This window comes from Myiozetetes cayanensis, unplaced genomic scaffold (assembly GCF_022539395.1).
Source record: "Myiozetetes cayanensis isolate MyiCay16 unplaced genomic scaffold, myiCay2020 scf29, whole genome shotgun sequence".
NCBI lineage: Eukaryota > Metazoa > Chordata > Aves > Passeriformes > Tyrannidae > Myiozetetes > Myiozetetes cayanensis.
The window spans coordinates 4,129,617-4,272,892 of NW_026087510.1; the positions used below are offsets into that span (position 1 = coordinate 4,129,617).

Genomic DNA, 143,276 nt, shown 5'->3' on the forward strand with positions numbered 1-143,276 from the left:
GGGTTCTTTTTTCCTCATTTATTTGACTTCCTTGTTTTGTTGTGAAATAAGCTGATAAACTGCTTGAGTTAAGACATCATGTCAAGTGATTTTAGTTGTTCTTGTTCTGCATTTTGAATTCTGTATAAATAATGGGTAAGTGATAAAAAAAAAAAAAAAGTAAATTGATTCAGGTGAAAGCTGCAGCTCAGACAAACACCCAGTTGGCATTAAAATTCAGCTGCAGGCAGTGGGAATCAAATGGTGGTGGTGATTACCCAGAGCAACTCGCTCTAGCAGAAGGTGTCCCTGCCCAGGGCAGAGGGGTGGAATGAGATGAGTTTTAAGGTCCCTTCCAACCCAAAGCAGTGTGGGATTCTATGCTGTGAGTGTTCAGCAATTAAAAACACATATAGCAAGATAACACATCACACAGCACATCCCCTCTTCCTGGAGTATTCTTTAATTTTATGTTCAATTCTTGACCTGATAGTTCAGTCAGTAGGACAGCATTTTGTTCCTGAGGACACTGGTCCTCATTTGGAAGCCAGAAGGTGATGGAGAAATCTAAACCTCGGTAAATGATTTGTAAATGATCTTTTGGACCATCTGCTCCTCGCTGGTTTGGGAATATTGAGAAGAGTAGATCAGACCAGGGACTGGGTGACAAACCTTCATTGTTCTGAGGTCTAACCCAAACTTGTTGTGGCTGAAGATGACAGGGGGAGTTTCCAAGACTTCTTGTTGTCATTTCAGTGCTGTGTCCTTCATCAACCAAGCTGTGATTAATTGCAGCAGGGCTGCTTTAAATTTGGAGCAGACACCACAGGCTGAGCTTTCCCTTAATGCACAGATCAGATGGGGCCTGGCTCTGCAGGACTTGAAAAAATACATATCTGTTTTAATAATATATATATATTACAATTATATAAATACATATATTCAATAGATACATTTCTGTTGAACAGCTATATTTATGTTATACATGATAATTATATAAATAGATCTATTCAGCAGATATATTTCTACAGAATAGATATATTTATATTATGTGTTGTAATTATATAAATAGATCTATTCAATAGATATATCTATTTGAATTATAGAAATAGATCTATTCAATAGATATATCTATTTGAATTATATAAATAGATCTGTTCAATAGATATATTTCTATTGACTAGATATATTTATATTTGATCATTATATAAATATATCTATTCAATAGATCTATTTCTATTGAACAGATATATTTCTATCTAGAAATGGATGTGTTTTTCCAATAGTCACATATTTCTATATGTAAATAAATACAAATTATTTACTATACAGTTAGTCCATAGTCTTACCAGCACTTTTGGACACGTGTCTGTGCTCATGTGAGTGATCCAGTTGAAGTCACAGCAACTCCATGCGAGCCCAGTTGCTCAAACACGTTTGTGGAACCCACTGGTACGTGTCTGATGCGTGTCCCCTTTTACTGGCAGCTTAATAAGTGCTGCTGACCTGTGTCCTGCCCTCTCACACACTTAAGCAGCCCCACAGAAACCCGAGTTTGTCTGGCCTGTTGCTCAGCCAGCCTCCCCAGGGACCAGATTTTCTGCCTCGTGAACTGGAGCCGGCCCCTGAACTCAACAGCTGGATATTCCACTGGCTGGGAGGTTGGAATTGGGGGGGAGAATGAGCTGCAGATGGGTTGGATTGGGATGCTCAGAGCAGGACCAGCCTGGCTGATGCAGAGGTGAATTATGCCCACCGTCAAGATGGGCAGTGATTGTGATGCTGACTGGTTTTATTACAGGAGAAATAGAAGCAGCAAACCCAATTCTCATCTCTCACTGCTTTGTCTCTCGTTGTAACATCATTTCAGTTCAGTGGGATGCTCCACTGCAGGCTCTAAAACAAGGATAGTAGAGTGGTGGCAAAGAAATACATGATATTATGGAAAATAATGAAACTGTGGATCTGCTCTTGATGGATTTCAGTGAAGTCCAAAGCTTGGTGTGTTTGCTTGGATCTGATTTTGGCTTTAGGAAAAGACTGACAGACACAGGCAACAAGTGCAAACCAGAAACAAAGATTGGGAAATTTATGTCAGGCTCCCTGTCAGGTACAATTTAAGCTGTGATGTTTAAATAGAATTGAGCGGTTTGTGGCAGAAATTCCCCACTGGAATGCTGTGCTGGATCCTCACCCAGGATGGCACAGCTGGAGTTGTGGCTGAACAGAGCTGACCATGTGGTTTGGGGGGTCATTGCTGCCAACAGGACTGTTCAGAATAAAATAACATGATTTAACATCTTTTACATCAGTCAAACCCAGGCAATATTTACTAGAAATATATTTCCCGCTTCAGACTCCAAGTTTCACTTTGTGGAAGCTGATTCCAACAAACTTGGTGGGGTTCTTTCAGGGAGCTCCAATGGATTTTGGATCAAACTCTTCCTAACACGGGGATCATCCTCTACTGACTTATTTACAGTGGGGTTTTCACCCCTCTAAACAAGAAGCTGCTGCAAATCAGCCCCCAAAGGGTACAGCAGACAAAAGTGAGCTCCCTGTGGCAACCCCACTTTTTTGAAATGCACTAAACTCTTTGGAGTTCTTCTCAGTAAAGTGATCCTGCATTTTGCATCGCTGCTGTTCTGGGAGCCTGGTTCAGCTACGCCAGGAAAGTCACTGTCAGGTCAACAACTTTCATTTCCTATTGGGTTTTCCTAGAGAGTTGAGTCACATTTTGGTTCAAGACTTCACAGGAGGAGATTCAGGAACACCTCATCCTGTCCCCTGAGTTCATCTGGTCCAGACAGATGGTGGTTAATTCACTTAACACTGAACTGAAATGGTGAAGGACTTCCTTAGGATTTTATTTCGTTTACAGAGGGATCTCAGTGCAGACAACCCTCTGAGCTCAGGGATGGGGCTGATTTGAGCAGAAGCCCTTGAGTACCACAAATATCCTTCCTTCCCCTTTTACAGCTTCTTCTAATGCTCCTCAGGTCCCCTTTGGTTCAGTATCTTCCACATTCTTTAGAATTAAGAATTAGCCTTGCTGATGTGTTTCCCTGTTCCAGTGGCACTGGAGGCAGATTATTGCAGCCTCTTTGAAAAGTTGGAGAAGGAACACAAAAGCAGAGCTTGCTTTTCATCAGACTTGCATATCTCCTCCTTTGGCTCTGATAAGCGAGTCATCTACAACCATAACAGCTGATATGGATACCAAATAATGCTTAGAATATAATTTATATTCTCATTATAGTCCTTATTAAAAAAATGCAGATTGTGACAAAGGGCTCTAACTAATTGAAAATTATGCTATTTTGCAATCACTTGATATTCTTCACTAGGATAGAAATGTCCTTATTATTCCTTGACCAGCATCGATCCAGGACCTTTGCTCTTGTTGGGATTGAAGCAGCTGAGATGTGGATGTGGTGGCACTGCTGTGGCTCTTCTTTGTGACCATGGCAGCAATTTAAAAAAGAGATTTAGAAACCTACTCTGTTCTTAAAAATAACACCTGCTTCAGCTCAGAAGATGGCGTTAATTTGAGGCAATTAATTCCCATGGCTTTCAAAGTTTTTTACTTTCTGTTGATATAGAGCTTAATAACTTACCCCCCTGTTGTGCTTGGTGTCTTCTACACGTGTAGGAATAGAAATAATAAGCCCTGGCTAGTTATGCAATGGGTCAGAGGGACTGGGGGATAATTTTGCAGGTTGTATTTGTTCCCTGTGCTGTGTTTTGTTTGGGCAGAGGTGAAAAGTTTCCATGTCCCAGATCTTGGGGGTCTGCTCAGTCCTTCTGCCCTGTTGTCCTGTTTTAATTTGGCTTGGAGCTCCTCCTCATCAGCTCTTCTCCAGGAAACTGAAATTTATGGCAGCCCCAGGTGCCCAGTGTTTGTAGGTTCATGGCCAGTGGCACAACAAACTGCTGCATGGAGGTGCTTTGACTTTGTCCCAGGCACAGAAGCATCAGTGCAGATTTTAAGGAAAAAAGAATAAATCACAGAAATGCCCCCTGCACAACGAGTCTGTGAGAAGGGAAAGACCCATATCCCATTTTGGGCTCAGGTACCTTCAGCTGCAGGAGGTGGAAGGAGCTGGGAAAACAAGTCCTGAAGTAATTTCTTTCCTCTGCTTAAAAGGCAGAGAGAGGGGTTACTCATTCTGATATAACTCCAAGTTGTCTCTATTTGCACATATGAAGTGGCTTTATTTGCTGAGGTTGTTATTTTGGGTCGGTGCTGCCTTTATCTACAAACACAATGGTAATTTCTATATAAATGGGAGGCACAGCAGTGTCTGTGGGAATGAGCAGATCCTGGATCCTGCAGAGTGACAGCAGCCTCACCATTTGTAGCCCTGACTCCTGCCACATGAAGGGCCCTTACCAGCACTCCTGTGTGCTGGGGATGGTGGAGTTGGGCCCACAAGATTATGTCACAAAATAGAAAACACCCGACCCTACACCAGCTGTAATGGCATAATAGGATAAGTGCGAGGGAGAAACAGCAGGATATAATAGGTACTCAGCTGCCTCAGAGATGGGGCCTCTGTATTTACCTGGATAGGAGAAAGCTGGAAAACTAGGGCAGCATCAGAACACAGTGTAAGTGCTCCAGGAGGTGGTTGTGGATGAGCTGAAAACGCAGCGATACGGGATGTTATATAATAAATAATAACAATAATATCTGTGCTTCGTCCTGCTCAGCCTTGAAATGCTTCACCCAGCTGCTTTGCAGAGCTCACAGGGGCGGTGGGGCCTCTTTGGTGTTGGATTTCCTAATTCCTTCTCTTCTCCTGCCCTATAAAAGCCTCTGTGTGGTGTTGTTTTGTGCTTTATTATGTCTGGAGTGTAGAGGAGCTTTCATCTACCAGAAATGTGCGTGAATGATCAACAGCAGCCATCATTTGTGATATTTCCCATCCCTGGAAGTGTCCAGCTTGGATGTTGGAGCAACCTGGGCTGGTGGAAGGCTTCCCTACCCAGGGCAGGGGGTGGAACTGGATAACCTTTGAGGTTCCTTCCAACCAGAATCACTCTGGGATTCTGTGAGTGGAACTGATGGGGAAACAGGAAATCAAATGGGGGAAATCCCAACACTCCTTGAAATCCCAGCACTCCTTTCCTTCTCCTCCTGACAGCAGAGCTCCATCCCACGCACTCTGGCTCCCACAGGAGGGGTTTTGCTGCAGGTTGCAGAAATCTGTCTTTTTTTTTTGTGATGGTAGCAGGCTTTGGTGTTGAAGTGTATAATCTTTCAGGCCAAGACATGACTTTCTGGCACTCATTAACATAGTTAAGCTGTGCTTTCTATGCCCCTCTTTGATGTAGACTCATGGCTTTGTGGCTTATCTACGTTCCTAATTTCACTTTTAACTTATTTGCTGACTTGGGTGAAGATCCTCCCGCTTAAGTGATGAGTCATTTTTCGCTTGCAGGAAAAATTTGCATTTATTTTTTTCCACAGAGGCACTTAGGAACAGGTTAAATGAACCATTTAGATGATTGAGAGAGAGAGAGATGCCAGGGAAAGTGGTAATGGGTGCTGTGGTGCTGTTCTGTTACTCTTTGATTCAGATTGCTGCTATTCAGTTAATTCCTCAGATGTGGATTGCTGAGCAGTGCCTCCCTCTGCATTCCCTCCCTTCCCCTGTGTTTCTTGGGCTGAACTGGTTGGAATTCACTGGTGGTTTTTAACTGCAGGTTTCCCCTGCAGTGCTGTGCCCTCTAACAATAAAATTCACATTATAGTTCCAGGAATTGTCAAGGTGGACTGAACTGTTGAACGTGTACAGAAGGGATGCACATAGGAATCTTTAAAAATAAAAGATGAGGTGTCAAAAAGTAGAAAATGAAACTTTTCAATGTATTTTTTTGTAAACTTTCCCAACTGGAGCAAAAATTTCAAACACAGTATGAAATACAATAAATTTCAGGATTTTTAGAACATTTTCAAGGGGTTTATAATCTTTCCACGGCTTTGTGAGATTTATTAAGGGAAAAACAATTTGAATTTTTTTTTTTTCCCAATATTCCAAGATGAAATCATTGTGCTGAATTACAGGTGGCCACACAGGTTACAAAGGCAGGAGCTGAGGGGCATAATCTGACTCGGAATCCAAAGTAAGAACTGTTTGGGGATGGTAGTTAGGACATCACCTGCCAGTTTGGAATGAGAAGCTGAAATAACTGAGCCATTTTGATGGTGCAAAATCATCTCCATGCCCTCCCAAGGAGGGAGAGAAGGACCTGAGATATCAGTTAGCAGGAGTTTGATGCTTCCTCGAGCTGTAGGTAACTCCCAGTCAGTGATGTGTTAATAATTGGGTTAAACCATATCACAATTCCTCTCACGTAAATGCAGGCTCTTGCCTGGCCTAAATTACTGCAATATCAGGCTCTGTCCTATTTTACTCCTGGAAAAGCATCCCAAAGGTGGGATGCAGAGGTGCTGTCCTGCCTTACAAAGGGGAAACTGAGGCACGACCCCACCAAGGTTAAGCAGAGCTTAAGAATGAGGACCCTTCCAAATTTTAAGGTCAAACCTTCCTGGAGGCACAGTTTGCAACATCTGTACCGTGCCTGGTTGCTGATGGGTGATTTGGGTGGGGATGTATCGCTTGCCTGTGTGAGAACACCACACACCTCAATGCACAGGCAGCATTTTAGGAATCCACTTCAGCGAGGGAGTGGTTTGGAAGTGGGGCTTGTTATTAAACAGCCTCTTTGCGTGGGCACTGTGTGTGTGTGTAATTCTAAAAACCCAAGGTCTCCTTGCTCTCCTCCCATTCCAGCTCTCTAAAAAAAAAAAAACCGGGATAACAAACATCCATATTCAAACCTGCCTTGAAAAGACGTCTCCCAGCAGCTGTGGGAACCTCAGCCCGCCGGTGCCGACGTGTCACATGATGGGCTTCAATCAGATTGAGCCCGTTTTAACTGCATTTGCACTGATTTGCTCCATCTCGAGTTATTTAGCATTATTGATTCCTCTTGACTTCCCCGGTGCATTAGTTGCCGTTGACCCTGGCATCTTGCTGGAGCAGACTGGCCCGTCATGTGATACTGTCTGGCTTTGTCCTTGTTCCCAGTCAATTCCTGTTTTACTCAGCAGATGTCTTTTGTTCCCGACAAAGATTGCTCATCCCATTGTCCCGGGTGTGCCCCGGCCAGCCTGGGGTCCAGCCTGGGCTCCCGGGTCCCAGCCCTTCCCAGCCAGACTCTCCCCCTCCTTCCCCCAGACTCTGAACACCAGAAGGAGCCTGGTTTGCTTTTCCTTTCCTTTTCTTTCTTTTTTTTTTTTTTTTTTCTTCTCCCCAGGGGTCTGGCTGGATTATTTCTGAAGCTGCTTTCTTTCTTCTGTGAAAGTAAGCCAGGGAAAATAGGTTTAATTTTTTTTGGTTGGGGTTCTTGGGAAGCACCTGGCCCCCACCTTGACTAAATCAGCATCCATCCCTCCTTGGCTTTGATTTAAATCTGGCCCACAGTATCCAAAGGGATTGTTTGGGTTTGGTTTTTTTTTTGTTTTTCTCATGGCATGGACCTGATTAGAAGGGATGGGGGAAAAAGTTATGGATTATGACAGGGATTTGTGTGGCAGCCTACAGGATTTGAGTGCCTGATCCACTCCTCCCTTGTGCCAGAATCTGCTAAATTCACCATTCCTGCTCTTCAGATCCCAAAAGATAAATCCCTGTAAACCAAAGCAGAGCTCTCTCTGTCAGTAGGACTGCAGTGCTTGGGGTCCCTTTAGGGCACTGAGGTACCTTGGGGGTTCACTGCTCCAGTGAGCATTTTGGGATGCTGGAAAAACAGGGATCTGGCAATTGCACAATGTCCTGGAATGTCTGAGGGAGGGAAATGGGGATAGGGGCAGGTGATGGGCAGCAGAGAGGGAGTGAGGCTCATCTCAGCCAGCCCACTGCCTAAAGGGTAGCTTGTGAGACTGCAGCCTGGGGCAGGAAAAGCTAATCAATTCTTAATGCTCTCCTAATGACTTTAGAGTTCAAGGTTTTCCTTTGAATTCCAAGGTTTTAGCTCCAGTGGTTCAATTTTAGGCTTTTTCTGCTTGTGGGGTACGTGAAGTCTGGGCCAGTCCAGTGCTTGGGTTCTCCCCCACTTCAGGCAGGGCTGATAAACCTTCTGCTCGGTCTCTCTGTGTGCATTTTCTCTCCCAAAAGTGAAGAAAAAGATGCCTGGATGTGATCTGTGCCCCAGCTCACTGCAGCCAGGCTGTTTGTCAGCATTGTGCTGCTTCATTGCAACTTGGTGTGTGGAACCTCAATCAGGTCCATAAAAGCTGCTCAGAGGCCCATTATTTTCCATTATTGTTCCTTTTTGTACCATTATTACTTTTTCTCAGGAACCAAATATTTTTTTTCTTTCTAATTTAGCGTGGTTTAACTTAAACCCACACTTTTCCTACTCAACCCACCATAAATTACCCTGTTGCCACCTCACCTCGCTGACTGCAGCTTTGTTCACATGGCACGGGGATTCTTGGAAAGGAGGGGATATTTTATTTCTGTCACCGGCGGGAATTAGAGTGGAGAAAGGGCAAATTTAAATTAATAAAAAGACCTGTTAGAGGAAAACTGCTTCTGGTGGCAAAACTCACCTTTTGGTCAGTCCTGTATGTGATCCCCCTCTTCTGGTTGTCTGTGGAATTGGATATGGAGGGACGTGTAGAGTAGCACAGACAATGGGATTTTGGCAAATTGGATCGTTTTCATTATGCTGGTGAAAGACCTTTGGAATTATGGTGCAAAATGGAATTTTGCCGTGGATTGGGTTGACCCTGGAGTGAATCTTTTGCTGGTGTTGATGTGCTCGGGGCAGGAGCTGCCTGGGGTCTGTGTGAAGCTCAGCTCAGCTATATTTGGCCTGACTATTTTTAGAGTGTCTTGCAGGAATGGCACTGGAGGAGACTGATTCTCCCTCGTCTGGCACCTGGAGCCTGTGAGGGGTCAAGGTGTGAAATGCTGCCCTTGTGGTTTGATGGGGCTTTAATTTCTCTCTGTCTCCATAAAAATCCTGCTGGGAAGGAGGCAGTTCAGAGCCAATCCCAGAGCATCCTCAGGAGGGCTTGTGCGAGGCAGGAGCAGACAACAGGCAGAACAAAAATCACATCAGGTGCCTGGTCTGTCTGCCACGGATGGTCCTGATGGTTAAGAACAAATCCATCATGGAATGTGGGGTGAGGAGGGGAAGTGGAGCCTCTGGGCTGGAAGTATTGCAGTATTTCTCTGGGTACAGGTGCCATGATTTTATTTGGCTCAAAGCAGAGGTTAGGGCTAAGCAGCCACCTTTACATCCCTATCCCAATTTATATCCATATTCCAGCTTCATCTCCCAGAAGCTGAATCAAATCATAAAGGGCACTGAGGTACAAACGTGTTCCCAACTAATTGTCCAACATCTGCCATCTTGCTCCGTGGTATTCCCCTTCCTTTCTGCAGCACTAATCACACTGGAGTTCATAACCTCTTCACAGACATTTTGAAGGAGGCAGGAAAATATTCTGGGGAAGGTATTGAATTACAGACTGGGTTTGGATGGAAGGAGAGAGCTAAAAGGGAAGAGAGATCCCATAATGCCCTCCCCCTTCCCAGCTTAAGGAAGCAACATTCCCTCACTGCTACCCATCCTTTCCAGGGAGAGCAATGAGATGAGCAGTTTTCTCTCTTCTTTTGTCCCTCCTGGGCTCAATTTACTGCAATTCCTGGTTGCACATGGCACAAATGATTGAGCGTGGATGTTGAACCCGCTGTTGCATATAAAATGAGCCAGAGAATCTTCCTGGAGCCTGGATTCTTCTAGAACAGAAAAAATATCCTCTCTTTCCTAGGGCAGGAGAAAATCCTGACCCTGAAATGGAGCCTTATGATAGAAGAAGGTTTCTTCTGGCTCTGTCTGTGTGCTCCTGTCACATGTGGAAGTGTCAGACAGAAGTTGGTTTCACAGTTGTGTCAACTGGGGGAGACACATTTTCCTTAATGGAGTGGGAGACGATATCTGAGAGATGTAAATGCCAAAGCATCCAGAACGCTGCAAGGCAACTTTGTCCCTTGTGTCCAACAGAAGTGCCCTCTTGGCCCCGGGTGGGAGGAACCGGCCGTGGGCTACAGGTTGATAAACGATTTGGGCTCAGGGCGGTGAGACCATGTCACGAGCGGGTTTCAAGTCACCTCCGTGCTTCTCCTCCTCCCCTCCCTCTTGCTGTTTGCAACCTAAATATTGAACCCTGTGCAGCACAGCGGGGCCTCTGGGAAATGCCACAGTGCCAGGAGCACTTGTGTGACCCCCGGTGCTGAACCCGCTGCTCTTAAACCAGGTGCCCCTTTACCTGGGAAAGGGCAGAGTCAAAACACCCCGCAGGAGCCGCCTGCTTGGAACCCTGGGCTCTGCCCTAATGGATCCACCCTCCCTGGCTGCCAGAAAGTTCCCAAGGAGTAATAAATTCGCTCTGGCTCTGCACTGAATGCAGAATTGATCAGGCTGCAGGAGCCGGGGGGAATCAATCCCAGCCGTGGGCGGCGCAGTCCGGGTGTGCCCAACACATCCATTGGCTCCCTGGCCCTGCCTCCTCCTGCTCTGGCCTGTGCCTGCCACGGCAAAAAATTGATTTTTTTTTTTATGAAACCAAAAGGTGAACCGTGGCATCAGGCAGTTCAGAGCCATCTGTCTTGTCAGGGCTCCTGTCGGAGGGACGGTTGTTTGGAATTATCCGTTAACGAAGAGCAGCCAAAGATCTTTCCTTGTGTGCCAGAGAAATTGCCCTTTGTGGTTTTCCCCCCCTCCAAAAATCCCTCTTTCCCCACAGGTTCTCATTCCCTTAAGTCAGCACACACAGCACATCCAGTTGCACGTGTGTTGCTCACGTGTTTTCTTGCCACAACCTGCTGAATCATTCCCAAAAAAATCATTCCCAAGCACCTGCAACTGCCCCCCTCTCCCCCCAGAAGAATTGCAGCTTCCCAGAGCCAGGGATGCCACCAGAGATGTCCCTTCAACAACTGACCCAGTGCAATAATCCCCTGGAAGAAAGCAGCAGATGCTGAGTCATCACCCAGCACTTTTGTACCACTGTGTTCCCCCAAAAAAGCTGGGAATGGGTTGGCTTTCCTGAGCTGGGGAAGGAGGGGAGGACAGCAGGGTATCCAGAAATACAGGGGGCAGAGTTGAAGTAGTTTTGGTAGCCTCAGCAGTTATGTTTTTCAGCACTGGTATGTCTTTGAGTGTATGTGTGTGTATATATATATATATGTATATATTTATTTTTATAGCTTTTCCCCTTGTATTTTTCATTTCAATCTGACTCAGTTCCTGGTTTTTTTGCTTGTCTTGGTTTATTTTTACATCCTGCTGCAGTCTGCAGGCAGGTCCTCAGCTCAGAGGGCACGTCAGAATCGTGCCACATAAACTGCTCTGGAGTTAAAAGAAAAAGAGGGATCACATTATATTCGCTATACCTTGAAGAAATCGGATTTTTTTGGGGGAAAGATTCAACTCCCCAGCCTGCAAACCCTGCTGTTTGGCTTTCCAAGGGGCGAGAGCTGCATCTTCCCTTTCTCATCCCAACCCTGTCTCATTGGAGAGCCTCTGCTTCGAGATCACAAAGCCCCCCCAACCCTCTTCCATCCCCGAAGAATCAACCAACCCAAACTAATACTTTAATGACTCCTTTTCCTCCCAAGGAAACAAATTCAGGCACACACACACACACACACATGCATGAACAACAAAAAAAAAAAAGCTTTTTTTTTTTTTTTTTAAGAAAAAAAAAGAAGCTGGAGGCTGAGGAGGGACCTCGTCTGGTCAATGAAAGAAAGAGACGGATGTCTGGTGCCATGGCAATGGAGCAGGGATTACTTTGCACTGGAAAATAGGTTCTTTTTTTTTTTTTTTTTTTTTTTTCCCCCCTTTTTTTTTTTTTTTCCTTTTTTTTTTTTTTTTTTTTCTCAGGCAGCTAAGAGTTGTCACCGAGTCTGAGAGGCCCATTTAGAGGAAAACGAGCCTCTGAGGAGAATTGAATGCTTGCTTTCAGCGGCTGCTGCTTGAACAGTCTGCTTTGCTTTTTTTGGGGGCAAGGCAGGAGGCAAACACCCAGATTTGTTTAGAGCTTTCCCAATCCCTCTGTGTGTGTGTGTGGATACATAGCCATAAAAACGAGAGTGATTTGGGCTGGTAGGAACATGCATTTAGTAACAAAACTGAGCAAACACCTAATTGAAAAAAGCTCTTTAACCTGAGCAGATCTATGGGATGTGATAAATTGGAATTTATCACTTCACAGTGTCTGATTTGGGGTGCATTTTGCATTTTATTACCATTAGGCTGGATTTCGACTGAGGTTGATGAATTCAATTTAATGCAGGTCAAGACATTTTGTGACAGAAGGTATTTTTTTGTGGAAAAGGTTGATTTGAGGAGATTTTTCTCTGCGAGCAGTTTGAGTTTTGTGCTGCTTCCTTCCCACCCCCAATTCGGAATGTTGGGGGTAGGGTGGTTTTTTTAGGGTTATTTTGTTGTGTTTTTTTTGTTTGTGTTTTGTTTTGTTTTGTTTTGTTTTGGGGTTTTTGTGTGGTTTTTTTTTTGTTTTTGTTAATTAGGGATTTTTTGTTTTGTTTTGGTTTTTTTTTTTGGAGGGGGGCTCTGTTTCAGTGTGGTTGTTTTGTTTTTTGGTTTGGTTTTTATTTTTTTTTGAAACATGCTACAAAGTTTCAAACTGAAGACAATATTTTGCTCAAGCCCACGTTGTTTGGAAAATTCATCTTATTTCTGTAAACGTTTAACAAAGAAATTGGCCAATGGAAACGTTCTGGAGTGATGCTCTTTTTTTTTGCTTGTTTTTCTTTTTTTTTTTTTTTAAACTACCTTTTGAATTTCTGAACTTTTTATGTATTTTGGCGCTTTTAAAAATTTTTTTATTTTTATTTTTCCTTTTTTTTATTACAATTTTTGATACCTCTTGGGGTGAAGGAAAGGCTTCTTGCAAATGTCTACCAGCCAAGAGATGAAGGTGTTCTCTGATCTTTGAATCATCCACCTCCCAGCCTCCAGACAAGGAGGTACCAAGTAGACTATTTAAAGCAGGTAAAATGGAATAAAAAGACCTTTATGTGACTTTTTCTGGGCTGCTGGAGGGGTTCCCAGGTGACACTTGGGATCCCCTTAGTGGCTTTTGCCTCTCTGCTGAATTCCCCTCAATTTACCACCCCAGAGAATGAGGATGGTAAATAGAAACCAGGAGTTCATTCCCCTGCAACCTGTTCTGAGCCTTCCCCCACGGATTTTGAGGGAATTGGGTTGAATTCTACCATTTTAAGGCCTAGGCAATGTATTAATTCTGCAATCTGGGCTTCTGGGTCGTTTAGGCACCCATTTCACTGACATCAACAGCGGCACAAGTTGCAAAATATTTACTTTCTGCTGACATTCTTTGTTTTACCACAGTAAAACTGCCTTAATATATGAGCCAAAATACGGTTTTAAGACATGTTAATCTTATTCTATACATGCCCTGCCTTTTGCATAGGAGGGCCACATGAAAGCCTTGAAATGCCACTGGAATATTTTGTGCTCTCTGTGCTTTCTGGGCTGGGTGGATGTTATAAGCTCTGTTGTTGTAAATGGTACGTGTCTCCTTTCTCTCCTGTCTGGAATGAAAAATAGCTCCTCTCTTTGATCTTCCCCTCATTTGCTAAAAAGTAACCAAAAATAATCCTTTTTTTTTTTTTATGTTGGGGGTAGGTGGTGAAATGTTTAAGGATTTAGGGGGGAAAAAAAAAAGTGACCCTCCTTTTCAGTGCTTACTAACTGTGAAACATAAAATCTCTGTCCAGGTAAAAAAATTTGAGTTGTCATGGCAACAGCAGGATGGCTATTTATTTTTGGATTTCCATTTTCACTGATTTATTTAACACATTGGCAATCCATTTATAATGAAGAGGAATTCAAGAGGGTTTTTTGTTTGTTTCTGGCTGGGTTTATGCTAAGCCAAGCTCGGGTTACTTTTCACCAGAGAAAATAAGCAAAGATAAAAAGGGGTAAATAAAAAGGAAACCCTGTGGCTTTCTGGGGGCTTCCTTGTAGGCAAATATGGGTGCTGGGTGGTGCAGGGGAGAGTGAAACCGTGACTGACTTGTTTATTTTATGTCTTTTAGAAGAACCTTAGTGCTGGAAAACAGAACAAAGGTTCAAGCCCAGCTGTGAGGCACAGGAGCCCCAGATGTTCACCTCCACCTGCCCTTGCCTGCATGCACAGGCTGCCAAAAACAGGTCAGCAGGGCCACTGGAAGGGGCTCCACTGCTCCACCTCCTTGCAGAAATCAGGGAATGCCTCAAAGCCACGGGGAAAAAAAAAAAATCCCTATTTCTCATTTTGGCAGTGAGCTCTCTGTGCTCAGTGCAGTTCAGAGGCTCAGATTTGTCTGCTCTCTGCAGGGTTTACGTCCAACCAACGCCTGGGCCAGGGCTTGGAAGGATCCACAGAGCAGCCCAAACACCCTCCATCCCAAAGTGATGTAAATGGCCTTGCCTGGTTTTGGGGGGTTTGTGCTAAAATGGGCTGGGCTCTGTTTTCAGCAGGGAGTTGTTTGCAAGCTCAGGTGTGGCAGGAGCCCCTTGGCCAGTCTGGAAGGTTTTGTGGGGGATGATTTGATCCATCCCTGGATGCACAGCCAGCTTTGGATCCAAGCAAGCAGGCACCCCCAAATCAGGGATTTTCAGAGCTTACAGCAGTGTCAGTGCAGCTGGGCAACAGTGAAATGCACCAAAACACCCCCAAATTCCTATAACTTGTGAATTCCTCTGTCTCTCCCTCCATGGAGTTTCAATTTCAGTGCATGCCTTCAAAATCCCACCAAATTTACCTGCCAGAGGAACCAAATCAAGCTTCAACCTTTGGTGACTCTTGAAAGCATCAGAAGATCGGGAAGTTTGGGGCAGGTTTTCGGAAGCAAGTGGTGAAATCCAAGTGGAATCACCCAGGGAGAGCAAACCCAGCAGATTTTCTGCTGCAGAACCTGTCTGGGAGCACAAAGTCTCTGCCTGGCTCTTCTCCCAGCCTGTCCCCCTCTGCAATCACTCTGCAGGTCGGTCCCTCTCTGGGATTTTGTTTTTCCTCTGATGGCTTTGGGTGACTGAGATTGAGATGGCTTTAAAAGAACCAGTATTGATGACACATTTTGTAAAGCTCAGTGAAAATTGTGAGCCTGGCAAGATACTGAGAGAAACCTTCAATCATTTTCTTCTGTTGTTGCTGTTTGGGGGCGTCAGTTTGTGCTGTTTCCAAAACAGGAGGGCAGCGGCTGACCAGAGGAAGTGTTGCACTTTCTGGCCAAACCTGTGAATTTGTGAAGCATGGGCTTGGTTTTGGATCAGGAAAAGGTAAGGTTTTAACCTGTGTGTCAGTTACAAAAAAAAAAATTAAAAATCAAGTGTTGTTTCTGGCTGGGATTTGGAGAGTCCTGTCCATCAGTCACTGGTGCTTCCCCCATTTCTCCTGGTGGAGCATCAAACTGTCTTTGGGGACTGAGAGCGGGGGGAAGGGTGGGAAAACCCAAGAAATCAACTTCCAGACATAAATACAATATGGACAAGTCATAAACATTATTAAAGCAAGTCTATCCCTGCAGGGCAGGTTTTTCCTCATAATGCTTTCCTGATTGCGCTTCCGCAGAGCTGGGGGAGTGAATAGTGGGCTGATTATCCATGGACCACGATCTACATGAGTGCAAAACTGTTCCCTTTGTATGTGAGCAGAGAACTTTGCATATTCCCTGCAAGGGAATAGCCATCCTGCTTCTTATTGCCCCCTTCAGATTCACAGTGGGCCTGATCCCAAACACGGCGACGTCAATGGGATTCTTTGTCTGGACCCTTCTTGTGTCCCACATTACCATTGCAAAACCTGCCCTGTTTGTCATCTTAAATATACAGGCCATAAATGGGCCTGGCATTGACATGGGGTGTGATCACACCCCACACCGATTCATCAAACCCTTTGGTAGGTCCATGGATAGGCAAAGGGGAAAAAAAACCCACCAGTTAAAAAAATGACTCTGTGACTTATTAACAGAATTGTCTCTGATTGCTGTTTCTTAAAATAATCAAAACCCTTGAGAGAAATCCAAGTCTTTTTCCACCATGCTTTCTTGGAGCCTGACTCCAGTTGTGCAGCTCACCTGGAGCACCATGGAATAATCTGAATTGGATATTCCCAAAAACATCCAAAGTCCCAGTGGCTTTGTCAAAGATTTCATGTTCAGTGTGGCACTGGGAGAGCCCAAGTGGGATCTGTGGGCAAGAGTCAGAAGGAATTTGATGTTGTATAAAGATGGATGTCAGCAAGAACATCCCATAAAAGGCCACTTTATGCCTGATACAGTCAGAGGAGCAAAGACTTTTAAAGCAGATGCAAAAGGTGCAGCAGTTTCATTATTCAATTATGACAGAGCTTTTCCCAACAACTTAATGAACATTCATTTGCAATGTATTAAACCACTTTTCCTGTTAAATGTAAAGATCAGTGCTAGGAGCTATACATTGTGCAAGATAATTGCACCGTGTAATTCTGGTGCTTCAACAATTTATACTGAAATATTGATGGATATGTTCCAACATTCTTCTTTCCTCTTTTTTTTTTTTTTAACCCACAAGCATATTTCATAATCTTTTAAATATCTCTCCCCTGAAAACTTTAATGTAAAGCACAAATCCTCTTATGCAATAGAAGTTTAATGCATCTGGGTACTGCAAACCAAACAAAAGCTCTTCAGGCCCATTTTTATTTTCAGAAATAAAAGATGCTGTTAACATAAGTTATTGTAAATGTGAATTTATGAGGAACGTGCCACAGCAGAAGGGCATGACTAAGGAAGAGTTAAGTAAGTGTTCCTGGAATTTGCCACAGTGTGAGAGAACTTTCAAGGCGGTTTCTGTTTCTGCTGGTGTGGGTTTGTTACTCCACGGAGCACATTGTGCTATGGGCTTTCTCTGTTTACTTGCAGAGTTCTCTCTCCTACCTTTGTCTGACAGTTTTATCTTTCTTTTGCTGCATCTTTCTTGCTCTGTAGCTCTGACCCATCCCTGGAAGTGTCCAAGGCCAGGCTGGGTGGAGCTCTGAGCAACCTGGGATAGTGGAAGGTGTCCCTGCCCATGGCAGGGAGTGGAACTGGATGGGCTTTAAGATCCATTCCAACCCAAACCACTCTGGATTCTGTGAAAATGCCACATTTAGGCTCAGATCTGTTTTCTGACCCTGACTTGGACTGGAGCCTTTGCCATCCCAGCTGAGAACTTGGCCCCTTTGGACCAGCAGCTTCTCCGTTCCAGGAATATCATTTAAGGTCCCTTCCAACCCAAACCATCCTGTGATTCTGTGCTTCCTGAATCCCATCCCATCTGCTGAAGATTTAAGCAAGGCTTGTACAGGCAACAATTCTGAGCCCTGCTAGTTGTCCCCAGCCCTGTCCTGGGAAGTCCCCTGGCTGACAATGAGCCATAGATCAGCCTTTCCTCCCTTCAGCCCTTGGCTCCCTCACCAAGCCCAGGAGATGGATGCTCGCTGTGAGAATGGTGCTGACATTTGCTCGCCAGGGATTGGCATGGGACCATCACTTCATGTCCTAGAGGTCCCCAGGAAGAACCAGATGCTAATGAGTGCCAGGCCATTAGAGGCCTGGCTTGCACTCCAGCTCCAGTGTCCTAAACTCCCTGTCCTGAGCCCATTATCCACTGTAGCTGCTGGGGATTGCTGCAGCCTGCCCTGTCAGCAGAGATGTTGTTGCACAACCAGCCAGTGACCACCCAGGGCTATTCTCTTTAGGCTGGATGCCATCTTTTCTGGGCAAGTGTACAGATCATGTCTTGAGCTGTGCCAGACACACTGTTTGTGGTTCATTTCTGCTCATGAGCCTGGCTGAACAAAAAAGGAGATATAGATATATATTTATATCTGTCCCAGCGGTGTTCACGTCCAATCTGACACCCGGTAGATGGCCCTTGGGGATTCTAACGAGGCACCCACTGCTGTACAGCGTGTTTTGGCAACCAGGAGGGGTGGCAAATCCCATGCCTGTCTTTCTTCTGCGAGTCTTCGTGTTTCTTTTTGGCACATCCCATGCAACGAAGAACAAGATGCAAGTACTGCCAAGGCTTCTTGTAGAATAGATGACATTTATATTGTTATGCAGTTTGCTGATCTAAACATACCATTGCCTTGCCTTGATAGCCCAGGGCAAGTGCTAATCAGCTTGTTTTGTGGGCACCATGCCATCTGAAAGGGGGGACACAAATAGAGACAGTGTGTGCATCATCCACGAGCGTTGCGAGAACACGATTCCCAGCTGAGAGCATCGAAATGTGTCGGTCTCCTGAGCATGTTGGCATGGAAAAGAGAAGTGACAGCGTTAAATGGAATGGGTTTGGAATAAATTAAGGTTATATTCCTTAGCTGCTTCAAGTTTTCATTATATAGGTCACGTTGTCAAGTGGTAAACAGGCATGGCTGTGCTGAAAGCAGTGGGGTCACCCAATCTGAGCTGCTGAGCGTCTGACCCCGTGTGGCTGCTCCCCACTAGGAACTTTCCTTCTCATTTTGCCCTCTGGGGCATCATGAAAGGAGCTTTATTCTCAAAGGTAACGTGAGATGTTGAGTTTGGGTTCCTGTGTTCTCTTCACAGCTGTGTCGCTCACGCTCGGTGCTGGGCAGTTTGCCCTCTGTGGGTGTGGAACAGCACTTTGATTTGATCAGTGTTTTAGTTCTAAGGGCTTTAATCAAGGTTTGCTGGGATGGCAGGAGTGGTGGAAGGGTTCACTTGGAGTGCTGCAATGGATGGGTGGATGGATGTGGCTCTCATACAGAGATGTCCATGAACACCAGAGGGGGTTGTGTTTTGTGCCAAGGAGTTGATGGTAAAAGAGGAGAAATGTTTCAGAGGAAAACTATTGTTTAGGGAACACTGATTTGCATGACTGAATGTTTTCACTTCAGCTGATAGTTAAAAATGGATTCTTAAGCTAAGCCACAGTTTAGTGTACCAAGGAGCAGCAGTCAGGGTTGGGATCAAGGTGGGAAGGCTCACAAAGAGCGTGTCGTGGTGGGCATCTCCTCTGAACCACCTGACTGAGAGGAAGAGCTGAATGAAGCTGCCTCAAACAACTGGGAAAAAAAGTCTTCTGTCACTGCAGCAAAGGAAATTGTGATTAGAGGAGAACCCCCAAACTGGGGGAGTGGTGCAGCCCTGGACCAGGTGCTTGGCCAGGCTGTGGGATCTCCATTCCTGAGGATTTTCAGAGCTCCCGTGGCCTCCAGCAGATTCCATTTTGAGGTTGGCCATGTCTGGAGTAGAAGGATGACTTAGGTGACTTCCAGGCATCTTTGACACGCTCTCCATGAAATGCTGTTTTCCTACAAACCCCTGTGACTCTCATGAGTGTTTCCTGAATTAGCACGGACGAGGTGAAGCCTCTCCATCCTCATCCTCACTCCCAGCAGCACCTGAAGTGCACTCAGTGCCATCTCCCAACCTTCATCTGGGTGTTTTATTGCACGTCCCTTCCCTCTTTCTGTGCTTATTTGCTGGGTTGTTTCTCCCTCAGATTGGGGTTTTTATGGCTGTGTTCTAGGAAAACACGCTCTGGGGGTATTACATACCAACAATTACACTTGAAAAGCCCTGAAGATGGACTGGAAGTGGATACTTGCACGGAACAACAGGGGACTTTGGATGTGCAAGTAGAACTCTATAAGAGCTGGCTTGAGTTCACTGGGGTAATCTGGCCCTTATCCCAGGCTTTTTGAAAGATAATCATCGTTCCAAGAGAGGTTTTCATTGACTATAGCATACACTTTATATTTCACTGTGTAATGGAACCTTCCATACACTCAAGGAAAACAATTTACAGAGCTAATTGCTGAACTCTGCAGATATAATCCTTTAAATGGGTTATGTTAGATAAGAGTTTATGTTAAAAAAGAAGAAATGTTCCAGAGGAAAATTATTGTTTAGGGAACATTGATTTGCATGAATTATTGTTTTCACTTCAGCTGATAGTTAAAAATGGATACTTAAGCTAAGCCACATTTTGGTGTAGCATAAATGCTTCATTAGTTATGGTGTGAGCTGAAATCCATTGTTTGTTTGCTTTTTCATGTCTCCAAACTTCAGCTGGCGCTGGGTCAAACTGTGCCAAAGATTCCATTTTTTTTTTAATTATTAAAAAAACCCCAAAACAACCAACAGAAAGCCCTACATGGACTCTGAGATGGGAGGATGCCTTGGAGGTTCTCATTGTTACTTACTGATTCAGTTTAGACAATCCTCTCCACCCTCCTGTCTCAGCCTACTTATCAGGGAAATTAGGGGTGGTGTTAATGATCTCACCTGACACAGTTGTCTCTGGAATTAACTGATGAATATTTGCACAGCACAATATTTGTACAGAGGTGGTGCCATCTGTCACACACACACACACATCCCTCAGATTTAAGGGCTCCAAGGAACATTTTGGGCTTGGGAAGTCAAGGAACTCTTGCAGAACTTGGAGATTTTTTTTTTTTTGGCTGTTGTTTTTATCACTTATATTTTAATTCAGAGTGTAACCCAGGTGTCTGTACCTGCTGACAGTTGTTGTGGCTTTATTGCCCACACAGCCTGGGGTTATGGCACAAATATGTAAGAGTTCAGCACTGTTTAGAAGGTGTTAGCAATGAACTAGACAGAATGTTTGAGTTTAATTTAAATTCATTTTCTCCCCTGTAGCCGAGTGTCGGTGACAGATTGAGAGAGAAGGAGTAAAACCCAGCATTGTGTTTTAAAGCAGCCCAGTGGAACAAAGGGTATGTATGTTTGTTTTCCCTGGTCCCCTTTAATTATCCTGTAATTTCTGTGTTGTGTTACCTTGGTTGTGTTCAGAGGAAGTTCATATATATCCAAAGAGGAAGGGATTAAGGAGGATACTCAAGCTGAGGCTTTCAGAGAGCTGGGCTCTCCAGCACTCAGTGACTCAGTAAAATGTGCAGATCACATCTAATCCCACTGTGAATTTCCCTTTTTTTCCAGGATCTCTGGTGAAATCCCTCCAGTGAACTGCACAACAAAAGCTGCCATCCCCATCCCAGGTGCTCCTTCCCACTGGCAAACAGCCTAAGGAGGAGCTGTGGAGAGGTGAGATGTTCCCTCCAGTCAGCTGGAGGGATGAGCTTTTTTTGTTCCTTTCTGTTAGAAGAGTCTTGCCAGTTGTGAATCCAACTGATAATTAAGAGCTCAGAAACTTTTTAACCCGTGGATGTGTTTGTACAATATTTATACAAAAGTACTGTAAGACTGTGTGATATATTGCATAAATCCATTGCTGTTACGTGGTTACAGTGACTTTTTAACTTGGAATTGGGTGGTTGGAACTGGATGATCTTTAAGGACCGCCCCCAACCCAAATCATTCTGTGATTCTACAAAATTCCTGGATGCAAAAACGTACATTAACCAGAAAATTAGTTTCACTAAGATCATTAAAAACTCTGGGGCTTATATATTTTTTTTTTTTTAATTTTTATTTTCCACCCACCATCCTGCTCAAAAAACTGACCTGATTTTTGAAGCCCTTAATTAAGGATGTAAATTTAGTGTTAGGCAGATGCTGTCATTTCTTTTTTCCCCCTACCCCTCCAGCAAAAACCCATGTGCAATGTGCTGCCTGGGGCTCAGAAACTGGAGGATGGGCTGTCACTGAGCAGCATCTGCACAACCTGCAGCACATACCCAGGAACCTGCAGCCAGATGAGTCAGGTGTTCCATGGGCAAAGTTTAATCCCAGAGAGAAGAAGTTACAACACAGGAAGAACCCCCCCACCCCGAAAACAACAGGAATTGGTACAGTATTTGGGCAGTAAACACAGGTTAGAACAGTCTGGGTATTTGCTTTAATCCTCTCTGGTTCTATTTTGAATTGCTGAGTTCCTACTCGCTAAACCACTTTTCCTTTTTCGCTCCGTTTTACTGTGACAGAAGGAGGAGGGGATGTTTTGGTGAGCTGAAAAGTGCCACTAATTCTTGCAGGTTTCTTGAACTGAGCATTGCCACTCTGAAAGCGCTGAGAGCCTCTTCTTCCAGGATTCCCCACAGAATTCCCCACCCCTCCCACGAGGCAGGACGTGCCCCAGGGCGTGCAGGGCTTGTGCTCCTGGATGTTCGAGGGGATGAGGGAGCTTGGAGGGATGGGGTCTCAGCAGCACAGACCCAGTGAGCCCAAATATTGCCAAAAAATCAGGAGTTGAGCGTGAACAGGATGGAAAATTCCCCTGCAGTGTGGATTGATGTCCAACAGCAGAAAGGTCCAGCTTGACGCGAGGCCACTCCCCGGGAAGGGTTTGGCTTTGTGTTTGGGCTGGGTTGGGAGAGAGGTGCCTGTGCCAGTCCTTGCCTGGAAAATGCCTGATGATATTTTAGTGGTAGATGTTGCACAGCAGCTCGTGGTGGAGCAACTGAATGGTGGGGAAGAGCTGGAGATGGGTTGGATGGAGCTCTGAGCAACCTGGTCCAGTGAAAGGTGTCCCTGCCCAGGGCAGGAGGGTTTAAACAAAATGCTCTTTAAGGTCCCTACCAACCCAAACCATTCTGGGATTCTCTGATTCTATGAGTCTTGATTTTTTTTTTTTTTTAAATTATTTTTTGTTTCCTCTCAGCACAATGAAATATTCCAAGGGTGTTGGTCATGTTCTGCCATATGTTTGGGTGTGGTTTAGCAGACATTCCAGGTAGTCCATCTCAAAACATGTCCCATAGTGAAACCTCTTTCAGAGAGCAGTAAACAAATCTCACTTCTACTTCTTCATTTTATTTATTTATTTTTCTTTCCTTTTCCCTTGAGCCAAAATTTGGGAAAGTCATTTAGTGTCACCTGGGTGGCTTTTAATAGAGGCTCAGAACAAGAAGGAAAAACCCCTCTTGTGCCCACTTGTTTCTTAGGTCACGTTGCCCACAGCTCATCTCACCACTCCCAGAGAAAGTTTGTGTAAGTCCCAAAATAATTCCACGCTGCTGGCCCACAAATATTCCCATTTGGTCAGCCTTATATATAGTAATTACTGTTTAACATGGCACCACAGCTGGGCCGGGGCTTATTTTGGGTCAGGAGATATAAAAAGCTGTTTGTAATAAATAAATAAAATTACTGGGTTTGTTGCTCTGTCATTTTTAAACAAATGAGGCCAGAAACTTGTTAGTTTGCTCATTCTTTTCTCCTTGTTTCGCTTTAAGGGTCAGCATCTGTGAGAGGCTTTGGTACCAAAGGTATTTTAATGACTTAGAGAGATATATATTTATCCACATGTATTTGATATTTGTTCATATATGGATATATGTGTGGTTTGGTTGTCTTTTGCTGCTTATTTTATGGCCTAGGACAATCCTTTGGCATCAGAGAAATACGAGATGTGTTCCTGTGGTTTGGCTTTATTAATTTATTTATTAATTTATTCCAACTGCAGCAAATCTGGCAGGTCCAGGTAAATCTCGTGGGGTAGGAACTAACAGGAAGGAGAAAAGTTTGATGTCAGGGTTGGATATTTCAGAGCTTGAGTCTTTCCCACTGTTGGTTGCTTCTTGAATAAATCTGAAAGAGCTTTCCTTTTAGTTAAAAGGCTTTTATTGACCAAAAGGCTTCATTCATAGGTTCTGTCTTCTTGAGTGGTTGAAGCAGGTTTAACCCATGGTAGAAGTTCCTGTTTGAGTTTGTTTTTATCATCTTGGTTGATGCACAATTTCATGCTTTTTTTTTTTTTTTTAAAGGTAACAGGGAAAAATTCACATGGTTAGAGATAGAAAAAAAGAAATAAAGATAAGTGTAGGTTTCCTTCCAGTCCATTAATTTTCTTTCATGGAGCTCTGTACCAGTTTGAGAGCACAATTGGGAGGAATCAAAACACAGACATCTAGACCACTACATAAGATCAAGAAGAGAACAGGTTTGTTTTCCAAACTGGGTCTGATGTATTTGTCCGAAGCCATGAACGTTTCTGAGAGCTCAGAACATTCTTGCTCTTCTGCCTCAGGATGAAACTTAGGTCATGTGAACTGGGGAGAGAGCTCCCAAAATATTTGAAGCCATTTAAGTAACTGCAGCCCTAATTCAAAGTCCTTTGCCAGGAGAGGCCAAGCAGGGATTTGAACCTGATTTTTGTGAGCGCTCTTTTCTTCTCTTCCCCTCCTTTTAACTTGAAGTTCCATCTTGTATTAAAGAAACCATCCCCGTGGATTCCATAAAAAACAATTTATCCAGGTCAGACACTTACAGATTTTTTTATAACTGACCCAGTGTTTTGTGTCCGACCACCCCTTCACCCCTGAAATAAATAAATAGATTAGGGGTGGGAATTGGAAATTCCCATAAAACAATTTTGCCTGTGTTGCCTAATGATTTGTATTATTTTACAACAGTTTAGGTTATAACTCTTTCTAACTGAACCTCTGTGCAATGTGAAGGACAGAGGGCAGGGTGGGAAGATGTAGAGTTTGGGGGACAGCATCCATCCAGTGCAGTGGATGGCTTTGCTGGGTTCACTGACCTCCTGTAGCCTGTCCACATGGCTTTTAGGACCAGGCTGCAAACTGGACTGAGCTCCTTGTGCTGCCAATCACCATCTGTCCTGGACAGAAAAGGAAACACCAGCTCTTCTTCCGTGCTCCGGATGCTGAGTCACCTGTGTGGTGGAAGAAAATAGCCCAGGGGCTGCTGTTTTCACAGCCTGCCTGGGGAGGTTTCATCAGCTCTGCTGGGCTTGGGCAAGTCAAACTGCAGAGCTTTAAGCCCTGGGGCCAGTCTGTGGTTACTCACACCTCCCTGGGTGCCCCGGTGCCCGAGGTGCCCGTCACCGATGAGTAAGTTCTTGTTCACAGTTTGTTTGGAAGCCAGTGGCAATATTTGGTTGGTTTGAGTTGGTTGTTCTACTGATGCACAGCGCCTGTTTTGCTGGAAATGTGTTCCAGCTCGTCTGTCTCTTCTCTGTGTCTGGCCCCAAAGCCTGAGCTGGTCTGTGGTAGGGGTGATGAGCTGTCCCACTGCTGTGTTCACTGCCCACTACCAGGGTTTCACCAGATGAAGGAACCACTGTTCCCAAATCTCTGTGACCACTGTTGTGGCAACTGACTGTCACCAGCCATCCTGGTTCAAGCCAGGGCCACCTTCTCTGGCTTTATGGAGTGTTTCTCTACTCTCTGCCTGCCCTAGAAGGTTCCAGGTGCCTTCAGACCAAGCAACCCTTTAGAGGGGCCTCACTTATGGTGCTGTACGTGCTGTGGAACCTCTTATTTTCAGAGGTGCCTTACTGAGCACCGAGCTGGGGACACCAGTTCAAGCAGGCTGCTTGAAAGAACATTTCTCCAGGCACCTGACAGCTCAGGCAGGATGCTGCTGGTCCTTGGGTCGTGCTCCTGCAGTGCTGTGTTACCAGCCTGCCATCCATCCTCACCTCCACGGGCACGGCTCTTCCCCGCCGCTCCGAATGCAGAGACAGAGGCAGCCAGGGACTGAATGCAAATGCAGCACCACACAGCCCTGCTCCTTCCCTCCAACTATTGATTACGTGTCTGCTTTGCTCTCCCCTGGTAATAGGCCATAGGCAGGAGGCAGCAGGGCCAGGAGGAGGAGGAGGAAAACCCGTCGTGATGGTTCGATGCGGCTGTTGAGCCAATGGGAGGAGAAAGGCTGTGGATTGGGCTGGGAGAGAGCACGGGTGGGGGGACTGTCTTAGCAACAGCAGGGAGCAGCTCTGCCCCCTCCCACCCTGCAACCAGGCTGGAAAGTTCCTGATGATGTCCCTTAATGTATTTGTCTCGCCCGTGCCAAGCTTGTACGTGATCTGTGTGACTTTGCCGCGTGTGCCGGTTTATCCCTCCCCTCCACGATCCTTTGGAAAGGGTAGAAGGGAACCTTCTCTTCATCTGTCCTAACTAAAACCAACTAGTGAGCTCAAGGTAAAGGGATCAGCTGTTTGATTCGATGCTGTGCAAGCCCTGAGAACAAAAGTGAGGTTTTTGTGTTGTCTTTTTGTGGTTGGTATTTTCCTCTCGACGTCTTTCCAAGGCTGTCTGAGGTTCAAACGGAGAGTTTCTTGCCACTCTGTTGTGGCAGTGAGAGCTGGGCACCTTGGCTGTGTTCTCATCTCTGCCAGATGAATCCCTACCCTTTAAAACCACTTTGCTGGGCTCTCTGGTCTGGGAGAAAAGCTTTCTGAGTTGGGCTCTCCCTGCGACCCATGGGCTGAGAAAAGCCAGTCCAAGGCGCCCTCGTGCTTTGCCTCTTATCTGCCTTCCAGCAGGAAATGTTCCTTCTGTCTCCCTGCCTCTCTCCTGCTCAATCAATCCCTGCCTTAACCCACCAAAAATGAAAACGGCAGTTAAATTTGTCCAAGCCTTTTGAACGTTTCCTGGAGCCCAACCCTGGCTCGTTGCAGCGCTTCCCTTGCAAACGACCTTCTCTGTCCTCCTCTCACCTGCTGCCTCCCCCTGCTCGTGAGCATCCACATGTTTACCTCGGTGTTTGCATGCTGATAACAGGCACAGACCTCTGTGAGTCCTGCATCTGCCCAGACGGCGGGGACAATAATAGCAGCACCGTCGGGACCAATATATATTGGTCTTCGGAGTGTGTCCAATAATGTCTGGGTCAGGGAGCCTTTAACTGCAGTGTCAGGGAATTTAGTCAGCTGTCATCGCTTCTTAATTAAAAATAGCTGAGACTCACTTACATTCCTTTGCTGTGTGTTAGCTCATTTGTCATCTTGTCCTCTGCTCTCCTGCAAACCCCCTGAACACCTCCAGAACCAGGCAGAGGGTGGAAATTCCTGCAGCAGAGAGTGGATAAGCAGTGCCACGAGCTGCTCCACGGGTCAGGAGTTCAGCAGGATCCTCATCCCCTTTAGGATGCCTAAGCCCTCAGTATGAAATGTTCTGTATGTATTTTATATGTATATATTTATATGAACACCCCCAGGCTGTGCACAGGCATGTGTCAGGGAATAAATCAAACAGTAACTGCCCTGGCCTTACAGGAAACTTTCCTTGTGGACAAACCAACTTACATTTTTCCAGCTTGAGTTTCCAGCATCTTCCTCTGGCCCTGGTGCTCCCAAAGGCAGAATGGTTTTTCGGTCAGACCTTTTCCTATGTACATGAGTGATTGGATTCCTAATTCCATGCTAAATGGAATTTAGTGGTATCTGTGATTGCTATCACCTTCCAGTAGGTTTCACTAATTTATTTCTGCTATTCCTAAGGGGACAGGGAGATGGGAGGTTACACAGAGGTTCAGGAGCTGCAGAGGGAAATAAATCACACGCTGTAATATCATTACTGAAAGAAAATGTACCCCCTCCCCCTGCCAAAAAAAAAGGGATTTATTGTGATTTTCACTAATGCTCAGAGCCAAGGGACAGTTTTGGCAAAGTGAGAATTTTTCTGGCTTCCCCTTTACAAGTAAATCAGAGGTGGAAGGGTATTAGACTGACTAACTTCCTGAACTGGGAGTTGCATCCGGATTTCCATATTTAATTGGCTGGGACTGACCTATCTTCCATGAGTTTTGCTCATCCATTTTCGACCCTGTTTATATATTTAGTCCCCACAGCCTTGGGTGGTGATGAGTCCCACCATTAAACCACATATTGTTTGAAAAGGTCCATCCAGGATGTCCTGTACAACGCTGTGAACCTGTGCAGGGAGGGAAGGGGTGGCTCCTGCCAGGGCTGTGGATCAGCTCAGCCCAAATTGGTGATAATTCCTCCTGGCACCACTCAAGAAGGGAAGCAGCACCAATCCCTACAGTTATAGGGATAAAGAGGGAAGTGAACTGATTTGTCTCGAGATTGTTGGGGGATTTTGTGTTATTCTGAGGTGTACAAGGACAGGAAATCAGAAGCAACAGATAAAAGTTCCTCTGAACCCCAAAGCATCAAACTAAGGGCAGAGCCCCACGTAAGTTGAGACATTTTCACCGCAGATTTTTTTTTTTTTAAGCTAATTAAGCTCTGATGACTTCAGCTGTATTTTCAGCCTCTGATTAAGGCCATGATACTAATTAAACTCTTGAATTATTAAAAATGCAAATAGTCAGACCTGTGTGCAACAGCAGACTTGCTTTTCCATGCTCCAGGACAGCAGTGGGAATATTTGACAGAGTCCCCTGTGGTCACAACTTTTTCTTTTCCCCTTTTTTTTTTTTTTTTTAAATATATGGCTGCTCTCCCCTTGATGCAGAACTGAAAAAAAAAGTCAGCTTGCTGGGGTGTAAATGTCTCAGCTGCCTCGCAGCTACACAAGGAAGTTTGATTAAAACACAGCGAAGTTTTGGAAGGAGCTCCGGGTTTCTTGACATCCCCACAGTGGCATTTTGGCTGGCTAGGCTGTTGGGATTGAAATATCATCCAGTCCTTAGGGGGTGAGTCTGCTTTCAGCAGCACCACTCTTGGAGCTGCCTTTCAGCTCCCCACTTTGCTGTCACAGTTGAAGATGTGAGGCGCGATGAATTATTCAAACCTCCAGTTGTCCTCTCAGATCCTGTCCCTGGCATCCCCTATGACGTGCACGCCCTCCCAGAAAGGTGCCCACCCCAGGAGGTCTGAGTGTGGCCTTTCCCTCAGCCCAGGTGAGTTTTGGTCGTGGCAAAGGGAACAGGAGGGGATCTGAAGGACCTTTTGATCTCTCTGCTGTCGACATCTGAGCAGGCACCAAGCCCCTCTTGTGAGTAACAGGCATTCCTGTGTACAGACACATCTTCTGAAGGAGGAGGTTGCAATCACAAGCAGGGCTCATCCCCAGAAGTACAATTAGCTGGTCTTTAGCTACAGGGGAGTTCTGTGGGTTGAGCGAGCAAGAATTTCCCCTCACTGTCTCGCCACTGTCCCCATGTGCTTGGACCAGGGCAGTTTCTGGGCTTGTCACAAAAGGGTTTGCACAGCCCCAGAGCCAAGAGCTCCAGTGACACCCTGAGTGCCATTTCTGCATCTCTGCTGTAGCCTGGTCGGTGTTCTGGGTGTGCAGCTCTCCTGGCTGAGGCAGTGGCCCGTGGGGCTCGTGTCTGTCCCCTCTTGCAGCCCCTTTGCCCTGCCATTCTGGAGGCTCTGCTGGATCTGGCACTGTGTGCAGCCAGTGCCAGCTGGGGCATTAGAGGGCTATGCCAGGAGGCAGTCTAGTTATAACTTGCCCAGAGGGAAGTTTCCTCCTCGTGCCCAGTTAGCTCGTCACAAAGACATAAATAAAAGAAGGTGCACGAGGCACTATTCAAATGCAGCAAGTGCACGTCACATTTAATAACCTGGAACCCTCCCTGGTGTGAAGTGACAACAATTTATTGGAGTCACTTATCAGATAAAACCACGACCCAGCGTGTGCAGTTGAGCCCAGGCAATGGCAGGTGTGATGGTAAAGATATGTCTTTTTTTGCTTCCCCTCTCGACTGTCCTTTTAGTGTTTTACAACAAAGAAATAAATGGGCATTACTTTACCTATGACAACTGATTTTTTTTTCAACCTCCTGCTCTAATGGGCTGCAGGTGTTTCACAGCCAGCCCAGACTAATCAGGACAGACATTCTGGCCACAAGCCAAAATTATAAAACTGTCCAGGGAGAGAAGAAAAGAGAAGACAAGGGCTGGGGTGAGGGGGTGGGAAAGGAAAAAAGAAAAAAAAAAAAGAAAGAAAGCGAGGGAGTCACTCCATGCTGAGATTTTGTACTTTTGTGTCTCCTGAAGTGAATACATCAGTCAGGAATCAAAGGTTTGAAAAGTCATTCAGCCCCTCCAAGTGAGAAGGGGAACCATCTGCGCTCCAGGATGGAGCTTGTCCTCTCAGTGGCACCAGAGCAGACCTGGAGGATCTCCATCCACCAGAGTTACAACCAGCTCATCAGGATCTCACATCCCGGCCTGCTGGGGGCATCTTCTGCCAGAATAATGTTTGGGACCCAGCCCTGGAGTGTTGTGCCACCACAGTGACAGGCTCCTCTGTTCCAGGGCTGAGGAATTGCTGTGGGGGTTGTCCAGTGTTCATTAATTAATCCTTTCTCAGAAAAATTTGAGCTTGGTGGAAACTGCAAAGACAAGGCATCTCATTCAGAGCTCTGCAGCCCCTCACCCTTTTAGATGTTAGTGTGTCCTGCCCTCAAGTCCTGCAACAAATCCCTTGTGTCTCCTGCAAGTTGGAGCAGTGATGGGAAGTGAGAGGGAAGGGCAGATGTGCTGTGTGAGAATGGAAGATGTCCCTGTGTCCTTACGGCTTTGCCGATGGTGCTGCTTGGGAAGGCTGGGTTGGGATTGCAGCATTTTTGGGTGTGAGCCAAAGAGCAGCCAGGAGGATAAGGGAGCACAAGGGAAAAGCTGGATCTGAGGCACTGGGCTGGTTTAGAGCATTTGGTTTGACTTGCCCTGAGGCATTTTAGCTGATGGGGAGAGATGAAGTCCCCAGAGGTGCCTCTCAATGGTGATTTTGTGAGTGCCTTGGGGATGTCCCTCACCTCGAGCTTCCCCAAGCAGGTCCCTAAAGGTGAGATGTGTCCAAGCCTAAGGGCATATCCATGTCAGCACTCTGGTTTTGGGGTCCAAATATCATACTAATGAACACACTCTGAGGTAAATTTACTTCACTGGATTCAACATGACACATTCCAACCACGGGTATCTTATCCAGATTTGTTTGGAGCCAGGATTTGGCTCAGGCCAAATGTTTTGTTCTGTTTGTTTATCTAAGACATGGGTTTGGATGCTTAGCAAGGAAAAAAAAAAAACCCAAACCAACTCAACAAACTCTAACTAATGGATGTCAATTATTTTCATTTCAGATCTCCTTTTGGCAGCTGGATGAGAAGGGAATGCCAGGGCAAAGGAGGGATTACCAAGTTGTGTGTTACACATCTCACCACTGCAACAGGTCAGTGCCTTCTCCCTGGAGTCACTGTCAGAGCTCTGTGACGAGCATCAGACCCTGCAGATGCTTTTAAAGGTGATCAAAACGGCACAATTGTAACTCAGAAAGGAATGACACAGTTGTAAGGCTTAAATAATTTTAAAAAGTGGTATTTCGATCCATTTTTTTTCCTTATGGGGCGATGAAAAGGAGTTTCAGAAAGTGCTTTGTAATCAGGCAGGCTGAGTCAGTTGGGAATTTTCTGCTTTTTTGGATGGCCTTTGGGTTTTTGCATTTTATAATCTGCTTGGGAAAGCCTGTGAGCTCTGGGTCGTTGTTTGCAAAGTGCTGAGAACACCGTGACATCTCTGAAAACACAAACAGTAATAGTGGCAGCGAACAGCAGCTTCTCAAAATGTTTTGTGATGGCTCAGAAATCCAGGGGTTGTTTTTCTCTCTGATTCACCTCTTGAAGAATCCTGTGCTTGGATTTCTGACTTGGGATGACAGTAAAGCACAGATGGGTCTCTGTGTGGGGTGTCCTGGTTTGGGAGCTGTTGTGGAGATGGGACACAGAACCACATGAATACTGGGTGACAGGGATTTGACTTCATTTTCTTTTCTTCTTAAGCTTATCTGAGGGGAGGAAACTGTAGAGCTTATCTTTTCCTGAGTGGAAAAACTGATCTCAAGTTCATATGTTTAAAGCTGCAGCAGCGTGAGCCAGGTTAACTTGACTAAACCACAAAATCTGACTGAGCCTAATTAGAGCCCAGGATGACTCCCAGCACTTAGAGGTTTCTTTCAAGATTATGATGAGCTGACAAAACATATTAGTGAGAGGTGGAATTGGTATGAGCCATGTTTGGCAGTTTACTACTTAGTGGCAGCAACAAGAGGCCCTGTGCAGAGACCAGAATCCTGTGTGTGTGTGAGCCTGGACTGATTCACCCCACCTACTTCTGGTGTTAACACAAGTACCTGAGTTAGTGCCACTCAGAGTTGATGGGATGGACTGAATTTAGAGGGTGGTGAGGCCCTGGCACAGGTTGCCCAGAGAAGCTGTGGCTGCCCCATCCCTGGAAGTGTCCAAGGCCAGGTTGGCTGGGGCTTGGAGCAACCTGGGCTGGTGGAAGGTGTCCCTGCCCGTGGCAGGGGGTGGGAATTGGATGGTCTTTAAGTTTCCCACCAACCCAAACCACTTTAGGATTCTCTGAGACAATGCATGGCCCGAGTGCACTGAAAAGGAGCTCAGCAGGTTCTCAGAAATGATTTGCAGAGGAGAGGCACTGCAGTCTGCCAGCTCTTAAATGCTGCTGGGTTGTTTGCGAGCACGGGCGAGGATTTAAAGAGCTGAAGGAGGGCACCGGAGTAGTTTTGTACATTTATTTCCCAGGATTTATTTTGCTTTGAGGCAGTGCTCTGATTGCCACCAGCCTGGATCCCTGTGCTATCCATCCTCCACCAGCCTGGACCCCTCTTTTATCCATCCTGCACTGCCCTGGATCCCTGTGCTGTCCATCCTGCATCAGGGCAGGCAGTGCCTGTCTGTGGGCTGGAGCCACCAGTGCTGGAGCAGGGCCGTGGAGCTGCTGTGCCTGAGCAGAGCCAGGCTGGTGAGGGGCAGAGCTGATTGCTGCTGGCTGCCAGTGGCACCCCATTCCCTGCCAACTCCAGGCCTCTCCTTCCCGTGCCAGCAGGTGCTTTGCCGATCCAGGCGCTGCCAAGCTTCCTCCCGCCGCTCTCCCGAGTTCCAACATTTCATCTCTGCTCGTGCTGCTGTTTATAATCCCTCTGGCCTGTCTGTTCAGAGGCTCGTTTGCAGTTGTCCTGGTGCCAGGGTTTTGCAGCCAGGGCGATGGAGCTGGGCTGACACTCGCTGGCTCCACCGCCCGGCCCCGAGCAGGGAGCTCAGCCACCCCTAACAGGTCCCCTTGCTTCCCCTCCAAGAACACGATTAGGAGGTTTGAGGCTGAGCAGACAGCTGGTACACAGTCTCCCAGGGCAGCCTCTGTGTCTGGGCCTCCGTTGGTTTTGTCCAAATCATATCTGATTCCCTTCCAAAAGCGTTTCAGTCTGGAAAACCAGACCAGGTGCCTCTGGTCGCACTCATTCCTGAAATACCAGCTAGGAACAAAAAGCATTTTGGATTGGTCTTAAAATAGGTAGGAAGTTCATTTCAGACTGGGATGGTGTTGTTTTGTTTTGTTTTTTTCCCTCACTTAAAGCATTTAATTCTTCCCTTATCCTTTCCAGATAGAAAACTGACTTTGCTCAGATCAGTCCCTGGTCTTAGACCTGAATTACTGCATCCTCTTTTACTGGAGCTTCAGAATTGCTCTGTGCCCCACTGCAGTCTCTGAAACCTCCCCTCTGTACACATTCTTTGCACCTTGACCCCTCGGGTGTTTTACACAGACTAAAACTCCCAGCAGGTCAGATGGGAGCTTTTGCTGCAATGTGCTTTCCCATTCCGCTCATTAATTTGCCAATACAGTAGGGAAAAAAAAAAAAAACAGCAAAATAGACCTTACCAGCCAAGCCTGGTGGAAGTGTTTAAAGGCTCTGGTGTTCTCTGAGCTTTGGTTTCGTTCCGCATCTGTGATGTTCCTGCATCCCTGCTCACTGCCAAGCCAAGTGCTTTGTCCTCCAGACTGTCCTTCATCCAAACAGCATGAGCAGTGCCCCTGGCACCAGGGCTGCTGCAGGGCTCCTGATGCTGCCAAGGAGCCGGGCCTTGATTTTTCGGAGGGGAGATCTGCCAACCTTCTGTGCCGGGGCCTTTGCAAACTTCCCCGGCGCATCTGTTTTATTTCTGCTCGTGGGTTGCACTGAATAGTCCTTTTGTGTGCTCTGCCTGACGACTCAGACTGGCTCTGAAGAAGCCAGAGATAAATATGACAGCTCCTGTTATGGAGTATCCCCTGGACACTGTGGCCTGACCTGTACCCAGTGCGTGTCAGTAATGATGTTTATATTGCTGTGTCAACTGCAGTTCTTATCGTGTAACCAGAGATGGACCAAATGAACGTGGAAAAGCTTTTCTGTACCTCTGCTGCCGGGGTCAGCTGCAGGGACACAGATGGGACAAGCACTTTGCCACGGAGCTGTTTACCCCAGCGAATGCCATGATGTTCTGTGATTGGTTTGAGGGGAAAATAATGGTGTGTGAATTGACAGGAGAGCGGCACAAGGGTGGGCTGAAGAGCGCTGCTGCGGATTGGTAGCGGCCGTTTCTTTGCACCCCTGAGCTCTTTGATGCCTGAAAAAAAGGGTTTCCATCAGTCAGTCTTATCTCCAGAGCGTGGGTATTTTGGAAAATGCGACCCACTTCGTTTGTATTTAAGCCCAGGCACCAGAAAGAAGTGTTTATGCCCCCAGGACTCGAAATTCAGTTGCTGGAGTGTCACCAGTTCAAGGCATCACCCCATGAGAGGCACTGGGAGCCCGGCTCTCCCCGGGCTGTCTCTGGACAGTGTTTGACTAGACTGCTTTTATCTCTCCAGCCTGTCTGGGGGAGTTGAATCTCTGTGCAGAGACTGCATTGCTTGGCATCTAATCTGCACTGGTTGACTCAGTCAGGCTCAGAAGGCAAGGGGGGAGGGAGATAAGTAGGAGGGAGAAAGGTGGGAGTGGAAAATAACATATTTGAGGGGACAGCAGGAAGCCTGGGCTCCTTCGCATCTTGGGAATTGCTCAGGACGTGACCAAGTGAGTGTTTCCTGATCCCCTTTTTCATTTTTTCCCTCCTTTTTTTTCGCCTCCCCCCACCCCACTGAAGACCAGGAAGAAAGGCTGCCTAGCAGGGCACAGCTGGGGGAATCCCAACAGGGTGATGCCCTTGGCAAATGTCACTAGAAAGCCAAGAGTCCCAGGTGGGTGGAACCTGGATCCACCCAGATACCTCAGCTCCAAAGATTTCCTTTCTATTCTTTCCTGTGGTACCTGGATTTCCACTGAGCATCACCTGTGCAATCCGGTCCTTGCCTACACCTTGAGAGGAGGTCTCTGCATGGAGGATGTTTTCATTTGCTTGCTGTGTGCTTTTTCTGTGGAAAAATGAATCCAAATGGAGACTAAATGAGGTTCCTCAGTGAGGGAAAGAAAGCAAGGGAGGTTTCTAACACATAAAAGACATTATTGCTTTTGGACAAGAGGGATGGGAGTTGTTAATTGAGAGGAGAGGTGGAGCAGGACAGGAAGGAGAGGTTTACAGCTGTGTGTCCTTTCAAGTACTTCAGGACAGTCCAACATAAAAGCTGCCATGTGAACATCAGATGCTCCTGTCTATTAAAGTTGGGGACCTGCTCCCACTTTTAGAGATCAATAATCCCACATTCTCTATACAGCCAGAGCTGGGATCACAGGATGCTCCTGGCATGTTCCATGTACTTCAGGGATTGATGATGTCTATTCTTTGTCTGCCCTAATTAAATCCATAAATGGCCTTTGTAGTCACCTGTGTAGCAGGTGACAAGTTGAGCTGCTTGAGGTCACTCGAGAGGGCGCCCTGGCAGCCTTTGAAAAAGAAAAGGATTTTGATCCAGAATAGCCATGGTGTCCTAGTTTCCTGGTCCCTTGGGCCAGCTCGTTCCTAGAACAGGGCTCTGAAAGCAAAGAGAAAAGAATTGTCTTCTCCCAGGGATGATCTAAGAAATGTGGTATTTCTGTTGTCTCAGAGCTTTTCTGTTTACTCCAGCTGCCACCTGTTTGGTTTTCTTCTGTGCCTCTCATTAACATATTAGTAATGCCATGACAATTAGGTGAGCAGATTATGCGTGAGGGTGAGTTATGATTCCTGGCTGTCCCGAAGCAGCTCTGGGTGTTGAGGCACTGCTGGGAGCTGTTGGTGCAGGGTGCCCTGATTGACAAGGTGAGATCATTTTCAGGGCAAAGAAATTTTTGATTCAGATCCTCCCGGGGCTCCTGTGGTGGGTTTGAAATCCAGAGCAGCTCCGAAAAAAGGATCCAAATTTCACATGCAATACGTGTTTCCACATCAATTCAGCCCGAGCCCGGGAGTGACACAGCCTCATTCTCAGGGATGAAAACAAATGCAAATCCATGTGCTGCGGTTTGTTCGGCTGGATTAGCCCATTTTCCCCCCCAAATTGTTGCAAGGGCACTTGCAGGTGTTTTCTCTGTGGTAGTCCTGGCAGGCAGGTGTTTGGAAGAGTGGCCACTGTGAGCAGCAGAGGGAAGGGCACTGCCATTAACATGGTTTTTTTTTCCAAGGATAAAGGGGTGTGTGCAGAAACCTGACCCTTTGGAATACATGTCCTTCCTTCCCTGGGACCCTCCAAGGCAGCTCCTCCTTCCTGCAACCTTTTACCATCTTGCAGCACTTGAGGGTAATCACAATAAAATAAAACAGCCCTAGCAGGATGGGCTTTTTAATTTTACTTTATTTTATTTGCTCAGAGGTATAAAAATAGTATCTTTTAACCTGTCAGTGTGCATTTACAACACGTCTGAGGTTTGAAAGAGGCTGTCCAAAATGAAACCCAAGAGTAATAAGAGTGTGTTAGCAGAGCCAGTAGGCATTGAATAGTCTCTGTGGTGGTAGAAAAGCCTTAGGCTTCAACTGATTGCTAATTATGTGGCTTTATTCCTTTTTAAGAAAATACCATGCAAGGTTTTTGAAGGAGGTAAAGTGTGTTAATCTGTGGAGAGTTGCCAGTTTTGGGGTTGCTGGTTTGTTCTTTTTTTTTTTTTTTTTTTTTTTTTTTTAAATTCCCATGCCTCAATTTGTTTTTACAGACTGGGCTCTGGTTTGAAAATGAAGCCACATTCCCAAGTCCTGCCATCCATCTCTTAAGAGTGTCAAGGGCACAAGTTATTCCACCTTGAAAAGAAAAAGAGGGGAAAAAAATTAAAAAAAACAAGGGGGGGAAATAAAAAAAGGGGAAAAAAGAAAAAGGGGGGGAAAAAAAGGGCCAAAAGGGAAGAAAAAAAGCAAAACCCACGCTGTGCAGAGAGGGAAGGAGTTACAGCAAGTGGGCCCCCCGCTTTTCTCAGAGGGGGAATGTAAGCAGATCCTTGCAGAAACTGCTGCACTCAGCAGTTTTGAGCTTGTTTTAATTGGCCTGGCCTGAAAGAATTCTGAATGCTGTACCTGTGCCAATGAAAATGCAAATGTTTCCCCGAGCCCAGGCGCTCGCAGGGGCTGTCCCCCCGCTCTGGGAGCAGCAGGGATGGGCTGGGAAGCGGGGAGGCCTCGGTCTAACCCAGCTCAGGAAACAAAAGGGCTTTGGAAAAGCAAGTTAGGAGCGAGGCAGAGCAGGGCAAAATGTACCTGCTGGAGCTCCTGCAAAGCCAGGAGATTTCTGGGGTCCTGGCCTGTGTGTGCCCTTGGAAAACTGGGATTGCAAACTGATTCCAGGGGGAGCTGGGAGGTACCGGGTTCCATTTCGCTTAATTGCAAATTATAACCCCACAAAAGTGTGTTCTCATCCTGAAGTCCTGGAAAGACTTCCAGGATGGAAGAAAGAAAGAAATAAGAAAAAGAGAAACGAAGAATAAGAAAATTTAGAAAGAAAGAATAAGAAAAATTACCTGGCTCAGCTTATTTTTCTGCCTCACGTCAAATTACAGCCCAGCTGTGAATTGGGAAAAGAATTAATTTTCAATAACTGGTTGATCAATTCTTTTCTGTCTTTGTAACTCCCTGTGCAGTAATGAATATGCATTCTCTGCATTTTCCAGATAAATATCCAGCATCTTAGGGTATTTAAAATTAGATCTGTATACATTTACCGAGCAATGATTATCCTGAATTTCATCCGAGGCAATTAAAAAAGCATCATGATGACATTTAAGGTGATATTTTTCTCCCCTATGTTAAATAATTATAAATAATAATAATGATTAAACAAATTATTCTGTTCCTCCCAGTCTGGATCAACCTTTAGGTTAATAATCTAAATCATTAAAATTCATCTGTCTCTCACAGGATTGAGTAGTTTAAAAAAAAAAATTGGAGGAACCTTTCTGCATAAGGGTGATTGATAATTACCAAAGCAAAGATGTTTTGTGGGTGAAAAATGGAAAGGCTCAGCAGATTGATTGGGTTAGGTATTGGTCAGGTTGAGGCACAGTTTTATCAACTGACATCCTGTTTGTAGGATGATGCAGAGATCAAGTCCAAGCCTGGTTTTTACTAGGCTGGCTCTCAGGAACTCGTGGGTCACAGCTACAGACTCACTGTGTGACCTTGGGTCACTGATGGCCATTTTTGGAGATTATTATTTAATTACAGTGGGAATTAGGCCCTTATATATATTTTTTTTTTAATTTATTTTTCCTTAAACTGCCTCTGTGAATGAGATTTCTCTTGACTAAGCTCAGCCATCTAAAATCCAGCTCTCTAGACCAAGGTGGTGTTTGAGGTTGGTGGATTTACCCCCAGAGCTGCCTGTATCTCTTTATTTATAATCTGAAGCACCAAAACAATTAGTTGAGAGTGGAAACCCAACTTTTAGAGGGTCACAGCTGAAAGATGAATAGGATCCAATTTGTGTCTCAGCCTCTTTTCCCATGGACATTGCAACAATAATGTGGAAAAACCCCCAAATCCTGTTTAGCTTCCAGAGCAATCCAAGGTGACCACCTGAAAGGTGTTTGGGCTCTTTTGGGCTTTGCACCTTCCTGGATAATTAGAGACTTGCCTGGCCACAAGATGCCAAGGAAGAATGGATTTCCAATGTGGGAAGGAAGGATGAGGCTTTCCCCGTGGGCTTTATTGGACTGTGAATTGCTCCAGCTATTTGCAGAGTTTCTCAGAAGTAATCTTTGTTCATCCATCTTCCCCCTTCCCGCTGGGCTATTAAATCTCTCCCCGCTCTGCTCCAACCAACCCTTCATGTTGTCTTTAGAAATTCCTTTGTTGTTGTTGTTGTTGAATGTGACTGTGGTTTGCAGGAAAACACCCCCTGCAAAGGAATTGGGACCAATAGATTCCCTTTATCCAGAATATAGACTAAGGACTTGGAATAAGGATATATAAGCACCCCCTTCGAAGGAATTGGGACCAAGTAGACTCCCTACATACAGAATATAGACTGAGGCTATAGAATAAGGATATAGAGAATATAAACCAGACTCCTTGAAAATGTGGAGCCATGGATTTACATCTGACTTCACTGAACACTCTGTGTCTCACAACTCTCCGCTGTCTCTCTCTCTTTTCTTTTTTTCCCCCCCTTTAAAATACATTTTTCTCCTCTCATCTCACATCTCCTCCTGCCTCCCCTGTCTCCTCATCATCCTGGGTGTCCCTTGCCGGGCCTGAATGCCTCAGTGCTGCTATCCCAGCTCCCACTGGAAATCCACGGAGCTCATTCCAGCCCCAGCCTCCAGCCCCTGCTGCTGCAGACGGGGCTGAGGTTCCCTTGAGAACAGCCTTGCTCAGGAAATGTAGCTATTTCCGCTCTGGCTGCAGCCAGGAAATGAGGAGGAGGCAGCAGGGAAGAGATTTTTTTTTTTTTTTTTTTTTTTTTTTTTTTTTAAATTTGACAGGATTTTTTTTTCCCTTATTTTGGAGCAAGGAACGCTCAGCCTGGCTGCTCCTGCAGAGAGGGGTTTGTTGAAACCCAAGGGGGTGGTGTCTGATTTTTGGGATTGGGTTAGACCCAGGCTGAGGTGAAGATTTGGGATTTGAAAGGTGGGAGTGAATGATCCAAAGATTTGAAGCCAGTATAGTAAATATGACCTCATAAAGGGTCTCTGCTTTCTGTTGCCAACATGTTTGATTTTAGCTTGCTTGTTGTTTTTTTTTTCTATTGGTTTCTGTTTGATTGGGTTTTTTTGAACCAGAATTCAATCGTTTTAATTAACATTAAATCATTTTAATTCTATTCAGAATCCAGAGAAATTCTCATGTAGAAGTTCCCATCCTCTTCCCCTGCAATGAAAAGGGTTTCAGCTCCCACCCTCTGATATTGGCCCACTTTTACCTTAATTTTAAATAGACTTTCTTCAAAGTAATCTCATGAGATTGTGAAGCAGTCAAGGGTGCTTTAGTTTTAATGGAAGATGTGTGGCTAATCCCCCAGATTGTTTTAAAAATCTCATTGTTATTAGTGGGAATATCCTGTAAGTTCCTGCTACAACTAGTGCTTAAAACACTGAAAGTATTTCCAATGAAAACAGAAAACAGTAATGGTAATAACTTAGTGGCATTTTAGAAATATGTTGTTTTTAGAGTTAAACAGAAGATAATTTTTTCAACGTATTTCAAATTCAGGTATTTTAAGAAACAGACCCATACTTTGAAATTCTCTGGTGGAAGATTTTCCTCTACCTGTCCCTCTCCTCCTTCAGAAAAAAAAATACATTGGAACAGAATTTGCCACTTCATCAAAATATTGACTGTTTAAAAAATGTGATATGAATTCACTACAGATGGATTTAAAGGTTTCTATATCAATATTGGATTTTTCTTTAATATATGAATATATAATAGAAAGCTGGAGTCAAAGCTATATAGGAGTAAATACTACTAATAATAGTGGAGTTATTTAGTCAAAGCCAAAAAGTTATTTCTAATGAGAAACAAAATGATTGTTTAGAAATTTTCAAATGGATAGTTTTACAGGATTTAAATAATATATATGCAAATATGTATAGGGTATATGCAGATATGTTGTCTGTGTAGTCCTTGGTGCCCCAGCTGTGGTGTTTAGGGGGTAGAGATGTGTTTGAAACTCCAGAATTGGGATCTAAGTGGGATTTGGTGCCTCTTTGTGCTGGGGAGGTGCTGCTGATAGTTGGGTGTTTTTCCTGCATCCCAAGGAGTTTGCTCCAAATCTGGGATGCTCTGGCATTGCCTGCCGTGCTGTTGCTTTCCACAGGTGGTTTGGGCTGGAAGGGACCCCAAAGATCATCTCTGAGCAGTAGGTTCAGGTTGGCAAAGCAAGTTGGGTGTCCTCAAAGAGCAGCAAAGCCTGTGGGTTGTAGGTCTGGAACAGACAAAAAGGAGGGGGGAAAAAGAGGGAGGGGAGTGACTGGTAGTCATGCAGAAGAAAAAAAAAAACAGGCAAAGATAAATGTTCTGACCTGCAGTGCAGTGCTTGTTCCCTCAGCACCCAGTGCCTCCCAAGCCTCATCCCGAGCTCCGTGTGTGATAGTCCCACTGAGCTGAGTTGTGGCTAAGGAAACACAAATATTGTTACTCACACGTGGAGAGTTGCTCATGGACTAATCAGCTGAAGAGCAGACACATCCATCTCAGCCCTATTAAACTTCATCACACAATTCATCACTGGAGTGGGGGACTGAAGGCTCAATTAGGCACTCGTGATTTTGGCTGGTGCCTGCACCAGAGCGTCCCGTTGCACGGTTTTGTTTGGTTTTGGTTTTATATAGTAAAGCACAAATAACATTTGCTCATGAGACAGAGCAGGGACACACTGCCAGAAATAGAGGCTTCTGACAATTATACAGGATGTTGCTGTGGTGTTATCATATGATTCATCCACTACGAGTACGAACAATTGTTAACCTCAAGACACTCTCACTTTCACGCCCTCTGACACACATACCACTGAGGACAAATATCCTCGAGATGAGTAAAACATTAGGACTGGGTTTTTTTTTTTTTAACTCCTAAAGGTCAGTTTGTCTCGGGTTCACATGCCAGGTTTTAAGTTTGCTGGCCAGTCCTTGAGCGTGGGGAGTATCAGGAGGATTTTGTGTGAGTGAGATGACGTGCTTGCTCAGTAAAATCCTTTCTTGGATGCTGATCAGAGTAATGGCTGTGGACAGAGACCCATGGCCCATGGTGGAAACCACTGAAATCAATTACAAAGAGAATAAATTTGGCCCAGATGTTCTGATACAACTGAGCTGAACGCAGGAGGGAGTTATACCGAGGAATAGCTGGAAGAAACATGGCCAGAGGTATGAAGGCACTTGCAAGAGCACGGTTCTTGTGAAAAACTTCTGTGCAGGCTTTGCTTGGCAGGAATAAATTGGTAGAGCAATAGCAGCTTGGATCAGCTGGGCTTTGAGCCTTGTAGTGTCAAATTTGCACATCCTGAAATCTCCCCTACCATGGAGAACAGCTGGATAATGGAGGAGCTTCTGTGCAACCCCTTTTGTTATCTCCTGTTCCACCATAAGTGGTTGAGGGCCACCACAGTGCGTTGCATTTTGCAATTCTATTTGTTGAGTGGAATTTAATTCGCTTCTGGCCTCCCCTCCTTGCCTCTCATAGCCGGACTCGGGCACTTGCTGTTGGTGACCCATCCAACTTGTGGCGGCTCCTTTTGCCTTGCGAACTCGCAGCACTAGATGGCAGTGTAATGGCAAAAAACCTGCCCTGCCGGGGAGAAAAGTCAAATTTCACCTCCGAGGAAACGAGCGGAGGAAATTTAAAAATTCGAACGCAAACCAACCAGGCCCTTGAAAAACGCCTCTTCGGCCTCCCTGAATTCCCCCCAGCACCCTCTGCAAAGAACTAAGACAAGGTCTCCACTGATGACCCAATGGCACAGGAGCGAGGCCAATTTATGCCACCCACAGCTTTGGCCCACAGAGCATCCCAGTATCACAGCCATGCTTGTATCTGATATTAGGTCAGGATATTTGGGCGAGGTTGAAAATGCAGAAACAGCCAAACAAACAAACATGATATTTTCCTTCCCGACTGGGCTCTCCTCCCTCTTCCAGTTTTTTCGCTCGCGCTTTCCCCGCAGGATCACGGTTTGAGTCGCTTCGCAGCCCCCGGACTTGGTGGTGCAATAAATTAAGCTATGGGTCATCTCATTCCAGATGTTTTGAAATCAAAAGGCTCTGCAGTGTCTGCAGGCCCAGAGGGGGGGTTTGAAGTGGTGCACAGGTTTGGGTTTCTGCGGGGAGAATTCCATCCTATGGGCCCCTGTAATCGGAGCCCACGGGGTACGTGTGTTTCACGTGTGTTTTCTCAGGTCTGGACTAGTGCCCTCGTTTATGGCCAAGGCTTTAAAAAGGAGGAAAATGTCACAGCATAGAAAAAATAAACAGGGTAAAAATAAATGGCAGAAGGAGAGTCTTCACCACTCTAAACATGGTCCTCTCTGGACGTCACCAAGACAGCTGTTGGCCGAGAGTGAGATCTGAAGGTCTTTGTTAGGAAACGTTATTGCTGAGATTTTCACTGTTTGGATTTCCTGTTTTCCTCACTTCTGAACCCTTTAACTTTTGTAATCTAAGCAGGGTCAGGTCTGGTCATCCGTGGGGAAACAGCCTGACTGTGAACAACAAGGCTGTGTGCTGGGCAGGCAGGAGGTGAACTGGGCAGGCTGGGGAGGTGGTGGAGGCAGCCAGGACCCTCAGCAGGGTCTGCCCTGACCTCCTGGGCAATGCTGGTCAAAGGACTTCCCTGTCTGAACTGCATCTGTCTAGATAAAAAATTATCTAGCCTTGATTTTGAGACATTGAGTGATGGAAAGCCACCCACTGTCCTTCAGAAGCGCTTCCAGGGGCTGATAAAAATGAGTGTCTTGCTTTTGGTCAAAAGCTGCTTAGTTTTAATTTCCTTGTCATTGTGTGTGGTTATACCTCTGTCTGTAGGCAGAAGAGCTCCCAGGAGAATTTTTACAGAAGTCTTTGATGCCTAGACATGCTATGCCCCAAAAGATGCTCCAAGAGCCATCATCTTTCAGATAAGATGTGAAAGTCAAGTTGGAACCATTTGATCTCTCTCAAAAAACAAACTTTTAAAAGAAAAATCCGTTCAGGGTTGACTATCCAGAGACTCTCCATCCAGTATCAGTGTCAGAAATGGTTTTAGCAGCCCTGGTCTGCAGTGGGGATCTCCCTGCATAGGCCTTTGTGTGAGTATTGGGATTATTTTCCCAATAATTTTCATCCTAAAGGGGATGAAATGAAAGCAGTGTAAAGGTGCATGAACAAAAATAACACAGCGAGGTGGAAAAGCCCCACCCACTTTTTGGCAAGTCATGTAACTATACCAGCATAGCTGAAGGGATTATAATCCCATTGTGGAAGGTGCTGTTAATGTTGTTGTGTAATATTATTTGTCACTGTGTGGTATTTAAGAGTTACTCCAAAAGTGATTAAGACTGTACAAGGTGGCTGTGTACCAGGTGAGCCTGGGAGTGAATCAGTGCTGTCTGTCATGGTGTGCCGAGCTCATTTTTCATCCTGCACGTGTTTTTGGTGTAAGATAAAATTAGTTCTGTCACTCCATCCCTGGAGTGGGACCAGGAATTCTGCTCAGCACCATCTCTGCCAGCATCCCTCTTTTCCTTTCCACCATTCAGCTTCTTACTCCAGACACTGATTTTGATCAGGGAACTGGCTGGATCTGCTCTGGAAGGCAATCTTCACCAGGCCAAAATGTTCCCTTCCCTTCCTAATTACTCATGGCTTTTCTCAGGGATATCGTGGCACAGCTCATCCACATTCTTGATTCTTTGGTGACAGTGAAATCTTTCCACCTGCAACTGTAATTCAGTTCAACTCTTCTGAAGGACAGCTGGGAAGACTTTTCACAGGGTTGGATTTATCCCAGAACCTCCCCCAAACGTCTTGGTTTTCACCTTCAGATTCACAGGAATAAGTGATGCCATGCAGGTGTTTGGGGCTTCCCTTCTCATTTATGGTGCTGTCTTGAAGGAAGGTACAGAAATCCCCGGGGTTGTATCAGTTCATGTGTTTGTAAGAGGAGAATTGGGTTTTTGGGTTGCTGGATGGGAGAGCATGGAGCTCCAGACAGGTTGCCAGGTCTCTGAAGGTTTGCCAGGGAAAATCGAACTATGATGTGGAACAAGAGGACTCGGGGTCCTGCTTGATACTCCTCTGCTTTCCCAGTGCCTGGGAGAGCAGGAACTCCTCCAGAGCAGGTGGAACCGGGCAGCATCTCCAGCTCTCCCACTCGCTGACCTCCCAGCAGCGTTTGCCGCAACGGGAAGTTGTGATTTACAGGGACAGCGGGCCAGCAGGAAATTCCTACCTCCGCCCCCCGGAGAAAGGAGGAAGCAGGAGAAGCTCCGTGACTCAGAGCCCCGGCTGAGTCACTGCAGACGCGGTTCCTGGGGTGGTGCTCAGGTCCCACCGTGCTGACCCTCCCCTGCTCGCCATCCCCGACACTGCAGCTGGAATTAACTTGCACTGCGGTCATTTGAGGGAGGTGTGGGGGGGGAAATGAGCAGAAAAAGACCCGATTTGGTTAAAGCCATCCTTTAAATACGCGAATAAACAGCTTATGGCAGGTGCCTGGCAGCTGGTGATAATTAACGGAGTATTTATTGGGATCAGAAAAAAAAATATACTTAGTTGAACAAGTCTCATCTGTCTTTGGCTCACCACAGACTCGGGGTCATTTGCTGTCTGGCTGCAGATAATAAATCAAAGGGCTGAAGAAACTGCAGGAGAGAGGGCATGAACTGCCCGAACATTTAGCTTATTGTAGCAAGCACCAGCCCAGCCAGAGGGAAACTTTCCCAGCACATTTTCACTTATCTGCAAGCCAGTTATTCCCTGTAGGCAGCCGAGTTGTCTGAGTAAATAGAGGTCACTTTACCTTGACTAAACAATGACTTTGCTATAGTCGGTGCCAGCTTTGTAGCAGTCACAGAATGTACTTTAAAGGCTCGCTGGGGGCAGGCTGGCAGGGCGAGCGAACCAGTCAGTCTGGTCTACTTTGGGCAGGATTTAGGATGCTTAGCTGGATGATGCCGCGGTCGGATCAGCTGATCCCGTGCTTTGAGTGGGGATATAGTATGCAAAACGACAGACGTGTCTAAGGAGGAAGCAGCCAGGAGCTGGGGGAGTGGAGAAGGGATGACTTTCCTCTGATGTCAAAAATCCCATCATTCAGTGCTCGCAGTGAAAAAGGCGAGAGGAGAAGAATGTGGAGACAGAGAGACAGAGAGAGAGAGGGGGAGAAGAAATGAAGGGAAAGGACATGCTCATTTTTCTCCCGAATTTTGTAGGCTAGCACTGCCCACCCTGATAGGATGGAGAAATAAGCCTGATCCTGAGTGCCAAGTTCTGCACAGCCTTCCAAGCCCCAGGGATTGTTCCCAAGCCCATCCCGATCTGGACTTGGTTAGTACTGTCTTGATACGAATAATCAGGTAGATAAAAATTGTCAAGAAACTTGCAGCAGTTTCCACAGGGCTCTCTCCGGCTTATCTTTTATTTCTGGCAGTTTTAATTTGCTGATCGTTGTCTGTGTTTTGCGTGAGGCTTTAGATAACCCAGCTCTCCCAGGATTTCTGCAGTGTTGGGGTACAGGAGCAGAGCTGGATGTAAGTGAATTAGCTGGAGCGCCAGAAGCTGCCTGGAGCTCTGTCCAGGTTCCTAATTCTTCCTTCCGAGGGGCTGATTTTTCAAAAGGTGCCAGATTTTGTCCTTCGTGCATTTCGCTGTGTGCCGTTGCCTGTAATTAGTTTCTCAACTGAGAAAGCTTTCTCAACTTGGGGGTGGGGGAGGGGATAAAAAAAAAAGGAAAGGGGAAAAAAAGGCAAAAAAAAGCGCCAAAAAACAACCCCCCACATTTTTGGCACCGGGTTGTTTTTCTAAGCAATTAATTAAGCGCTGATTTTAAAAGAATTTGAATGAGTCCTTCCACTCTGTGTCAAGCATGGGGTTTGTATTAATCACTTCGCCGCTTGCTGACTGAGTAAGGGCTGAAAAAGATGCAGGGAGTAAAAATTTCCCCAGGAAATGAATCAGACGAGGAACCTATGCCTCATCTCGCCTCCTCCAAACGAAGAAAGAGAGGATTTTGTCAATGGTGGGTCAGTTTACAAACGTGTCCTTTGCCGTGTGAGTCATAGTAGTGATACATTTCACAGCAATGCAACCACAGATGCAGTTTAAATCCAGGACTGAATGCCAGCTAAAGATAAATAGAAATGAATCCTCGTGCCCGTAATAGTAATGAGAATGAAAATGCAACCTGTCAGATCTGCTGGTGTGTCAGCCAGCTCTCGCTGCTTTTTCGACCGGTGTCAGAATTCTTGCTGGTTTTTAATGGGAGCAGGATAATCCCTGGGGGACGTGGTCTTGTGGTTTCCATTGGCTGATGGGCGAGGGAGAGATGTGGGTTTTTTGGAAGGTGGTGCTGTGGGCACCTCCAGCAAACATCCAGCCAAATGTGGAGGCTCCCAGGCTGGCACCCCCTGTTTGTGATAAAGGAATCAGGTGGGAAGCAGTGCTGTGCTCTGGAATTGGCTGCAACGTGCTACCAGTCTGGAGATTTCCAAAATGCTGGACAAATATTTATATTTTTTGGGTTTTTTCCCCCCAAAGCACCAGCCTTTGTTAGTGTTAGAGCTGTTAAAAGATGTGTAAGAACTGTTGTTGTGAAACTACTGTCAAGATTTGTTGTTCTTGTTTTGGTTGTGGGCGAGATAATGAGATTTAGCAGAAAATCTGAGTTGGAATACAGAAAATTTAATAGTTTTCACTGGTGCCGCTTTTCCCAGTGTTCCCTGAGATTAATCCTTGTTAAGTGTGTTAGTCCTTGTGGCTTTGTTTTTTCCTCAGTGGGTTTTCTGTAACCCTCTCTAAGGTGCCAGGCTGTAAAAGCCAAGAGGTCAGGCATGGATCAAATATTTGGTGGGTCCACCAAAGCCAGGGGTGTGATCACAATTTATCGCTGGCCAAGATCCATCCATTGGTGTCCTGAAGTGGGATAAGATGAATAGCTGGGATCCTGCAGGTGTTTTTGTTCCAGGTAATGGTCATCCTTGGAAAGATCTTTATCTAGACAAGTTTATAGGCACAGATTGAATGTATGGTTATTTATTAGTGTGGTTTTTCAGTCCTTGGGCTCAAAGAGCATCACAGTTTACAAATATCAGCGTGTTTTTAAAGTGACAACCCTGGGGCAGCCCCAAAAGGGTGGAAAAGGGGTGGAGAATGGCAGACCTGGAGTCAAATTTAAATTTATCAAGTCCCTGGCCAGGACATTACCATAAAATCAGTCCTCTTCTCTTCAAGGTTAAGTGGAGAAAGACCCAGAGGCTCTTGATTATCCATGCAAAACAGGCCAGGGCTTTGATTTGTAAGCTTCTGTCTGCCACACTTTTAAACGGACGAAGCCGAATTTAGATTCCAAAAAAATCTACATCTGATGGTCGAGGCAGAGCCCAACTTTCCAACCTTATCCCGAGGCTCCTTTCCCCCTTCCCTCCTCCAAAAATAAAAAACAACCCCCGAGCCTGCTTTGAAAGCGGGGCGAGCACATCCCGGGCTCGGAGTGGAACAATTAAAGCGACGATCCCGGGCGCTTCCAGGAGGGAAAAAAAAGCAAAACCCACAACTGAGCTGCAGTAGCTGTGCTTTGACAGGTCTTTGGAGGATTTCAAGGAAGTTACACCCACTTCATTCATGATAATCGGCTGTTTAACGCCGAGCAGCTCGGTGTTGTGAATGAAGGGGGAGCGTGTTTTGGCTTGCGGATCGCAATGCTCTTCGCTCGTCAAAGAACCAGCCACGTTTAAAACAAGGGGGGGGGGAAATAAAAAATAATAATAATAATAAAAAAATCTGATTTCGTCCTTGAGATGAAATTAATGAAAACAATAAAACCAAAACAAACCAGCACCCAGGGTCTAAAAGGCCTGTGCAAGGATGATGTTTTCGTTGGGGTGGGTCGTGGGGGCTCTTTGAGGAGCTGTGGGCTCTGTGCGGTGCCTGAAGAGACTCATTGATTAGAAATACATTGATTTTTGGGTGTTGAACCTGGCTTTGAGGAATATCTTGATTTCTGGAGCTGCCCAGGGTCAGGTGCCTTCATCCCTTCTGCCAGCACTGGGTTTAGAGACTCCAGAGAGTCTTGGATGATAGGAGGACTCCTGGTAGGCTAATTCTGGTTAGAATATATTGAATTAAAGGCAGGAGCACAGATAGTTCAAGGGAGTCTTTCTACCTTCCCTTGTTCCCAATTAATTTGGTAGCAAAATGGCTTTTTGGAGGAGCAAGGAGCACACCCATCCTCTGCCTCCTTTACCAGGCAGGGATCTGCCTGTGCCTGGGCAGGAAGGAATGCAGTTCCTTTGATCAAAGAAACACCCACAGGTGGTTGCAAAACGTTTGTCATGAAACTGAACCAAATGTTTATTAATTGGAGTTGAGGAAGAAACGTGTGTGATCATTTCCCTCGCCGCTTCTCATCTGGATTTGGGGTAAAAGTGCCAGCTGTAATGGTTTTCATTTGAACTGTGTGTTGCAAAGCATTAATTGGTGCATTGTGCACGTGTTTGTGGAATGGGCCTTTCCCTGAAAAGAGTGAGTTTTACTCAAGGGAAACCAAAAAAAAATCAATTGGAGAAAAGGCAGTTCCATCTGAGGATCTTTGGTCTCTGTTCAGCAGCTCTGATGGAAGGTGGGACAACAGTTTTTCTGACCTTTTCACATTAAAATAATTCCCAGAGTAGTGGTCAACTAAAGCCAGGATATCACTGGTGAGATTTTATACTTAGTGTAAAAAAAAAAAAGGGCATTTTGGGCAAAAAGGGCTGAAGGCAAAGGTGGGTTGGAAGAATTAACACCCGAATTCTTTCTGCTTTTACTCCATAGAACTGAGTTTGGGGAAATCAAGAACTGAGCAGATCCCTCTTTTTTAGTTCCACTCATTTTCAGGGTGAGTGAATCCTCTTGTCTCCGCTGCTGCTGTGGTGTCCTGTGCAGCTCCACAGTGTGGCTTAAGGTTCAGAGGGAAATCTCTCTTTTTTTAATCTTTGCACTGATAACACAGCTCTTAATTTAGCAGCAGTGAGGCAGAACATTTGGATTTTGTCATCCATTTCCAAAACTATTGTTAGCTTCTTATTCCTTTGTTTCCACACGCCACCACCCCCCACTCGTTTCAGATTTACATTTTATTGCAGGTGCCAAAAGATAAGTTAATGCCAACTTGATGATTAATTAACTAATACTTTCCTCTGCTGGAAGATGGAAAGCCTTTATCTAAGTAACCTATTAATTATTATTTTATTTATGACTGCATGGGTACATCTGAATGGATTCAAGTTCCGCCCTCCTGAGAAATTTGGGCAGGAATTTATAGTAACAGGATGAGAGGAAGCCAAAGGAACCTTCAACTTGTTAATCAGAAATTATGTCTTAATGTTGGGATCAGGGTACTTGTTTATCCCTATTTTGCAAGCCCCAAGCAATGGCAGAGTCTGGTTGTCAAAACCACTGGTATTCTGCAGATCTGAGGCTTTTCCAGCGTGCTCAGAAGTGCAAAATCCGATAAAAATCTTGATTTTTCAAGGGGCTGTGAGGATGGCTCAGCTGGTTGCCTGAGCTTAGAAATAAATAGTGGAAAAAGCACAGCTGGGAGACTTCAACCCACCTGACCTGTGTCAGGAAGGTGCCTTGTGTAGAAGTTTCCAGAAGCCTGTGCACTGCAAACAGTGGTACATGGCCCTTTCTTTTGTGAGCTGGGAACTGGCTGCAGGCACCTCATCTCAGGTTGGTGTCTTTGCAGCAGGATATTTGGAATTCACAGGGGAATTCAGACAGCCTCCCACTGAGGGAATCGTTACTCAGAGTGCCATAAATGCATTAACACAGGAGCAGAGATGTGAACAGGTTTAATTTAATAATGAAAAAAAAAAAAGGAGGAAACTGGGGTTGAACAATGATGATAAATTTACTGGTGGTGAGCTTGGTTACCTCATTCTCTTGAAATTATGATTAGACAGTAGGAATGAGGTAAGTGCATATTTTATGGCACTTCTGAGGATCTTGCCTATGGGCAGAAATTAATGCTGTGGAAGTGAGAGGTGTTGCACATCCCAGGTAAAATTCCCACTGGGAAGGAAGGGTAGGGCAGTGCTTAAGGCTCAGAGGAGCTCTGTGCACAAAGGTGACTTGACCCAGCCAGTCCATTTGTAAAGGGCTTCACCTTTGGGGGGCTTGAAACACCTCTGTGTGCACGGAGATTCCTCATTTCCTCTCCTCCTCTGTGTTCTAAGAGACATAACACGTGTCTAATTGATGTCCCCGAGTGCCATTGCAGATTAAATATCGAGTGCACATATGCAGCACAGTGAGTAACACATATGGGTGTAGATAACATGATAATGTGGCTTGTGAACCAGTGAATAACGTGTGTGTGCTCATGGAATAACCATCCCAGCTTTGTTCTGCTCCTGCTGAAATCTGGGCCCAAGTGCCTTTTGCTTTGATTAAGCCCTGGGCATGAATATGTTGACACCTGTTAATCTGCTGAATTCACTGGTGCCTAAATTAGAAGTGAACCAAGTTTTCAGAAGTCTTAGAGCTACCCTTGACTTCAGTGGGATTAATCTGTTCCTGGGTGGTGTGAATAATGGGCTATTTTTAGGGGGGAGGGAGTAAGGGAGATCAGGGGGAGAATCGGAAAGTTAATGGAGAAAAATCTCCACTCCCCCGCCAACCCAAAAGGAAATCTTTTACCCTCACAAAATGTCTTTCCTCGTGCTTAGCATAATATCTTTGCCTTGAGCTTTCACAAAGCAAAACAGGGCAGGGATAGGGCAAGGGGGAATGGCTTCAAACTGGAAGGTTTAGATTAGATTTTAGGTTATAGAATCACACAATGCTGTGAGTTGGGAGGGAGCCACAAGGATCATCGAGTCCAACTCTGAAGTGAGTGGCACATACAGGGATTAAACCCACAGCCTTGGTGTTATCAGCACTCTAACCAGATGAGATATCAGGAATTAGATACTGGGAAGAAATCCTTCGTTGGGAGGGTGGGAGGCCCTGGCACAGGTTGCCCAGAGAAGCTGTGGCTACCCCATCCCTGGAAGTGTCCAAGGCCAGGCTGGAGCAACCTGGGCTAGTGGAAGGTGTCCCTGCCTGGAGAGAGATGATCTTTAGGTCCCTTCCAACCCCAAACCATTCCATGTGATTCTGGGGAAATGCAGAGCTTCAAAGGCTGGGTTTACCCAGATGAAGGAGGAGTGGGAGGCAGCAGCAGCAGCTTCTTTCCATCGTGTGTCTCAGAGGTTCGTGTGGTCACCTCAGATGTGGGACACCCCGGCTCGGTTACCTCCCTACCTCCAGGAAATTTGAACCCCATCCAGCCTGCAGGAATGTGTGCTGAATTCCAGCCTGCATTAGTGCTGTTCTGCTTTGCATGAATAGCTATGTATTGACAGAGGCAAGGTCTTGGGGTGGGTATTCACCTTCCTGCCTCCTCCAGCGGTGGTAGGAATGATTTGACTGGTGAATTGTTTTATTTCAGTGACTATTTATAATGAGACTGCAGCTTTGAGGGCTGGTTGTGCATTTTAATTGCTGGGTATTTAATGCAGAATATATTGTCCTTGAAGCAGGGATCAGAGCCCAGGTTTCCCCTCTGCCACAGGCAGCACATCACAGAGCTGTGCTCTGCACCGAGTCCACCTTTTCCACTGAAAATGTGGGAATTCCACTCCAAGATGAATTCCATCTTTCTTTCCCCACAATTTTAGCAGGAGGTGTAGTGAGTCAGTCATGGCACTAGAAGCAGCTGGCAGCCAGGTGGTTAAAGCACTGCTTGCAAGGTTCAGAGAGCTTGGGTGGGTGACACATTCTTCTTTATTTCCTTGGTCCTTTCTCCACTGGTCTGCTGCAGAAATGGAGGGTGGTGGCACCTTCTTTCAGGCCTTTGCATGTAATTTGCTGTGGTCACTGCATTTTATGCAGAGGGATGAGCAGGGTGTGTGTTTCAGCACACTGGGTAGCCAAGACTTGAGTCTGGTATTTTGAGAATTGCTCTCTTGGGCACCTCAGACCCCCAGATTTCTGTGTAGGGAACCTGAGCCATTTTGTGGAATGAGCCTGAAACCACTGGGGCACATTTCTCACAGTGTGGATTTTACCTGCAAGGGTTGTAACCCCTGTGGAGTTTTCATGGAGAGGCAGAAATGGTGAGGGCCGTGCACTGACAGCAGCTATTCCTTCCCTTTCAAGTCTAAAGGGAATTCCCAGTAGATGCAAAACAGTTTTAGGGGTATCTGTGGAGCAGTTTCCTAATATAGAGCAGTTGCTGAATGTTTAAAAGTTATGCCAGTGGACCCATGTCCAGCTCTAAATTTGGAGGGCATTAAGCTGCGCCCCTGGGCTGTGTGTCCTGATGGCTTGGCATAGGGGTGCTTCTCTTGGATTATGGAGCAGCTGGGAAAAGCAGGGAGATTAGACCTGGTGGAGGTGACAAAAAGCAAATGTCATTTGAGGCTGAAGCTGGAGGGAAGTCCCAGTGATGCTTTGGATGAGCCTGTTTCTTGCCCAGTGCTCTCTGTTCAGGTAACTGTGGAAAGGAGTGAAAATAAAGTGAAGGCTTCACTACACAACAGGGAGGACAAAAAGTCTGGAAGATGATATTGCATAGATAGATGGGATTTATTCAATATATTCTCCCCCAGAGAGGCTTTTATTTTCTGGAAGGTGTCTTTGACCAGGAAGAAGAGGTGGAGATTGTAGCTTTGGGTGCTGCTGAGGTCTGTCCTGGCTCCGTGTGCTTTCGTGGGGACTCACCTCTCTCTGTCTCTAGGTCTGTGCTCTTTCCAAGGCCCCTATCCTTTCTCCCTAAGCCTGTGCTCTTTCCTAGAGATCCATGCTCTTTCTCTAGGCTGTTCTTTTGCTGAGGATCAGCTGAGCATCATTATTAGTCTATTTACAACATCACAGAGCAGAGTTCTACTCCACAGCAGCTATTGAGGCACGCAGTTATTAGCACGCTTGGAGTATCTGAGAGAGGCTTGTGGCTGCAATAGCTGGACAAGACTCACAATTATTAGCATCTTAATAGCATCAGAGAGGAGGTTTCAAGCTGCAGTGGCTTTGGAAGCTCACCATTAGGAGCTGTTTGCAACAGGAGTGAGGCAAAGCTCCCGATGTTTATTATATTGCCCATCGGTCTGTGTCCTGATACTGCTCAGTCATGCGTGCTGGGAACAGCTTATCCATGGTGCTCAGGGAACAGGGTGCCAAAATCCTCTTGTGGCCCATCAGCAAGGCTGATGTGGCTGAGGACCTCACAGGGCTATAAAAGGAATGAAGCTCTGTTGGTATCCATGTCTCCTTTTTCTTTCCAAGAGGCGGGGATGTTCACCGGGATTAAATTGTTGGGGCTCTGGAGGAGGTTTTTGTCACACAAGATGGGCTGTCAGGAGAGATTCCCCTGGGAAGTTCTTCCTCTGAGATGTTCACATACCTGTGTTCTGGGTCACAAGGGCAGTGCTGCCCAATAGACCAAGACCTCGATGTTCTTAGCAAGTAGAATGGGATTTGTTGTTTTTTTTTTTTGATCCTGTTCCTTCCCTGTTCTTGAGGCAGAGGAAATAGGTTGTGAGTGGCACACGTGTGTTTTATGCTCCAGATTTCTGGTGGAATTTCTGGCTGTGGCTGTGAACTGTCCACGTGCAGTGGGTGATGCATTACACTTTGTACCTTGCTTGTCTTATGGAATCACAGGATGGTTTGGGTTGGAAGGGACCTTAAAGATCATCTTGTTCCACCCCCTGCCATGGGCAGGGACACCTTCCACCAGCCCAGGTTGCTCCAAGCCCTGTCCAACCTGGCCTTGGGCACTTCCAGGGATGGAGAGTTTGTCAGTGAGTTTTCCAGTATCCCTATAGGGAGAAAGGTATGAAGAGGAGAAGCACCTTTAATACACAAGGGGTCAGGTATGAGTGTGGGACAAGAGATACTTTCACTGATGAAGTCTCCAATTCATCTGTCTTTTAAATGTAACACAGATGTCCCGGGCTCCAGCCTATGCCTGAACCACGAGACTGAAGGGAGGAGAGACTATATGTTCATTTGAGCCCCTCGTTGTGTTGCTGGCAGTGCATCCCTAGTTTCCATTCCTATTTTCTGTTCCCTTAGCAATCCATTCGCTGCTGCCCTTTCCTCCCTCGCTCAGCCAGCAATCAGCACACTCCAAGAGCACAATGGATCCCTTTCTGCGGTGAATCCCCTGCTCCATGCAGACGTTTGCTGGCCTCCTTTCTCCAGGATACATTTCAATGGGAAGGAGAAGGGAAAGTATTCCTTGTTCCCAGTGAAAAACTGCACTGGCAGCCTGGGTTATTTTGTCGGACGTGTGGCTTTAAGTGACGCCTTTGCCATCTGTTCCGTCTGCTAATTACGAATGCAAAACAAACGGAGCCCACAATTGCTTCATTTAGAATAAGGGATATGGCAGTGACCAAAATAGTTTTATTTCGGTGTCAGATGCTCTTTTTTTATTTCTCCTGTCTCTTCCTAATCTAAAGCAGGTTTTGAAAGCTCTTCTCCCTCTTCTGGTTCGCAGCAGGGGATGTTGCTGTGACAAACAAGAGCGTCTTCTGCGCGTTCATCCTTTGAAGGGACAATCCCACATGAGCAAGGAGAGGGAAAAGGCTGCATTTGTTGAATTGTGAGGGCTGGTTTCAGCCCTCATTGTGCTGATCTTAGATCTGCAGGTGCCTCAGAGAGAGACACCAGGATACCTCCAGGAAGTGTGACAGCAGCGTGTGAATGAACCACTTTCTCAGCCTGTTCCATCCCTGTTTCCTCTTACCAAAGATGAGTTCTGCAGCCAGACTGGAATAGCCTGGCAGTCAGGAATGATGCATTCTGCTGTGGCTGTGTCCAGAGCTGGAAAGGTGGATTTTTTTTGGCTTTTGGTTCTAAGTGAGACACCACTGAAGGTGTGGGTGATCCAACCCCTTCTGTGACTGGGCCGTAAGAAGCCTCTCTGTTTGCTCCTTAGGTGCTGTCTAATGCCCCCAGACTTGCTGCTGACTGACTTCAAACAGGGCTGTGGCAACCCTTAGAGGTACCACTGGCAGCGCAACCACGGATTGAGGTGACCTAGATTTGGGAAATGGAGATGAGATCAAGCTCTGCCTGTGCTCTGTTCTGAGGGGGATATGCAACCAGAAGAGCTGAAGTGGTGGAGCAGTTTCCCTCTGAAAGGGGTAGATGTTTTCCCCATCAGGTGGTCTGTGAGGTGTGCTGAGCTGTGACCCCACTGGTGTCACTTGGTCCTTCTCAACTCCCAGGCTGAAGAGGAGGTGGACAGGTGGCCCTGAGGGTCGTGTCCTGCCCCAGTAAGACTGGCTGTTTTCACATCTGTATCTGCTTCACTTCAACCCTCCTTGCTCTGGTGGTGGGCATGTAGACACATGTCTCTTACTCCACCTTCCTTCCCTCCCCAGACATCACTCTTCCTATGATAATCAGCATATTTCACTTTGTTTTCTGTCTGGGTCTGTGTTGAAGGAAAATGGGGTGACAAGGTTTTTATACCTACTAAAAGCAGCAGAAGACCTCCCTCTTTCCTCCCCACAAATCTTCTCCAAGAAAACTCGTTGGTTTGTGCTTCAACATTCCCTTCCCAAAATATTTTTAAATTCTGCTCGCTGCTTTGCAGTTTTCCTAAAGTTCTGATTGTTCCATTTTTTTCTCCCTTTTGAGGTTGTAGAGGGAAGGGGTGGCAAGGGACACACCCTCAGTAAGATACTGAATCTGGAAAACTCTCCCTCCCTGTTTTCAGAGCCCAGCAAACTGTCAGAGCACAGCTGAGGCAGAAATATGTCAGTGTTGTATCGTGTCCAGGGTGTGAAATGCCCAAATCAGAGATTAAAGCCAGCGTGGACTGTCATCCAACAGACAGGTCCCAAACTTGGGCTTGTCTTTGAGCACTGGGCAGTCAGAGCAGGATCCTGCCTTAGGCTGGAGGCCACCTCTGCTTCAAAACTTATTAAAAGTGCCTCAGGATGTTACAGTACGAGGGTTAAAGATTTAGTTGGTGTCCCAGGCCTGAAGGATGATGTTGTGGTTTAAGCATTTGGACTGGGGCCAAGAGATGTGAGATAAATTCCAGGCTCTGTTGTGCACTTCCTCTGTGAGCTCCTGAAAATCACTGTGCTCCAACCCCGTGCTCTGCTCTCACCATTTCAGCAGTGAACTGGTAGCACTGAAAGCTCCTCCTCGATGGTGCAAGTGATTTTCTGAGAGCCTTAACTGTAGGGTTAAAATAATGCTTCAGCCCTGTGTGCCTACGAGAGGGAAACCCTTTGAAGTTTGAAGGTAAGGGCACAAAAGCTCAGGCAAGTTTGAAGGACAGGATGATTAATGCTATTTACTGAGCCTGGTGGCAATGAGAAACAGCCTGGATCAGAGGGACTGAGGGGTGGCAACACCAGGAAATGAAGGTAGGGCACATTTTTCTCTGGGTTTGGTTGGATGCCCAAGGAATGAATGTCCACCAGCAGTGCTAAAAGGAGGGTGAAGAACCATATTTGTGAGCAGGTATTTTGGTAAGTTCTGATCATTGGAATCCTCTTCTTTGAAGAAGTTCTTTGCAAAGGACAGTCACAATCTGATGGAGAAGACTGGGATGAAGGTTTGTCTCCCTGGTACCTGACATGGACATTTGCCAGCTTCGTGTTAGGAGGGGAGGGGAGAGGGAAGGACAGTTACTGCAGGCTTCCATTAGATGTGCCAATATGTATTTTCTGCTAAATTAATTTGTACCTACTTGTTGCTTTGCCTGTCCAGAGCAGTTTACAGAATCAGTTGTCCTGTTTTGGGTGGTTGTGTTCCCTGTTGGAAGGTTGGGCTCCCAGAAACACAACAGCAGCACCTTTCCCCCGTGATTTATACCTGATGAGGTGCCAGTCAAGCATTTCTGTCTTTGCCTTGGCTCTCAGAGGGTTGATTAGCTGGGAGCTCAGTGCACCAGTGGCCAAGGGAATGAGCCTTGCATGGAATAATGCAGCAGGAATGTGTAGGTGTGTGCACATGTTCTCCCCAGAGGGCACACGGCAGGCAGGGGCAGCTCTGGGGAGGGATGGGCAGCCTGAGGGAGAGAAAAGTGCACTCTCCGTGCTCACCAGGAGGTGTTGGGTCCTGATCAACGTGGTTGTCCAGGGGCTGGCCCACCTCCCCACCCACTGAGGTTGTTCCCACTCCTGCTGATGATCCATTGCTATTCTGGCTAAAATTTACCTTTGCTCAGCTTGGTCTCTTTGTTACAGCTTTGGTTTCAAGATGGAAGTATTTAGATTTTTTTTTTTTTTTTCTCTTTATGATTTCATATGGATGTCCATACAGAGGACAAAATTCCTTGCTGGAAAGCCTTGACAGGTGTGAAAAATGTAACCCAACCCATTCATAATGTGTGACTTTGTTCACCATTTGATGCACTTGACCTGCTCTTGGGCAGTGTAGCAGCTTTTACTCCAAGTACAACATCAAGCCCAGCACAGTCTTAGCTCACATTTGGGCTGTTGCTTGTCAGGAACTGAAATTCTACATATCTTGTGTCCTGGTTTCATTACTCCCTTTGGAGTGAAGTTCCAAACATCACTCCTGCCCGTGTCTGGACCCAGAGCTTGAGACTTTTGATCTCTTTTGGTGAGACTTTGTCCATGTTGTGATAGCATCCCACTGCTGGTGCCTGACAGTCTCCTGGAACAGGATGATGGACCTGGCCTCTCAGGTGTGTTTTCCCTGCTCTAGGAGGAGATTGGAGTAGTTTTCATTTGCTTTCCTGTCACTTGGGGCCATCAGTGATTAGGCAATAAAGAATCCCCACAGCTATTAGGAGGAGCAAGGTAGGTCTGTCAGAGAAACTGCAAGAATGGAAGTGCCTTCCTGAATTAAATGACCTGAGCTGCATTTACATCACATTACATGAACCCTTAAGTGGTTCCAAAACTGCTGCTCTCTCAGGTCTGCTGTAATTGTGACTCCATGTAGCTCATTAAATAAGACATGGGGTCTTCTACCTTGCAGTCCAGCCATGGAACAGTTTGATATATCCCCATTTTTACTCCTTGGAAGAAACAGAATTTGCTGTGAATACGTTTCCCAGCCAAAGCAAATGATATTTGCAGATTTTTCTAGATGGTTGTGCCTTGGCTAGAAATTAGAAACAAATGGGGTGTTCTGCTTTTCTGCTGGTGATTCAGCCTATTCTGAATGGATATTCCCAGACAGTTCCTTTCTCCAGATGACTTTTAAAGCATGACCTGTGAAGGGGTTGCTTGCACCAGATAGAGGAATTATCCCAAAATATTTGCTCAAGGGGAAGTAGCTCTCAGACCCCCTGCAAGGATTTTCTCTCCTCATCTTCGAATTACCCAGTTCAAATGCACGGATAATGACACATGTAATGATGATAAAATGTGTGACTGCGAAGAGTAACGTTTAAAAATAATGATATACCTCTAACTAGGTCTTATAAAAGGAAATCTTAAATAGCTAGAGAGAAACAGATGCTTTGGGGGACTTGTGGATAAAAATAGTGGCTTCCAATTTGCAACCAAAACAAAAATGTAGCCCCACTTAGTCAACCTCAGCACTAGAAATTCCTCTGAGAACGTTAGGGCCCAAAACTGGGAATGCATGAAAAAGTACCTGGTGCTGCATCTGCAGGGGTTTCAGTGTGTTTTTGCCTCTTCAGCTTTTCATCATAGAATCACTCAGTGGTTTGGGTTGGAATGGACCTTAAAGCTCGTCTCATTCCTACCCCTTGCCATGGGCAGGGACACCTTCCACTAGCCCAGGTTGTCAGGGCTTCATCCAGCCTGGCCTTGGACACTTCCAGGGCTGGGGCAGCCACAGCTTCTCTGGGCAACCTGTGCCAGGGCCTGCCTACCCTCCCAGGGAACAATTTCCTCCATATATCCAATCTAAACCTATTGTCTTTTCAGTTTAAAGTGATTTTTCTTGCTGCTGTTCAACTTTCTCTCCATATTGGTGCCCTTGCAAGTGCCCTGTCTTACTGATGTTTAGTGGTCTGAGACCTATGGATTCTGTTTTTCCTTGGAAAGATGCTCAGGCTGTGCAGACACGGTCGTGTCCCTGTGCTCAGGATGGATTTGGAGAGCAGAGGTGCAGATCTTTGCCCACTATTGAGCTGTTCCTTTCAGTGGGGTGGCATGATCCCTTCTCCTGGCCCTGCTGTAGAAGTGAAAATCTCCTTCAGAAGCTGCAACAACACCTTAAACCTCATTCCATCTGTTTGGAAGAGTGGGGACCTCAATGTTTGGGGTGCTCAGACTCCTCCTTTTTGGGCTTGGAGCATCACTCTGTACAAAGGAACTGAGCAGGCAAGGGAAAAGGGAATGTTTATTTGTGTGCTTTTGTTTACCTTAAAAACGCTCTAAAATGTGAGAAATAATGTTTTGTTTTTGTTTTTTAATGATGATTTCTACTTTTTCCTTACTTGTCAGGGCAAACCCCAAATCTTAAAGGAATGGTTTTAACTTGTTGATTTGGTATTTTTGTTTTTAGGTGGCCCTTCCCAAACAAAGACAAGCAGTCAGGTGAGTCAAATTTTCCACTTTCCAGTAGATTTGTGGAGGAGAAATGAGAAATAATGAGGGGAGGCAACACTAGACTCCTCTGAATTTCAGGGAGTGAGGTTCAGGGGGGCTGTGTGACCACTAACACCCCAAAGGACATTTTTAAAATACACATTTCAGTCTCTAACTTGTGCAGTGGCACAAATTCACTTGCTTTGGAACCCAAATTTAGCAATTAGAGCTTTATGGTGTTCTCCTATGTCGGTAATGCCCTCAGAGTGTCACTTGGAGCCGAGAGGAAGGGACGCTGCCAGAACTGGCTGTGATAAAAGTCTTGAGAGTGAGACTGTCATTAGATTAAGTGGAGGAAACCAGTAGAGTTGTTCCTGCTGCCCAGTCTCTCCACATGATGCTCAGAGTCCAACTCTTGCTTTTTTGCCCTTTTTTTTTTCCAGATTTCTTACATTGTCCCCTCTTTCTGCCCTGTCAAGAGCATTAGTCACAGTCCCCCATTTGCATCTTAGGGTTGAGCTGAGACAAAGCCCGTGGGACTTGTTTGGCACCCTCACCCCTTCCCCAGCACAGGGGCTCCAGCCCCTCCCAGGAATAGGAGTGCTGGGGCAGGGAATGAGTGTTTGATGCATTCCCAACACGTGGGGATGCTCCTCCTGGATGGGGTGGCACCGTGGCCTGGCAGTGACAGGGACAAGGAATCGCTTCTCCTGGGTGTAAAGCAGAGGTGATGCTCTTCAGGGCACTTTGGGTTTCCCTTCTGGAATATGCTGAGTAAAACCCTTCAGTCAGAGAATCCTGGAATGGTTTGAAGGGACCTTGAAATTGGCTTTTCCTGTAGATTACTGGATTCCTCGTGTGAGGATGGAAATCCTCCTCTCGTGAAACGCGGGGCACAAAAGGAGCAAAAAGCAGGTGTTGAGTGATCCTACTGAGCTGTCCATCAGCAGGAGAGGATTTGAGGTTGTGAGAGATGGAAGGAGGGCTTAAAGAAAGGGGTGGATTTCCTGCACCCAAATCGAGGGACAGGGAAAAAAAAAACCAACCCAAACCCACCAAGTTAAATTCTGTCTTGGACAAGGTCAACAGGCACAAATACTTCAGGCCTTGATTTAATCTCCCCATAAGCAGAAGGTGAAAGTAAAGGTGAAAATATTGCATCTGAATGTCTGGGTTGGGAACGTGCACACCAGGGACTGAAGGGGGGTGGGATGGTGGGGGAAGAAAAGGGGTTGTTTAATATGTATATATGACCCCACTGTGCCGAGAGAATGAGCCCCGAGTGCGTGGTGGCAGCGAGTGGGTCCCACATTGTTAGATCTGGCAGGGATTCAGACATCTGCCAGGGGATGGGGATTTTGTCAGGAGAAGTGGGAGAGAGAGAGAGAGAGAGAGAGAGAGACACAGCGAGAGCTCGGGAGGCCTTGCAGCTTTCTGTATCAGCCCGGATCACACTTCCTCTTTAAAATTCCCTTACTAAGCTCGGCTCCTATATTTTATATTCAGCACCAAGATTCCCGCCCCCCCTCCTCCCTGTCCCCCTCCTCCCCGGCCCTCCCCACCCACCACCACCCTCTCTGCCTTTAACTTGTTAAGTTTGAAAGATGATCCATACACACAGTTTGCTTTGCCAGTCAGCCCGTTTAAGGCCAAGATTAATGCAGTGCATTGGTGCAATCGTGCCGCAGTGGTGCGTGATCGGAATACGAGATGGAATACGGGGGGAAAGGCCAGAAATGTGCCTGTATTCCGAGTTTACACAAGTCTCCTTAGCAACTTGTCTGATTATTTTATTTTTTTTTCCTCGTTTTTTCGTTGGCGGGGGGGGTGTGTGTGTGTGTGCAGGAGCACTGTCCCAAATCGCCGGTGAATAAAACATTCCCCGAGTTCTTAAATAGCTCCTTCGCTCCATGGTCTTCTTGTTGTTTTTTTCCTTTTCCTTTTGTTAAAATAGTGGCTTAATTTTTTTTTTTTTCCCCCTCTTTCCCCCCCACCCCTGGAGAGAGGAGGGTACAGGGGGAGACTTGGGTTTGGGGTGGGGGCACTGTAATAGTTTTCATTGTGACTTCTAGAGAGTTGGTTCCCTTCCAGTTGTTCACATCTCAGCATGTGGAATTATTGTGCTTTCTCCCCGTTTGCCACAGAACTGGCAGTAGCCTGACATTGTTAGTCATTTGAATTGTACTTGGAGCTGGGCTGATTTGTTTTTATTTATTTCATTTTAATTGTTTTTTAAAATAATAATAATCATAATAATCATAATAATGATAATCCGCCTGTTTATTTATTTCATAACGGCTCCTTTTATTTTGCAAATACGCAGTATGTATTTTGTAGCCTTTAAAATGGAGGAGAGGGGGGAAAAAAATCCAAACCACCAGGGTGAGAGGAGTGTGGCAAGACTGTCCCCCAATCCCATATTCCCCTCCCCGTGCAATTTTTTTTAGTTGCCTACTGAAGAACCCCCTCCCTCCCCGTAGGAGGGAGTGGCCTTTTAGGGATCAAGGTACGTTGGATTCTGGTTTTTCCCCCCCCAGTTTGGGTGATACTTTATTAATAGCATGGGGCAAAGAGAGAGGCTTGTAGGGTGGGGAGAGCAGGGGAGGAGGGTGGAGAGAAGCAAAGAGTTCTCCTCGACTCCCGTACCTTGAAATAACTCAAGGAGGAAAAAAAAAAAAGAGTTGCTGCCTCACTTGAGTTGCTTCAAAATCTTGCTGGGTGCTTTGACTTTTTCTTTTACTTCTATTTTTTTTTTTTTCCTCCATTTCCAAGCTTTCGAGGGGGAGGGGGTAGAAAAAGAAAATAAAAAAAAAAAAGAAAAAAGAAACTGAGCCAAAAAAATTTTGAAGGCTCGATCTTGGCTTCTGTACAAACAGATGTTGCCTGTCATTCCGTTGTTAAGCAGGCAGCAGATTGGAGCAAGCAGCAGCAGTTTAGGGGGAACTGCAGCAGAACTGGAAAGAGGGAGGTATATAGATATATAAATATAATTTTCTTTTTTTTTTTTTTATTTTTTTAATGCTACACATAAATGTTTCCCCCCTGGAATTATCTCTAATTACAACACGTCTATTTTCATTTGTTTGTTTTTTTTTTTTTTTAAGTGGGCAAAACAAACCCGAACCAAAACGGAAAAGCACTAGGAACTTTTCACCCAAATTTTACCAAAGCAGCTATGTTTTGGGTTGGTTTTGAAAGCTTTTCAGTTTGATTTTTTTCTTTTTTCCTTTTTTTTGGTGTTCTTTTTCAGATGTGTAGGGAAGGGGGTTCTGTTGGAAATGCTTAAGGCATTCTCGGTAAGTGAATATTTGCAGTGAATTAGGTCAGGGAGCTTGCCTTGCCGATAGGTTTCGGTGGGTTTGCCCCGGAGTTCTTGCTGGAGGTGGAAATTGGGAAGCTTGGAGGCCTTTCTGTCTCCTTTCCAAGTTTTAGCAGCGTTGTGAGAGCCAGAATCACGTTGTTTATACAGTAGAAGTTCTACCGAAGCACCGCAACGCTCCAGACCGAGGCTCTTTTGTGTTCTGCTGCTGCTCGTGGCTTTAATTCCACGTTTAATTCCCCCCGTCCTTTTTTATCCTCTCCCCATTTTTTTTTTACTTCCCCACTGCCTTTTTAATTTCTCCTTTCTGATTTTAATTCTTGGGAGGGGAGAGGGCAAACCAGCGAAAACACGGGGCGTTTTGAGCCGAAAGAGTTAAAAGTTTCTTGGCACGAGAGCAGCAGTTTAGCAACAGATCAATTCATTGAAATGAAAGAAATCACAGCCCGAGCCATCTGATTTTGAAATTTCACATCTTATGCTTCCACTTTAGAACAAAGCTTCTGTTTTTCTTCTCCCCCCCCCCACCCCTCCACCAACCCCTCCCCTTTATTAATTCACGCCGCTTTTGTTCGAGGCTGTTGGTTTTCATAGAAACTTCGTCTCTACTCGGGTTCTTTTTCTCTTCTAATATTAAATTTGGGGGAGTTGTGGGGGGGGGAGGTGGGAGGTGTGGATTCATCTTCTGCTGTAAAGTCAGCCGTGAACCTCTGCACATACAACAGCTGGTGCCAGGGCTGTTTTCACCCTCGATTATTTTATGTTTGAAACAGCTTCCATTTTCTGGCTCGCCGGGGCTGGGATGAGCAGCCACCTATGGACTGGGAGAAAGAGTTTGTGCCCAGCCATTCCCGCTGCCCCGTGGGCATTTCTGGCTGCAGGGAGCCGTGTCCCAGTGGGAATTTTCTTTACATGCACGTGAAGTGTAAAAGTCCCTCCAACGTCTGCCTCGAGAAGTTGGGGCTGACTCCGTGTGTGTCTGGCAGAGGAGTTATATTATTCTATACTTGTATGTGGAGCATAAGCCCCCCCTGTAATGCTTTTAATAGTTAAAGCCTGAGAAGGATCACAAACAACTTTTTTGTTGCTGTTTTGTTCATTTAAAGGCTTTTGAGCCTTGGCACCGGTCCCAGCTGCGTCAAGTAAAAATAAAATAAATCAACTCCCGGACAGAGAAGTTGGGGATTTTTAATAATAATAATAATAATAATAATTAATAAGTAAAATAAGAGAATATTAAAATCAATTCCCGCTTTTTATGCTATTAAAAAAAAAAATTAAAATGGGTGGCTTACGAGGAAGGGATGTGTTTGATGGATGGAGGAGCAGCTGAACTGGGCTGGTGCCGAGTCTCTCCCGGTGGCGTCGCGTCAAAGAGAGGCCGCGGTGTCTGGGCATGGGTGAATCCTACCGGAGGGTGGAGTGGGAGGATGTGGGCAGAGAGGGGATCCTTTTGTTAAGCAGGGCTGCTCCCCAACCTCTGCACTCCCTGGAAGGAATCCTCCACGAGGAAGAATAGTCTTAAGTGGATTTAAAAAAAAAAAAAAATGAGCTGGTGGTGGGGTGTCGAGGGGAGAAGTCTCAACCTCCACCTCTAACGTGGTTGATCACAGCTCTGGCTGGGTTTATTATTCCCTTCTCTCCCCCCACATCCCAACCGCGCCGTAGGGAAACGCCAGGATTCCGGAGCGCCAGCCCGTCCTCCCCCCCCCCCAATATTGGGAATATTTCTGTGGGTGTCGTTGTGGTTACATCACAGCGCTCTCCTTGCCTTCCTCATCTCCATTCTTGTGCAAAATTCAAATAATTCCCCCCCCCTCCCCGATAGCAGCTGTGCGTGGTTTTTTTAAGTCGCTCTTTAACGTTGCGAAAGGAACAATAAAATGAAAGGCAAAACCGGCATCTTAAAACTTGGCAAGTGAAAGCAGCTTGGACTGGCAGCCAAGAATCCTGCTGTGGTGCAAAAAGAATAGCATCCACGAAGCCACCACAATCCGGGGTTTCTCTTCTTTTAACAATCGCATCGGCAGAGAGAAATAATTATTCCTTGTATCACAGTGTTAAAAAGAGTCAAAAAAGCTTTAAAAAGCTTGCTTGGTGAACCTTCTCCAAAGCAGGTAACGACCCTCCTATTTGATTCTGTTTTATCCAACTTTAATTGGGTGAGGATCTAGATGTGATAACTGATCAGTTGAAGGAGTTGGTGCGTGCTGCTGACTGCCAGGGAGCGGGTTTGCTGTTACAACCTCCACGGTGCTTTTATTTCTCTTGGTGGCTTTTGGTGGGAATAGAACCGGCAAACTTCTGAAATGTTTGTGTTGCAAGCAGTGTTTTATTTCCACAGGTTTCACTCGTTGTGCAGAGGGGAGGGGAGGGTCGAGCCAAAGGTGTAACACGGGAAAAATATCATTTTTAAAAAAAAAAAAAAATTAACTGAAAAATTAAGATATTGGGAGGGGGGAGGTTATTTCTCGCTTAGGACGTTGCTTGTTCCTTTTGCTCCTGAAGCTTCTGTCGTTCCTGTAGAAAGACAGAATCCATTTGTTGAAAATATGCCGTGGAAATATCCATAAATATTTTGTCTTCCAGGATACATTCCTTGAGGAGTTGGGCCTAGCAATATGGCAGCGCACGGGCGATGGGAAATCTTGCAGAATGCTGCTGCTGAGGTAATTTGGTTTCTCATCCGTTCCCCAGTCAGTATCTCCCTTTTCCTTCTCATTTCTTAAAATTACTGGAAGCACAGAAATCCTTAAAGAATTGGATTTAGAGGTCTTTAAACCTAAGGTAGAGTGCATGTGAGTTTATATAAATATATATATATTTATGGGCCTAATTAGACTTGGGGGGGAAGAGGTGAGGGAAAAGAATGGGGATTATTTAGCAGCCGTGTTTCTTATTTGTCTTATTTTTGTGGCAGAAGTATGAAATGGCTGCAAACAGCTTTTTTACTCAGGCACACAATGCATTCCATAATGATCGATTTTCCTGGACAGGGCATTTATGCTTTGTGGTTTGCAAGAATACCACCCACAGACTTGATTTCTGCATGTTTCCTTCTATATTCCTTTGGCTATAAATCTCTAAAATGCCAGTTTTATACTGGGTTATTACCAACAAAAGTGTATATATTAACTTTTTTTGGCTGTCCCACGTTCTGGTACCTTGTTGATCCTGGGATCGTTAATACATTATAAAGCGAATAATGAAGCAAATTATGCTCAGTATAAGGACATCACAAGCCTTCATATTAATCCTGTGCTCCTTAAGGTACAGGTTGAAACTTTTTGTTGTAATTTTAGCCTTCCAGGCAAATACAGTGTGGTGATGATTGATTTGTTTGCCTGTCATGGATTTTCTGCCACTGGGTGTATGTTCATCAGGTTTTCAGAAGGTACAATAGCTGTGTGGTTAATCAATGGAGGGAAATGTTGCAAACCTCAGATCTTGTATAATCTATGGCTCTCTGAATTTATTGGATATAAGTGGAATTCATGTTTAAAAACCACTGCTCATACAAACAAAAAAGTATTAAAAATCTGTGTCTTTCAACAAAGAAAGCGGTTCATTTGCTGCTGCCTTTGTCAGCTCGCACAAGAGTTTATCAAATGGCTCAAGAACTGCCTGTGAGTTTGTTTCCCAGACTGTAGGGATAGGAACAGGTCGGTGCCAGGATAATTTATAACATACAGGTGCCCACCAAATGACACCCCTGTGCCAGCGCCCCGCCTTCCCCCGGGGCAGGAATGCAGGAGGGGTCACTCAGATTTATAGTGGGACCTGCTGCAGGGATTTATTTGGCATACCTGGAGCTTTTCTAGGGATAGCTGGTGCTGCTTTCCCCTTTTTCTCCCCCTTTCTCACCCGAGTGGAGCTCTGCTGGGGGATCCCAACACTCCTTTTGTTTTGGAAAAGCCAATCAGGTAGCAAAGGGGGTGGGAGATGCTGCAGAGATCAACCCTCCTTTCGGCTGGGAGTTCAAGGGGGTTGCTGGGTGGGTCAGCACCTCCCAGCTGCCCTCAGACACGTGCTGGGCTCCTCCAAGGTCTGCCTTTGGGTGCCTGGAGCTTCCCTGCAGGCCAGGCAGAGCTGAGGACACGTGTCCTGGACCACAAGGAGGGATGCAGGGGCCACCCGAATGTTGCAGCTTGGTTTCCTTCAGGGACTTGAGCTGTCCCAGTGGTTGGAAAATGAGATTAAAAGGTAAAAAAAAAAAAAAAAAAGAAGTTCTGGATCTAGAAACACTGAGTAAACCCATAACCTCCCCCAGCATGTGTATTACAGTGAGATCATGACTTTTTTTTCCTGTTTCATATGAAAAAGTAAAAGTATTTCTTTGCCGGCGGAGAGACATGGAAATTAGTTTATATGCATATAAAAATAAGCAAAATACACCTACCTTAGTGTAAAGGATATTAGGGTCAAAATGAATATAGTGAATATAAGGAAAACACACTGTCTTGTGCAGTGTTGGCGTAAGGAGAAGTTCCTTGCCACTGTAAGAAATCCTGGTACCTGCATCAGCAGAACTCCTGGCTCCTGGTAGTTGTGCCTGCTAGACAGGGCAAAGAACAACCTGCATTTTAACCTCAGGTCCCCTGGAATAAATGAGCTTTGTAGATGGAGGGCCTGGGTTATTTTTGGGAGGGTAACATTTGTTGTACTCCGTTTGCAGCTCCCAGGGCACACAATACGTGTGGCTGTGCGGGATGTGGCTGTTCCTGCAGGACCTCAAGAGCTCTCTGGCTTCTGGGGTGGGCTCCTAAATCCCGTTTTGCCTCCAACATGAAAGTTATCCTGGTTTTTCAAAGATGCTCCTCCCCTCCAAGATGGATTTTGAGTGCTGAAAGCTGGACATTTTTAAGGTAAGTATCGTAGGAATCTGAACTTAGGGGATCAGTTTAGACAACCTTTGGACAGATGGTGAAAGTTTGACATCCTATTGCTGGGAGTTCCTTGTAGCCCAGCCCAAGCAGTAATTCCAAATAAAGGAAAATTGTATTTTAGCATTGCATATTTGCCAGGCTGGAAAGGTTGAAGTGATTTATTTTAAGAACCTCCACGAGAAGTGGGGGAATTTTCTAAAAGCGTCCAAATAGCAAACTCCTTTTCCAAGTGTGGACAGTTTCATTTTATGGAGAATGACATTTGACTTGCATTAATACAGTTTGTCTCCTGAAGAAAGAGAAGAGGTAGAATGTGGAAGGTTTGTGACACTTTAAGCAACAGTTGATCTCCTTGATTTTCTCCACCAGCTCTGTGAGGAGCTCACAGCCAGGCTGCTTTTCAGCCTAATTTTTCCCAGTAAAATGGGAAATATTAGTCACCCAGGAAAGAAGACCTGGAAACTTCAGGGGAAGTGGGGGGACACTTCTTACCTGCAGTGGCAAAACTTTGCTCCACCACTGTTTTTCAAGACTTAACTTGAGAAATCCTAAAGAAGTTTTGTATTTGTCTGTGTCATTTTAGGAAGAAATGCAGAGAAATTTATACAGAGTGAAGGAGTTTTTTTTCCCCCTCTTTAAAAATGGTATTAAAATAGAACTAGTGATGACTTCTCTGAAAGTTAAAACAACTCTTAGGCAGTTGTTTCTTCTTTCTGCTTCAACCAGGCTGCCAGAATGGAAACAGGACAACTTTTTTGCAGGGTGGGGGGATGGCTGTGCATTATCACTCTGTTTACACACATCAACTTTGCTGGTTTATCCCTTGCTACCCTGTCAGTGCTGTACCTCCAACTCTTAATTCCCCAGTTCTGTGGAATTCTCTCCAGCAAAGCACTTACGAGAAAGGACCACGGCTCTGCTTTGTGTTTTGTTTGGTTTAAAAAAGAAAAAAATCGTTTTGTTTTTGCTGATTTTCTTTCAAAAGGTTCCAGGGGAGCTCAGGAAACCGTAGTTTGTGTTGGAGCAAAGTCAATCAGGAACTGTACCCCCCATCCTTTGACAGAGGGGTTTTTGGGTGCTGAGAGAACGAAGGCTGCTCCTCACTAACAGCTCTGAAATTTCTTCTGCAGGAGTGTTTTTTTGTTTTTTTTTTTTCCCCTCCAAAAATCAAGCCCCAAACCTTGCAAATGGCAGCAGAGAATCCCTGCCTGGGGCCACAAACCCGTAGATCCGAACTTGTGGTCATAATCCACACAAGCTTGTATCTATAGGTATGTGTCTGTCTGGCAAGTGCACAGGGTTGTGTTGCTGCATTTACACCTGACAATGTCCTGCTTTACTGTTTCTGTCTTTCCTCTAATGCCTTTTTTTTTTTTTTCCTCCTCCCCCTTTCTTTTTTTAATTAATTAATTTTTTTTTAAGGAATATAAAACTGGAGCTGCAAACCTTGCTCTGTCGTTACCATCTCAGCTTTCAGCTTTGGGTGGTGTTAAAATGCAAAAAAAAAAAAAAAAAAAAGAAGAAAAAGGCAGCTTGTTTGTGCCCTGGGTGAAATGGGATGGGGGGAGTTAAATTTGACATCAGGCTGGCTGAAGAAATGAAATCTCAGCTTCGTTCTGCCTCGGCCTGGCAGTGGGGACGTGGTAGGGAACGTTCCTGGGTCGGTGAATTCTGAGCTTGTTGGGAAGCAGATAAGATTGTTCCATTTATAAAGCAACGTGGGTCTATTCTTTCTTTGCTGAGTGGCAGCAATTTGTTTGGGAGAGGAACAGTCACTTCTGTTCCTTTCTGTCCAGGAACTTGGAATCCCTGGGTACACTGCAGCTCTGGGACACAGGAGGGGATTGGCCCTGCCACTCCTATTCTCTCTCAAAAATGAGTTTATTGTAGAATCCCATTCCTTCCAATTTCATGGTATTTATGTCTTTTAAAATAGTTTTGAAGGGAAAATAATCATGCTGTAAACTCCCAAAGAAGTCATAGAGCAGGAAAAAACCCCGCCATGGAAGCAGGCAGTGTAAAACCCTCTGCATAAAACTAACCTTTAAAGTTGTGAAAGTGGAACAATTATTTTCGAAGGAGTCGTTTTTTAAACCCCCAATATACAGTTTCTATACGAAAATAATTAGGCTGTAAACTCAAAATAAAGTCTGACTATTTCTTTCCAGCAGCTTTTCAGTGTTAATTCTCCCAAAGGTTGGGTCTGCATTTCCACTTTTAAATTTCTCTGGGTTTGAACTTGGCTGCTTTGACGCACATTGCTGCCATCCAAAAAAAAAATCATTTTTTTCCCCTCCTTGCTGAATTTCCAGGGTTTTCTATGTGTTTTCTGTTTACTATAGAAGCATAAAACGATGTCAGGGAAGTCTAATCACTCTTCTTTCTCCCTGGGATTGAAAGTGGCTTTAAAAAAGGGAACAAACCCCACAGTTTGGCGTCTGTGTGGCTGTAAATTGGGGTGTAGAGGCTGGTGGTCAATACTCCCCTCCTAGATTTATACAGGATGTATATCTTTGAGGTTTGGGTGCTGAGGGGCCACATGGAAGCCTAGTTGTGGAATATTACCCAGAATAGGGGCCTGGAGTCAAGATGTGCTTTGGGATCTCCACTTTGGCTTTGCTGGTAGATGTTTCATCCACAGTGGGATGAGGAGGGAGTCACTGGGCTGTGAGAGAAGCAGGATGGGATTGCATCTAGTTTTGATAGTAAAAAATGTGGGGTTTTTCCCTGAGGATCTGTTAATATTCTATTGTTGGTTTTTTGGGGGTTTATTATTTAAATATCTAATTCACTGTATTAGATATTCACTGTATTAGATATATGGGGAATATTAGATCCCTGTGTTCTGGCTCTGAAGGAAGAATGGACTCATTTAGTCTGACCTCCAAGGAGAAATGAGGTGGCCAAACCCAGTTCCCAATATAATCCACATTTCTGTAGGGTGGTCTCTTCTCTGTAAAACCATTTGGAGACATGGCAGAATTAGAAAACCAATATATTTTTTTTTTCTCTGTAAAACATTTTAGTGCAGTTTCTCACTGAATATGTTGGGACTGGCTAATAAATACCCAATTTTTTTTTTTACCATCTCATCTTTGGTGAGAGACTTGATCTAAACATGAATCTTCAGTGAGGTGCCATCAGAAATGGGGTGGGATGCAGGGTCTGTGCTGCTCTGAGGAGAACCTCTGAATTATATCCTGAGGCTGAGCATTTTTCCTGGTTTTTCCTGGGATGTGCTCTGGCCTCTGCTTTATGGGACAGGCTAAACATGCCCAGGGAAGCCTCCTGAAGGCTGTTGTCCCCTGCAGGGAGGATGCCAAGGAGAGCCCAGCACTTCATGCAGCACCCCCAGCACAGCACAGGGAATTCAGTAAATTCAGTAAAATGTCTTCAATATGTTGTACTGAATTTTTAAACTTTATTTTAGCTTGTGTCTCCTTAAACTGCCCCCTGTTCTTTTTAACTGCAGCCTCCAATGTTCTCCCCCCGCCCCTTTGTTTCTCACCTCAGCCTTTTGCAAAGGGGCTGGGTTGTGTTTTCAGCCTTAATCTGTATTTCTTTTCTGCTGGTTGTGTTCCACTGCACTTCGTTGAGTTTTCGAGTGAAACCAGAGTCTGACAAAATGATGTGAAGAACCTTGAAATGCACCTTCCTTTTAAGGTGGAAAAAAACCACCAAAAAACTAATTGGAGCCTGTGGAGCTTCTACCTGTTTGTTTCTTGTGAGGTTTGGTTGGTTGTTTTTTTATCCCCTCACTTTGTGGATAAGGAGGGCTTTGGGGACACCAAGAAGTCCCAATATCCTCTCCCAAAAATTGGTGCCTCGATTCGTGCAGCCCCTTCCTCTGGCAAGAGGCAGAGTTGTTGTTTTAGTGCCTCCCTGGAGGTAAAAATCAAAAAAGCCTCCTGTGGAACTGTGAGGCCACATTGCATCTAGGGGAGGCTTTGCTGCACTTGGGTTTCATTTGGCCAAAGCCAGAGTTTAAACCAGCAGCTCTTCCCTGAGGAAGCAAACCAAAGCTTTCCCAAAGCAGAATCCTCTTTTTTTTTTTTTGTTTTTTCCCCCACAGATTTTGTAAATCGTTCCTTTCTCCCTCCAAATAACAAAACTGTTTCTCATTCCCGTTGCTGACAGCTCTCACTGAAGGCACCTGTGAGGTTCTTGCAGGCCAGGACGTTGTGTGGTACCCACTGGGGTATGAAAATGAATATATTTTGTGTGTGCTCCCCCTTTTCCCAGCCTGGTGTGGAGCACAGTGAGCCCTTGTCAGCAGAGGAGCACACAATAGCATTCTGGTAATTAGAATAACCATATGCAGTGGCAAATGGGATTCATGATAAGCAGAATGTAATTGTGTACCCTGGAATTTGAACTGTATCCAAATACTCTTATTCAGATAATCAAATCTGGTTAAACTCTTAAAAGGCAGATAAATTTCAGTATTCTGGTTATTTCAGTAATCTGATTTTTTTTTTCTCTCCCCCCCTCTTTTTGTTTTATTTGCTTCTAATCAGCCAGGGAGAAAGGAAGGAGAGGATGTTCTTAGGGGAGGAATCCAAGGCTAAGTAAGATACCTGCCCTTGAGCCAGGGAGTCTCCATAATTTGGGAGCATTACATGAGTAACCACAGCAATCTGAAAGTGGAGAGATGTGCTGCAGATGGACTGTGGGACCCTTTGGTTGCACATGTGCAGCATCATGATGAAATCCAGGCTCACCAATCTACCCCTTTGGGTTCAGGGGTGAGAGCGTGGCCACCCTTCCCCTAGAAAGCACCAAGATCCTGAAATGTCATATTGAGTAAATCTTCAGATTGCTGTAATTCTTGCTAAAAGTTGAGGCAGGGATTTTTTTTTATTATTTTTTTGGTAACGTGTGGAAAAATTTTGGATAGCTTTCAAAATGCTTGCCTGCTCTGGGTTTCAGCTGAGCCCAGGTGAGGCTTCTTGCCCTGTTTTGCAAACTCTTGAGGTTCCAGCCCTGTTTAGTGTCTTTGCCAGACTTGTAGGAGAGCTCTCTGAGCTGGAGTAAACCTTTGAACCTCTTGAGGTTCCTCATCACAACCAAGTTCTAATAAAAAAGCTGCACCAAGTGAAGCTGAACGGGTGAGGTGACCAGCAGGAATCATGTCAGCATTCCCAGTGTAAAATCCCTTCTGTCTGAGGTTTATGAATATCAGCTGTAAAAAAAGAAAAAAAAAAGAAAAAAAAGATCACTCCAGGCTGAAATTTGGCAAACAAGATTTCAGACCTCAAACTGGAACAGTATCATTTGTGGGTTCTGGTATTTATTTTTTGCTCAATGACTTAAGGAAACACATTTGCTTCGTGAGTATTTTCTGCTTGCCACCCCCTCCTTGGCGAGCCCTGCCTGGGATCTGAAGGTGAAGGTGGGTTCTTCCTTCTTCTGCATCCTTCACAGCCCTGAAGATTCAGAGCCAAACCTCAGCTGATGATTATAACAAAAATTCAGCTTCATGAACACATCGTAGTGAGTGGCCATTGCTGGAATCCTCAGGGCCTTGTTCATATCGTGTTCATATCCATAGGAGGTCTGAAAATGGCTGGGCTGGGACTGAGATTTCCTTTTCCCACAGAAGTGTGAAATCATTTTTGGGATTTTGAAAAAGCAAGAGGTCTGAAAGGGTTCCCAGGCAAGAGGCTGATGCTCCACGTGCTCTGCTCTTCTCCCTGTCCCACCATTTCCATGGGAACTTTGATGCCATCAATACATATCATAATGGGACATTGTCATTAGAGCACTGATTGACCCTAATTACCTAATTAGGTATGGCTGTGCTAATTGGGTAAAGGCATAATTGGCAAAAATCACCAGAAAACAGACATGGAGCTTCGTGCCACCAAAAGGAAGCATCTTAGCAGACACTGGGACTGTGTCTTGCTCTGCTCCCAGGAGGGTGTTGGACACACAGGGAGTCACCACAGGCCCAGGCACTGAGAAAAGGCACAGAAGGAATGGCAGTTGAGAAAATTCTCCTAAAATATTTGATCTCAGTTCTTAAACTTGACACTTCATGTCAGCAGCAGCAGCAGCAGCAGCAGACCCTCCAATCGAAGGGGTGACCTGGCTGCCTGATGCTTTTTTTGCTGCTTGAAATTACAGCTCCTCTGGGATGCAAAAGCATTTTCAGCTGTCCAGGCTTGGGGACAAAATACCTGTAAATTCTGAAGCCAGGCTGCCATAAAGGGGGAAGATTTGCCAGGATATTCACAGAATCAACTAGGTTGGAAAAGACCTCTGAGATCATCAAATCTGTGGAGGTGTCTAAAAGCTGACTTGAGGGTGAGTTGGGGGTCAGACCTTGGGATGTGTAGAAAGTACTTTGAGTCCACAGCTTACATCCAGGTCCCTTATTTCTGTCACATTTGTGCAGAGTGGCGTTGGCAGATGTGGGAACTTGGAGGAGAAGTGTTGTCCAAGCAGCAATTCCTGCAACAGTGCCCTGGCACCTCGGAGCAGGGCTGAGAAATTTGGATTATTTAGGTGCACGTGGAGAGTAAAGGAATTTTTTTGAGATGAATTTACTGGTTTAGTTTGTGTATGAAAAGACCTTTGCTGAATTGAGGATACAAAACTCTTTATCTTCTGTTTTGGAGCAAATTATTGGACAAGTTTTCTTGCTCAACTCTGCTTAGAAGTACCTGCTCTGCAAGGTGTGCCTGTTTTAGTCTCAATGCAATGAGCACCTTCCTCATCTATATCTGATCAATTGATATATCTATATGCAAATTGTATAAATAGATATAATATAAATGATGTTATGTAAATAACAAGGTGGTGTTAAGTCACAGGTTGGACTTGATGATCTCAGAGGTCTTTTCCAACCTGGTTGATTCTGTGACATAATATTATAGCAATTTATATTTATATATAATATAAAATATATATTTATCTATATCTGATCAGTTGAATCAATAATTTGACAATGCTTTGAATTATGTAATGTTAGATATTACAAGAGTGAGGTGCAGAAAAATACTTGCAAGGATAAGTTGTGGGAAACGTGAGGGGTTTAGCCATGTGATGCTGAAAGAGTTCAGTTTATAGCCTCAAAAATTATGATGTTGCATCGAGGATTTGGATGGGTTCTGGATGCTTTTAGACAACAACAAAGCTCCTGGTCAGAGTGCAGGGCCAGGGAGCCATGGTTTTATTATCCAGAGCTGTGTTGGGATCACTGTTCTAACTAATAAAATAGTTCACAGTGACTCTGCTGTTAACTAAAATAATATGTTGTATTTTCACTATTAGGTCTAAGTAAACTTTACCAAATATGGAGTCATTAGAAATTTGGATACTGTCAACATCATGGACATTTAAACCTTGCAGAAAGATTGTTTTGTGTTTTGTTTTTTTTTTTTTCTCCAAATATCCTTCTGGTGTTGCAAGCTGAATTTTGAAGAGTGATATTTCTCATCTTCTTGCCTTATTTCTGTTCCCTCTTGGAATGTAGAGGTAGGGAAACAGGACCAGCCAAGCAGATGTGCATTCAGCAGAGCCCAGCGCTCGTTGCTGGGGTTTGATTCCCGTGTCATCCCCTCCCAGCACGGAGCTGCTGTGCCTCAGGGTGCCCTCACCTGAGAGGCAGCACCTCAGCACTCAGCCAGCCCCACCAGCATATTTTAAGATGCTAATCCCTGTTTGTGAGCCGTAATAAAAAGGCAGCACTCAGCTTTAAGCAGTACCTTGGTGGGTGATGGGAGTGAGTCACAAGGATAACATCCTGGTTGTTTGACTGTGCACTAATACAAGTTAAAAACGTGCTCCTTGCTAAGGGAACACTGTCTGGCTGCTGGCAGAGGCTCAGTGTTCCATCTTCTAAAATGGTTAATTTTAACAAGGGTAAAAATTTACTTCAAGCTTTCTACCCCTTTTGCAGTTCTCCTCCTAATCCCACTCCTGCAATCGTCCTTTTAAACATCCGGGAGCCCAGGCGCCTGTTCCAAGGTCAACGTTACGTGTGTTCAAAAAGGAAGAGACATGTCAGGACAAATTTCACCCTGAGCCTTCTTGAAGTGCTTTAAAAAAAAAAAAAAAAGAAAAAAAATAAATAAATGTATGTGTATGTTCTGTGCATCTGTAGCTCAGATGCATCTGCTGCAGAGGGGGGGAAAACTGCTTTTTTTTAAATGCAAGGACAAAATTCCTTCTTGTGTGAGAATTGATCTGTACCTAGCAGGAATAACCCTGCCTTGCTGTGTCTTATCTAATCACACGTGTAGGGGAGCTGCTGTTCGTCCAGACAAAGCATATTTTTGACTTCTAAATCAGGCACCCTGAGAATCTGGAGGCCTTTTTTTTGTTGTTGTTTTGAAGTAGAAACCCCTGGCATTGTGCCTGCTGTGGAGTGGTGGGTAGGATTCAGCATTTTTGACTGCATGCATCCAGGTTGAGGTAGTAGGTTGTATAGTTTAGAATTACACCAAGGGAGATAACTGTACAACCTCCTAGCTTTCCTTGGGTCTTGCACACGACGGCGGGAGGAGCGACCGTAATTCCTCAGCTCTGGACACGTGGACCGGCAAAGAGCAGGTAAGATGAGCTGGAAACTCCTTTTGTTTTCTTCTGCCTCTCTAGAACTCCAGAAATGTTGGTTCTCTCGGCGGTTTTTCACTTGTTGGTGCAGCATTATTGAGTTTTTAGCAAATCCAGCGGACTAGTAATGCCTGTGTGACTTTATTAACCTGCCAGCAGCACAGTGTGTAACATTCCCAGAAACTTATTGGTGTTATTGCCTCCATGGTCAGCGATCAGGGGTCTCCAAAGGTAAAAACATCCTGTGTTGTATCTGTTTCCTTCCCATTAGTCTCTGGCTCAGTTAATTCTACACTGGGAGTCAAACCCTGTGGTGCTGCTGCTTCTGGATAAAGGATTTTTGTGAAAGCACCTAAATCTACACAGCCCTCAGCAGAGCTGTTCTTATGGGTAGCCACAAGTGATCACACTGAGCTCAAATGGTGATTCCTGAGGGTTTTTCTCCTAGGTTTCCCCAGTTATGTTGGGTGTTTCGAAGGTTGATGCTTCTGGGTGCATCCAATACAGGTGGTTTGCTTCTCCCTTCCCAGCAGTTCAGATTCAGGAGCTGTGGGACCACCCCAAACGTTGTGGAGAAGCTGTGGGACAAAAGACCCCCCCCTGTCTAAAATGCAGGGAATGTACCAAACGTGCCTAAATGCTGTTGAAATCTGTGCTTTTATTTTGCCTAAATATTTGTGACCTTAAAAAAAAACAAAGCAAAAAAAAAAAACTCCGAAACTCTGGGGTTTGTCTCTGAAAAGTTGGAACACAAAAGCAAACATCTTAATTTTGGGAGTGTTCAGGGTTCAGGTCCCTTGGCAGCCTGAAGGTGGTGGCCATAAGACCTGGTCAGGGTCCAGAACCTGAACTTAGATCTTTTGACTCTGTATATGACTAATTCTGGCAAGAGTTTTTGAGTTCCCAGAAATAAGAGGCACTGTCTGCTAGCGGGTAAACTTTCTGATTTAGTGAATAGAAGTAAAGAAAGAGTTGTCACTGGCTAAATTTCATTAAGCTAACCTGAAAGTGTGAGCATGATAATGGTATTTCAAGGTATCTAAGTAACCCAGAAAAATGTTGTGGGGTTTGTTTCTTTTTGTATTATTTTTTCCTGGTAAAATGGCACTTAAAAACTTGAATGTCTGCAAATCCTTGTTTACTGAATGCAAAGAGAAGCTGGAGGGTTCTCGAGCCTTACACAGTGCTCACTTATTATCCAAAGAGTGGATTAGTGGGATTTTATTTCATCTTGTTTTCAAAGAGGTTATAGATGTCACTGCCACGGTTTATAACTCTGCAGTTCCTTGGGATGAGGAAAGCTTTCTGGGCTAACACAACCCTGCCTCTGTGTTTCATGCATTAAAGAGGGGCAGGTAGTTAAAAACAAGGAATCTTTTTGGCATGTTTTAGGCAGTACCTTATTTCCTGCCCTCCCCATAAATCTTTTTGCAGATGGAAGTGCAAATTTTCAGCTGTAAATCCACAAGCTGCATTGACTCCCATCCGGTGCAGAGCTGTTCCATAAGGGTTGGTTTTGTTATCCTGTTCGGTGCTTCTCTGGGAGCACCTTTGTGAAGGAGTGGTAATAATCCCAAATAAGAACAGCCTCTTCTTGTTTTGGTGGGAGCATTTTAGATTTGCTTTGCACAGTTACAGAGGTTCAAAAATAGTGGTTATTTGTACTCATGCAGGTTTGTGGCTGTTAAACACAACTTCATGCTAAGCATGTTAATGGTACGATATGTAAATTAAATGCTCTATCTTGCCCCAAAGAACAATAATTGAAGAGGAGAATGGTCAGTGGGAAACATAATTCAATGTGCATATTTTTCTTCTGAACAAAATAGCATTCCAGCTCTCCCCCTGATGAGAGGAATGTATTGTCAATTAATTAGACTTCCATCATATGTCCTCGGATGCCCTTCTATCATATGCCTTCCATATGTCCTTATGTCATATGCCTTCCATATGCCCTCTGTGTAATTAAGCTCCTATCATATGGCTTCTATCATATGCCATTTAAGTAGATTTCCAGGAGAATGTGGCAGTGTTACAGTTATGGACCTTTTGCAACGAGTAAAGGAACAACTCACGAGCTGTAAATTAGAAGAGGAGGAAGCAAAGGGAAGGTGGCTCGCCCCAAACAGTGTCTCGAGTTGCCAGTTTTGTTTCTCTCAGCTTGAGCAGTGAATGGGAAAAAAAAGTGTCCTGTTTTCCTTGTTTTCCATTGCAGTGCCATGCCCAGTTCTTGTTCAGTCGAGCCTGTGGATAGCCAGAGAGATAGCGACTGTTTGTCAGGGAACATTTCCACTGGAATGTGAAGCGCAAAGAGAAACAATCCCCCCTCCCAGGAAAGTGTTTGCCCTGCGATAGCAAAATGTATAAACTTTGGTCTTGTTTTTGTCCCTTAACGTGAAGTGAAGTTTAGAAAGCAGCGTGGAGGGGGAGTTAGTGAAGAGATGATGCAGTTCCCTCCAGCACACATCCCTGTTCTCCCTCATGGACCAGGGGTGTGGAGGGCACTGTGCTTTCCCTGGCGTGGGGATTGCCTGGGAGATGCTGTTCTGATGTACAGGCAGGGAGGTGGATTCCAAGTTTGCTGTGACTTCTTAAGGATGAAGACAAAAACCAGGCGCTGATGTTTATGTGCATAACGAAGAAAACTGGAGACATCCAAGGAGTGAGGAGGTCTTGGAGTGGTTTCCAAGGCAGGGGCAGATAATGTGCTCGATTTCCTTGTGTAGGGTTGTGTGTCTGTGCATTCTCTCACCCCAACAACTGCTGAGACTGTTTTCTAATCCCAGATTCGATAGAAGAGCTGAGACTTCCAGGACTATTCTGCTCCATCCAGGAACTCCAGACGTCCCAGCCATGTATCCAGCAGTCAGGAAGGAGGTTGAAAGGACAAGGAGAAGGTAAAATAGTCACAAGTACCGAGATCTCCAAACTGTAGAGCAGTTTGGAGCATATCCCAGTTTACCTGGATGGAATGAGAACAGTTCAGATTCCAGCTGGCTGGTAACCAGCGTGTCCCTGAAGATTTTGTATTCCACCTGTTAGACAAGGCTAAAACCCACACCATCATGATGATTTCACTGCTGTTCTGATGTGCTCTGCCTGGATTCAGTTACTACTGACCAAAAAAAAGGGTCCTAAGTTTGCTGTGCAGGCGTTGTGTTACCCACTGCTTGTGATGGAGGTGCCTTCCTGAGGGATAGGTGGCAGGTCTTACTTTAATTTTCAACTTTAATCTTTAATTTTCTACTCAGTCCTCATTTAAATCACACACACACAAAATACAACCAGTCCATCTGAAAGCTCTGTGTCATTAGGGAAATTATTTGGGAAAAATTCATGTTGTGGTCCTGCCCCATCATTGGTTTGCTGGTGCCACAGTTGTAAACTGCAAATTAAGGGAAGCCTTTGAGCCTCTTGCCCTGTACCACTGAAATTGTCTGCCAGGAATTCCTACCAAAGTGTTGTATTCCAAAATACTTTGGTTTGCTGGGCACCAAGAAAATACTTGCAATACTGCCCATGGCAGATTTTCTTGTGCTTCTGTGTTTTCACATGATTGGGATACTTGTGGAAGATGAAACTTTCACTGTTAGGGGGATTTTTTTCTTCTTCATTATTTTTTATTTTATTTTATTTTATTTTTTTTAAACAGTGCCTTCCATCTATTTCCACACCCAGCTGAAACTATGCTGCAACACTTCTAAATCAGATGCTTGAAGTACAGTCAAATTTGTACATAAAAGTTTTGTAAGAACTGGGATGAAATAGAGTGGAATGCCAGAATGACTCATTGTTTAATGAATAAGGCCCTAAGTGTTCTATTGATGCCATTTATAAATCTCGATAAAATGTATAGAATTCGTGTCATAACTGGAATTCCAAGCACAGCAACCTTGGGAGCTAAATTATGATGATGATGGGGTACTGCACAAATTAGTATGGATTCTAGCACGCTCCTGCCTGAAAGCTGCTCAGACAGTTAAAAATAAGACAATTTCATTACAGAGATTCAGAAATGCTGCTTTTGGAAATTACTGAAGAAGGAAGATGTTTCTGTGTGTGTGAGAGTTAAAAAGCACAACCTATAAGGGAAGCAGATGTGCTTTCAATTAGCTGGAGGTATCGATTGCAATGCACAGTGCAATTGGAAAATAAAAGTATTAGCTGGTATAGGGCAGCTCAATATTTGGAACTCTTCTGTTGGAAATGAGCAGTCTGAGGCTGGAGCAGAGATCTGATCACACATCTCTCTTTTTGACTTTTTCCCTCCTTGTTCTTGCTTTTCCCATTTTGGAAGTTTCCCATAGCAGAGGGAGATCCAAAATGCTTTATTTGGGAACAACACCCCCCCACCCCCTTTTTTTAAAATTTGTTCTTTAAAGAATACAAAACTTTTTGTTGCCCTGACTCCTCTGATGCTCCAGGCAGTCCCACTTGCATATATATTTAGATTTATATATTCAAAATATAAAATGTATTCTCCCCGAGCAAATAATTTGTACATGCTATAGGGTGAAATTAGCCTCTTTGTGCAATGTCATGGCCCTGTTTCTTGGTTAAATAAGTTCAAGAATCAGGTTTCTGGGGCAGATATGGAAAGAAATCTAAATTCTTCTGTGTTATGTGCAGTGGCTCCTCCTTCCCACCACCTGCACTCGAGACCCCTTGGAAGAGTCCTGTTGAGGAGCAGTGTGGGTGTAGTCTGTCATTTCTGTTTTCCTCCTGTGTTCTCATAGAATCATGGAGTGGTTTGGCTTGGTAAAGATCATCTGGAAGGTTCCCAAGTGCAGGCAGCCTCGTGTTGGGGTTCAGGGCCCTCTCTTGGGTCAGCGAGGAGAGATTTGCATCAGCTTTGACTGCCAGTTCTCCCTCCTCTGAGGACAAGACCTGTGATTTCCCTCATCCTGTCCTTGTTACAGGTGTGACACACGGCTCACAGGGTTCATTATGGCTTTCATAATGTATTAACCAAATGTCAGGCTCAAGTCATTTATAATTAACAGTGATGCATTAACGTCGTGCCCAGCGGTTGTAGAGTGCGAGTGTTTTTGTGAATGGGGCATTTTTGTTTTTTTATTCATGCAACTGTTGATGTCCAGAACAGCCACAACCAGGCAGGCAAATGGTCAGGAAAGACAGATTTATTCTTTTTATTTTGTTTACTCCTTGACTTCTTGGTGGGTAGCTGGACCTTTTTACTCCTCGATCGAGTGGAGATCTCAGTGAAGCCACGAATGGAATTTTTTATGAACATTTAAGGTCTTGCTCCTGTTATAAAATTGGAGTTGATAAACCCCTGCTCCACACTAATGTGAATGTCCTCTGAGCTGGTTTTTTGGGCCCAAAGACAGTAGGACACAGAGCACAGGAGCTGTTCCACCCGATCTGAGAAGACAAAGAGTGACTCAAAAAAGTGCCAGCAAAAAAGGTTCCAAAGCAGGGAGAAATCTGAAACTGCTGCAGTGAACTGTTACCATTGGAAAGGAGAACCAAATGGATGTTACAATGAAAAGGAAGACTGAGAATCTCACAGTCTCACAAAGTGAATGCAAGGAGACGTGTAGCGAAATTAAATGGTGACAAATGGAAAATGCTTTATAAAGCAATTCTTTCCCACCAGTATTTAATTAGAAAAGGAGCCTAATTGCTTTTAGAATTTAATGGGGAGTTTGCAAGTCTAGAGCAGATTAGATACTTATGTTTTTAATAACCGTCCATAGAATTATGGTAATTCATTATGAAAACTTGAGAGCCAAGTTTAGACTTTCTGTTTCAAGGTTTAGGATGAAGTTCAAGCAGTTCAAGCCCAGGGAAAGACCAGTGGGAAGGACAGCTCTTGCCTGATCCAAGCTGTTAATACTTGTCACTATTAGAGGAGGTATGTTGGAGAAATCTGGATTCTGGCCCAGTCTATATATGTCCCCTGCACAGGATTAAGCACATAGTTTGCCACTGGCAAATAAAAGGGAAGGGTTGATAGATGTTTGTCCTTCACTTGGGTTCATATATTGAATAACTGCAGTGCTGCAGTATTAATAATAATTATTCAAATGCATGGACCATTGAATAACTCCTTTCCAGTGGGAAAGGATTGAACATCCCCTGTCCAGAAAGGAAAGCAGAGGAAGGTGAGTGATTTACCCAAGGCCAGGCAGTGTATATTATTGGAGGGCTGGGTACAAAAGCCAGGTCAGTTGGACTGAGATCTGCATCTAAACATATGCTGTGACCTTTTCCCTCCCCATTAAATACATTTCCTGGAACCCTGGTATTGCCAGGAGTAATAAAAGTTCCAGAAGCAGCGAGGGGGGGTCACACCTGGCTCTGCCTTCACACCCCCTTTGCAGTGTGAGGTTAGAGCTGAGCTTCACTCCCAGATGATCCTGGCTGGAGATCTGTGCTTGGTGCTAGATTTGGGGTCACTGCAGCCCCTGCAGAGTGTAGGCAGGCCCTTTGTATTCCTTGGCTTAAGTGAGATTTAAGGAATTGCTGCAAACAGCAGGTCAAACCCATTCTGGGATTAATGGCACTGGTGTGGGTTTATTGAAAAGTTTGTTTTTCTTGTGTTTGAAGTGGCCTCTCATCTCCTCTGACAACAAATAGCAGTTGTGGCATCAGAGAGTGGTTTGCAGTAGTGGTGTTTGCAGCCTGTCGGATGCCACAGCTTCCTCTTGGCTTCCCATTTCCTTTCATAAAGGAGGTTGTTGGATTTGGAGGATGGGATTTTAAAAAAAGAATGAGGAAGAGGAGGAAAAACAGGAAGGAAATGGGAAGGGAAGAAGGCAAGACTCGATTGCTCTCTGCTACAGATCTTGTGGTTTGAGTTGATTTGAGAAACTGCCCTTCCAATGGCTTTTGAAATGTGAAAGAGGAACTTATTTTAGAAGAGCCCTAAGATAGTTCAGTCACGTGCTTGCCCTCATTTGAATGTGGGAATAATTAGTGAATGAGAAGTTAAACTAGTGGAGGTGTTAATGGACAAAATACAATCAGTGTCCACTACTTGCTGTGTTGGTAATGATGTAGTTGTTGGACTGTAAATCAGGTCTGTTTGTAGGCTTTGGGATGGAAGTTACTGATCAGCAATATTATATTTATATTTATTTTTAGGAATATATAGTATAATAATATGTGGTTTATGGGGTGTGATATTATAAATATCATATTTATAATTCCCTATTTATGTTGCTATTTAGTTTGTTACGGCATTTAATAAATCCTCAAGGGCCAGGTGCTGGTGGCTGCATTTCATAAAGGGACTACTTGGGATTTTGCACCAGAGTTAAAGAACTGCAGTCCCTTCCTTCCTCAACAGAAGGAGCATATCCACACTCTGCTGGGGGAATTGCTGCTGTGAGAGGCTCTGTGATTCTCTGTTTCGTTTATATTCCAGTAGAGAGGCAATTTTTAGCTGTGAAATACCTGTCCACAATCTCATTCTGCTCTGAGTCTCAGTGATAGAATCTTGTCTTTTGGTGATCTCCAGGTCACAGACACGCTCTAGGCAGTGGGACTCAAGCCTGTCTTCAACTGCACTGCCCAAGAAGTGCCTTGAGACCCAAAAATGGTGAATTCTGGTGTAACTTCGCATTTTTGTTTGCTGCTTGTGTGACAGGTCTGAAACCTCAGTGGTGATTTCGGAGAATCCAGAATGGTTTGGGTTGGAAGGGACCTTAAAGCCCATCCAATTCCACCCCTTGTCATGGGCAGGGACATCTTCCACCAGCCCAGCTTGCTCCAACATCCAGCCTGGCCTTGGGCACTCCCAGGGATGGGGCAGCCACAGCTTCTCTGGGCAACCTGTGCCAAGGCCTGCCCACCCTCCCAGCCAAGAATTTCTTCCCAATATCCCATCTAAACCTCCCCTCTGTCAATTTGAAGCCAGTGCTGGAGCAACAACAAGGACAAAACGAGTCTCTCCTTTGCCTGGGTGTCCGAGGGAGGTTTGGAAGCTCCAAGAAGGGCAGAATTCACTTGGGAAGCTCCAGGTTTGTGAAGCAGCTCCCTCCCTGCCTCGTGCCACATTGCATCACATCTGAACGAGGGTTTTGCATTATATATTAGCACAGATCTGTCCTCAGATACCCTACTCCGGGAGAAGACCATTTTTAAATCTTTAATAGGGCATTAGAGCAATTTGCCTGTGATTTAGTTTTAAGTGGGCAAGGAGAGTGGTGACAAACGAAGCCGGGAGGCCCTCAGATTCTTTGAATATTCCATGTTTTCCTGGAACTGTTGGGAAGAGGCTGCCAGAAAGGTCTTGGCAGGTCTTCTAGGTGGCTGGCCAAGTCTGAAGCAAACGTGGATGGTTAACAGGCTAACGCAGCTCTGGTTCCAAGTTCCTACGTATATATAACATACGTTTTTATTTAAGAAATCCCACCACATGGAGGAGCAAATGTAGTGCTAATTTATCTTCCTGAAAGAAAACAGCAAAGGGGAAAAACGCTGTCATCTCCTAACAATAAAATGAAGGATCTTTTGCCCTTGCTTTTTAGGGACTTGGGTTGTTGGTTGAAGGAGAGAAGTTATAGGAAATGAAAGCAGGAGACAGGCAGTGGCTTTCCCACGAGGGCCCCACATTAATCAGGAATGGCTTATGGAGCAATAGTTGGTGTCTGAGGAAAGAGGCAGAAGTTGTTCGAAGAATGGATTTCCGTTGCTGGATTGGCTTTTTGTTGTTGCCATGCAAGTAATTAAAAATGGCAATTAAGCAGGAAAAGTGATCAGATGGTCACTTGGGACCTGCTGCTGCAGTTGGGTCCACGTGGACAATCAGTTCGAGAGGGAAGCAGGAGAGACCACCTGTGTGGGTCAGATAATGAGATTTAGGGGCTGTTACTGAATCATCCCACGTGTAGGTCGGGCTGGGAGGGGTTTCTCTGTGCACCAGGGTTGGGATCATGGTTCTGTTTGGTCCCAGGGAATTGATGTTTGCTCTGGTGGCTGGTGGAAGTTGTTCCTGGGAAACACGAAGGTGGGATTTTGTAGAGACACCAAGCAGGTGAATTAGCTTTGCCACTTTAATATTGTCTCCACTGCGAGGGATCCTGGTTTGTGTACAGCTCCTGGGGCTTGTCCTGTTTTATTATTAATGGGGCAAAGCCTCTACCCTCAGAGTGAAACAATTTATTTTCCTTTATTAAACCATTGGTGCAGACCCTGAAGTTGTGCCCTGGACTCCCTGTGCGGTCTTGGATGAGTCACTTATTTTTCTTCAGTTTTATTCCCTGCCTATAAAATAGAGGTCCTTGTTCCTCATCAGGAGTGTTGCAAAGACAGAGGAACTGGTCATGTGTGAGTTGCTGAGAGTCAGTCATGTTGGAATTGCAAGAGAAGGAATATTTCTGATGGGCTGCCTTTGTGCTGACAGCCAGTCATTGGTTCTACAGAGTTAAAGTTGACCATGGCTATAATCTAACAGCAGTTAGAGTCAACTTGAAAAGGTTATCATTACACTTGATAAATCCTAAATAATGTTATTTATAATCATAGCAAGTTAGGTAACCTGTTAGTGTTTTACATTATCACAGTAAGTTAAGCAACCTGTTCATGTTATTTGTTATCACAATAAGTACGATATTTGGGTTTTACTGTTTGTTTTCCCTGTTTTCTCTCTCATGAAAGTGTTCTGCTGTCTTTTTGCATTATAGAAGGCAGTAGCTCTGGGTTTAGGGTGCAGCAGAGCCTGCAGTGATGCAGAAGTGTGGATGGCACCGGGAGCTGCTGCTCCTGCTGCTATTTCTGGCACGCAGGGACCGAGCAGTGTCTGATGGGCCAAATGTGAGTCCTCAGAGGCTGCCGTGTCTTCCTCGCCTCCTGACACTCATTCTGTCTGTCACATCCCCCTTGATACGTGGCTCTCTGGTTTTTTAATCTGCTCTCAGCCCCAGGGGAGCAGCTGAAGAGGAGTTGCCGTGATGGTTTCCCAGCGGCGAGGGCTCGGGTTGAGGTGCCCGGGACTGTGACTTCTTTGACACCGAAATGTCTTGGCATCCTGGAGTCACCCTGTGAGGAGAGGCTCCCTGTCCCCAGTCTGAGTGCATGAGGCAGGCAGGAGGGGGAGCAGGGATGGAGAGACCTGCCCAAGCCACGGAGCACGTGGAGCGGCAGGGCTGGGAACAGGGCAGGGCTGTTGGATCCTCCCCACTGTCAGCACAGCTGATCTGGGATTCCTCTGCCTGGTTCTGAGCCAGCTCCTGCCTCTCCCTGGGCAGGGAACAGTGCCTTGCACCCACCAGCCAGCTGGAGGAAATATTTGGGTGTCCTACCTTTGCAGTGCCTAAGACATGTATTTATTTAATGCGAGAAATAAGCCTTCGTGTGTTAATTCATCTATTTTTTTTTTTAAATTGTGTCAACTGTAGTACTAGAAAACCTAGGAAACATATCTTTGTTTTATCTTTTAAATAATTCCACCCTCTCTTTAAAAAGAAATAAGTGCTGGTAAGAAGGGTGAAGTCTGACAAGAGGTCAGGGGATGTTTAAGAATTAGTGAGCTTTGAGGTTCTTCAGGTCCCTGCAGTCTCTCAGGGCTCTTTACAAACATTAATTAAGGCTCAGAGTCCCAACTCCTTTCTGAGGTGCAACAGTTATGTTATCAATTTGTGTTGTTTTTTTCTGTAGGGAAGAACTGAAAATAGTCCACAGTGAATTCCTGGAGGAGATGGGAAAAGATCTGTGGACTGCAGGCCCTCAATCTCTGAATTACAACCTCTCCTTTACAGGTGACTCCAGCACTCCTTTCCTATTGAAATACAATTCATTCTAGCTCTGCTTTTAGTCTCATGGATATGTAACTTTAATTTAATTTTCTACTTTTCCTGCCAGCTCAGGTTCCCAAAATGTCCCTAACCTTTCTGCATGTTTCTGAAGTTGAATTTGGGTTCAGCAGTTTAGGCTCTAATTGAACAGCCTCAACAGGTATTATTTTCATTGGCTTTTTCAGAAAAAAAAAGTAAAAGAAAGAGTTCATTGAGAGACATCATATTTATTTTTTTGTGCAATGATTCTGTTGATATTTCAGGTGAAGTTTAAAAAGCCATTAAATGTTGACCAGACAGGGTTTTTTGTAGCAGCCTTTTAGGTTAATGTGTTCATATAACTCCATCTCTTAGTCACTGATATATTTCAAAATATCAGACCTTAAGAAATTATGTCACCAAAACAGGTTAGATTTATCTGAAATTAGAGTGAGGTTCTTGGAGCTTTCATTATGCTCTTCATGAATCTTCTTTGAAACTTTGGGTGGACCTGAAACCACGTGAAATTATGAGGGTTTTCGGGTGCTTTCCGTGAGATGGAATTGGAAAATCATGCAGGAGGAGATGTAGTACTTTTTTTGCATGACTTCCTGCACATAACTTGGGAGTTTCACCTTGAGTTTTAGTTTGGTTCAATTCACTGTGTTTAGGAGAACTCAGGGATCAGGGCAGATTGGTAACTCCCTGCAGACAAAACACACATAACTCTGGGTACAGCGTTCCCACTTCTCAGGCTTGTTCTTTGATATGGGCTGAATTAATCTGTGTAACCTTTCTTTTTGAATTCCTCTGTGATATTGGCTGACTCTGAGCTGAACTTCTCCCTTTTCCCTGAACTTGGGTTTCAGTGAGGGTCCCAAGTGGTGCAGTGTCCCAGGGCCTTTCCCAGGAGGGGAACAGCACTGCCTGTTTGCTTTTTTCCTTGGAAATCAGTTCTTTTATGGCTTTTTCACCTTATTATTTCAACTGTTCTCCATTATCCAGGGACTGATAGAGTTGGAGCTCAAAGAGAACCTGTTTTCAGAACTGGGGAATGGGGAGAAAATACAACCACCGCTCTTTAAGCTGTGTTGTTGTCAGGGTGGCGTTGGGTTTGGAGTTGAAAGCTGGTGGGTGAGTCAGGATAAAAGGAATTGGTGGTGGTGAAATGGAATTCAACCACACTCCATCCTCTCTGTTGACTGACAGGGCATCAGATGGGGATGACAAAAGCAGTCTGGACACAGCAGCTCTCTGCCAAGGACCTCGATCACTCCCAGGGCACGGTGAGCGTTGCTGTGGGGGTTCTGGATTATGGGCAAGCAAGGTAAGAAGTGATTTTATCACTGACTTGATGTGGAACTGGCCAGTGGTCTACAAAAGAGCAAGGCTCAAATTTTGGTTGTCAGGCTCCTCACTTTGTGGGGTGATGTTCTGGAAATAATCCCAGTCGTGACACCTCTGCCCAGTTTTGCTGTCCTTGGATGTGCCCCCACACTGTGAATTTGTACCATTCCCCACATCATTAGAATCCTTCACTTGTGTTAGTAAATGCTTTTTACTCCCCTGAAGGCATTTTATTAATTTGTAAACTATTTTCATGTATTCTGTCCCTATAGCTGAGCTGTGTTATTTTAAAGATATTTCTTAAGTAATCTCTGTACAGTTTGCCTGGAGTGAAGTTATTGACTTGTCTCAAAAAGGCCTTAAGGTTTTATAGTTCATGCTTAAGTCCCTAAAGCTTCCTCCCTGGCTGAACATTCCTTCTCCTATGAATTGCTAATTCCAATTGATCTGAGGAAAAAAAAATTAGTAATAGTTTGTATTTTCTCTGCTTTCTGCTCCAACTGTGCACCTACCAAGGTCTCTTCTTGCTTTGATCCCTTCTCTGTGACTAAATTCATTCTTCCTTTCTGTTTTCCAGCTTCTCTCTGCAAACTTGCTCTCACTGCATTTCTACAAGAACTTTTCCTGCAAACCAGGTCCCTGAGAGGATCAGTGAGGGGGAGACCAATTTATTTATATTTATTTATAAACGAGCTGCCGAGACTTGGCCCCTTTTGAAACATAAGAACAATTTTCAGGCCTCTTTCAGTTGTGGTTATTTCACTCAAAAAAAAAACACACCAACAAAACAAAAACCAACCCAACCACAGAACAATAGAGAAATATGAGGAGTTGTGGAAACCCCTCAAACATTCTCTGTTTAGATTTTAAATTCCTGATGGTCACAGGGCCAGGTGATGCTGCCAGTTGTGTTTTCTTCTGGAGTGCCTGGCTTGGGTGATCCCAAAGCACCAGGCTGAGTTAATTGCTGTGATCAAACTAGAATGACACCTCTGGTTTGGTTTTTTGTTTTTTGGGTTTTTTTTGTGCCAGCCCGGAGGCCCTTAAGGTTTTGGAATTTGAGCCTTTGAAAAACAAGGTTACTGGACTCTAGTAAATGAAGTGTCTGGATGTCAGTGATGATTCATAAAAGCAATTAAAAAAGGAAAGTGCTTTTCCTCTGAGTGTAATGGCTTGAAGATGCCCTAAAGTGAGTGTGTGCTGCTGTTTCCAGCATAACACTTATCCTGTGGTTCTGCTGATCTAAACCCAACGTTTTTTCACGCAGTCACAAAACAGTCAGGGTTGGAAGGGACCTCTGGGGTCACTCAGTCCAACCCCCCTGCCCAGGCAGGGTTACCTGGAGCAGGTGACACAGGGACATGGGGTTGGGATGTCTCCAGAGAGGGAGACTCCACGCCCTCCCTGGGCAGCTGTTCCAGTGCTCTGCCACCCTAAATTCTTCCCCATGTTGGGATGGAACTTGTTGTGTTTTACTTTATGGCCACTGCTCCTCGTCCTGTTGTTGGGCACCCCTGAAAAGAGTCTGGCACCACCCTCTTGGCACCCACCTTGGAGATATTTGTATGAATTTGACAGCTGAATCTTTCTTATTTGGTTTATATTTCAATGTGATTCACGTTTCTTCCTTCTTAAATTTGAGGAAAAAAATCAACTGAGGATGTAATATTTTCCATGGGAGAAACGGGGTTGTTGCAACATAAATGTTGGAGGCAACAGAGGATTGAAATTCATCAAATATGATTTTCTTCCCCCCCCTCCCCCAGTGCTACTCTCTGGCATCTCTGAGCTGCCCCAAACGCAAGACACCTCATTTGTACAGCTTTAAATTGCTTTTCAGTGAGCAAGAGTGAACTCTGTTAAGACATGATTAAGGTTATTGTTGTGCACAAAGATCCATCAGCGTGGCCACGTTACCTGTGCAAGAAGCAGACCCTGAGCCAGGGCCCTACAAGCTTCCTACGTGGCTTTTCAAGCCATCCCAACCAACCTGTTACCCATCAGGGATGGTTATTAGGCTGTTCTAGAGCAGGCACTTCCAGTCTTACTTCCTTCTCCCAGTGGATGCCTCTTGCTTCTCTTGAACATACTGAAGTTGGGGCTTCCATTTGCTTTGCCCTCACATCCTGCCCTTGGTCATCCCTTGCATACAATGCTAAGGGAAGCAAAATAGTTTACTGATTTATCATGGATCATTAGATGGAGTAACTATTCTTAAAACATCCCCAGTATGGATACAATAATTAGGGATGTGCTTTTGTTCACACTGCCAGCCTCTACCCTCTTGTACAGTACCCTTGGGTACTAAATAATTACCCACTTTGTGTGGTTATCTAGCTCACTAATTACCCACAAAAATTGGGGTCAGGTGTTAACTGCTTGAAATAAGTATCCTCCAAAGGCTTGGTTAAATCGTGTAAAGAAATTATGTGTTTGCTACAAAACTTTAAAAAATTAAACTTTTTTTTTTGGAAGGAAGATAAGAGAAGTGGAAGGAGACAATGGATGCGAAATGTTCTGTGTGATGGCAGAATATCGCTGTGATGGTGAGGGAATCTAAAGGCAGTGAAAGGATGGTTGGCAGATACAGCCTCTGATCCAGTCTACTTTTCCCAAAGATTAGATCCTTCAGTACACAGGGTTGGATTCTTCCCCTATCTAGGCTGATGCCAATCAGGATTATGCTGGTATAAATAAGAAAATTTGTATCTGTGGATTCCCAGACTGACTTTGCTGCATAATCCCACCTCTTCCATCACCCAGGGACTTCTGCATTGCACCCAATAATTTAATTATGTATTGTATATTTATTTCCATATGTTTATTTTAGCTGTGTGCATGCAGAATTTCATTCTGAGGCTGCTGCTCATAAAATGCAGTTTGCTTTGAGCAATAATTTGATTCCTGTGCTCAGGGAGTTACCCCAGTGAGTCAAAGATTTCTAGATAGCCCCACCCTCCCCAACTTCCCGAACACTTACACTGCAGCCACTTTCCCTTTGCCAGACCCACACAAGATGTCTAACTAGCCAAAACCCCAAGAGGCAATCCCAGTCTCCTGCCTCCCCTGTTTCAGCCCCAGAAAACTGGGAAATAAAGCCACAGAAACCCTAAAGCCCTTGAAATACCCGGCACGTGTAGCAGAGGGATGTTTAATAGCCCGTCTTCCTAACCTGGTTTCTTGCATAGGTGCTCTCTGTCTTCAGTACAAAGGGAACAGATTTCAGTGGGAGCTGAGAAGGTGTTTCTAAAAATCCCTTGGACCCATCCCAGGGTCTCTGGATGCCCGGATACCTTTAATTCCTCAGCGTCTCTGCAGTGCACAGCCTAACAAAGAGGCTGCCTTTATTTATCGCTGGATTTTGTGGTAGGTGCTTCACAGCCAGAAGCACCTTCTGTTCCTACAAGCACCTTTTGGAGCCTGTGTGGATTCAGGTATTAGAAATCACCAGCCTGAAAGCTTGGGCAAACTGGGGGGGTGGGGTGGGGGGGGTGTCTCAGGAAGGCCCCCAGGACGAGGTGTGTGCTCGCCTCGGGGGTACCTGCATTGTGTGTGTGGAGCATCCCTGGGAAACGCAGGGATCAGCCTCCTAAAGCACAATGCAGATTTAGTCGTCATCTTTGTCTCTCCCCCCTCCCCGCTCTGCTCCCCGCTGATGTTAACTGTCTGTATTATTATTTATTGTTATCAGGGGATTTGGTTTGATCAATGAAGTGTATATGCGTCTGACGGACATTCGGGGAGGAAATGCTTGGAGAATGAGTAACATGTCTGCAGTGGAGGGTGTGTGTGAGGGAGAGAGGGAGAGAGAGCATCGCTACTAGAAACATTGACTGATGAGTTCATTTTAAAATCCAAGGGCATATAGCTGGTAAATTAGCACATATTGCAAATACAGTGTGGTGCGAGAGGCAGCGGTGCTGCCATTGAGCGGAGGGGTGGGTGTGGAGGGGAAGGAGAGGAGGGGGGGTCGAGGAGAGGAGCTTGTCAGCTCTAAAGTCATCACGGGCATGAGCCAGGCAGTCTGCCCTGCCTCACTGCAGACGTGGGGCGTGCGATTTCCACGGGCGGCTGCGGCGTGGCGGAGGACGGGAGGGGAGGGGGGAAGCGGGGGGCACCCGGGAGAGCAGCAGCAGCGCTGGATTTTATTGTTTTAAAATCCAGAGCCAGCCGGAGGGATGCAAGGCGAAGGGCTGCAGCCCCTCCGCTTCCCCCTCTCCTTCCCCCTCCAGCCCCCCGGCACCCCCGTAGGAAGGCGGCGTGGGGCGGGAGCGGCTGCCCGGAGGGTCCCGGGGCTGGTACCCGGCGGGGATGCGGCGGGGACGGGGATGCGCCGGCGGGTTTCTCCCGGGAGCTTAAGAGATTATTGGGGAGGGGTGACCGGGAATGGTGTGTGTGAGAGTGTGTGTGTGTGTGTGTGTGTGCGGGGCTGGCGGCGGGGGGAGCCGGGTCCTTATTCTGTTAAAGATTTAAGTAGGCATGCAAGGAATCTCTAGGATAGTTGGCAAAGGGCGAGGGTGGGGAGGGTGGGGGGAAGGATCCAAAAGAGTCTGTAACCAGACACTGAAGCTTTCCAGGAGTGAGAGTGTGTGAGAGAGACGGAGACAGAGCGAGAGGAAGAGAGGGGGCAGTGTGGTCTAGTACATTTTCATCTGGTCGTTGATTTGAGCCTGATGCTTGCTGTCCCTCAACAGCCTCCCTTGCCTGGATTTTTTCTTTCCCCCTCTCCTCTCCTTTCCCTTCTACTTCATCGAAGCCTAGGGGAGCCAGGAAAGATTAAATGTGCTTTCGAAAAGGCAGCCACTTCATGCAGCTATGTCTGCTCCCCCCCACACTCCCAGCCACCCCCCCACACACTCCCCCTTTTTGAAATTAAAAAAAAAAAAGAGAGGGAGAGGGAGACAGAGAGGGGGAGAAGGAAGGAGGAGGAAGAGGAGGACTATAGTTTAATGATGTCGGGACTGGCTGATCCAGAAGGAGAAAAAAAAAAAAACTAAAAAAAAAAGGGAAAAAAAAAAGAAAAAAAAAGGAAAATATTTGAGCTTCTGGACGAGGAAGGACTTTGGTGAATGGGCTCAGACTCCTGAGGTGAGAAAAGGACGGAGTGAATGATGATGATGGTGATGATGATGGTTCCGTAATGGTGCCTGTTACCGCTGCCCCCGGCCGGGCGGCGGCGGGGCCGGGGCCGGGGGGGACCTGCCTTCGGCAGCGCCGGATATTTTGCATTTTTAACCTCGGGCCCTCCGGTACGTTTCGGCTTCTTCTCCCCGCTTATGCCGCTGGGCCTAAAGCGGTTCCAGAGCTGGGTGGAGGGTGCGGATCCGTATTATTTATTTGGGCGGGGGTGGGGGTGGAGGGTTCGGGAGGGGGGGAAGAGAGGGAGGAATGGGAGGGAGGGAAGGGGAGAGAAGAGCGGAGGGAAGGAGGTGGCAAGCTGGGGACGAAATCCTGCTCTGGGTTATGGCCGGCGTAAATTTCCATTGGCTGGGGGTGCACAAGGTGCTCGGAGAGAGGAGTCGGTGCAGGATGGAGTCCCTTTGTGTGTGTGTGTGTGTGTGTGTGTGTGGGTGTGTGTGTGCGGGGCTGCGGACCCTCCTCTCCCGGCGAAGCGGGTTTTTCTCCAGGTTTTCCTTTGAAGCCCCGGCCGGCGGCTGGCAGGGGAGGGCGGCCGGGGCTGCGGCGCTGCTGCCCGCGCCCTTCCTCCCTCCCTCCCTCCCTCCTCCTCCTCCTCCTCCCCGCTGACAGTCTGGGGGCTCGGCTCCGGCACCGGGCTGGCCCCGGCTCCCGCAGCCCCCAGCCCCCGTCTCTTCATCATAATAATAATAACAACAGCAGCAGCGGCAGCAGCAGCTGGTGGGAGCGCGGAGGGCGGCAGGCGAGAGAGAGAGAGAGCTGCGGAGGAATTTGGTTCCTTTTCCTTCCCTCCTCCCCCCCCATCCCCAACCCTCCCACCCTGCCACCCGCTTTTTTTTTTTTTTATTATTATTATTATCCCCCTTTTTTTCCTTGATATATCCCCCTCTATTTTTTTTTCATATATATATATAAAAGAGAGATGTTTTAAAAATGCCAGCGGCTTGCCCAGCTGCACACACCCGCCCTCCCTTCGCTCCCTCCCCTGGCTGCGCACACCCTGCACGCTCCGCACCCGCTCGGGTGTCAAACCCCGCCGGGCACCGACCCCGGTGCGGCACTGCCCCATTCCCACCCTCCCGCCCCGCACCGCCGGGCTGGGTTCCCCCCTTTGCTCTCAGCGCTGGAGATCGGAGCCTTTCCCCCCCCCAGCTTCCAAATGGTGAGTTTCTACCTGATTTTGTGGCGACTCGGGTTTTTTGCTTTTTTTTTTCGTTTTTTTTGTGGGTTTTTTTTTTTTCCTTCTCCATCCCCGGGGCTGGCGGAGGGGGCGGGGAGGCAGCGCCTTGCTGCTGCTTTTGCACGCTTTGTGCCAGGGGCCGGGAGCGAGCCTGCAGATTCCTGCTCTTATTTCTGCATTCCTTCTCGTTGAAACAATGAAAATAATTCCGTCACTGCCCCAAACTTCCTCTTCGTTATTTAAATGCGGAGACTTTTTCGTGTATTTGTCGCAAGCGACCTTGTTGGGAGCTGTAAGGAACCTGCCGCGCCATGTCATGTTTTATTTTTCTCTCGTATAAACGATTAAAACCGGAATGTATTCTCTCAACAGAGGGTCCTTAGAGAAGCTCTTTCCTTCCACCTGTGTGTCCTGTTTTGTAATCTTGAGCCATGAATTGAACTTGCCTGCTATTCTTTTCCTCTTTCTCCTTTTTATCCTTTTTTTTTAAAATTACTATTAATTTTTGATCCCTGTTTTTATTGTTTTTCAAATTTTATTTTTTATTTCTTTGCAAGGAATAGTTTGTTGCGCCCCTCTCAATCCCTGAGACCCTAACTTGTGATGTTTAGCTTTTAAATCCACGGGTTAGGCTCTTGGGAGCTGTGAGTTGTGCTTTGACATCTTTATTTTATTTTATAAATATATCCTCTCTCTCTGTGTGTATATGTGTGTGAGCGCGTGTGTATATATAGAGCCGTATACACACACATACAATAGTGTTTATAGACCTTTTAAGGGAAAAAATAAGTGTATCTCTCCTCCTTAGGCTGGCTGAGAGTAGGGCGGTGGTTATGGCCATTTACTGTTAAAAAAAAAATCAAATTAAAGCCAGCGTTTGTATGACAGAGATTTTTGTGTGTGTGTGTGTATATTCACGAGATAATTTTCCAGCTGATACAGATATGGGGGTGTATGTGTGTACACATATAGTGATTATTATATATGCGTGTGCAGATAAGATATACATGATATGGATGCATGTAAATACAGCTAGTGAGGTGTGGGGAGAGATGCACATATGGATGCTACGTGTGGATGAATATGTATGTAGGTAAATAAAACCCTATATATATATATATTTATATGTGTAGGTATATTAATACTGTGTTTTCATGTGGAGGGAGAACTGCAGGCCAATGGATAGAGCATCTCTCATTTTTTTTTGACTTCCCCCTTCTTGAGAGCAACACAGAGTACCCTGAGAGCGTAACAGTAACAGCTCGGTACATTGGTGCTTGACCTCAGCTGAAATCCCAGCATGCCTCATGCTTCCAAGTTTAAAACTGAACGATTAATCTTGGAAATGTGCTCTATGGACGCACGGGAGAGAGGGGGGACAAATTAAAGGAGGAGAAAAAAAAATAAGAAGCGAAAAATAATAGTAATAATTATTTAAAAAAAAAAAAAAAAAGCCAGGAGACAGGTTGGATCTTAAGAGGTGAAAAATAAACTGCGAGAATAAAATGGTTGCGTGTCCTGATGGTTGGTAACTGCTGCAAAGAAACGCTGAAGTTTTGTTTGAGTCCTTTTCTAGAACTTCGAGCTTTCCTGCTTTTCCAGGCAAAATGATGTGTAAATGACGAATCAGAAATGTTCAAAATGTTTCCTGCTGCTGTTTCTCTTTATTAGATTTTTTTTCCTTTTATGTTGCTGTAAAATTAATTGTGGTTGGAACTGTATTTCTTATCTTATCCTGTTCTGCAAGGCAATTTATAATGAAGTTACTGTACCTTGTTATGGCACAGAATTACTGTTTGATATTTGAATGCAAATGCTTTAACTTAAAACACGATGCACCAAAAATTAATTGTCGGTGTAACATTTGGGTATTTAAGAGCTTTAGGATATGTTTGCTGGTTCTTCCCGTTGTTTAATAGTTACTGAACTGGAAAAAGGTTGCTTGTTTGATTTTTTTTTTTGACCTTTTAAAAAATTTTAGCTGCTTTTTGTAATTTCACTGTTTTACCTCCATGAAGGAAAAAAAAAAAAAACAAAGAAAGCATTGCGGGTTTGAATTGATATATTATGCCAAAGGTTCTTTGATTGAAAAGAGCCATTCCGAGCTGCGTTTATTTTCTGTTACCTGCCTGGCGTTATAAATCGGATCACGGTGCGCCAGAGCCCCGCACCTTTGTCCAGCCTTTACCGCCCCTTCCGAGCCCGCAAAAAAAAAAAAAAAAAAAAAAAAAAAAAGGTAGTTTTGGGGTTTGTGGTTGTTTTTTTTTATTATTATGATTATTATTTTCTTTCTTTCCTTCTGAAGGTTTTAATCGCCCGAGGAGGGAAGGGGCGAGCGCTTTGTCTGCCAGGGGGGGCGATGGGCACGGGTCGCCCCGCGTGTCCTCCCGCATCCCGCGGGCGCTTCTTTGGGTGTTTTTTTGGGGGGGTTGGTTTTATTTTGTTTGTTTTTTTTTTTCTAGGGGGGGGCGAGGATAAGGGTGGTGTTCTTTTTTTGGGGGTCCTCATGTTGGGAGCGCCCCCGTTCTGTCCTCCGCGGGGCTCGCTTTGTGTCCGCGGTGCGGGGCGGGGGGGGTTGCGGCAAAAACAATGGGCGGGGGGCGGTCGGGGCAGGGACGGAGCCCCGCGCAGGCTCCGCGCCCCTGCGCGCAGCTTAATTGGGAGCCGCTTCGGTCGCTCCCAGTCTAGACTGGCCCAGACACATCAATTAGAGGGGGCTGGAGCTTTAAAGGGACAGGGAGCGGCTCGGAGGGAGCGGAGGCGCTGGGAGAAAGGGGAGATGGGACACCCCAAACGCTCCCCCCCCCAAAAAAAAAAACCCCAAAAAACCCCAAAACACCCACAATTGGCGGGGATTAAAATAAGGAGGGAGAGCGGATTCTGAATTCCGCGCTCCCTCCCCATCCCCACGCTGCTTTTCCAGTGGGAAAGGCGAGGTTCTTGCGGGAAGAAAAGCGGCTGGAATAGAATGCAGCCCCCCCACCCCACCCCCTTCCCTTTCCCAGCCTTCCAGCTCCATAATTCCATGCTCAGGGCAGGCAGGTTCAGGGGGATTCTCAGCTGAAGAAATGTCAGCGGTATTAAAGCTCAATTTCATTATAAATATCCAGCTGGAATAATTTCTTTTAAAGCGAACAGGAATCAATCCAGAAAGATTCTTGCAGCATGTTTTTTGGGTTTTTTATACCTCCTGCAGACAAAAGGGGGGATGTTGCAGTTTGGATTTATTTTTGCATTATACCTATAGCTCTAAGGCTTCTTTTCTCTTAGTGTTACATAGTTCCTCGAATAATTATTTCATCCCATGTACTTTTTAACTGGAAAAAAAGGAATCTGAGGGCGAAGAAGACATTTTTTAATCTTATGATGAAAATGGAAGAGAAAATAAATGTTAGGCATTAATTTAATCAATAAATAGAATGAGTAAGTCAGGCTTAGTAAGGATTGAAGATCTTATTCAGCACTAAAATAAAAACCACCAGGCTGGGACTAATTTCACTTAAAAGCATATTTAAAATGCTACCACGATATTTAATATAACGTATTCCCAAGTATTCTGTGCGCTATTCGCTGCAAATAATTAAGAAGGAGAAAGATAAGCAGCTGAGACTTTTAAATTTTTTTTTAATACAGGGTTTTGAATATAAAAAAATCCCTTAAATTTTGCAAAACTCTGGCATCCAGGAGTTATGTCTGAGCAGCAGCTGTAGCTCGGTGACTTTGACCTCGTTGGAGCTGAGTTGGAACTTGCTTTCCCAAGTTGAAAGGCACGGGCTTTGGTGGCAGTAAAAGGTAAAAAAGGTCCAAGGCATTCTGCAGTTTTCCATTGTTGCTCTTTTATTTCGAGGGTTTTAGCAGGACCTAAAGTTGCATACTACTGCAGCTGGGAAAAAAAAAAAAATAATAAAAGGAGAATACTTTTCCTGCCTTTCTTCCCTGAATCATTTCCAAGGTACTTAAGGATTTATTGGGCCAGATACCAAATTGTAGTTGAGATGCTGTGTAGTGGCTAGTGCTGATTAGAGGATTGATTAATTTCTAATCGATTTCTAATTCAAAACTTGATTCCCGTTATAAATGCTCGATATTAAAATGCAGTTTACGATGGAATCTGATGGCAGCCTCTTCACAAAGTCACATCAACCCGGTCCAAATGCCAGTTGAAAATAACATCATAGACCTAATTTTTTTTTTTTATTTTTGTGTTGAATTTGTTAACCCTTTGATTTCTCTGTAATGAAGGATTTGGCCATCCTGCTCTAAAGCAGTGAAATGCTTATTCATAGCACGTTTGGGCACAATCCCTGTAATAATAGAAGGCACTGTAATACCCCGAGTATTAACTCGGTGTTAATCTGCACCTCCGAGCACTGCCAAGTGATTTTGAGGATTTTTTTAACGGCCACTTTTCCTTTTGTGCCACCCTGATTTTTCTTTTTTTTTTTTTTTTAATTCCCTTCTCCATGAGGGAGGTGGGAAGAAAAGGCAGAGTTGAGGAGTTCAGGACGTGGGTTTCCCAAAGGTGCAGTCGCAGCTCCTCACGAGGCTGGAGCTCGGAAGAGGAGCCTCCTCTGCCAACTGTGCCGCATTCCTGCTGCCCTGCCTTTTTCCCAGGGCTCAGAAGGAAAGAGCATCCCAGTTCTTCTTCACTCTTGGGAACACACACATTGTTTCAATAATCCAGGCAATAAATGCTAATTAGTAATGCTTAAGGACCCTACCAGTCAGAGTAATTATCATAATTTACCTCTTCCTTGTTAAAAAACATTCCTTGCTGATTTTAATTTTTTTTTATTTTTTTCTCCAAAGTGATGGTTTCTCCCTTTTTTTTTCTCCTGGAAAGCATTCCTGGTTGGATTAGCAAGAAGTATATTGGGTCCGCTGTAGCTTTGAAACCCGCTTTGTGTATTTTATAGGGAACTGGAGCTAAAGATTTTCCCACACATAAAAATTTATTTAAAACCTGATACATTTTTGCCTTTTCCTCCCCTCTCTGCTCCCCCCCTGCCAGTTCCCCAGCACCACCAAAAACCACTTGCAGTGGGAGAACAAAGGAAATCACTAACTATAAAGGCATCATTAAGTATGAAGAGCAACAGCAAGATAGAGTGTGTGATATGACAACATATTTTATTGCACAAAAGTAGAGATAATTAAATAATTCAGTGGTATTCTTAGCTAATTAGCACAAAGATCTTTCAGAAGCCATCAAGAAAATGGATCTCATCAAATCTAATAATATGCTACATTTCCCGAAGATCCTGTATTTCCCAGTGTTGCTGCTGCTTCCCCACCTGATAAAAAGGTTACAAATAGTTGTACATTTAATTGGGCTCTTCCTCAGGAGAATATTTTCCATGTAAGGGAGATCAGGTATTCAGAGGAAATGAATATGCAGAAATGAATATAACAGAGGAGAAGATCAGAGCTTCAGGAAAGGCAGATCTGTTATAGGTGATCCATTTAAAATGATCAGCCAGGAGCCTTTCTTGGGATGGTTGTGATGGGGCTGAACCATTGGGATTTTGAGCTGCTGAATGAATGCTGGAGTCCCAGATCTTTTTAGAGAATTAACTGGATTGCCTGTTTTCAGCTTTTTTTTAGGGGAGAGCACTGAGAAATGTGTGGCAGAGTCCAGGGGAGGTTTGGGACCTCTGGTTTGATGTGGGCTGTCATTTCAAGGCCAAAACCTTGTCCCACTTGCCAGTGGATCCAACTGGGAAGAGCTCCATTCCCACCAGTGGAGTTGGTTTAGGTCTTCAGTGGGACAGCTACAACTCTTGTGCCATGCACATCGTTTTTCCTCTGGGTTCATGAGTTTTTTAGCTGGAATCAGTGACTGATTCTGTTCCTGAGCTCAATCCAGGCTGGCAACCTACAGATCCCATGCAGGGGAACAGGGACAAGTACCTGCAGGGCATTGAAACTGCCACTGGAAAACTCTGTGAGGCGTGTTCCCAGTAATGAGGTGCATCAAATATTCCTCAGAATATCTCCTTGTATTATTCAGAATATCTCATTACGCTCCTTTGATCTATATGGATCCACAAGTTCACAAGGTGCATTTGCAAACTCTAATTTACTGCCTCTTTACTGGGTATATTTAGGGTTACTTTTTCCCCCTGCCAAACAAAGGAATTTGCCTGCAAATTTGCCAGTCAGTTAAAAATCTCCTGTTTTAAGCAAAATGCCAGCATGCTGCCTTACCCTTTAAATAATGGAAGGGGATGTGCATCAGTCTTATTTCCAGCACTAGTTGTTGCTTTTACTCTGGCCCCAAACTGAACTTTACTCCTGTGTTACAGTTGTGGTGCATTTGACTCCCTGGACTACCCAGACAAGTAAAGCTGTGGGGTAAGATTGTTCCAGTTTGTGATTTATTTTTTTTTTTCTTTTGTGGTGCATGGAAGGGAGAACTTACAGGCTCACCCTGAAATTACAGTGTCCCAGTACATGGAGAGAGATTTTTCCCTGCTCAAAAAGAGATGGAGACTCATTTATTCAAGGTAGATGGAGGGAATAGGAGGGGAAAAGGCACCTAAAAGTGATTTGCCCAAGGAAGCAAAGCAGTAATTTGTGTCTCCTGGTTTACAGGGCTGTACTTAATGGCATATATTTTTTTCCTCTGTGGAACTTTCCTGGTTGGGAATAAGATTAATAACCTGAATATGGTTCCTGATATACCAGGAGACCCTCTCATGTACCCCAGATGTAACCATGAAAGAATATGTTATTTCTGTGAGCAAGTCATGCCTTTTTTTCCCCCTTCTGTTTTTCTGTCATTCACCCAATGCTCTGGCAACTGTGTTTGATAGGAGAGGGCATTAAATCCAATTAAAAAAAAACAAAACAACAAAACAAATTTAAGATGAAAGATGAGCCTCCGATTTACATGGTGACTGTGGAAGGCTGAGACTCCTGCAATTGTTTTTATTTAGCAGCTCTTCCCACACTGCAGTCAATGAATCTCTAATCTCCTGGACTGAAATGTCTGACACTTTCAGAATCGTTTATTTGCTGGCTCTTGTATGTGTGTTGTGCTCACAGAGCTCCACCCACAGCGGTGTCTCAACAGTGGGCTGATGGTATATTGGGTATAAATGTATGTTCTTTAAGGGGGTGGGGGGATGAAAGGCTGAGCATGGGCTGTGCTGTGCAATATGTGCCATCCTTTAAATGAGGGGGTGTCTCCAGCAGCAAGTGCTGGAGGATGGCTTGGGCTTCTGAGAGACGAGGAGTAGATTAACCCTGGCAGAGTTCATTCCTTGCTGCTGACCCTCAGACACCACCACTGAACCACAGCCTGGTGCTATTTGCTGTTGTGTTCCTGTGGAAGATGGACAGAAGGGATGCCCTTTGGTGTCCTGTGTGGCAAAGAGGAGGATAAGCTCAGTCAGCTCCTGAGAGAAGTCTCCGAACTGCTCCCTCTGGCTGCTCCCAAGAAGCTGAACCTCTGGCTTCTGCTCCCTGGAAGCTGTGTCTGGTGATCACAGCCCATTATACACTTCTCACTTGACTGCCCTGCTGGTAACTTCACTTTTAAGATGAATTATGCAAGAAATGCTGTGAAGCATCAGAAATGCTGAGGATTGAGAAGAGTCCTCCCAGTGCATGAACTCATTTCTGAATCAAGTCCGAGACTCACCTGGATTCCAGCTCCTCCAGGAAGGACCAAAAAAAGGGGGGAAAGGATCGAAAATCAACCAGTGGACTTTGGTTTTGCTGTGTTTGTATCATGTCTGAACCTGCAAAGAGTATCCCTTGGTTATTCCCAAGGAATCCAGTAAATGGTGACTCTGTAAATCAGTTACTTGCAGTGTGTTTGTCTCATTTGCTCCCCTCCTTCTGCCCTTTCCACCAGGGCTTTTTGAGCTCCTCATTCCCTGGGAGGAGAGGATGGAGTGGTTGGCACTGGGCTCTTCCTGGGGCTTGGAGGGGGTGGAAAAAAAATACCAGCTTGGGAAGAGGGTTGGTGGGCTCACAGAGCACCTCACACACAAAATTTGCCTCCAAATTTAGTTGTGTTTTCCCTCCACTAATACCTGCCAGGGAAAGCTGGTTTTAAAGATGTGTTGCCTCTCACTGTTGATGGCCCAAATAGGCTAAAATCCCGTGAAATCTGGATTTCTCTCTCTCCCATATTTCATAGATAAGTTAGAAATAACAGCACAGCTTTTTAATTCCTGCTCTTCTTCCTCTCCCTTTGCTATTTTTCACGTGACCCAACATGCCATGTGTAGTTTTGGGGTGTAATGTGGATTTTTGAAAGATGCTGCAACATAACTGGAACAGGAGGGAAGCCCTGGGTTTGAATTAGTGTTGTTCTGCTTGCTGTCTTTATGTCAGCATTCAGTTCCTTTTGGAATATACAAATAGGAGACTTAAAAATAGTGACCAAACCCAGCAAAACCATGACATGTTGGTTCAATTGCCAAAAGGATTCAATAAGGAACTAAAATCTTCAGGCAAATTCTTCGGGCAGCCAAATGTTTTTTTTTTTTTTTTTCCTCACAATCGTGGCATAAAAAACTGGTATTAAGAAGGAAAATGAAATTGCTCCAGTTTTCTCTCCTCAGATAGGATATTTTAGGAAGAATTTCCCCCAAATTGCAGCCCCCCGAAGCACAACCTCTGTCTGTTGTGCTTGCATGGAGGGCTCTGTGTGAGGACACGTGGAGCTGGTGTGAATTCCCTGGCAGCTGCAGACAGGCAAGAGGAGACTCCAGTGGCAGCACCAAAGCTCCCAGCAGTTATTCCTCCTGAGGGGTCTCTCCCAAGTCCAAACAAGAAGCTGCAGGGGGACAGTGAGGGAGGTGTTTCCACATTTATCTTTTTCAGCTGAGATATAAAACCCCAAGGTCTCCTCTGGTGTTCAGGGACAGATGTCCAGGGAGAAGTTTTGTTCCTTTGGCACATGCTGTGTGAAACCTTCCCTGCTTTCCTCCCACCCCCTAAAACACCTCTTAAAAAAAAAAAAATTAAAATATATTCTATTTTTGGTTTTCATAATCCCCCCCAAAAAAAACAAACAAACAAAAAAAAGACAACAATGTTGTTGGAACCATCTCCTCACCTCCAAAATAAAGAGGCAAAATATTCTGAGATGTGTTTGCTCCTCTCCAGGTTGGAATGTATGACTCTGTTGGAAAACAACACAGGGCTGGCTGTTATAAAACATATGGAGCAATATCTGAGTGTGTTTTGTTCGCATATGATGGTACCTCATTATTTAGTAATGCATCCCTTCTCCAGCAACTTCCATCTGTGGATCTCAAGGCACTTTTCTGCACAGGCCTGAATTAACTCTCACAGGTCCCTTTGTGAGGTGGGTATGGAGACATTCCTGGTCCTTATTCACAGGAGGGGAGACCACAGGCAGGGAGTCACGTCCCTCATTTCCAAGGTTTTTAACCTCTGTGTCCTCCTTGATTTTCCTGATGAGACAGAGTGTGACTATTCCTTTTCAACCCAGCTACTGAAAATATGCATCAAGCACGGTAATATCAAATATAATCTGATTTGGAGGCCTTTTTTGTTTGGTTTTAATTGGTTTATTTTTTCCCTCTAGGACAGAAGGTCGGGGATGTGTTCCCCCTGTGGGGTGGGGAGGTGCTTTGGCACCTCTGGAAACCAACCTGACCTAAAAGCACCGCTTAGAAAGTTTGGCTTAGGCGTTTTGCCCGAGATGGCAGGGCTGATAATTGGATTTCAGCTTTCTGAGACCCAGTCCATTACTGCAGCTATAAATCACGGGGGCTGCAATCACTCCTCTAATGCACCCTGCCTTTGGAAACGTTTCCTTTGCAGCCTTTTCCATCTGTGCCTACGGAGACACCTCGAGTGTAGGTAATGCGGCAGTGGGGGGATAAAGCTGTGCCTTCAGCAGCTCTTAGAGCACTTGTTGACTCCCACCCAGCATCACCTCTCTCCATAAAGCAGTTTGGGATGTTTGGAGTGTGCTCAGCGCGGCAGCTTGAGCAGCTTTTGCTCCTGTGAAGATTTTCCTGTGTTGATTCACCCCAGCCTGACAATTCACACAGAAAAGTTGCACGGGCAAAGCTTTGCTTGATCAAGGCTTTAACTTCTTGAGCTGCTCAGTTTGTTTGGACCTCAGGGCTAAAAAGCTGCTTTCTACAGCCCTGCTTTTTAATTTTTTTTATTTTTATTTTTTAAATAGATCAGGATAAACCCCTCAGTGACTCTTGCACATATTCTGTCATTAAATTCTGCCTCACAGGGTAGACTGACAGCCAGTCCTTTCTTTAGATAAATATAACAACAAGAATAATCTGGGACAAGTAATGCAGGGCCAGGGGATACCCTGGGTGAGTGGCAGCTGAAAAATAAAACATGGGGTTTGCTGTGTGAGGCAGAGTTACCTTCATTTAAATTTGACCTCCTGGTCCAGGATTGCCCAGCCCAGAGAATCTTGGAAGCTGCAGTTGGGGGTTAATCAGGATGGATATTCCATGGGGGAACTTTTCTGATTTTTGTACCAGCCTACCCCCTATTTTTACATCCCACTGACCAGAATATCCCTTTATATGGACTCCAGCCTTTTCCTGCTTGCTGCTAAAACAGAAGACAAAGGTAATAGGATCAATCAATCCTTGCAATCTTCAGCATTGTTGGAGCTTGTGTTGTTTTTTTCTATAAACCCAAACATTTTTACTGCTGGAGGAGATTCAGAAGTAGAGATGCTTAAAAGAATGAGCACTTAAAGATGCTCTTTTCTCCTTTTAATGAGTTTATTTCTGAGCTTTGGCTTTTTCTCTATTTGCTGCCTTCAGAGCTTTGCCTCTTTCCTGAGAGCTGGGCTTTGCTTGATGCAAAAACCACACGTGCAATGGGAGAAATCCTTTCTTAAGGTGACCCTAATGTCATTGTCAAAATTGCACCAGGCATAATTTTGACCCAGAGACAGTAAGATCAGATGTTAAAACACTGAACCAGGAGCTCATCAGCAGGAGGGCTCATTCCTGCTGAGATTAGTCGAGCCTGTTCTCCTAGACATTTTTTATCCATATCAAGAGGAAGTTTGGAACTAAATTTAATCTATTTCCCAGAAGCTGCTGATGCTTTCATGTAAAATGAGGAGTTTGTTGTCAAGACAGGAACCAATTTTTGGAGCCATCACAAGCCTTTCTCTGATTTGTGTACCAAAGAGATGAACTAATTTGATACGTGGTGGCCATAATAGCCTTTCCAAACACACATATCAAATTCCTTTCCTACCTTCACACACCCACAGCCCCCTGTCCCATGCTTAGGAACACCAGAAATGGAGAATTAGGCCACACCTGACCACTCAATGTTCCTAAAATGACCCAGCTGAGCAAACCAAAGAGATTGCAACAAGCCTTTCATCTACTAATGGTCTAATGGGATCCCTTTGTGTTGATTTTAGCACTTTCTCTTCCTGGCTGAATTAAAGAATCCACTGCACTGATGCCCAGCCTTTTATTGTTGTGCCATGTTATTCATGAATTATTCCAGTTTCATGGTTATTTCTGTTTTGGCACCTAGCCTGTTCTAAAATACTTGTACAACAAAAGACAGGAGCACAGTTTTTTCCACTTCCTGTCTGTCTGTCTGGAGCTGTGGATCCAAACACTTTCCAGCTGGGAGGATCTACCTGATGATTTCTGTGTCAATCAAGAACTTGGCATCCACGTGTTCTAGGCAAGTTCTAGTCCTCTTCCTGCTCCTCAGAAATTATCATTACTGACCCATCCCTAAAAAATGCAGGAGTACCAGAACCCATGTCCTGAGTCCCCCCCAGACTTAAAATTCAGATTTGGATTTGATTTTCCCCACAGGTCAATCTTTATTTCTTTCAGAATAAAACTCAGCGAAGTGTTTTGAGAACTTGGCCCCACCTCTGATGTATAAAATCCTGTCACCTCCAGATCTGCACAACCCACCTGAAAAGAGCAGAGCACAGGGGTAACATCCTGCAGTATTATGGGATAAGGGAATTTCCCCTGCCCCCCCTCCCCAGTAAAAAATGGATCAGGCCATCTGATATTGCACAAACTGACATCTCTTTTCTAAAAATAGCTGTCTGAACATTCAGTCAATGGAGTAATCCAATTGCCTGAACATTCTTGGGTGCTTTATCATTTAAATGGTAATAAATCACAGTGTGCCACGAGCTGTATTGAGCTGCATCAAGTTACACTCCCACCAATAACATGCGGTGACCAGATGAAATCAGTGTGACATGATGGAATTGAACTGAAAATTCAATGCACGCCCTGTTTTGTCTTAAAAAGTTGCCTCAGACAGGCCTCAAAAATTAGGGGGATTTTCTCAAAATCACTGCCCCTGTCACATTTTCGACTCACTATTTCTCCCCTTCATTTACTTTAAATAATGAGCACACGGGGCCTGCCCTCCAGTCCATTGAACTCCATTGAAAAATTGCTATTGATTCCAGGCTTTGGGCTTGGCTGTTTGGGAGTTCTGCAGTAAAATATGGAAGGGCCACTCTTGTGCATATTTTAGGACAGCTGAACTAACACACTAATGCTCCCAGGAATATTCCTCCACGAAGTAATACCTACCATTGTTTGGAAAAAGTTTATTGTATTTAGTTTCCCCACCCCTCCTTCCCCCTGTTTTCTTTCTTAAGTAAAAGTAATGGGATAAAGTAATTTTAACTCTCCTAAGAAGCCCCTTATTTCTCAGAGCAATATTCCCCTGGACCACCTTAATGAATTCCCTCCTCTGCTCGGTTTTATCCATGTTTCAGATATTTATACAAGATGTATGAACATAAAAGGATTATTCATAACATTATTGTTTCTAAAACAGGGGACTAAAGCTAAACATAATCCGGTTCAGTCCCCAGCTGATGTAAATCATTCCTGCTCCCCTGGAAGTCGCTGGTGGAATCCTTCTGTGCTCCCAGTTCGGAATTGCTTTCTGCAGGAATGGATAAAACTGATGGCAACAAGCTCAGGCCACCTGGGAATGGTCAGTGTGCTGGAAATTCACCCCAGAGTTTGGCTGTGCTGCCAGAGGGCAAGGTGTGATGGGATTGTGGCTCAGGCTGTGTCACTGCTGACAGGTAACTGTGGGGTGGAAATGCAGCAGCACAGAAATTAGACAGGCCCAGTTCCCTGGATAAGAACACAGAGCCCTGACTCAGCTGCATCCCAGGGAAGTGCATTCCATGTCTACATTGCTCTGGCACTTCAGGCCTGGCTAATTCTGCCCCATTTACTGCTGCAGGGTTACAGTGGCCAAAGTGAAACCCCTCGGGGCTGAGGTGGTCACAGACAGGGCTGAGGTGTGAGGATGGGCAGTGTCACACCTGACTCATTTTCCCCAGTGTAAAAGTGATATAATGAGATCAAGAAAGGCAGTGACTTGCTAAGAAAAATGAGGATGGAGTGGGAAACCAGAGGAGAAGAAGGTGGGAAAGGGGTGGAAAATAAACCAGCAAGGGATCTGTGTCCTGTTATCAACCCTGACCCCAGCTGTGGAAGGGAAGGTGCTGCACAGCATCAGCCATTGTGTGCAGCTCACTCAGTGCAGGGTCACTGATCAGGCACTCCAAGTGCCCCCTCCAGGAGGTGTCCATGGGGATGGAAGTCACTGCAGTGCAACTACAATGGAGGGCAGAGTTTCCTTCCTCACCTCCAGCTGCCCAGCCCCGCTGCAGGTTGCAGTTGTGCTTCCCCTTGGGCTGCTCACCATGCTCCACTGCCCGTGAAACTGCCCCTTTTGAACCCAAATTAAGAAGTGATAGTGCATGCAGCAGCGCTGGCATGTTCAGTGGGAGATCCCTCCCCTGTTCCCCCTCCTCTGAAAGCTGCAGTGAGCAGCAGCTGCTGGAAATAGCCTTGCAGAGAAGCTCTGCTGCAGTCTGAGCACATGGGCCCCCATGAGCAGAGCTTAATATTCCACCCTTCTTTCCTCTCCTACTTTAGAGAAGTTAATTAAAGGAGGCTGAGATCTGAAAAGTGAGAAGTACCGTTGCCAAACCAGCTCCTCGAGTGTTCCTTTTATTGCTCTCTCTGACCAGAACACGAGCACAGACCTCACTCCTGCTCCTTACATACCATCTATTTCCACAAACTTAATGGTTACAATGTGGTAAAGAGCAATAAATTATCAGATGCTCAGATAAGGTGGATCTAATGGCTGAGTTGCAGCTTGTAGGGTAAGTACAATTATTATTAAACTCCTCTTTTACAGGCGCAGGGAAATGGAATTATTTACCCCAAATCTCACATTAAGTCATTCACAGGGCGAGGGAAATGGCTGAGGTAACAACGTGGCTATATTAAAAGCAGTGAAAAAAGGGTTTCATCAGGCAGCTGTGGGCTCTGACAGAGGAGTAGTGAGTGTGCAGAGTTACTGCAATGAAGAAGAACATGGAACTCAGACTGGTGCACCAGATGACAGTGCATGACCATCACCTTGTTGAGGAAGAGGTTTCCAATACCTCTCACATCCTGTGAAGTCCCAGCCACTTGTGATGTACTGAAGCAGCAGAGGCAAAATCTTTTAACAAATGGGGCCAGGAAGGAAACAGCTTTAATTCTTTGACCAGAAGGACTCTCTGATGAGCAGTGGTTTACATGACTACAAACAGACAAGAACCCTCCGGGCTTTTTTTAAAGTCTTGTGGTCTTCATATTTATAGGAGAAAAATGCCAAGAAATATCGAAGCTGTATCTTGTCTTGGTCTGTTAGCACGATTCCCCAGCCTGCAAAGTTGATTCTTCTTATTGGCCATGCAGAAACCCCTCTTTTCCTGTCTGTTGTCAGTGAGGACTATCTAAGCTTGGCACAGAGACCCTCCAACCGCTTGCAGTAAGCTCTTCAGCCTCTGGCCTCGAAGCTGGAAGCTACCATGGGCCCTTTCATGCTTAAATTCCTGGTAGGAAGTTTGGTTTTCATGCTTTACTATGGTTTTCCTACCAACTTTGATCTTCCCTCTTGGGAGCCTCATTTACACTCAGCTGCATCCGCATCCCTGGCCTTAATCTTTCATAATGGAGTGCCCTACTTATCAAAGTGTGACAGATATCTTCACCCCCCCTCCCACTTGCCAATGGAGATGCAGGAGACTCTCCAACTGTTATGAAAACAGATAAGTTAACTGACTAAGCTGCCTCTTGTCACACTCCAAATATTTGGTGTCCTTTGTCACCGCAGCTCGAGGCCCTCAGTTCTCCATCACATCTCCAGAGCATCTGAGGGGTGTTTTTCAGAGCAGCATCATTTCCATGGATAACTGATTGATTTTGGCTCACCATTTTGCTGGACATTGCTTTACTCTTGAATCACAGAATATCCTGAGCTAGAGGGACCCACAAAGACCATCCAGTTCAACTCCTGGCCCTGCACAGACACCCCAACAATCCCACCCTGTCCCTGAGAGCGTTGTCCAAATCCTCTCGAGCCCTGGCAGGTTTGGGGTCATGACCACTGCCCTGGGGAACCTGTTCAGTGCCCAACCACCCTCTGGGAGAAGAACCTTTCTTAATATCCAGCCTGAACTTCCCTGACCCAACTCCAGCCGTTCCCTGGGTCCTGTCACTGCTCACAGAGAGAGAGGAGATTTTAGGGCCACTTTCTCATGTGTGAAGCCTAATAATGACTATATTCTTACCCTGCATGTGTGGTGGCAGCTATCTCAGCATGAGTCAGCAATGCCATCACTGAGGATGCTGTGCATGACTAATAAACTTGCCCCTCCACCATCCACAGCCTCGGGTGCAGGACAATATCTCCTCTTGGGTCTGTGCTTCTGCAAGGACATGAAGAATCACTCTGCAGGAAAAGCAGCACCAGTGGTTAGAGGTTTATGAGTAATGATTTTTTTTTTGGGGGGGGGGGGGGGGGTGAGGGGAAATCCCAGAGAACTGTTTATTCCTTTATTCAAGAGAACAGAAGGCTGAAAGTGAAACTTGAAAATTGCCCTCAGACACATCAAAGGAAGAAGCAGAGCTGGCAGTACATTGTTCTCCATGTCCACTGGAGATGGGGCCCACCAGACAGCTCTGTGATTTTCTTCTCAAAGGAAAAAGCTGCATTGTGCCAATCCAGCCTGACAGAGAGAGGATCTGCTGGACTGCAGGGTGGAATACATTTTGCCTGCATTTGTTGGCCTGCTGTGGGTTGGTGACAGGTTTTTTTTCTCCCCAGCTTCCTCCTCTGCAGTCCATTTAGAAGTGGCTCATATTTTGTTATTACCTCTGATGGTCTCGCAAATGACCATATCTACGAGTTAACTCTCATTTATGATCTTCTCATAATGATAAAGTGGTTCTTCTAAGAGTCCTGTTGCTTGCCAAAAACCTATTATTGCAAAAGCCCAGAGCCATTTCCGAAATAATTTATTGGACAACTGCATTTGGAGTAAGAAGCTCTCATTTAATGCCACTATTTAAATACATTTTAATGTCCCCAGAACTGGAGGATCCAGATGCCACATATATAAGCATAGTGTTGTCTTTCTCTTCAAAAGAACCCTTTTCCCCAATAAAAGCTGCATTTGTCCCAGGGAGAGTTTTCAGGAAGGACAGTTGGAGATGTTTGCTGAGCTGGCTCTCCACAAACAGCATTTACCTCCACAGGCAGGTGCAAAGAGACCAAAGCTTCTCTTGCCTGTGGCCAGAGCTGGCCAAACAGTGCTCTGGAGGCCACTCTTAAATACTGGGATCAATAAACTAGGGCTGGAACTGCTTCACATCCTCAGCACAGGACTGCAGGGCCATCAAACCCCGTGGAAATTCAAGGAAGATGTGCACCTTCCCACGAGCAGGTAGTCCTCCCAGAGGTTGTCCACAAGGTCAGACCGAGAAGGGTGGTTTTGGGTCCAGATATAAACTTCATTTATTATGTGAAGATGTGTTCTTTGGGTTATTCCATGTCTCTAAATCTTTCTCTCTCCTTTGAACACCAAGTCATTCACAAAGGGGAAAGCCTTCTGAATTATTTACTTTTTTGAGTCTCTTATATTAAGAATTAGTTGGGGCTTTTATTATTATTATTATTATTATTATTATTTATTTATTTATTTATTTATTTATTTTTTAAAATCACATGAGTTTGTGTGACTCACAAGGGTTGTAGGTGGTATTATTTGTTTTGGTGTCTGCAGTCCCCAACGTCAAACTTGTCTTTGCCAGGAGATTGATACAACATTGGTTTTGGCCAGGAGCAGGGGAGGACAAAGGACATCACTTAGCAGATACTTAAAATGTGGTCAGGCTCTGAAAAGCGACTCTTAGCAATGACATTGTGGTTTTCCATATTTATTTTCTCTCCACAACTTCCAGGAACAATCTGCTGAGCTCACAAATCCGAAAGGTGATTTGTTGGGCTGTCACCTCGCCCGTGCTCAGCAGAAGGGGTTTGAAAACCCCGCTCTTTTCCATCATCACTGCTAATAAGGATTCCACGACTGGAAACCGCCTGACACGTTGCTGATGGATGCAGGAGGCTGAGTAAACTCCAGCTCGCTCTGCCACAGCTCCCTGTGGCTTATCAGGGATAAGGAGGGCCGTAATTCAGCTTCAGCTTGAGTTAACACAGAGGTGCACAGAAGGAAGATTAAAAAGCAGGAAGGTGGTTAAGACACAGCTCTGAGGGTCTTAATTCAATTCCCACCTTTAAAATAAAACCCAGTCATGGTGGCTGCACTCTGTGCTGCCTCACCCAACTGGGGGTTTAGGAAGAGCAGTTTAGAATTAGCCCAAATGACTGATATGTGGGTATTTTCTTTTAACATGATTGCTTTTCCATTCGGCCAGAGCAGGTAGAGGGACTGCACAAGGTTTAAAGGGGCAATTCCCAAACGGTTTGCAAAGTTCTGCCATTCAGTTGTGGGAATCCTCCATGTGACAAAAGACACACGTGGTGTGTGATAAGGTGAAAATAGAATTGATGTGTAGTAGCTGGGGAAGGGCTGTATTTTACTGTGAATTAGTGGGTCAGGTAGAGTAAAACATTTTCATCCTTTCTCACAGTGCAGAAACAGGAGAATGCAGGAAGGATGGGAAAAGCAGGAAATTAAAAAGACCTAAATACTGCTTTTTTTGCACTGGACAAAACTGATTTGGGAGTTACAACATCCCATCACCAGGAGCAACACCTTCACATTTCCTAAACCTGGTTGGTTACAGACAAATTTTAATGAAGGTTCCTGCTACCTCTTGAAAGCTGAATGGAAAAGACACTGCAGCAGGAACATTCCAGCTTTCAAATGAAGGGTTTGGAAAGCAACTTGCAATAAAGACAAGTTTGTAATTGCCCCAGTGACCACTTGGAGACTGGAGAAGCAGCCAGATTACCCCTTTGGCCCCAAAAGTTGTTGGCTTCCCTGTACCTGTGCCTGTAACATGGAGATCATATTGACCTGGCTCCAAAAATTTTTCCCAAGTGTATGAAATGCAATTTTCTCTCCTCCCCAAAAAACTGAGCTAATTAGCCCGTGTGGAATGAAGCTGCTGATGCAACTGGACTGGTGTTGATGCCAGAGCTAGCAGGGGTTCCTCTGCTCAGTGCCACGTAGATGCAGTCACAGGATACTTGTCAAGGAAAAATAAATCAGGGTAACTGGTCTTGGACTTGTCATGGCAAAAAAGTCAATCATGCAAGTGATGATATTGAGAAAAATCACTTCATTTTTCCATGGAACACATTCAAAGCCGGTCAGGATGCCAAAAAATTAAGTCATTCTTCTCTAATCCATTATACTGGGTGTCTATGGAGAAACATCAGGGATGATCGCTTCCTTCAGACACCTCAAAAATCAGGTAACCGACTCTCCCCCCGTGTAAAGACATGCACAGGTTATGAATTTTTATTTCCAGAACATGACATCTTTACGGCTGACATGCTCAGAGTGCAATTTTCCCGTGCAAAGGTGGAGTAATTTTTTTGTTGGGCAACATTTATTGCTTGGCATTCCCGTGTAATTGGGCGAGCTGCAGTTTTGAGTCGGGACGCTGAGAGGAAGGCTCTCTGTGGGGGGAAATTTGGCTTATTTTGAGACCTGGAGTTGTGAGCCAGGAGTGCAAGGGCCTGTTCTCAAGGGCTGTTAAAGCCTGGTCTAAACCCAGCTGAAGTACAAGGAAAGAGCCCCTTGGACTCTTCAAGAGCCTGACTCAGGCAGCTTTTCTCTGTGTTTCCTCCTCTTTAAACTTGGCAGAAATGCCAATTCCTGAGGTATGGGAGCCTAATGATTCACCCACACCGTGCAAGGATGGAGGGGAGTTTTGCCTGAGGGGCTGCAGAGAAATTACAGAAGGTTTATTTTATCAGCAGCTCTTCCACAAAATTGTGGGAGTGAGGTTAAACCTGCTATAACCCAGGAGGTTGGGAGGACATCTGTAAAAACCTGGGGAGGGTGTGGAAGGGAGAGAAACGTGAATATTGAGGGTTTAAGTTACGTGGCTGAGGAAATGTGCTACAGGTTTAGTTGACAGGGCTTGAGCAGTTAACAGAGCTTGTGTCTCAGCTGTGAATATTGTTGTGTGTTTGTGAAGGCCAGGGCTTGTGTTGCACTGTGCACCCACAGTTTGAGCTTTGCAGGTTGTGTGTTTCATATAAAGCCAAGATTTGTGAGTGATTTGATTCTATTTATTTGAATTTTGGGGACACAAAGGGGAAGACAGTTTCATGGATAGCTCGTCTCCACGAGGTCCAAGCTGAACTAAGTCCAGACCTTGAAATAAAAATTCATAACCTGCACATGTCTTTGCGTGGGAAGGTTCCTGTTTAAATTGTGATCACAGGTTGGAATTTGGGAACTGACTCCTCTCCAGTTGTTTGGCTTTCAACTTTTTGCTGAATGTCCCCCAACTTTGCATCTGTGAGACAAACCCAGTTCCCGTTTGGATGGGTCTGATCCATGAAGACTTCACAGGAACCAAAGCAGAGACTTTCCCAGCCCAACTGGACAAACCCTGGGGAATCCTTGGGTTCAGGGTGTCATATTTAGCCAGGGTTTGTGAAGTCCCACACCACCCTCAGCTCTCAGGTGCAGCTTGTTGGGGGCTGAGTGGGACTGGGAGGGACTGGGAGGAACTGGGAGCAGCTGGGTGAGCAGTGTGGAGAGCAAGGTTGCAGAGTCACCTCTCGGAAAGGTGTGTGTGCTGGAGAGCCCGTCCTGAAAGGTACTTTTTAAAGCTTTCTCTGCATTTATGGAACAAAGAGAGTGGTGGTGGTGGGGAAAAGGGGCTAAAAGCTTATTGACAAATGCTCTCAGAAACTGCAACACAGATACTGTAGTATGTGGTATATGTGTAATTTTAATTGCTTGTAATGCAGCTCCCTCTCCCCCTCCTTGCTCTCTCCTTCCTCCTCCTCCTCCTCCTCCTGCTCTCTCTCCCCCTGCCAGTCCCCCCCCCTCTCCCCTCCCCTCCCCTTCCACGAGTTAATCTGTCGCTCGATTCTCAGCTTTTCTTTTGCTTCTGGTTTCATTTTCAGATGACAAAATTCAAGGCACACAGCTCTGCTGTCTGGTTGCCCTGGTAACGGCAGCCTATTATCGTACCTTGTCATTCATCAAGAAAGAATTGCACTTGACAGAGATAGACCAAAATGCCTGCAGTCTGCAGCATTAAAAAAAAAAAAAAAAAAGGAAAAAAAAGAGGGGAAAAAAACTGTTTTCTTTTCTTCCAAGTATGTAAAAGGCCTTTAATGCCTATTTAGCTACATGTTTTATTTAACGTTGCTTATTATCCACTAAAGTGATTGTCGATACTCGTCGAAATAGATATTTCCTCCTCAAAAAAATAGCTCCAAGTCGAATTTGTCATTCTGCCCAGCTTTCAAACCCTTCCACCCTGGTGCACAATATAAAGGAAATGGTTAAATGATAAACGTTTTGCATGTTGAATTGGCCAAGTGACCACACAAATGCTGCCTTTTCTGCTTAATTATGGCTTGTGTTGGTTAGCTTTCCTGCTCCCTTTATAGAGCTTCAAAAATAATTAGCAGGGTATGTAATAAATAATTGAATTTTATCTTTAATTAATCCTTCAAGTGCAGGGTGTTATGGAATACAGATAAGGGTATGTACATGAAAAGTACATATGTGGTGTGTGTGGACACATGTGTTGTATGTGTTAAGGAGGCAGAGGTTTCTCTGAGCAGAAAAATCTGTAATCACTCTTTCTGAAGTTGGACCAGTCCCAAATTCATTGTTCTTCAAAGGCAGGAAAAGGTAATTGCTTGTTATTTTGCCTACCTCATCTTTGCCATTTGAATTAACCCAAATTAATTCCTGAAATCTGGGGCCTCATACCTTTTGGTTATTGAGCACCGAAACTCCCAGTATTGTGATATTTTAAAATCTAGGTATTTTCCTGGTAATTGCTTAAATAGCTCTAATTGAGGGTTTGGCTGTTTTGGGGCTGTTTTATGAAAGGATTTTGGGTCAGTTTTTTTTGCTTACAGTGGTCAGTTTGCTTGTTAAAGGTGAGATATGTTGTAAAATAGGTTTTATTGGCCATGTGGTATTTTAAGTCTGTATCCTCCTTGCTTGGGGTTTGAATCTCTGACTGTTCAATCTTTTGTCCAGGGAGATCAGAGAGGGGAAAAAAAAAAAAAGAAAGAAGGAGAGATAGTGGAGGAGAGAAAGATAGAGTGCACTTAAAAAAAGGGGGGAAAAAGAATTCCTCACACAGATTGTAAGGCCAGCTCTGTTTATTTTCATGGAGTGTGTCCTGGGTGTTGGACCAGCTCAGAACTTCGGGAGCTCACTTTGCACTCCCCCCACTGAAAATAGAAACCTGTGTGTGCTGCTCCTGAGCTCTCTGTCCACACAAAGTCCCACGTGGGAAGGGATCCACGGGGCAAACACAGGGGTTGGGGTGGCCCCAAAGCAGCTGCAGGTCTTTTCACGTTTTCATCGTCCTTGGGAAAGGCTCCTGGGGCGCATCCAGACCCTTCCAGGGGGCTGTTCACCACGTGAATTTTGGGTTTCTTCGGAGCAATAACCCTCCAACGAAAAAGAGCAGGGTAGGGAGAGAGGGAGATGGCCCTAAAATGTGTGTAAATACACCCGTTCCTAGAGCCACTTGTGAACTTTCTCCTTTAATAACGCCGCGACACCAGCGTTCATTTCCTGTCCAACCTCCGTTCCTACCTTTTGATTTTTAAAATCTCCCTTAGGCAAGTGGTTTGGGCAGACAAAGAAATGAACAGGCAGAAACAATTAAACCAGCAGATACAGTGAAAACCAACACCACAGCACTTTGGCAGAATTCGTTCATACACTGCAATTCCTGTCTTGTATTTGATGTTTCAACAGTCGGTTCTTATTCCTGCAGTTTCTTCCAGCCTTCCCCTCGGCTGAAGGAACTCTGCTGTCCCTTAGGACCTCATAAATACATAGAGGCACTGGAAATATTTTCTTCTCTATATTAATATTACATGATAATCTCGTGGAAGAAAAATAAAACGCTAGATCTGGATCTTCTTAGCTGCAAAATGGCTCTTTTTAAACCCCTTTCAAAAGGCTGGCGTGTGTCTTTATGAAAAATTGGAATTTGGAATGTTTATACAGCCCTGAATAGTGCAAGTGAATATCCTTAAATTAGCTTTTCAAGTTGATTTACAGCCTGAAAATTCTGTAACAAGACACGAGTGTTATCTGGTAAGAAAGGAATAGGTTTTTCTGTTATTGTCTGCCTGTGTGTCTTTGCTGTGAAACAAAATGGGAGCCAAAATGCCAGCCAGAAAATGAACTTTCAGGAGGAGAAAAGGCTACATGGGAGTTAACAAAGAAGGAATCAACTTACTCAAAAATTAAAGTGCTGATTGATTTTCTTAAAAAATGGTATTTTAACCAAGATTAATTGATCAAATCATACAATGCGAGAGAAAAAAACCAAGTCCCTGGGAGTTGATATTTGTTTTAGTCGGGAAAGGGCTGAACATCTATCAGCTATATCTAATTAATTGGTTCTGTCTATTGATGTGTGTATCATTTATCTCTCTGGCTTTCCAGGCTCTTATTTTGTGCTTATATTCCTGGTACCTGAGTAGGTGATAGATCAGAAAATAAGGGCAGCAGGACTGAGTTTTATGCATCTCTGAGTGTTTTTAACCCTGAGCCACCAAAAAAAGGTGTCACTTGGGGGGATGGAAATGTATTTGTGGATGGTGAGGCCTTAAGAGAACCCCCATAAGAGCTTGTCTGGCCCCTTCTTTAAGAGGAAGCAGGAGAACCTCTCTCAGTAAACTCTACACGTGGTGTTTCAGCAGCTGCTTCAGCTCCATTTGCCCTCTGGCCCAGGGTGGGGAATCGTTGATTCTCCAGCACCAGGTTTTGCCAGCACGCTCTGGATTCCAAGTCACCCTTTCCCCCCAGAGTAGGTGTAAGTCCAAGGGGTACTCTGTGTGGGCCTGGCTCAGTAAAACCCCCTGTCCTGCTGTGGTGGGAAGAAAAGCCCAGGCAAAGGCTCCCAAAAAGCCTCTGAAAATTGGCTCTGGAGGTGCGGCGAGGTCTGAGAGGAGGTTGCTCTGTGTGAGAGCCAGATGGAGGTTTTATTGAATCCAGCCTTTGGGTATCGACACAATAAAACACCTCCTGTAAACCAAACTCCTTTTTTTCCTCTCTCTCTGCCCCTTTCTTACCTTTTTTTTTTTTTTTTTTTCTTCCCCTTCTCTCTCTTTCCTCCTACTGCAGTGAAAATTCGAGGAATGCTGCGAGTCGACCAAAACCACGGCACAGCGTGTGCTTATCTAAAGTTCAGTCAGAACAGAGTGACTCTCCTACCTTTGAATATGTCTGAAATTAAAATGTCACGGCTCAGATTCCCACTTTAGCTCATGATGAGTTATATACCCTGGGCTGCAAATCTTTCCTTGCAGTGACCGATGCTTTTCTGAAAGTGAGATGAGGAGTTGGGGAACAGCTCATGGCACTTGTCTCCTTGCTCCACATGCACATAAAACAGACATTTCTGTACTCTTTTTACATGTAGAATCGCTGTTTTCAGGGGCTGCACTGAAGGTTAAGGTCTAGATCTGAGGGAGGGTCTCAAATGCCACCTTTTCTACCTCCTATTTCAGAGGTGACAACCGTGATCTTCCTCTTTAGGCCATGAAACCATCTCAAATTATTTTAAATTTGTTTTAATTATTTTATTTTGAATTAGTTAAAATGGGGTAAAAGCACTTGAAAGATGTAGCTGGAGAGCTGAAGGGCATATATGAAGGATACTATGGTGACAGTGGCTTTTTCTGCTGAACGCTGTGAAAAAAGCCCAGTGGTACCACCCTGGAAATCCAGGAGCTTGTTGTGATTATTTGCATCGAGAAACATGAATTTTTGTCTGTTTCCAGTATTTCTGCTGCTGCCATGGGATGGGTGTGCCACAGAGCCACCAGTGATTTATATCCAGTATGGGAAGGGGACATTGTCTGTGTCCCTAAGGACTCCACACCAACATATTGACTCTGGATCTGACCTGCCTTAATTCTTTCTGGTTTGGAGTTGTCTTTTTTTATCTGCCAGGCTGCTGGGTTTGATCCTCCCTTTCTTCCTGGTCTTTGTTCCCTTTGGGGCAGCGAGATCTTGGACTGAAGCAACTCCAGACTCAAGTGACAGGTGCCCAACAGCACGAGCCTTAAAATGATGACATTAGCAAAGTGATGCCTAAAACTTTTCATTGCCTTCTAACCTTGGAAATTATTCACTCTCTTTGGGTTATATTGACAAGATTTTCCTCCTCAACCACGAGTGTTAAGAGCATTTGGGGTTTTTTTTAACCCCCTCCTTTTAATGAAAGCTGCTGTTGTCCCAGGTTTCCTTGTTTTCAGGGGCTGTTTTTCGTGGCAGGCACCATAAAAATGTTGTTAAATCAGTGGTAAGAACCCTGTTACCAGCAAGTTAGAGCTGCAAAAGTCATCTATAGATGGTGGTTGAGGGACAAGAGGTCAAATATTGCCATTTTACCTCAGCTGAGCCCTGACTGACATGAGTGGGAGCTCGGCTGGAGTGAGGAGATGAAGATTTGTCCTACTTAAAGTTGAGCCCCCGTCCTGCTGGCAGGGGGTTGTTTTGTTTGGTTGTTTTGATTTGGGAAGCCACCAAACAAAGGCAGCTATAACCAGGCCGTGCTCATTAAAAAAAATAAACAAAACACCCGCATTTATAAAGATATTTACTGATAGGGATTAAACAGAGCAGAAAATACATTTTTCGTTTGTTTGTTTGCTGGTGGTTCAGGTGCTTTCCCCCCATCACTGCCTTTTGCTGCACGTGAGTCTGTCTCCAATCTATGATTTTTAGGGCAGGATGATTTCTGCTTCAGTTTTTAAAAAAAGAAGGAATCCAATCTTGTGTGGCAGCAAAGGGGTTTAGCAAAGCAGGTTGAGATCTCAGTGTTTCAGTGGGTGTAAAATCTCCTGCCCTGAGCTCTTCTGGCAGGACCCTTTGGGGCAAGTGGGGAGAAAACAGGGGAAAAACAAAAAGATACGAAGGCAAATGATTGTTTTTAAAATGCCTTTTAATGAGCAGCTCTGCTAAAAGCACCTGTCATTTACTTCCAAATAAGTTTTCCTGGAGGTTTGGTGGATGCTTTGCAATGGTTATTTGTGGTAGGCTGTGTGATCTATAGTCCTGGGCATGGTTTCCAACAGAAAAATCCTAATGAAACTCCTTGTGTAAAAGCAGGTTCCTCACAGGAGCAGTAGATCTGTCCATCTGTGGGTGTAAATCACACCCCAAAGCTTTTGCTCCCTGTAGGGATTGAACAAGGTCCCTCTTTGGCTCAGTTCTGACAACTCTTTGACCAGCCACACATCACTGTTGGCTACAAATGATAAGCAATTCAAAAAAAATAAAAAAATTAAAAAAATCAGGCCTTGCAGCTTCTTTGTTGAATAGAGAAGCTGGTTACTTCCATGTGAAACAACAGGAAAAAATGGGCAGACTCTAATTTTCAATACTTTTAATAATTTAGCTGCAAATAAGCAAATATTTGCAGAACTGAAGCATCAGGGAAGGGACATGAAAATCTTTGTTTTTTCCAAATGATTTGATCTATGGTGTAGGGAAAGTGGAGAATTATTGTGAAGAATTTTAGGAAATATTCCTTGTGCAAGTCTTGTCTCTAACAACCTGTAACTGAGGTTACTGCATTTGTATCTGTATTCTACTTAGTTGAAACCCAGTGAAAGACTCAGCAAATAGGGATTTTTGGTCTTCTTTGAGCATACCCAGAAAACGAAAAAAAAATTATTTTCTGTGTCTTTTTAGCATCTTCATTTAAAATAAACTGCCTCAAAACTACGATGCTGAAAAACAAAGGGGAAAGAACAGCTCTTAAAGGAAATGCTCTTAAACATAAGGATATGAGATAATGAAACGGGCTACTGGGATAAGCATATTTATTGGGTTTGTTATGTATCAAATGTAACAAAAGTGAAGTGTCTGAAGAACTCCATGTGTGGTTCCTTCACACTCTTTGATCACACAATTCCCCCTTTAATTCAGATGCAGTAGAGCTTAAGTGGCTTCATTGATGTGTTAAGTGTGGAATGATTTTTGTATAAAATAAAAAAAAAAAAAAAGAGAGAGAGAGAGGGGAAAAAAAGAAAAAAAAAAAGGACCCCATTATGTGTCCAGAAAAGCCTTGTGTGCACTTGTTTATTGAGACAGGAAGTCGGTTTCCCACACCGAACAACGGTGCCGAAACACTGAAAAATTGTGCAGGGAAGAAAAGTAAAGGAAACTTAATTTTCTACCTGGCAGAAATCGGCCTCCGGAGGAAGAAGTAGACAATGAGATTGGGCTCAAACTGAATAATGGGGCCTGATTGATTTGAGGGAAAGGCTCCACACCATTTATATTGGTGGTGGTGGTGGGGGGGGGTTCATGTGCTGCTTTTGTTCGTAAAATGCCAGGCTTTGGTACGAGCTCTTTGTAGTGGGGCTGCTGCTGCCTCGGTGTTGCTTGAGCACGGCATTGCCCAGAGGAGAAAACACCCAGCACACAACGGCTGGCAGGTAGAAAACACGGCATTTAAATATATATTAAAAACTGAAAGAAGCAGCAGACTCCTTTCAGGTCATTTCTTACCGGTTTATCGCTGACAGAGATCTACGGGAGGCTCTTTGCAGCGAGGCCTTTGGTGCAAAATCAGGAGGGGTTTCTTTTAGCCCAGACAAAGGAGCTCCTGCACCTGATGCCCTGGGCCAGCCCTCTCGCACAGCCAACCTGGATTTTAACGCTAAAAACGAGGGAGAAAATAATATAAATACGTCAAATGGGGAGGTTTTTAGGCTGGTGGTTGATATGTGCTTCCTCACACCTAGGAATCTGAACAGGATTAATATCAGGCTCCAGTATTTGGGTGTATCTCAATCTCCCCTTTGGTCAGCGAGCGTTATGAGCTGGAAGTGAAATATCGAATACAGACATTTATTGGTGTCTCAGAAGCAGCTGTGAGTGCCCAGAAAGGTCAGAAGTGCAGCAGGCCCAGTGTTGTGGGCTCAGAGCCCGGAGTTTTAAGCGGAGGAAGCAAACCCAAGGTCTGAGGAGCAAGACTGGCACAAAGACATCAAGCGACTCGCCAAAGGTCACGTCAATCGTGGGTAGCAGAGACCAGACTAAAGATCAGAATTAGCAGGTTCTGTGTTTTGCTGAGATTTCATATACCTTGGCTTTTTTCCCCCTGGTTTTATTCAGCAAATAATGATGTTTTCTCCCTCTGACACAGTCCTGTGCTTTTGTGCTCGGAGTGCTGAGGTCTCTTTTCTGCTCTGGGAGCTTGTAAAAACGTGTGGTTTCCTCGGCTCTGCTGCCAAAGCCAAGGCTATTCAAAACAAACAAACACAAAAGAGACCTCCAAAAAAGCAGGGTGGGCTTCCCAAATATTACCTTGAGGTGGATTTGGGCAAAGTAGTCATAGGGGGAAAAAATAACCCAACCCTTCCCTTCTCCCCTGACCAGGTCTGCGGGACCTCGGGGACAGCCCTGGCTGTGTCCCTCCAGGGTGAGCAGCTCTGCAGAGCCCTTCCTCCTTTTACCTGGATGCCAAACCCCCCTCCCAAGTGCTTATAAATCTGGACTGAAGTATTTTTACCAGCCTTTTTTTGTGTTTTTTTTAAGGTTTGTAAGGCAGGACTTGGAGGGAAACAGCACATTTTCCCGATGCACGTGCGCCTTCCCACTGGCACACGCAGCTCCCCCTTCCCTAACCCTGCTCTCCCAGAGCCTTTTCCAGCCCATATAAAACTCTTCTTCCTTTCAGCACCATCTCCCCACACCCAGCACATTCCTTTCATGTGCACAGACCGATGGCCTTATCTCTCACTCTCGCCCTAATTATGAAATGCGTGGTATGTTGCTGCTCCATGAGAACAGGGAGAGCTGCAACTGGGCAGAAGTTAAAGGACTCTTCTTATTGCTCTTCAGGCAAGCCAGGGTCAGGATAAACTGGCAGTCTGTGCTTGTTTGGGTGTTGTTTTTTTTTTTTTTAAATTCCTTTCTCCTTGAGAAAGGAAAAAAAAAAAAAAAAGAAAAAAAAATTGAAATGATTGTTAAACCCAGAAGCTGCGTCTTGGTTGTGAGGATGATTTGCACTGAGCAAACCTTTTCCAGCACTGAAGTGTTCCTACTGTTTGTCACACCTGACAGGCACTGAGAACAGCACAGAGGGTTTGGATGCTGAGCTCCTGAGCTCGACCTGGGGCTCTGGCTGTCGTGGGCTTGCCATCAGCACAGTCAGCACAGATATTGCTCTCTGTTCCTGAGAGCTGCAGGACCTCGGTGCGTAGCAGGAGGCTTTCTGTGTCTGGCAGGCATGTGGTCCTTAAAATGCAACTGTCAGACACTTTGCAGTGGGATTTCAAAGGGGATGACGACTGGCTTATGTCTGCTTCCACCGAAATTGTCTGTAGCAGCAAGACAGCCAGGCCAGGAGACGGCTGCCTTTGAAAATCCCACCGTGAAATGCCGTGTATCTGAGAGCTACATCTGAATTGTGCAGAGCCCCCCTCTCCCCCCAATTATTTGAAAACATGAGCTAGACAGCGTTAGCCTGGTCAGCCGTTGAGAAAGGGGAACATATTCGTGACCTGCCATCCGTTCCTGCTCCTCCTGACCCTCCCCCTAGCCCCACTTTGTCAGCCCTTAGTGAACCAAAAACTGGCTCCTCTGATTTGAATCATGATTCAGCCTGATGCGATTTGAAATGCCTGAATTCTTAACCCCCTGCATGATGGGATTTTGTCTAATGGAAATGCCAGCAGCCTTTAAGTCAGGCATGGCAGAGCCTTGCCAGCCTCTGGACCCGGCACGCTAAATAAATGATAAATATTGTTGCACATATGTTACATCTGTCAAAAGTCTCAGCATCACGCAACCGCCGTGTGGCCCTTTATGAGGTGATGAAAGGAGCAGAAAAAACAACAACAACAAAACCCCAGTGCAAAACATCAGATAGGCATTAGAGATTCCCTGACAGTGCAAATATAACGCCCTGTTAGGGAAATAGGCTTGTAAGGATTGGGGACATCTTTATTAGGTGAGGTGAAGAGCTGAAAGCAGTGGGTATGCTGTGGGTTCAGACTTTCTTTGTGAGGTCAAGGAGCTCCCAGCTCCTCTCTTGTCCTTATCCTGCAGCGGGGATGGTGCTGTTACTATTTTCAGTTAAGAGGTCCTAGGTTATGCTTTTAAACACAAGGTTCAGGTGTGGGAGCAGAAGGGAAGGTAAATAAAGAAAATTCTGATGTTACTCCTAAATATTAGACCTGTAGTCCCACATCCCACTGAAATATTTAGGTCTGCTGAAGGTTGATATATACTATTTCACTCTTCCCCAAGGCAGGAATTTTTAGTATCCCTTGCTCTAGAAGGGGCATCTGGCCAGCCATGGAGAGCATTAAGTCAAGAGTGGGATCAGTGCAAGAACCTGCAAGTTCCTTGCCTATCTGAGCTCTGCCAGGGTCACCTTGGAGGGCATCCCACTCCTGCAAAGGTCTTGTCCTGCCCGTGGGAAGGAGGGGAAGCAGGGAGAGGGCGAGCAGAGAGGGAGGAGAAGGCTGTCAGCACGCTGAGCCTCTGCCCCCCTGCACCAGCTGGATGCTGGGGAGGGAGGAGGATGCTGAAGTGCTAATGCATCTTCCTCCCCTCCAGCACAAACGAGTCCTGCAGAGGAGCAGATCCTCAGAGGGGAGTTTCAGAGCCAGGGCCCCTCCCCAGGGCAGCAGTGCAGGGCACGTGGAGCTGCTCCACCTCTCGCCCAAGGCTCTGCCCGAGGGCAAAATCTCAGCCCGAGAAACGTATTCCCTCCCTCTGCCTCCCCCCTGAAAAATAAGGGTCACAGTGGCATTTACCTCGAAGTCTATTAAAAAACATTGAACTCCCAGAGTGTGGCATGTGTGTTTCCTATTAAGAAGGCAGTTCCAGACTAATAACCATTTTTAATGGCTGTTGTTGTGCTTTGCACTAAATGATATCAGCTATTACTGCAGGAGAAAGGCAAAGGAGCCTGGAAAATTAAATGAAATCCTTCTGTGGAAATTTCAAAGGGGATCAAAGATGCTCCCCAGCTTTTTACTTGAGCCCAGGTGGAACGTTTCCTAGTTCCAGTGTAAGGTAGGGAACCCCTGGAAAAGCACTTGTGCAGAAAGCAGGTATAATTTTCCCTCTCCTTGTTAAAATCAAGTAAGTGTTGGAGGTCAGATAGTTTTCTTGATGCAAATAAAGATAGGAATGGGTCCACTGAGGCTTAGGAAGGTGGGTGGCAGAGGGCAAGAGGAGTGATGTTTGGTCAATCCCTTATTTGCTCCTCTGTTCTGGTTGTGAAATAAACAAACAAACAAATAAATAAATGCTGCTTGTAGGATGTGATTCATCTTATCCTAAAGTGCATGAGAAAATAGGTTGGATGGGTTGTACCCCAAATTATGGCTGTTTTATCTGTAGCAGGAACCTGGGATGGCTGGATCTAAGAGCAAAAGAACTTACCTTGAGAAACAAGGCAAGAGGGAGAGCCAGGGACAGGTTTTTGACCTTCACAATGTGTTTCAAATTATTTGTAGGCTGTGACTGCAAGTTGAGAAAAATTCAAACCAGCCTTGATGGTATTGAAGCAAGTCAAATTTGGCTGAGGCCAAATGGTTCGTAATTTAGTTTAAGACCATGACTGTGAGTCTTAAAAATCCCAAACAGTGGGTCTTGCTGGCAAGCTGAGCATCTATTAATAACTTGGCAGTGAAAGCAGAGGGGTTTGTTCTCAGGGCTCAGCCCTGCCAGGTTTTGAGCTGCCCAGACCTCCCACTACTTCTGGGGGAAGTGAAGTGCCCAGCACTTTGCAGGATCTAACCCTAAGGACGGGCTGCACGCTCACAGGGATAAATCATCTTTGTCCCCTTAATTTCAGCAGAATTACCTCAATTCAGACTCCAGGCAGAAAGTGCTCCTGGTACCTACCGAGCAACTCTGCAGGTCAGGGTGATCCATTTAGATTATCCTATTAAAAAAGATGCAGCCTGTTTTCCAAATGCCCAGAAATCTAACTAACTTAGTTGCTCTAATTAGCCCCTGCTGCAATTTCCACCATGCTATTAAAATAAGTTATGCTCAAATGCAATGAAACGCCTGTAAATCAAGTGAGATTAAAAATCCCTTTGGCTGCAGGGATGTGTTTATCATAAAGACTTTAACATCCTAAATTTTTAAAAATGCTGTGCACTGAGGGAGTCAGGGTTCATGGGGAGGAGCAGTGTCTTGTTGCATCCTCTCATGGAGCTCAAGGACTGAGATAGACGCTGCTATTGCATTTTCCTTTTTGTTTTTAGCACAAAATATGTGAGAGTTCAGTTGTTTAGGCTGAAGGTGGGTGTTGTTTGTTGCCTGTTCTGAGCCATCTCTCTGGGATTCAGTTCCCAGTTCAGGGCTGACTTTGAATGAACCTAGCTCTGAGAGGGAATTTAGAGGGTTATCCTACTTTTAATGAGTGTGTCGTTAAATCTTAATTTTTAAAAATTATTTCTTTATAAAGGAAACTAGTACTCTTAAGTTTTAAACTTACCTTTGAAGCTAAGTTTACATTTGCCTAAGAAAGGGAGGTAGATCCTTCATAATCAAAATTACTTTAGGTCCTTTAAGGCTATTTCAGCAAGAGGAGGGTATGCCAGGTGAGAGCATAACCTAGAATTTATGCCTGTCTGGAGCATATATTTGGTTGCTGAATTCCCTGTTTTTTCTTCTTCTCCTTCAGGTCAGATTTACAAGGACATGGAGTGACAGGACAAGAGGGGAGGGTTTTAGGCTGAAGGAGGGTGGACTTAGATCAGATATTAGAAAGAAAATCTTTATTGGGAGGGTGGGCAGGCCCTGGCACAGGTTGCCCAGAGAAGCTGTGGCTGCCCCATCCCTGGAAGTGTCCAAGGCCAGGTTGGACGGGACTTGGAGCAACCTGGGCTGGTGGAAGTGGTGGAACTGGATGAGCTTTAAGATCCCTTCCAACCCAAACCATTCTGTGATTCCATGAGCTGGTTGGTTATATCCCTTTGGGTGCAAACCCTCTCACTTATTACACTCCACTCTCTCCTCCCCTCCTGTGTAAAGAGAAAACGGGCCCAGTCTGTCTAAAACACGTGAGGAGGTGGGAAGATTTATCCTGGACCCAGTTCCAGAGAGGTTAATTGCCTTGCTGAGGACCAGGTGGGGAACGCTGTGGCTAATCTTCAACCCAGCCTCCCTTCCCAACATCACAGGAGAGCAAACCAGTTATTTTAAGTTGTTGTTCCTCGTGTTTATTCTGGCCCAGGCCTCCCATCCCTCCCCTCCGGCCCCGCCGCGGCGGCCGGAGCGTTGCTATGTCACTGCAGAGCCTTCCTGCTCACAACAGTTGTGCAGGAACCGCTTTCCTCTGTCATTCCTCCTCGGCAGCAGCAATTTGTTATTCTCCAGAAATAGCTGCAGCTTTAGCACCTGTTGTGCAGCCCGAGAGGAGCCGCACAAACAGAACTCCTGCTCGCGGCACCGGACCGGGATCCGCTCCGATTTTTTCCCCCGATAGAATTCCCCTTCTGTTTCACCAGACAAATAATCTGTTGCAGCTCCTATTGCTTCTTATCTTTTGCAGCTTGGCCCCGTTCCATGCACCATTTTGTTCTCAAAGATGCCTAAAAGCTGATTCCTCAGCGCTAGCCAAAACAAATGAGAGTCTTGGCTGGCGGCGTGGTAGCAGCAGCTGGTTCCACTGTGGCTCCCACACCTAACACTGGGGCAGCCTTGGCTGAGATAAAGACCCTTTTCCCTCATTAGGGGTCTGGGGAGAAGCAGGAGGGATGTGAAGCCTTGTGTGGTTGTTTGGCTGACCTTGGTTTCGTTGTAAGTGTTTATTAGAGGTGTTTGTTCATCGCGTGTTGTCCCAAGGCCCTTGTCACAGCAGCAAGTTTCTGAACTTCTGAAAAGTCGGGATCTAGACTCAGTCTGGATCTGAGCTTTCTGCTGCTGCAGTACCAGTCAGTACTCCAGAGGTGTGAAGCTATTGCAGGAGCTGAATGAGCTCTCAGCTTCTGCTTTGCGGATTGAAACCCTCTTTTCCATGTTCATCCATCCCTTAATTTTCCTAATCATTCCATTCCAGGTGAAGGGCTTGTAGCTGGGAGGCCCTCAGTAAACAAGGTGGGGTTTGGGACTCCCTGGTCTCTCACTGGTTCCCCTTAATCTTTAATAATACCATTTTAGGGCTACTGTGGGGATAAAAACCAAAACTATCAAGGTGTTCGGCTGCATAGAGACTGGGAAATCATAATGGATGGATGGATAGATGGATGCATGGATGGGCAGATTGATGGAAGTGTTCTCTCTGTAAGAGGGGAAGGCCAAGCTGGTCAAAGACTTGTAGACACAGCGTCTCTGCTGAGCCGAGAGAACATTATGTCACCGCGAAAATGCCACGCGTTTCGTTTTAAAAGGACATCATGGCAAGGCTTTAATCAGATCTCTTGGTGCCTTAGACAGCTTCAGAACCTGATTCAATAATAACATGGCTGGGCTCCAGCACGATGAGGAGAAGCAGACTTGCTGTGGGGACTTTATCTGTGCCTGCACAGCCTCTGCTTCGGAGCACTTTTGGCCCCTGGAGCCCAGGCTCCTCTGCTGCTGAACAGGGAGTTTCTGAGGGGGGGGACACCAAAAAAATCCAGCGGTGGGATAGGGTGTTTGGGTGGGGGAGGCTAATTGATTTGACAGTTAATCAAAAACTACTAAGGGAAAATCAATACAGAGTAAAACAATCTAGTCTTCAGTTCTATATCCTATTCCCAGTGGCATTGTTGATTGTATAGCATCAACGTCATCTATTTTAGATGGAAATGTTACCAACTATAATGCCACTGTTGATGTTTCAAAACGATTCTAATCTCATTTCAATAATAGCTTCTGTCTCTCTTAGTGACACACATGCCATAACATTCTTGGCTAAATTGACAGCACTAATAACACACTCAGTTTTTATGTTATTCGGACCCCTGCCTGCATTTTTTTTTTTGAGCATTCCGGGGGTTTGCACAGCACAAAGGGTGAGCACCTGCCCTGAAAACCTCAGGTAAAGGAGTGCCTGGACATTCCTGATGCTGTGCTGGCACTTGGAGAGTCATCTCCTCAGCTAAGAGGGATTTGGGGGGTTAAAGGGTGACTCCTGAGCTGGAAAGGTCTGACTGGAGGGATCTGCTTGAGGTCTCGGGGAGTAATTCAGGAAGGGCAAGGTTATGGCTGAGCTGATGGCCAGGCTTGTGGTTTAACTGCTGGACTGTGTACTTCCTCCTGAGGTCTTGAGTCTCTTCAAGTGGACTAAAAAAAAAAAAAAAAAAGGAAAAAAAATCCCACAGGGAAATTCCCTGCTGGTTTTCTGGAAGCCCTTTCCTTCTCATCAAAACCTGCCATGCCGGACTCCAGGCCTCTTGTGTGGTTTTTATGGCATGTTTGGTTTTTGTCCTGCTTGCAATTCAGAAGTGAAAAATGAGTGTGCAGCGATGGGCAAAGGGTGAGATGGACACCTCATGATGAATCAGGTTCCCCAGACAGAGCAGGGAGTTCTCAGCTCCTGGATGTGTCACTCGGGTGAAATTCAGAGTACAGCTCATAGTCCTTTCTTGGATGGACCCGGCAATAATATGATTTCAAATTTAAGGAAGCCTCCAGAACTTTTTGTGAGGAAAATTTTGATCTTGCAGCAGGTTTAGTGTCTTCCCAGCCTCCTCCTGTACCAAGCTGAGCAATAAATCCACCGACCAGGCAAAGCACTTAAGCAGATGCTTTGCTACACACTTGATTTCAACTCTGCTGACCATGGCTTAGGCTTAAATTTTAGCAAATAAAAAAGTCACACTGGGGTGAATGGACTTGAAGGCTGTGCTGAATTTTAAGCTTGGCCTCTGCCAGAGCCCTGCACTTGAACCTGTTTCTGGAATACACGGGACATAATTGGGAACACAGAAACAAAATCTTTCCAGTAGATCCTTCATTTAAAACAGCTTTCCTCTTCAATTATCAGCTGTGGGTTTAAATGGGATGAGAATTGTCTTCTCTTCCTGATTTTATCTTTTCTTCCCTCCTTTCTTTTTTCTGGGGGAATTTTCCCTTTATTAACTTTTTGAGCATAAAACGCAGAAAATAAATGAACAAACAAAACCCGGAGCAATATGTGAGATCTTTAATTCAGCAGTCATTATTATTGACATCAGGAGAAAGAAATGCAAGAGCCCAAGTCTATTGCTTTAAGCTGGGATTTTCAGAAGAGCCTGCTGGAGTTTGGTGCTCAAATCCCACGAAATCCCCTTTATACTTTCCACTTCTCTTTCTTTTCCTTTAATTTACTTTTTTCTCTGGCATGGGAAAGGCTTGGAGCGTTTTGTTGGTAGTGTGTTATTACGTGATGTTTGGGATCAGCACTGAGGATTGAAGCCAGTTCAGGGCACAAAGTAACAGGCTCCCTGAGGGTGTGGTGTCTGAGGGTGGATGGCAGGTTGTGGAACTAGCTGTGGTTCCCTGGAAGTGTCCAAGGCCAGGTTGGACGGGGCTTGGAGCAACCTGGGCTGGTGGAAGGTGTCCCTGCCCATGGCAGGGGGTGGAATGAGATGAGCTTTAAGATCCCTTCCAACCCAAACCATCCTGTGATGAGGAGAAGGGAAACAGGACACAGAAGTGGGAAGCTTTGCAAACAGAGGATGAGAGGATGAAGAGGAGGGAGCCGTGGCAGGGGACAAGGCAGCTGTAAATAAACCACCCTATCCTGCTGGGACAAGCCAGCCTGAAGCTTGCTGTGATTAGGCCATCACCGAGCTCTGTCTTCCTTTCTTTTCCTGACAGAGGAAAATTTATATTTTTGAACACACCTGGTAGAGTTTTCTCAGTTTTGCTTCCCCTTTTATTACTGGGGAATCACCTCCTCAGCACAAACCAGGGGTATGACCCTGATTCAGGCAATTAAAGCTCTGAAGGAATTCAGGAGTGCAGCAGGTGCTGGATTTTGGGTTGTCTGTGCCAGTCCTTCCTCTGGTGCTGATTTCTGACCTCACCACAGCCTCTCTTGTGAAGGTGAGGTACCAAAACACAGTGGCTGATGCAGCCCCCGAAGTGTGGCTGGTGCTGCTCTGACCTTTTCATTTTTTGAGTGACTGGCTACCCCAGCCCTTCCCCACACGAGGAGGAGGAGGCTGTAATCACAGGAGGAAGGGAGGTGCTGGATAATCAGCATGCAGAGTGAGGAAAAGGTCAGGATAATCCAGTGTGCAGCGGAGATGGATGTGCAGATGGGTGATACCCAAGCACAGCTCGAGGAGCAGAGATGTGTTTTCTAACCTTCAAAGGAAGTTGTGTTCTTTCTCCTATTCCCTCCTCACCCAAAGCAACCCACAGACTTGTTATTTTTAAAAAAATGCATGTATTCTTTGCAGGTTTTCACAGATAAAATGCCTTTCCTGCCTTGCTGTCTGCAGGACAGGAATGATGAGATTCAGGGGGAAATACTAGAAACTTTCTAGCGCTATTTTCTTTCAAAATATCATTTCAAATGTCTTGCCTCTGCTCAGTTTTTTACCCTTTTCCTTAAAAAAATTATGAAAAGAGGTATTACATGAATATTGTAAGAGGAAGCCTGTTAAAAACTGCGAGTATTGTGAGTTGTGCTCCCTTTTTTCCCCTGGTGAAACAGAATCAGCAAGAGAGAAGAAGGAGAGATTTTTAGAAGTAGTGGTTTTTTCTGTTCTCTCAGCTGCAGGATGGAAGATTTGAAGCAGTGATAAAGTACTGGTTTTCTTCTGAAAATTTTATGGCCCAATATCTAATATTTCTTATTATTACCCTCCCTTCAGAATAGTACAAATTCCTTAGCTGTGAGGAGGTGCTCAGGAACAGGATCACTGTATTGAAGTTGAGATACCTGAATTTATCACAGGAATTAGATGGATGTCCTACTTCAAATTTACATGCCTACCAGCAGCAGAGGGACATAATTGGAGAATAAAACCTAAATAACATGTAGGAGGAAGCTCCACGTTATTACAAATCAGTTTGGTTATCTTCATTAATCAAGCCAGAAATCAGTCCTCTCCTTTCTTAGAGCTTTCCTTCACGAGACTCAGAGTAACCCAAAGGGTAGAAAATAATTACCCACAATTAAAGAATGTGCAGGACAAGCCAAGGTCAAGGTGAAGCTCGAGGGATCTTTCATTAGTCACTTTAAGACAGGTTGAGGGCAGGCTAATAAAAATTCTGACCTTCGTTATTTTGTTGTCTAAGAGCAACTGCAGCTTGTTCAGCAGAGAAGAGGGTGTATTCCTCTTGTCATTCCTCATCAGGGGAGTCACAGGGCTGATTCTTAGTCACAGCAAAGTCTTACTGAACTCAAAACCCTGCAGACTCTTCGCTTCAAACACCTGGCTGAGAGGGTATAAAACCTGAGACTGAGGGTTTGTAGCAGTTGCTGATTCATTCATGGCTTGTTTGCCATGATTTTGGTTGTTTCTGTCCCGTTCTTGCTGCCTTGGATTCTGGCATTAGCATTCCTTTTTATCACCTCAGAAATAATCCTTCCCTCCCAGTCCTGTCAACAGCATTTGCCTTGCTCAGGTCTCCATCCTCTCCCCGTATCGATTGCTCCACTTTGCTTTATGAGTCCTTCAGATGTTCTGGGCACAGCTCCTTCCTGACAGCCCTGCAAGGTCATGTCTGTGTCCAGGCAGCAAGAAATGCAAATATCTCCCCCAGTCCCTGCATGGAGGAAGGGGAAAAACAGAACCAAACACATCCCCACACCCAAGTCAGCCCCTGTGCCCTTTGGTTTGCCTCCAGGTTTGAGGAGTCTCTCCCTGAAATCACATTTCTCATGAAACACTGCTAAGGATGGGATTTAATCTGGGTTTCCTGCTGGTTAGAGGCTGGTGTAGCCTCTGGCATAGGATCTATAATCAATAGGATCTAAATCAACATCACCTCTCCTTAGACTGGCGTCTTAAAGATGTTTTGCTTCAGGCCTGGACAGTTTGTGATAAAACAACCCAAAACCCGGTATTTCCATGGTCACTCTTCAGTGCTTGTGCTTAACCCCCCCTGTGCCACGGGGAAACCTGGAATTCCTGTGTGCCCAGGGGTTGCAGCCCTGTGCAGAGAGCAGAGATGAAGGCAATTCCAGTTCTCCTGGCTCTTCCCAATCCTGCTCTTCATTTGGATTGGCCCCACACTTTCTTTCTTCCAACCTTCCTTAAAAAAAAAATAAAGCCCTGCTGCTCGTGTCTCACATCCTTCCTGAACACCCTGTTGCTGTCCTTCTCATTTTGCCTGGCTGCAGCACAAATAAAAAGAACTTTAACATATCTCCCAGAGGCCGACGAATTCACCCTCGCTGCAAACCCCAGGCACTTTGTACCTTTCTTGGGGGCTTTATTCATTCCCTTTGGCATCCCTGCATGAACTCAGCTCTAGGTTCCCCCATTCCCAGGATGAACTTGATATACAGCAGCGTGGCTAATCCTGTTACCGAGCCCAGGGCAGGACCATGAAGAGCTGCCCATGCCCAGACGACGTGGCTCCATCCCTTGCCATGAGTCATTCCAGCTGCTGGAAAACGCTATCTCTGTAGATTCCCCCTTTGGAAGAGGAGGATGGAGGCTGCTCCAGCTGAGCAGTGAAAATATCTCCCCCCAGTTTGCAGACAGGAGGGCTCTTTCAGAGACGTTCTCGAAGGAAACGCTGTACACGGCACAAACACTCTCCAGCTCCAAGGCCAGAGGATAAAAGACACATATGCTGGCACAGATTAGATAAGAAACAACCATATGTTTCTGCACTGAACCCACTGCAGAATCAAGCTAGCTGGTGTATCTGCTCACAGGACAGGTCCTGGCATATGGACAGGGAGGGGAGTCCGTAGGTGTGCGGAGGAGAAAGGTTTGCCCTGCTCTGGAGCAGGGAATCACAGCCAGGGTGGGATGACAGCAATTAGGGGTGGAGATTAATGCCAGTGGGTCTGAGAGGGTGATTTCAGTCGAGTCACTTCTGATTTACAAGAGAAAATGCAGGTCCAGCAGCTCCACAACCTCGCTGAGCTCGGTGTGGTGTTTTCCCTCCTGCCAGAGCCAAGCAGTACAAGACACACATGTACATACACATGCTAGTGCAGCACAGCATTTCAAACACAGGCATGGCTTAAATTTCATCTAAACCCATGGAAAACACCACCTTCTGTTTGTCTTGCAGTAGAAGTCAAGTGTTTTCTAAACAGTCAAGTATTTATTTATTTCTTTTTCGAGTAACAGGCTAAACCCAAGTGAGCTTTTCCCCCCCGTGGTACTGGCTGTTATTGCCAGTTTGCAGACTCAGGGTGGGTTTTGTATTGGGTTGTTCGCACTTTCCCTCTCCACTGCTGATTCCTGACCAACTCAGTTTCAAGATGCTGACTGTCCCATAGATAAAAGTTTCAGATCCTGATATCTGATGGTAAACCTGGCTGGACTAGCCCTGTCCTTTAATTCCTTGCTTTCTCTGTTCCACTGCCTGCTAAGCCACTTGTGTCTGTCTAGTCAAGTTATCCTTTTATTCCCCCTTATTTTCTGTTTGCACTTCAACACAAAATTTGACTGCAAACTCATTAGAAACCAGAGAAAGGCCAAGGGAAAAGTTGATTTGTGCAGTGAAGGAAGAGTGATGACGGTGAAAAATCTGAACACAGAGCCTTTTTGTGTTTTTTTTTTTTTTTTTAAATGATGTTGGAAATTTAGACATCTGAAATGGTGATTGGGCAGAGGAACTTCATCCTCTAATAGTTACAGGCTGCTTGGTGCAATCTCTGAGCTGTTAACAGGGATCTCTGAGAGCAGGAGGGGGGAAGGAACATCTCCAAAAGGACACACGTGATGCTGAGCTCCAAAAAAACAAGTTGTGAAGGGGGTGTGAAGTCCAGGAAGTGGAGAATTGTAGACTAGTCATTTCAGTGCCAGCCAATGGGAAATTATTGGGTGGGGGGGAAGGATTGAACCAAGTATCTGTTCACACCTAAAGGATAACGAGGAGGAGAAGGAGGCAGCAGGGATTTGTCAGGCGAGTTGTGCCTGGGCAGTTCCTGGGCTGGGATACCCAAAATTAAACCCTAATAAAATCTGGAGTTACAGATAAATTAACAGGCAGGTTATGTGGGATACTTCATACTCTTTATGGCACAAAGATGACAGTGATATTTGCCTCCAACACCACCCTTCCCTGGGCTTGATTCCATTTCACTATCAGGACACTACAAGGACCTGATCCTCAAGAACACAATCACCTCCTGAGTACCAAAAATCACCTCCTGACTCACAGGTCACTGGGACAACTCCACTCCTCTCAGGAAATGTGTGTGGCAGTATCAGGAAAAAAGCACTCAAGAGCCAGTGATTAAAAAAAAAAAAACATTGGCTAAACCAGTGAGTTTATTCTGAAGTGATTCCAAAAGGCCACACATCTTTGTTTCAGTGGTGAAAATCCCTTTTTAAAAAATTATTTTATTTGATCAATTAAATGCTACCAATTTCTGGATGCACTAACCACAAATTTGCTAAATTCCTGAGCTAATGAAAGGCTGGCTTGCTTTGACATGAATGGGAGTTTTGTTTGAGTAACAATCGAATAAGGACTTGGCCCAAAGACAGCAAGGAAAACATTTAGATGTTAAATATGTATTCAGAAGACCTTTCTTCAAATCTTTTCTCTTACAGTAACAGGATAGTAATTGTGTTCTCTAGAAGGGACAGTTCAGTGAGATGTCCAGCACTTCTCAGCATTTAGCAGAGCGAACAAGAAACTATGCAAATATTTTAGTTTAGAAATACTTGCAGCTCCTTTTCAAACAATGAAAGCCTCAATTAAAGCCAGATCTCTGTTATTTAAAAATTCCAGGCAGCAACTGAGAGAGAGAGTGTGAGTTCCATTTTTCTTCCCCTCACTCTCAAACATAAAGTTCAAGGTATTTGAGAGTCAGGAAGATTGTGTCTGAGCATTTAAAACTGTGAGAGCTGAGGAGGCTGAAGCTGTGATTCTTATCTTCTAAAGAGTTTTGCAGTCATCAATACCTAAAGTAAGCTGAAGTACAAGAAATAGGTGACCTTAATAGATATAACTCTGTATGGGTTCATTGTACCATGAAATTAAATTTTTAATCTGAATTGATGAACAAAAATGCTGGTTTGATCCTCCCCACACACAATAGTTTAAATACTTTGGTAACTATTTCACTTCCAGAATGGAGCTGCACAAACAAGGTCAGCAATAATCCACTTCATGGGCTGTGGGCTGGGATGATCCAGAAACAAAAAAGGTCCTGGCGACTGTTTTTGCTTTGTCAAACAGTTGCAAGAAAGATTTAGGATTATTGGGAAGGTAAAATGATGTTCTTTTGCTGCTGATAATTAAAAACATAGGGGTTAATCCCAAGTCACTAAAATCTGTGGTCACCGAGTCTTTTGATGGCTTTGGAAGCAGTTCCAGGCTTCTGCTTTTTTTTTTCCCAGTGGAAGCCACTGGTTTTTGTGCATAATCACATTCAGTGACACCTTTTTCCTCTGAGCTCATCCCATTTCAGCAGGATTCCCTTAAAAATGATGCTCTTCCTCCCTGGTACCTTTCAAATCCTGCCAGGCTGAATTCCAAGCAGATCCGTTGTCTAGGAGGGAATTGCTCACTGTTTTACAGCTTCTGACCACTTGACCTCAAGAATGTTAATGTGAGTTGTAGAAGCTGAAATAGAGATATTCATAGAGGATCTCCTGCCAAAAAAACCCACCCAAACCCCAAAAAAAGAAGACTTTATCTAATGTCTTTACCAACTTTTCTCTATTTTTATCAACTCTATCAATATTAAGGGCACTCTCAGGTGCACCATCTCATTTCCAGCTTCCTCTTCCCCTAAAATTCCTGTCGGAGATTCAATGAATAAAACCAAACAGGAATAAAAATAACGGGGAAAAAAAAAATCTTCTTTTCATGGCTACAAAGCCTGCCCTGGGATGTGTTGGTCAGCTGGAGCTGTCAGAAGGGCTGGAGGAATTATCTGCTATTATCTGCCGAGTAAACACCAGCACAAAGTGAAAACTGATGCCGTGGCATTTTTGTCTTTTTTTTTTTTTTTTTTCTAATGCAACAGGCATGGCCCTCAAAAACCTGAATATTGGAGCCAAATGTTCTGCCATGGCCCTATACAATGGCCCTCTTTGACAATAGCTCAGTCCTGAGGTTGTTATGAAATCCAGGCTATTTTGGGAGGGCCCTATTGTTCCTGTTTTTATGCGCTGCAGACTCGCGTCTCGGAAAACATGGAATTCATTGCAGGAGCTGTCGGTGCTGCTGGAAAAGCTGGAGGTTTGCCCCCCTCCCCACTGAGAGGGGAGAAGTGTTCTCCTGCCATCCAGAGCCCTGGGGACAGCTGGAATCCATAGGGAAGCACCAGCATTCCTGTGGGAAGGAGGAGCAGTGAGAGCTGCCAAGCAGAGCTGATGTTCAGCACATCACCCTTTTTTATAACAACTTTTAGGAGCACCCATGCCTGTCCTGGAGGTATCTCCCCTTCTTTGTTACTTCTCAGAGCAACATCTCATTTAGCACTGAAGGAGGATAAAAACCAGTAAATATCCAGCTGGTGGAAGTCTTTAATTTCCTGAGATAAGGTGGTTTTGTCCCATTGATGAAGCTGACTCATTGGTGCCATTATATAGGAGGGGTTGCTGTGTCTCTTCTGCTCTCTGATGGCCTGATTCTGCCCTTTTTTCTCTCCTAGAAGACAAGGCCATGCCATTAAAATTAATAACATGATGCATGTGGCAGTAAGAGGAACATGAGCTATTTGTGTGCTCTCCGTGTCACGGGTTCACTTCTACCCTTATTTCACCATGAAAATTAAGATCTTCAGTGAGAAGGGACTGCAAAGCCAAGTTTTAACGTTTTTCAAAAATAGTTGGGCATTTCCCATGGGTTTCCTCTTTCCTGCAGGAGCCCCCTGTCCCTGGGCTTGTCCATACCCCCAAAATGCCCATGTTTTGTCTTGCTCTCCCTGTGCAGCCCCATTCCTGACTCCACAGCTGCATCATCTCCTCAGATCACCTTTGATCCTCAACAAAATGTCATTCATGCTGTAGTATTGCCTGATTTCAGTTAATAATTCCAGGTAAATCGATGATCTGGTGATGAATTCAGTTATCTGTATGGTAATTCTACCCTTGGCCTGTTCTAGAGAGAAAACCTAACACTCAGGGATTTTATGGGGTTATGAGAAGTAGAGAACACCAAGAGGAAAAGAGTATTTTCCCCTTGCCTGGTTTTACTAGTGGACCCTGTGGAGACTGATGTTAATATTTTGGATGTTTGTTAATATTCTGGATCGTGATGAGGCTCTGGACTAGTCAAGTGATTTCTTCTGTTCTGTGCCATTATACTCTAAAAAAGTATATCAATATTCAACCCTACAAAATAACTAGCAAAATTTATTTGAACCCATTGAGATGACTAAAAGAAACTCCTTTCTTTAGTATTTTGGTTTTATTTTTTTCCTTTTTCTTGTGTGTTTCTAAATAATTCCTGGCTTTTCAAAACTCATTCTGTGCTTATAGAGACATCCTTCCCAAAAATTGGGGACTTGTAATCAGACTGACAAGTGGACTGAGGGCTGGCAGAGCGACCCACGAGGTCTTGCAAGCTTAGTTGTGGTTCCACAGGAGGAAAACCTTCCATTGTTTCATTCTTTGCTTTTGGTCACCGTTCCCAAATGTCACAGCAGAGCTGGGAGTTCTCCTAGCCCACGGAAACTGTGGGTTTGTGCATCCTCATGCAGTTTTCCTGAAGTTACTGTAAGTTTGGACTGTCAGCCTTTCCCTGCTGAGATCGATCCGAGCAAATTTAGAGCCGTCGAAGCTCATTAAATATTTATTGATGTTTGTTGCATGCGTTTTTTTTTTTCCCCTTTCTCCCCATTTAAACCAATTCCGAGTTTGTGCCCTGAATGCAGATCAGCAAATGAGGAGGGATGAGGAGCCTGCAGACAAACGATGCTGGTGCACTGGTTCCTGCTACTCCTTTCATCCTTCCATTTTTTGGGGGGGCAGAATAAAGTGACAGGCAGCCCAGAAGTGGTTCATGAATTAGGGACAGCATGTGGAGAGTGGAGCACACAGGAAGAAATGCTTGTTTTCCAGTGTTTATGTCTAAACTGAGCACAGGTGGAAGGAGCTGGACTGGCAGCTCCTGGGAAGCACAATATGTTCCCACATGCAGCCCAGCATGGCAGTAGCAGGATCCAGGAGGGAACTCCCCCAGGCTCATCTGCGGGGTTCCTGCGCTGCTGGTGGGCAGGGATGTGCTCCCAGTTCTGTTTCAGCTCAGTCCTGGGCTCTGAGCTCGACTGCTGAGTGATTTCAGGCCTGACAGCAGCTTGATGTGCTGACATGGATGGGTTTGCACATGTGCTCCACCTTTGCTCTCCACTCATGTGCTCCATCCTTAAGAGAAACCATAAAGGACTCGTGGGCTTACCTGGAATGAATCAGGGAGGTTCTGCTGCAGGAAAACTGAGCTACTTGGTGCTGGCTGAGCATCAAGCCCAGAGAAATGTAAGTGTGTGGTTTATCTGTTTTGTAAAATTGCCTGAGCAATGGCTTGCTTTGGAAGCTCACCAGCCTTCCCAGCCTAAATTTGGAGTGCTTTCATGTGCCAAAGCAGTTCTAGCTGAAGGACCGTGCAGCATCTCCCAGGCAATGTTCCCATCCTCTATTGACTGAAACGGTGTAGCCCCTGTTGTTTAAAATGCAGCTGCAATCTGCAACAGCAGAGCATTTTACCTCCACTCTGAGTGCTTTGTTCTCCAAGGAAAACCTTTTTCTTCTCTCCCCCAGGCCCCCAACCCAGCATTTAAACCCAAGTAGGCAAAGCCTCGAGGGTCCCTGCCTATATCTAATCATGGGAACTATTGCTTAGTATTGATATTGCCTTATTAAAGCAATTAGCCAAGCATTTCAGAAGCTTGTTAATGCTTCTAGAGTGACTTCTAATGAGGGATAATGATAACAAGCATGGAAGGTCTCTGGTGAACTTTAGATAATGATGTAAATCTGAGAAAGGTCAATGGTATTTGTGGATTCAATGATGGCCATCCCATTTCCGTTCATTACCTAGTTCAGCTTTTATTTTCCCTTCCCAGGCCATTTACATCTGCAGGAACATGTTCCTTATCCAATCTAGAGCCCCACCACTTGATTCACAGATTGACTTAGCCATGAAATAAATGATGCTGAGCCTTAGTGCTCCTTGTAACGAGCTCAAGTCTAGACAAGAACAAATCAATTAGCAGAAGGAAAGCAGAAACAACAGGAGGCACTACACAATGACAATGTTTGCATTTACATGGCAAAACATTTGCCCAGAAGGTCCCAAAGCAGGCACACCACAAGGAACATTGGATGTGCAAAGGATGATGCCAGAGGGAAGTGAGATCAAGCAGGCATAGAAAGGTGGTACAGAGGGGGGCAAGAAATGGAGCTGGGAAGTTCAGGTGTGACAGCAAGGTCTGAAGCAGTCATACCTGAACTTCTGATTAACTTTTATACAAATATTAAATGTCTATATTGCTATTAAGTAGGCATTTGCTGGCTTAGAAATATCGCTGATGGATATCCTGTGTGTCCCTGTGCCTGCTCAGGGACTGTGACCCTGATCCACAGCCCACAGGAGTCAGTGCAACACTGACTTCACCCAGGAGGGCTTTCCAAAGGGGTATAAAATCCTGGGAGAGCTTGGAAAGGTTGCAGAGGTCACACCAGACCCTGCCTCAGTGCAGGATGACACATGAGGTTTTGGAGGCAGACAGGAAGGCAGAGCGTAGCAAGAGGAAGGGAATTTCCACCCTGTGACAGGGTGTGATTCTGATATGAACTCTGCTTTTCTAAAGAGCCCCAGAAGCAGTTTGAGGGGTAAAACAAGTGTGTCTCAGTGATAGACCCAAAGAGCTGTCTATTTAGGAGAAAGGATGGAGAGAGATGGCTTGATTACTCCGTGCTGGCACTCCACTGGTACATTCATGAGATACCAAAAGGCCATTTAATCTACTAGAGATAAGCATAAAAGCCTATTACCAAGCCAGGCAAATTCAAAATGGAAATAAAGTGCACCTTTTTTTTTTTTTTTTTCCCCCCTAAAGTGAGGGGAAAGAAACTCAGCAGTGGCTCAATAAACAGCCTCTTGCAGTTGGTGAGGGACTCCAGAGCACCAGCAGGTGTGAATGGCCTGGCCCAGCCTCACCTGCAGGCTCCCCCCAGCTCTATTTCAGCTCAGATATGAGCCCAAAAATTCACCTTATTTTCTGTGTGCAGCTGCCCTGCTCTCCCTGACCTGTAGGCTGTTTTTTCCCAGGTTGATCCTGGACATTCCAGCATCACCTGGATGATCCCCTGGAGCACAAACTGCATCCTTGCTGGTGAGGCTCCCCTTGATTCCCCCCCTGTGCCTCAGTCTCCCCCTCTGCTCAGCAGCCCCAATTCTGCTGGAATTCCTGACCTGCCAGATGCTGTTATGAGGATTAATAATTAACAATGAGATTTTTAAATCTGGGCTGACTCTCCAGAGTTCAGAGACTTGTTCCGGGCTCGTACAGAAATCAAAGGAGGCAGAAGGCAATTGTAAATCATTTTTCAGGAAGTAGTTTCATGCCTTTGGTGGAAAGATGTATAAAAGGGAAATGTATTAAACAGAATGGTTTCCATTCACACATTCTTCACTAATATTTTGAGCCTGTAGATCACCTTCTGATTATTAAGTGCAAATATTTGCTCTTTGTTTATTATTCTGCGTCTTTTTAAGGTTGAAGAGGAAGGGAAGGAGGAGAGGGGCAGATGGGAATTATTAAAGAGGTAAATAAAAGGCCAGTCATCACATGAATCACTCCATTCCCCAGTCTGGAAAGATCCCCAAGCTGGTGAACCCCTTTCCTTGAGCACTGGAGTGGAGGGAGCCAATGTCAGGATGTGTTTGCTGCAGGACCAGGCTCTTCATCTTCATCTGCCCCTAATTTTTAAACTTTTTAGCTGCAAATTCCTGCTTGTTTGGGTAGCACTGAGCGTGGTACACGACCTGACTGAGTTTCATGATGTAGGGCAAGAGAGAGAACGTTTTTTGGGAAATAATTAATGTTACAGTAGGCTGGGAGCTGAGGGAAGCCAAGCCAGCAGAGCTCACTGTAAAAAATGAGACAGTTCCAGTGCTTAAGAGAAGAAAGTTGGAGGGGGAGATGCAGAAATTAAGTGACTTGCCCAGGGTGATTCATTTGGTCAGGATAAAAACCTTGCTGGAACCCTGTTCCTTGGGCTCCCACAACCTTCCCAGGTATATTATTTTTTTTGCTTCCTCAGGAGCCTCCCCCACTCCTGCCTTCATCTGAAATTCCTTTCTTGACTGATTCATTTGAATTTATCACAGCCAGAGTTTGTCTGAATATCTGCACTATTTATATATATAT

General features: G+C 45.2%; 1 long non-coding RNA gene across 5 annotated transcripts; it reads left to right on the forward strand.

The window, feature by feature from the left end:
- The first annotated feature begins 15,280 nt into the window (after positions 1-15,280).
- Positions 15,281-92,704, forward strand: LOC126644059 (uncharacterized). Of its 5 annotated transcripts, none has more exons than XR_007629846.1 (11): positions 15,281-15,375; positions 20,754-20,830; positions 21,054-21,158; positions 30,822-30,910; positions 60,116-60,147; positions 66,047-66,126; positions 68,133-68,322; positions 79,689-79,799; positions 87,529-87,629; positions 87,733-87,825; positions 88,854-92,704. It is a non-coding gene; the product is annotated as an uncharacterized LOC126644059 (long non-coding RNA). The 5 variants fall into 5 exon arrangements; XR_007629847.1 differs by having other exon boundaries at positions 87,738-87,825; XR_007629845.1 differs by lacking the exon at positions 87,733-87,825.
- Positions 92,705-143,276: the final 50,572 nt, after the last annotated feature.